Genomic DNA, 144,179 nt, shown 5'->3' on the forward strand with positions numbered 1-144,179 from the left:
CTCGAACCAAGTGTCATATACCCAGCGCCATAGGGAATGGAAGAGATTCTGGCAGATCATGTTCACCATGAAACATCAAAGCCATCTACAAGCTTATCAATTCTCCCCACACAAAGATCTTCAACGCGATTACGAGGACACGATCGACATTAAGAAAGAAAGAATGTTAACCCATTCCTACGGTTAACAAGAGCTACCGCCATTATATTACATCAAAGAGTCAAGGTAGATACACCAAAAGGTCATATATTTTAGATATGAAGCAATGTTGTTCAAAGCTACAACGTGGATGGACGCCCTTAATGGTTTGACAGAATACTTAAGACGATTCTCACTTCAAGAGAGTGTGATAGCATGTTAGGATGAAGTTCCAAGTGATGTACTTCATGGATATATTATGAGAGTAGTCATTGCAATAGCATTAGGCCTCTTATGAGCCTAAAGTGTCCAGTCGACCACAATTTAAGTGAGTGTGAATACTTATGGCCATATTTATAAGTGAATATATCTCATAATACAAGGATACTCTCCCATTGTGCAATAGAGTCTTGATCTTGCTAATCCTCTTGCTAATCTCTCTAATATATACTAGTGAGTGTGTGAGTGATGTGAGGTGAGAGTAAGGACGAGTACACGTGCAACACGACGATGTGACAACGCTCGCCAAAAGATGCGATAGAATAGCTTCTCCAAAAGTTGTACAGCTTGGAGATCTTAAGGATTATGAGCTCAGCCATTGAAAAGATTCTCACGATAATTGCGGGTTGTCAAAAGTAATCTCTTATTGGATGTGTTTCAAGAAAGATTAGGGTGATCCATAACAATCTCTCTATCCCACACACTCATCTATAACCCACTCACATTTTCTCCTCATGCACATTCACCTATCCCACACAACCCACTATCTTTAATAACTATATAATGTACTATCTTTAACACTACATACTATAACTTATAACTACAAACCATAATACTTATATCATATTATATTAGTAATACTATACATACTAATACTAATACATATTAATATTATACTAACTAATACTAATACTATACTAACTAATACTAATACTATACTAACTAATACTAATAACTATAACAATATACTAACAATATAATACTAATACCAATAACTAATACTAATAACTATAGCAATATACTAATAATATAATATAATATTGTATACTATAACTATACTACATACTATAACTTAACTGCAAACTATAATACTTATATCATATTATATCAATAATTCTATACATACTAATAATGTACTAAGTAATATTAGTACTAATAACTAAAATAATATACTAACAATATATTAAGTATAATTAACTATACTACATACAAACTATACTAACAATATAATACTATCTATATAAACTATATATAATACTACATACTACATACTAACTTATATCATATTATATTAATAATACTATATATACTAATACTAATACTATTTAATACTATCTATATTAACTATATACTAGCTATTACTAACAATATAATACTAACTATATACAAACAATAACTAACTAGATATTAACAATACTCTATACAATAACTAAATATACTAACAATAACTAACTATATTAACAAGTCTACATACAATACTACACAGTACATTAACACACTATATCAACACTATATCCAAAACAAGAAAAAAAGGAGGAGGGGAGGGAGGGGGGTTCCTTAGCCCCCCGTGGTGGATTGTGTTAATGCAGACCACAGGGGGCTTGGAACCCCCCCTTTTTTTGTTCACTAGAGGGCTTGCAATTTCAGAGCTTCTTGCTCTTCAATACTCCAACATTAGCGTCTTTTCTTCGGTGATAGCCTCAACAGCTCCGCATACTTTCATAAATACACTATTGCATATGCACACGTTGATTGCATTCTAGAAATGATTTTTGATACACTATATTAACATTATATCCAAAACAAGAAAAAAAGGGGGGACTCCCCCCTTTTTATCTTGTTTTGGAGGGCTCGCAATTTCAAAGGGCAATTCAGCACTCACCAGCTCCGAATAAGTGCATACACACACTCAGCAATTGCAGTTTTCTGCTTCCCACCAAACTGTTTACTACCCACTCTGCTCCCCCCTCCCCACGAACTTAGTGCTTACCCCCAAGCATGGGGTCAGGTAGTAAACCCTAACGCACTAGATGAGGGCCATAACAACAACCCCTAGCCATCGCCACAAGGTGTGCGCACTGCAGCAGGGCTCATCCCAGCCTACAAGGTCGCCTCCTCGTTTTCTTTCAATCTTCTGCAACAGCCGGCATAGCAGGAGGAGAATACAACCATCCCTTGCACTCGCCGGAAACACCTACTTCATGAGGGTAATGCTAGAACTTACCCATCACAGGTTAGCCCCGTTGATCTCGTGAGGGAAAAAAAGGGGGGGTTCCCCAGCCCCCCGTGGTCTGCGTTAATTGAAACCATGGGGGGATGGGGAGCCCCCCCTTTTTTTTCCCTCACGAGGCCAACGGTGTTCAGAGAAGAGGACGGGCTTTTCATGCGCAAAAAAGAATACGAGACTACCAGTATTCAGTATACCTAATCTGCGTTAACGAATCGAGCCCTTGCTTTTCACGATGGAGATGCGAGTATACCTGGTTCGTCGATGAGTGTGATTTGAGAAAAGCCACTGATTCAAGGAAGCGATGGAGAAGCGTCCTGATTTGAGGATGAGAGAAAGTAGATGATAATATTATGGTATATATTAATATAGTACCATTAGTAATATTAATATTAATATAGTACTATATTAGTAATATTAATATTAATGTAGTACTATAGTACTATTAGTAATATTAATATATTAGTAATGTTACTAATATATTAATATAATGGTAATATTAGTAATATATATTAGTTTTAAAATCTTTATTAGGAATTATCAATAATAATGATATCAAATATTAAGGGCGGCTTGCATTTAATAGGAGCTATCACCTTTAGCAGACAAATTGGCCACATGACCTCATATAATGATTATGTGAATATGTCCACGACCTCATGGGATGATTATGCGAATATGGCCACGATCTCTCTTTCACAACCACCTTGCAGAATTTTTACATTGTAATAATTGGGTATGGTAAATATGGCCATGACCTCGTGGGATGATTATGTGAATATGGCCATGACCTCTTTTTCACAATCACCTCCAGAACTTTTTCTGGCTCAATAACCTCAATAACCTCATGGGATGATTATGTGAATATGGCCATGACCTCTTTTTCACAATCACCTCCAGAACTTTTTCTGGCTCAATAACCTCCAGAACTTGTTCACCTACCAGGTCCATCAACAACTGTTGTGAGGGAAAAGACAGTGCATATAACCATTGGAGACAATGGAGATGATGATTTAGAACCCTCAAATGAGGATTGTCAGTTAGGCCAAAGTATTTTGCCATGGCTCATGGAGAGCAAGAAAAATAATATCTTGAAAACCAAGATTATGAACATAAAAAAGAGGATCCATGTGAAGGAGATACCAAGGGAGCACAACGGAAATCTTATTTTGGAATTTTCTCCTACCTTTGAAAAACTAATGGAATGGAGCAGAAATATGATGGGCATGTATGGACGAGGCCTTCAACTAATATGTCTATCTAGAGCGCTACCAGACTTTGCTATTGTGTAGGAGCATTGGAGTGTCACAAGGTGAATTGTCCTTATTATATTAATAATAAGAAATACAACACATCCTTATTTAGAGGAAGTTTGCAGAAGAAAATTGCACTTAGCTGAAGAAGGAAACAACAAAATAATATGCCACTATTGTTGTAGGGTTGCCTATTGTGTGGACACTTGTCCTTGTATAGTTTATTATGTCATGCCACACGATGTAACCATGACAAGGATAATGGTTCACGTTGGTGATCATCTTCATTCGGTACAACCTGGAACATCTAAGGTTATGATAGAAAAAACAAAACAACTTGTAGGGTGGATAAAAATGCCGGTCCTTGCAAAGTGCAAATGACTGTGGCCAAGGAAATGTTCATGTCTTCCTTGTACAGCTCCACTGATGATAACACTATTGGAGATGCATAATTAAATCACTTCTTGGAGGAGCTTGTGCCACTAGTCGAGAAACAAAGCTATGCACATTTGTGATAAATAGACTCTTTCTAAAGCAATGGTTTTCATGAATTCTACTTGAGTGATACTTTACTTACGTAGGTTTTGACGAATTATCGCACAAGAAAAAAAAGCAAGGATGCCTGTTGGGGAGGGCTATGATAGCCTCCTAATGCTTAAAAGGAGATCAACGTACTCTTTCTTTCATAGTAGTAGATTTCACGGGCAGGGCCTACTTGATAAGAAGTGCTTCGTATGCAAAATGTCGACAAAGGGTCCCGCATCAAGAGTGGATCTTGTGAATCGCATGAGGCGAGAAGACACTGGAGATTTGTGTCAGTCATCATGGGTGCAATTTGATCATACACATCGAGTCATTGGTTGGAATACAATGGCATGTCATGTATATGATCCAAGGTATGACAATGACCTCTAGGTTATGACCATTTGCATCAATTAAAATCATTATCTGAAATCATTATCCTTCTCTTTAGTGTATAGGAACTCATGACGATCACTATGTGCAAAATGAAGGAGGAAGACACTCAAAGCTAGGTTCTAATCTGGGAGATGTTGAACGCAACAATGAAGCAATGCGAGTACCCACCGGTAGATTTCCATGTTTTCATGGCAGATGAGGCAGGAGAAAATTGGCTTGCAGTCCGGATTGTGTTCGGTGGAGGTCATGATAAGATAATGGTATATCGTGAACATACTTGCCTATTTCACTAGAAGCAAAGCTTGCATAGGCACACAAGAAAGTTTGAGCTAGAGGGTTCATGAAAAGAACATCTTGACATGTGTGAAAAATGGAGATTGTGCAGCACAAAGCAAGAAGCTACAACCCAAAGCAAGGCCATACAAAAATGGTGGCGTAATGGCCATGTCCATAAGGGAGGAATTCCTTTGATGGACATTTGGTTAAGTTGGTAGGAAGTACGCATAGCACATTGGGGTAATCTAATGGTAGCGGTAATCTACTTTTTCCAATATAAAAATGTATTGACTTAATATTCACTTCACACGTTTGGGAAATTTTTCGTTGTGTTGTTTTTGACCCAGGTAATGAAGAGTCCTATGGAAGAGGCACATACACCAAGAACAAACCTTGTGGAATGCCTACATGGTAGCTAGTTGTTTGGAGAGGGGTACAAGACAAAGATTACATTCTATGATTCTTGTGTCTCTGACATGGCAAATGCATTACTACTGAGTGCGAAGCACCATGCATACATGGTAGGTAGGCATGTTGGAGATGGACCTAGCCTAGAAGATTTGTTAGAGATGGCTCAATGTAGACACACACCACACCACCATAAGTAGCATGTGTGGTTCATGAAGCTGTGGCAGGAACACCAATGTTTGAAGAGCCTGGGACTTTACATGGTGATAAGGAGATAGTGCAAAGGAAAAGAAGACAAGCACCAGACACTTATGTCGAGAATAACTCTCACATGCAAGGATGTGATGGAAATGAGGGAATGTAAGTAGCATGGGAGACCACACAAAATCAGATTTGAAGCTGGAGCTCCAAGCAATGCAAACACGACTCAAGGACAAGGGAGAACAAAATTTATACCTTCATCTAAGGATCAACAAAGGTCACACATAGAGAAATCACTGATAGTCGAGGACGGGGACCCATTTTATTCTGTTGAAGAATTTTCAATGAATCGTTCTATGTGGGCTATAAGAAGAACTCCAATAAACTCAAAGGTGAAGTGCTTAGGATGGATAGATAAAAAAATTGAGTGTAATCGTGATATTCCAAATTCTTCAAGGGGGGTGGTGGGTCCTTGGTTCTTCTCTGAGAGGCGACATACTGGGCTAGGTGGTTGAAAGACACAAATGATGTGGTTTTTCTCCGACAAAAATATACATTGTTGGCACCCAGATCCAAACATTATATACCAGCCTGATTTTCCAGAATCCATTAAGGTGGATGTGGGGACAAATATCACATTTTCTGAGATAAGAAAATTATTAAAAGGTGGTTATAAGCTACATGCACTCACAGTTCATAGGCCTTCATTAACTGAGAATATCCCAGTTGCTGCTACTCCTAGAGATGATGATCATGGTTTCAAGGAAAATACACCACAATCAACATCACCAATGTCCAGAAGATCGACCAAATGGAGGTGTGTGATATCAAAGGAGGCCAAGAAGAGAATAGAAAGTGTAGAGACTATGCATGCAGTTTTGGTTGGGGAAAGAACAATCGAGTTTGGAGATCATTGTGTGTTTCAATTGGCAAGTGAGAGTGTCCAAATCTATGATGTGCACATCAAAACGGAGCCCATGTGCACTTGTCTGATTTCCAAAAGAGGGAGCTTTGTAAAAAACCTTACCTAGCTTGCAAACACATATATTTCATCTTCCTCCGTGTTTTAGGCTTAAATAAGAATGGGGGTGTGTTTATCCACTAGCCAACTCTTTCTAGAACACAAGTAGGCCTGATACTTTGTTGTCCTAGAATGAACACATAAACATTATGGATGGAAACTTTTTGTATGGTCTTTGAAGAACTTTTTGTATGGACATGTTTGTTTGGAAACTTTTGGCAAGAATTTAGACTATGTCTCTTTTCATTTTCCGAATGTTGATAGTTTATAATTTAAGATGACTAATTGGAGGTATTTACCCACAATGAAAAAGGTATCATTCATTCAAATTTGTTTTTAGTATTATGTGTGGTTTAAGAAGGGCTCAGGAAAAGCTCGCAGTTTTATTTTGCCGAAAAAGCTTGATAAAAAGCTCACAAAGATTCCCCCCCTCACAAGCTCTTGGTCTTGTTTCATTCTCTCTTTCTTCACCAATTTTCTCTAAAAGCTTCTTTTCCTTGGGAAGAGCGGGTCTGGTGTGAGAGTTGAGGGATGTGTAGATACGACTTCGGCTTCAACAAGCCCAATAAAGAGTAAACAATTGACTATAGAAATAATAGTAAAAATTGGTAACGATGAAAATTATATAAGTTTGGTAGTTGATTGGAAATGGTTTAGGATGTTTGGATAAATCATTAGATTGATGTTTGGAAGATTTTTGGAATGGGAAAATAAATATTTTAATTAATTTAAATAAGTAATAATAATAAAGAAAAAATATGGATAATGATGGATGGTAGAGAGTAGGTATAAAGGTATGTAAAATAGGTAACATGGAATGAAATGAGGTATGCTTAGGTCTTAACTAGAATGGAATTGGAATGTATTTTTTGGGTAAGAATGTGTAAAAATAAGGGTTTACCAAGCATACAATGCATCATGAAAATGCTTGCTTCTTAAACCCTCTAAGAATAATGAAATCAGCCTGGTTTGGCTTGGTTTTTTCTCAATAGGGAATATATTGTTCAAGTTTTTAAGGTGATTGATACAATCTCTCATCGACTTGTGTTCAAGATACTTGAATTGATACAATCTCTCACCGACTCGTGTTCAAGCTACTTGAACTGATACATTGGTGTAACTGAGTTGTGCTTGGATACTAGTCTTCGAGAAGTCCATGGTAAGATAACTCGAGATCTTCCATGGTTCCTTTTTGTGAATCTTCTAGCATTTGAAACCACAACAATGCATTACCTTCTACCGAGGCATCGACCTTAGTTCTAGGATCGATGACTCTCTCAGCCATGTAAATTTATCTAAATATAGCTAGCTAGTTGTAGGGATCCCTCAACCCCGGTCAAACTTTGATACTAGATTGGATATGTCTGAGGCTCTAATCCTCAGATTACATGGCCATATTCATCTCTTATTCCTCTAGGGGGTCTTACCACCATAGGAACATCATCTACCACTTTTCTCATTTCATTAGGCACTTTTCTCATTTCATTAGGAACATGAGCTTGTACTCTAGGTTCTATAGGTGGTTTAGTAGGCTTGACTATTGGTTCTGAAACCATCCACGCTACGTATCTAGGTTCAACTTTGGAATATAGTACTAGAGCATAGGAGGATGGTCCCATGTACCCATATGATGTACCCATATGTTGGAGCTCTAATGGATGTTTTAGGTAATGGTGCTAGAAGTACATTTTCCATATGCATCATTGGGTACCCCACTACTCCCGCTGGCTGTTGGTTGGCTTGTAGCTCTCCTTTCATGACTATACAGTCTTTCAGTTTCCCATGTCCCTTTGAGTTGGTACTCTTGGCTCTAAGGGAGTGGCTTGGGGCCTTTTGGCTCCTTCTGATGACTCTCCTAATAATGACACTCCGCAATCTTGTTCAGCCATTTATAAGGGAATGTAAATTATAGTTGAGTTAAGACCTAAGGATTAGTATTAAATTAAGACCTTAAATTAAGGTTGTAGACATCTCTGGTGTCGAATTAAAATACCATAAAGTTAAAGATAGAAATAAGTTGTATTAATGAAAATGGTCTTAGACACAAGATCATAAATTAGAATCTAGGGTAATGTACTTAAGAAGTTGCACCCAAGAGACAAATTAAAAGTGTTAAAAACAACTGGAAGCTTAAGTAACGAGAGTTATAGATTGTGCCTTTGAATTTGAAAAGGATTAAGGCTCAAATGATAGGTCAATGACCCCGAGTATTCTTGTCAATTGAAAATATTGTGTCTAGTGAGTCTATTGGAAGAAGATTGGATTAGACACAAGTAAAGACTGAAGGTCTTATCTAAACTGGATTGGTTATTACTTCAGGAAACTATTAATGCATGGTTGCTTTCTGCTTGGATCATGTTTTATTTATTTTATATTGTATTATATTGTGATGTGGTGACTTGGTACACATATGTCATTTGTGATGGTATCTTAAAGGTTAAAAAGTTGTCGTATGTTCGTTAAAAAATTCACATAAAGATTCTCTGAGTTCAGACCCAACTTGGATGACTGTAGTTATTATGTTGCCAATGTAGGAGTTCATAGAACTCTTAAGAATTATTTAGCCAATGCAGGGATCCTCGAATTTTATGGCTATTGCTACCAGTGTAGAGATTTATCTTTGGGTGTTATTTGCTTGTTAGATTCCTCCTCAGCCTGAATAATGAATAGGCTATACTCCAATCCCCTGTAATCATTCCCTATTTCTGAATACAAGAAAATATTATTTTTCCTTGTTTTTGCCTAGAGAGATGAAAATTTCTAGAGAGTGGTAATTTAATATTGAGATATTTTTGGATAAACAAATTCTCCTAATATCAAAAATATGTTTCCCTGAAACAAAAAATCAAAATAAATTTTCCAAGGTGCATTAGGAATCAGTTAAAAATGATTTAAAAAACCTTAGCCTAAGGGTCAAGATTTTCTGAAAATTTTGGATTATGGTCCAATTAAGGTTCCTATGGACCAATAAGATTAATTCAAGTGTTGGGATGAGATAAATCCAATGAATAAAAGAAAATACCTAAAAATGAGTAAATGCCCACATAAGATGAAGAGTTGACTGAGTACAAGGTTTATTAGTTAAAAACTATATTACTAAAAAAAGAGATATTTTGGAGTAATCATACAATTTTGACACGTTGGTAAGGAAAGGGGGAGACTTCAAGGAGGCACCTATTTCACACATGTGAATGAGTTTTAAATTAAAAAATATTAAGATATTTTTATCTCTCCTCTCTCCTGGATCAAAGTGGATCAAAGTGGATCAAAAAGGGAGCTAAGCTGGTCCAAATCTTATCCAAATTCAGCCAAACTGAATTTTAGAACTTAGTTGGACTCAATTAATAGCCTCCCTCACCTATGAATAGAACCTCATTCTTTTGTATTCTCATCTGTGAACTAGACCATGCCAATATTACATTAGAATAAGAATATTTTCTATTATCCCCTAAAAATCCTCTACATTTTGGAGAGATTGGAGCTTCTCTCTCTCTTCAACCTTCCTTGGAGCTTTCCTCTCAACATACTAACCAATTGATTGCTTGGGGGCTTCTTCTAAGAATAGAGAAGCAAGCAAAACAAGAGGTAAGAAGTGACTTTATGGGTTTTTCTTTAATCTTCTAAATGTTTTTCACTTCTCAATCCCTCTCAAGCTTGAGAAGTATTCAAATGAATGGTTTTTCAATGCAAATGAAGCTCTCCAAAGAATTCTAATGAATTATCACAAAAAGTTTACATTTATGCTTAATTAAGATGTTTTTTAAGTATATCTCTTTCTCCCCCAAAGAATGGTCATTTCTATGACCAATTCTCTATTCAAATGATGCTTCTCATGGAGAAATTCTTAATTCCAAAATCAAACTCTATGCTAGTCAGCTAGAGGCTAAACAAATGGTTTTTAATGCTTTTATATTACATAAATTATGATAAAATTATGATTTAGATCCATAAATTGGATTTAGAGCTATTGATAGTTAATCTATCATAAGTGTATTACTAAGTCTTATGCTTTTTAAAATTATTAAAAATTATCAGTAATAGCAGTAGAGCTATGGTAAAATTTTATGAAATTAACACATGAATCATTTTTATGCATAATGTGAAAAGAGAACTTCCTACCATATTCTAGGATTAGTCATCCTATGTTAAATGAATAATTCTCATCATATCCATGTAAAATTAATTTTTAATGTTTATGCATAAATAGTTAATTAGAGAAAAAAAAGAATTTTTAGTAATTTTATTTTTATGATAAAAGGTGAATTCTCATGATTATGGAGATCTATGTATTCCAATGGAGAAAAGAAATTTTAGAGTATTAAAATAATGGATATTTTATTTAAAATTAAAGAAGAATTTTAGATAAATTATTTTATGCATGAATAAATTTAAATGATGAAAGAGTAATTTCCATCATATTTGGAATTCAATCATTTAAATGAAAAAAGTAGAATTCTTGTCATATTTGGATTAATGGATATTTTTATTTAATTTTTAAGAGAAATTTTAGTTAAAATGATTTTATGCATGAATAAATTTAAATGATGAAAGAGGAATTCCCATCATATTTGAAATTCAATTATTTAAATGAAAAAAGAGAAATTTTTGTATATTTGGAATATTGAATATTTTTATTTAATTTAAAGAGAAATTTTAGATAGATTTATTTTATGATAAAAGAGGAATTCTTATGACATTTAGATTGCACTCATTAAATGAGAAAAAGAGGAATTTTAAGCTTATTTAAAAAAATAGATAATTGTATTTAATTAAAAGAAAACCTTTTATGATATTTAAGTAGAGAAAGATTTGAATTAATTTTTAATGACAAAAGAGGAATTTTCACGATAATTCCACCTAGGGAATTAAGGTTGAGAAATTAAATGGTAGAAAGAATATCTCTAGATATTTTGTTTGGTTAAATCACTAAATTGGTATTTATCCAAAAATAGATGTTAATATGAAGAAAATCCTTGTTTTAGAACTAAACCGAATGATTTCGGTTAGACTACGAGACGGACGGACAGTAAACCTACTTGTCCATCTCTCGATCTGAATCAAGCAAAAACTTTGTGACCAATTCTAGTTTCTAAATACATTGAATAGACTACCGCCGTTGAACTAAACTAGTTTTCCTTTGACTGAAATCACCAAGAATCTAGTTGGATGATCAGTCAAATGATGGGTAGATTACCTTGATGAGAGATCAAAGATTCTCATTATGAAATTGGGAAATTAAGGAAAAAGGGGTTTTGTGGAACCAATCTCAAACTAGGAATTTTACTTGCATAGAACCTTTGTTTTTCATTTAAAGGACTGTTTTACGCCAGAATGCTGGAGGAAGCATTTGGCATGTGTTTTACTAAGAGGAGGTTCTTTGCAACAGCTGGTGGGGTATCGTTTAGGGACGTCGCTCGCGGCAAAGCTTGTCGAGGTCTTGACCAGCCTTGGTACGGTTAAAATGCTGCGCTTCCGGTACAATGGGCGAGGACCGACGAAGTTGTCCCTGAGTGAAGTGCTAGGACACCTAAGGAGGATCCTAGAGGGTTATGACCAGGTGATTGCACAGCCTCGCGATTGCTAGGATACCCATGCGTGCGTCGAGGAAGATTTGGATGGACTAAGAAGAATGACTTTTGTGGATCAAATTTTGATATTGGATCTCGTTGGTTAGCCAGCTGGTCTTCAACGGAGAGTCCAGAGGACACATTTTGTAATACAATGGACTCAAAATTTTGGAGGATCATGATCAGTAATATTATGATTTTCATTGAAGGATTGTTTTAAAGACAATTGAATCTGTTTATAAATGGCAATTTCATATCGGGTGTGTACGTGGTATGCCTACTTTAAATTTTGCTTGAAAGCCGGCTAGGGGGCTTGGGAACTCTTTTCCTTGACACCCAGGCAAAACATAACCAAATCTTTATAAAGGAATTCCACCAATACAATGGTCGGGTGGTTGGCTAACCCATGGGCCGACTGGATCAAGGGATTCCTGCGAAATAATTAAGATATGATCATTTACGTTAGTTAGATTAAGTCCTCATCAGAAGACCTTTGTTGTGTGGGAGGGAATCAGCGGGTGTGACTCGTTAAAGGAGGAAGAAAGCGGTGATTCTATGGACCAAGTGCAAGTCTCTTCTTTGATTTGACCATGTGACTTTAGGTTCGGTCGCTCGCGCAGACAAGTTTAACTAGTTAAGACTTTGACTCGTTAGATTAATTCCCTCGTTAGAAGATTTTTCCATGGCGGAATCGCCCGTGCCCTTCCGGGCGAGGGAAGTTTTTCCAGGCTCGGTTTCGGAACCGCCGGGCCTTGTCCGGACATCCGTGGTGGTAGAGGCTCCGAGTATGGATCCCCGTCCGGCGGGAGAGGCTGATGCTGCTTCCGCCCCAGCGCCCTCCGAGGGGGCACCGCGGAGGGGGCGGGGTCTCACAGCTGGTATCAGAGCTTTATTAAAAGCTAATAAGGACAAATGAATTCTTATCACAGTAAAAACTCACAAAGAGCATTTACATATTGTATTTTCATTCTATAAGCTTCATAAACAAAGAATTTTAATCAAAGAATTTGGTTTTATAGATGGAAGTTCCACACTTATCTGGTGTTCCCGACCTCACCCAGTCATGACTGCATTAGCCTTCGAGCAAGCATCTCATCTCTTCCGCTACAACTGGAACGAGCCAAGCCACACTCGCAATCCATTTCGAGGATCTATATTTTCCTGACCCAGTAGAGAGATGATAGCACAAGTGGTATGCAGGGCAGTATGTCCACGCCTCTTGTGACCAGCGTGTAATGCTGAGGCAGAATCTCTCATTGACCATGATTCTGATGAAGTTGAAAGTGATAGATGGTGTTATTTTATATCACTCAAGGCCTCGAAATTTCAGACTTTCCTGCCAAATCTACAGACTCCTTAGTCGCTTTATTCCTAAGGAGAAGATAGTAGCTCCCTTGGCAGTAAAGGGAACATTTGTATCAGGGCATGTCTATAGCCCAGTACCGTCGTCTTATGCGTCTCCCGAGGAGATTTCAACTTCTGGAGCCGAGCTACTCTATGTGCATATTGTTAAAATTATAGCAATGTGATGAGCTATGGTGGATCAAATGCTAGAATCAACATCATTAACAAAGAGATTAGATGATAATTAAGATGTGAGCAATTAAGAGATTAGATGATAATTAAGATATGATTAGTGAGCAATTAACTGATAGCTTAATGTAGACATTAAGAGATTAGATGATAATTAAGATGTGAGCAATTAAGAGATTAGATGATAATTAAGATATAATTAGTGAGCAATTAACTGGTAGCTTAATGTAGGCATGGATAATCAAAACTAGCAAATTCTCATTAGGCCAATGCCTCAATTTATAGAGTTTACATCCAAGCATCTAATCTCACTGATTTCTCCTTGATTCACTCCACCTCTTTTGCTTGATTCTCTCCACCTCTCCCAGAATATCTCCACACCTCTACCATTCATGCTACCCTTTATTCTCTCCCAGTAGATTCTTCTCACCTTTTCACAGGTTCTCTCACATTTACACATTCTCTTTTACAGCCTCTAGCCAAGGGCTTGTTCCCGCACACACCCTATTCACTTGTATATTTCAACACCTCCCCTCAAGTGAATACTCCTAGCACACCTGGACCCTATACCAAGTTTCCCTCTTACTTGATAGTCTGCCACCAGTGCCTCAAGTCCCTAAACTCATAGTCCTTGACTCTCTCTCTCTCTCTCTCTCTAGGTTACATTGGGTTGTGGGTTCTCTCTCTCTCTCTCTCTCTCTCTCTCTCTCTCTCTCTCTCTCTCTCTCTCTCTCGCTCTCAGGAAAGATGATTCGACTCCACTTCCTTAGGAGCCTCCATAAAGTTTGCCGATGTTGTTCCTTCTCCACTGGGTTTGCTGTAGTAGTCTCTTGCCATGTGTCCTGGCTTTCCACAGTTGTGGAATGCAAGTGAAGGTTCTTCCTCCTACTCTTCCTCTTACTCGTTTCTTCTCGTCCTCGAGAGAATCCTCCTCGAGTGAAGAATGCTTTTTCTTCTCCTGTTGTTGAGTCGAGCCATTTCTTCTCTTTGCCTCTGCTCTCTTGGTCTAGTAGAGCTCCTTCTATCTCGTGTAGCTTCAATTCAGGTACATTATTTAGCGTTGCTACAATGTTTTCATATTCACCTTTGTCCACACTCTTCAGAAGCACTGCTAGTGCCTCATCATCTTCGATCTTTTTGCCAATAGCTGGGTGCCAGTTGTTGCTTAATGCTTTTATATCTGTTCAAATGTGTGTTTAATGGTTCACTTTCCTTCATATCCAATTTGTAGAATTGCATTAATAGATTTATCTTTGAATTTTTAGCTTGTGTGCCAAATAATTTATTGAGTTCATCCCATGCATCTTTTGCCCATTGTACCCTTGTGATGTGATGAATGATTTCATCATTTAAACTGAGTGCGATAAGTCCCAATGCTTTTTCATTCTTACTCTTCCACTCATTTTTCCCTTACCTCTGGGCATTCATCTCTTCCCTCAACTAGCCCCCACAAATTTTTCCTTATGAGCAGATACATGGTTTTTGTCTGCCATGTGTAGAACTGCTCTCCATTAAATTTGGCTACCTCTTATGCCGTACTCATGATGATGTGAAGGGGGTCTTACCTCTTGATCCAATTTCAAGATTCAAGGACAGTGTCTACCCTTTTACAACTCAATCTGGTGTTTAGGACATGATTACAACAGATTTATCAGCATAAAATTACCAAAAATTACATTAAATCAAGGGTAACCAATTTGTACGGAATGGTTGGAGTATCAAAACATCTCCGAATTGCAATATGAAGTTATAGGGATTTGTATCAGATACCTAATGGTTAATTTGAACCCTCAATTGCACCAAAATATAATGATTAGTATTGATTAATCATCACTGATTAGCAAATTAATCCTCTATTTTGTGTGCAAAAAATAGAGTATGCGAGGAGCCCAGATCTGAGACCTTAGAGTTCAAATGAGCTCAAATCCTTTCAAGGACATCAATAGCAATTAGTCTAGTAGAGGATTAAGGTAAAAAACACAAGATTTGACCAAACATTGAATGCTTAATCTATGTTTTACCAAAGTCACCTGCAGATTTGATGAAGAGCTTGAATCTCACTGTAGGCTTGATCAAATCAAATTTTGACTTCACCAGCTTGTAGAGCACCCTTGAAAACCCCTAGGGCCAAGAGGAATTAGAGCCATTGCATTTGATGAAGCAGAAATCTCAATTTCTCCTTTGAAAAACAGCACAGATAAGCAAAAATCGACAGCTTCAATAGGCGGTTTGCGATTCTGTTTAGATGGGCTGGAGCACAAGAGTGTTAGCTATGTTTGGCTAAAGTGGCTTGAGATAATGATGCTCCTGGAGGGAGATCAAGCCCCTCCACTGGCTAGGGTTATAGTGGGCTAGTTGAAAATAGCTAAAAAGGTTATTATTTCTTAATTATCTATTAATCCTAATTAGTTAGATAATGGGCTCATAAACTTGGTGGATTCTAGGCTAGGCTCTCATACTATGTTAAAATTACAGCAATGTGATGAGCTATGGTGGATCAAATGCTAGAATCAACATCATTAACAAAGAGATTAGATGATAATTAAGATATGATTAGTGAGCAATTAACTGATAGCTTAATGTAGGCATGGATAATAAAAAACCAGCAAATTCTCATTAGGCCAATGCCTCAATTTATAGAGTTTACATCCAAGCATCTAATCCCACTGATTTCTCCTTGATTCACTCCCCCTCTGTTGCTTGATTCTCTCCACCTCTCCCAGAATATCTCCACACCTCCTAAATCTCCTCATGCTACCCTTTATTCACTCCACCTCTTTTGCTTGATTCTCTCCACCTCTCCCAAAATATCTCCACACCTCCTAAATCTCCTCATGCTACCCTTTATTCTGTCCCAGTAGATTCTTCTCACCTTTTCACAGGTTCTCTTATATTTACAGATTCTCTTTTACAGCCTTTAGCCAAGGGCTTGTTCTCGCACACACCCTATTCACTTGTATATTTCAACACATATTGTAACTTTTATATAAATAAAGAAATGTTTTGTGGAAAAAAATTCCCTGTTGTATAAGTGATTGTTTATGGTTGAACTGATAAAGAAAAATCTGTTACCGGACATATGTCATAGATCTCCAATAAGATCATTTATCTTGTTTAAGAAATTATTTTCAAACCTCTTAAGTCTTAGGATCTCGTGGTGGACGATATCAAAATAAAAATTTAATAATATATCATTTTTGGCAGAATCATGAGGCGAGGAAACCATGGCCATCAGCCAGACCCTCTCTCTGATGAAGAAGAGATTGACCCCAACGTTCGCAAGGCTCTTCACAGAACTCAGCCAGGACCCTTCAAAGGAGAAGGGGAGAACCTGCGAGGCTATGGAGAAATGGGTGGAAGCTATGGAAGAGTATTTTGATGTCACAGGCTACAATGAGCAAAGCAAAATGGCTTTTGCTAGGCTGAAAATTATGGAAACAGCCAGGGTGACATGGAGGAACCATTGTGATGCCAACCATCTGGACAGGAATACCCAGTCCTGAAATGATCTTAAAGCCTATTTAAGGAAGAGGTTTTGTCCCCCCGGGTTTTTAGAAACCAAAACGAATGAATTCTTAGAGCTAAATCAGGGGAGCAAAACCATCGAAGAATATCACCAGGCATTTGCTCTTCTACTCAAGTATTCACCACCCCTAGAGGAAGAGCAACTTATGGCCAGGTTTATTCGGGGCATGAACGAACCCTTAGACGTCAAGAATGCCAAACCAATGAAGCTGTCAGAATGGTGAAGGACTTCACCAAAGCTTTTATCGTGAAAGTCCTGCCAAAGCGAGCTCCCTCATCCTTCAAAAGATTTCAAACACCGGGAAGTTCTTCCAACTTTCTGCCTCCAAAGAGACACCAAGGTCCCAACCAGAATCTAGAGACGGGAAGCTTCAGGAATGAAGAGCTTCGAAGCGAGAACAGATGCTTCAGATGTCAGGGGTTTGGGCACCAGCTCCAAGGATTGCCCATCCCCTTCTGTGGGCCAAGGAAGCCAGGGACCCAGAATTCAAAGACAGACTCCTTCATATCAGTCCAATTAGGGTCCCCTGTGCCAAAATCAGGGCAATCCCAAAAGAGTGCCAGCTTAGTCCGCAGCCTCCATGCAAAGCAGTTTCCGAACTCCCTCCTAGAATTAGAACAACCAGAGAGAGAGTTCCACCTTAGACTACAAGCTAGAGCTGTCACTATAGCTGATGAAGTGGAGGAAGAAAAAGGATAGATCTATGCAGCAGCAATAGAGAATCACGGGAATAACCATCAATTTTCAGTCCTCCTGACTCCATCAGTCTGGTTTTTGAGTATCCATGCCTACATTAATCTATTTGCTAATTACCCGCCACTAATTATGTCTTAATTATTTACTAATTATCCACCACTAATTACATCTTAATTATTTGCTAATTACTCACCACTAATTACGTCTTAATTATTTGCTAATTACGTCTTAATTATTTACTAATTACCCACTAATTATGTTTTAATTATTTGCTAATTACCCACTAATTACATCTTAATTATTTGCTAATCACTTTATTAATGATGTTGATTCTAGTGTTTGATCCACCATAGCTCATCGGGCCCCAAGGGCATGGTATCACAGGATAGACCAAATTTTCAAAAATATTGGGTTTATGAGAAGTGCTTCTGATGCTAACTTGTATGTTCTAACAAGGCATGACAAGATTGTTTTGGTTCTCTTGTATGTAGATGACTTAAACATTTCAGGTGACAATGGAGAGATGATCCAACACAGACAATGGATATGCTGAGCCATGGTTTGAGATGATAGACTTGGGTCTTATGCATTTCTGTTTGGGGATTGAGGTTTGGCAAGAGTCAAGCAAAATCTTCATTTCGCAGGCAAAAGTATGCTTGGGAGATTCTCAAAGCATTCGAGATGACAAACTGCAAGCCTATGTCTATGCTAATGGAAGTGAACGTGACGCTTTCTGTAGAGGATTCTTCATCACTTGTTGACATCAAGAAGTACAGAAAGTTGGTGAGGAGTTTGATTTTTCTCACTAACACTAGACTTGATATCAGCTTCACAGTTAGTTTGTTGAGCAGGTTTTCCAACAAGCCACGAGAGTCATTGGAAGGAAGGGATGAGGGTACTTAGGTACATCATAGGTACTCTTGAGTATGGCATCACCTACAACATGGGTGACACTCTGACAGGTTATTGTGACCCAGATTGGACAGGAGATTGTGATTCTAGGAAATCAGTTTTTGGATATTGTTTTTTGCTTGGTTTTGGTGCTTTCTCTTGGACCAGTAAAAGCAACCTACAGTGGCACTTTCTTCCACAGAGGTTGAGTATAAGGCATCTTACTTTGCTACATGTGAGGTAGTATCGCCGAGGAGAATCTTGGTTGACATGGGAGTTCAGATCAGGGAGTCTACAGTCTTGCAGTGCGACAATCAGAGTTGCATGGCTATCTCCAAGAACCCTGTGTTTCGAATCACATTGAGATTTAGTATCATTATGTGCAGGAGATGATAGAGGATGGGATAGTGGAACTGGAGTATTGCTCTACAGAGCAAAATTGCACGACATCTTCACCAAGGCTCTTGGGAAGGACTCGGTCACTTGGCATCTTCATCAACTTGGCATTGGGCCAAAAACCTAGTTCAGGACATTGAGGGAGGTGTTAGTATACTCTCAATGCCTGCCTCTCAACATGTATCTCACTTTGATGTATAATGCACATTTGTTAGGCCCCCATTATGAGGAGTAGCCATGGTGCACATGTCTTTAGTCGAAACCCTGGCTTAGACACCGATGGGGTCACTATTGTGACCATTGATGATTGTTATAAAATGGTTAGGGGTACGAGTGTTAGCAGGGGCTCGTGGATACCAGGTCCATCATTAGTGGGAGGTGGTTGGTGGGCCACGTTCTTGGATATGTGGGTGATGATCGTGCCTATGCAGTGTAACCGCCCTTGTTGTATACGCATCTACCACACTGCCTAAAATTCTATATATGGACATGGTTGCCATGAGCTAAGGCATCCAATGCTTGTGAGAGTATCCACCCCCTTCTACACTTCATACATCCTCCATCCAGAGTCTATCCATCTAAGCTCTACTTGAGAGCTAAGGCATTCAATGCTTGTGAGTATCCACCCCCTTCTACACTTCGTACATCCTCCATCCAGAGTCTGTCCATGTAAGCTCTACTTGAGAGCGCACGAGTGGACATCACCATCACTTGTACCTCTTTGGTATAATCAGAATTTTTTAAATTCTCTCCATTGTGTATTGTTTATTGTGCTTTGTCTTTCTATCCCTCTTTTCACTGTGCCATATTCTTATAATAAGACTTTGGGCATTACGAGTGCAGAGATTTATCTTTGGCTGTTGTTATTTGTGCTAGTGTAGAGGTGATGTGACTATGGGCATATGGAGCATGATTGTGAGATATGCTGTCTTAGTGATTTGGAACGAAAATCCCATGAGTTGTAGCATCCAGGTTTCCAAGACAACTTAGACGAGTTATCTAAAGATTGGATAGGGTGAATGCTCAGTGCATCTAATTGACTGAGGATCAGACGTAACCCAATGGATCTTATGGAGTCTTTCTTTGATTATATTTTCTAGATATAGAAAATTGGATGATGAATTTAAGAATTTTATAAAGTATAATATTCTCAAAATTTTAATAGTTTCATAAAGTTTGGAGTGCTTGTTTTCCTTGTATGATTATCTCGAGGGGGCTTGGGCAGTATGATTCCCTTATATCCTAGCATAATCCAAACCCAAAATTGAATAATTAGATTCATTGACTAAGTGGTGTGGTGGTTGGCGTTGGCTAACCCATGTTCGGATGGGGTTAAACTTGGTCACTAGATCTAAGCATTGAGTGATTATGGAATGTGGGTGAAAGTTGAGATTTTCTAGTTAGGAACTAGGATCCATAAGGATTTACAATAGTTATCTTCATCATTACCTCAAGTTGATCTCTAGGAGCAACATAAAATCTTTCGCTTTCCTCATCTTGCAACACTTGACCATACTATAGGTGTCTCATTAGATCATGGTCCTTTTAGATAGTAGTATCACACTCATGGTATCGGCGTTCTAGTTTGGGTTGCATGTGTACTTTTCCATCCAATTGGGACTCAAGATTATTTCCTCAAACATTTCACCTACATTCATGACATAGAATCTACACAGATTATTTCACTTGTATTGACATGACATAGAAGCTACCTTCCAAAAGATCATTTGCAACATGGTAGGGAGTAGTTAATACACTAAGGCATTTAGAATCATAGCCATTGAATGAACTCAGAACAAGATTTGTTTCTTTAAGATTTGGTTTTTCCATTCTTTCCCACATTTCATAGGATAAAAGATTTTTATCACGTCTCAAATCAAGAAGACCAAGAGCAAGAGAAAACTTTGTTTGATTTTGGAAAACCTAACCATACGCTACCTTGAGCTACATATTTCTTGTCCTCATTTGGATTATGGATCAATCTACCAACCTTATTTATATAAGCATGACTTTGTTTCTGTTTTGCTTTTTTAAAAACATGCACACCACTTTAACAATTTTATACACATACACTCATTTTTTTTTGAAATTAGACCTTTAATAATTCTTTACCATAAAGTGCATTTATGATTATCACATCCAAAGAACTTAATCTAGGTTTAATCATACCTTGGGAAATTCCTATAGTCTAAACCAATATATCTTGGGCACTTCATCCAGGCTCAAACCAATATATCTTAGTAGTTCATCTAGGTTCAAACCAATATATTCTAGGAACTTCATCCATGTCCAAACCAATATATCCTAGGAACTTCATCCATCTCCGATCCATTATAGCCTAGGCACTTCATCCAACCAAGATAACTCCATTTTGGTGAATACCAAGGGGGTTATGACATCAACAGATAGTTGCATGAGCCCCCCCACAAGGGGTGCCTCACAAGATAGAACCTAGTGCTACTACCCAAGGGGTTTCAATCTAGGTGGAGGGTCAAATCATGGGCCCAACCATAGGTATGCATGTCAACATAATCCTAATCCTTACAACATACCAAGGAGGGGCATGGTTGTGGTAGACAGTCCTCATGAGGATGCACTCATGGGTGATAATATCCATGAGGATGCACTCATGAGGATGCACTCATGGGTGATAATATCCAATTTCATGATGAGAAGCAACCTCAAACATTAGTTATGCTACCATCTAAAGTTTTATGTGAGACTTACTTTTACTTAACATAATGGAACCATTAGATAAGATTTTATTTTATTTCAACACTTTGTAAATAAGCACTAGCGAGCCGCCATATCATTATACTAGTGACTCATAACACTATACATCCAATTCATGAATCATATTACCACACTAGTAACACTCAACACTTTCATCCAATGGCTAGGTAAACCATGTGGGCACAACATGTGAGTTATGTTACCACATCAACATATTCTATCCAATCAGTAAAGTAGGTTACTATACTGGTCTTTCTCCACATCTAGTATCTAATGAGTAAGCCACCTTATCACACACATTCACAAAAGTTAGCCTTCCTTAGTCATTTAGAATTAATCATTATCCCTAATTTTTAAGCATTAGTTCTCCCTACACCTAAAACCTTAAGTATCACTCTATCTTAAGCTATGAGTCTTAATTATTAACTCTATTCATATCAATCATTAATCTTGTAGTGTTAGAGCAATAAACCTAATTTAGAATTAATCATTATCCCCAGTTTTTAAGAATTAATTATCCTTAAAAATAAAGTCTTAAGTATCACTCTATCTTAAGTTATGAGTCTTAATTATCCTTAAAAATAAAGTCTTAAGTATCACTCTATCTTAAGTTATGAGTCTTAATCTTTAACTCTATTCACTAATCATTAATCTTGTAATATTAGAGCAATAAGCCTAATCATGAGGAGGTTGATCCATTTTCCTAATAATCTGATTAGCCAAGCTTTGCTAACCATGAGGTTAACCATTCTTTCCTAAATCAAGAGAACAAACATTCCTTCTTAAAACATGATTACTTAAATGTTTTAAGAATCATGAGAATCATAAGCATTAGTGCTAGCATAGAAGCTTAATCACTAATCTAGGTATTAAAATAAGATAATAAGTGTTATCCTTAACTCAATCTTTTATTCAGCATTAGTAATCATTAAATCAAAGTTATTGGTACTTCCCTAATTCTATAGGAGATGAGATTATCATTCATTCTAAATCCTAATCATACTATCAAGTCAAAGTTATTGGTACTTCTCTAATTCTACATGAGATGAGATTCTCATTCATTTGAAATCCTGATCATACTAATCAAGTCAATATTATTGGTCTTCCCTAATTCCACATGAGATGAGATTCTCATTCATTCTAAATAAGATAATCCTAATAAGATAACAAGTGTTATCCTTAACCCTAATCTTTTACTAAGCATTAGTAATCAATAAATCAAAGTTATTGGTACTTCAACATTCAAATTCGTGCATAAGGCCAAGGTGATATTAGCAATTATGTGGGCATGAGGCTAGAGAATACCTAGAGTGAGAAAGGAAGAGATGACTTGATTGGGGTAGAGGAGAAAGAAACCTAAGCATGTAGCAAAATTGTGAGATCCCTGTTCACATATAAAAAATCAAGATGGAATCCTCGTTGAAGATCAGCAAGATCAATCAACAGATCCATATAAGAGAGCCATGGACTCATCCGTTGAGGACCAGCAAGGTCAGTCAACCAGATCCATGCCCGGTTTCAGAAAACAACTCTTACTCCTTGTTCCAATATCTTCCACGATGCACGTGTGGGTATCTTCGACGACCCAGAGCCCGAGCACCGTATGGTCAGCACCCTCTAGGATACTTCGCAGAGGTGACCTAGCGCTTCACTCATAGGCTGCTTCCTTGGTCCCTCATCCACCGTACCGAAAGCTCACCATTTAAATCGAACCAAGGTTGGTCAAGACCTCGGTCGACCTTGCTACGCGAGACGTCCTCCATTGACTCTCCGTCAGCCGTTGCAACTTTATCAGTTAGGTCTCCATGACCTTAATCCATAAGACGGTCAAAATGCTTCCCCAGCATTCTTGACATAAAACAATCATTTACAAACAGTTCACAAAATACAGTTTCTATATCGAACTCTCGTCTTTCCACATTATCCCTCCTCAGTCCACATTACTTATTCCACATTCCATTCATATGTGTACTCATTCTCATCCATTCACTCATGTCGATGACACATTATTTCACATACACATTCACATTCATTATTCTACATACACATCCATGTTCGTACATCCACATCATACATCCAATCCATATCCGCATTCATACATCCACATCCACATCCACATCCATACATCCACATCCACACCCACATTCACATCCATACATCCATATCTACATGCATACATCATTTTTCACATCCTCATTCATACGTCCACATCCACATACATACATCCATATCCGTATCTACACCCATACATCCACATCCACTTCCACTTTCACATGCATGCATCCACATCTACATGCATACATCCATTTTCACATCCTCATTCATACATACATCCACATCCGTATCTACACCCATACATCCACATCCACATCCACATTCACATTCATACATACACATCTACATGCATACATCCATTTTCACATCCTCATTCATACATCCACATCCACATACATACATCCACATCTACATGCATACATCCATTTTCACATCCTCATTCATACATACATCCACATCCGTATCTACACCCATACATCCACATCCACATCCACATTCACATTCATACATACACATCTACATGCATACATCCATTTTCACATCCTCATTCATACATCCACATCCACATACATACATCCACATCTGTATCTACATCCATTCTTGCCCTATCACAACCCATATACATCTTATCCCATCACATACACTTCTTACCTCATCCCATACACATCTTATCACATCTTGACTCATCTTATCACATCCTAACTCATCTCATATGCATCTTATCACATCTTATCACATTTCATATACCTCTTATCATATCCTATCATATCTCATACACATCCTATCACATCTTGACTCATCTTATCACATCTCATACACCTCTTATCACATCCTATCACGTCTCATACACATCTTATCACATCTTGACTCATCTTATCACATCCTAACTCATCTCATATGCATCTTATCACATCTCATACACCTCTTATCACATCCTATCACATCTCATACACATCTTATCACATCCTATCACATCTCATACACCTCTTATCACATCCTATCACTTCCCATATCTATTTATAGAATACAAGAGAATATTTGATATAAGATTTCTCTACACATTTATTTATGCATAAATTCCATTTAAGGAGACTAACACTTTCGAAATTAAAATCAATCTTTTATGCATCTTCCTATGCATAAATTCATTTTAAATGAAAATGACACTTTTGAATTAAAATTCAATCTTTTATGCATCTTCCTATGCATAAACTCAATTTAGATGAGAATTGACACTTTTGAATTAAAAATCCATCTTTTATGCATCTCCTATGCATAAATTCAATTTAGATGAGAATGACACTTTGAATTAAAAATCAATCTTTTATGCATCTTCTTATGCATAAATTTAATTCGGTAGGAATTACACTTTTAGAATAAAAGAATTTCTCTTATGCATCTAAGTTATGCATAAAATCCATTTATACACACGTTTAGTATAAAAAGAATATCTTTTATGCATACCTATATGCATGAAATCCAATATGATAAAAGTAACACTTTTACAATAAAATAATCAACTTTTATGCATACCTCTTCATGAAATTCAAATATGATAAAAGTAACACTTTTATAATAAAATAATAAACTTTTATGCATACCTCTATGCATGAAATCCAAATATGATAAAAGCAACACTTTTATATTAAAATGATAATCTTTTATGCATACCTCTATGCATAAAATGATAATCTTTTATGCATACCTCTATGCATACCTCTATGCATGAAATCCAAATATGATAAAAGAAACACTTTTATATTAAAATAATAATCTTTTATGCATACCTCTATGCATGAAGTCTAATATGATAAAAGTAACACTTTTATATTAAAATAATAATCTTTTATGCATACCTCTATGCATGAAATCCAAATATGATAAAAGAAACACTTTTATATTAAAATAATAATCTTTTATGCATACCTCTATGCATGAAATACAATTATGATAAAAGTAACACTTTTACATTAATATAATAATCTTTTATGCATACCTCTATGCATGAAATCCAAATATGATAAACAAACACTTTTACATTAAAATAATAATCTTTTATGCATACCTCTATGCATGAAATCCAAATATGATAAAAATAAGACTTTTACATTAAAATAATAATCTTTTATGCATACCTCTATGCATGAAATCCAAATATGATAAAAGTAACACTTTTACAATAAAATAATCATCAATTATGCATAACATAAAAATTAATTTTTCCATGATTATAATAAAATTCTTTCAATTAATCTAGGATGATAATTCCTAGAATATGATAGGAAGTTCTCTTTTCATGCTTTGAATGAAATTATTTTATGTGTAATTTTTATAAAAATCCAATTTCTTCAATTTGGAGAGAATTTTAGAGAATAGTAGAAATTTGCATTATTTCAGCATAACTTTAGTATAGTAAAATTCTCCTCCTTTTTTTCAAAGGACTCATGTTCTATTTATAGGAGAGGGAAGCTCTAACCAAAGCTAACTGAATTCTAGAATTTTTCAGATTCAGTTTGGTTGAATTTGGACTAGATTTGGACCAAGTTTGGTTCCTTTTTGATTCGATTTGGTTCCATTTTGATTTGGTTTGGTTCAAGAGAGAGGAGAGATAAAAATATCACAATATTTTTGAGTTTAAAACTCATTCAAGCATGTGAAGTATGCACCTCCTTTAAGGGACTCCCCTTCCTTACATATGTGTCAAAATGGAATGATTATACCCAAAATATCTCATATTTTTGATATTACTCATAGTTTCTTACTAATAAACCTTGTACATAGTCAACTCTTCATCTTATGTGAGCATTTACTCATTTTTGGGTATCTTCTTTTACAAAAATTGGATTTATCTCCTCCCTACACATGGATTGATGCTATTGGCCCATAGGAACCTTAATTGGACCATAATCCAAAAATTTCTGAAAATCTAGACCCTTAGACTAAGGTCCTTTATATCCATTTCCAATTAATTCCAATTACACATTGGAAAGTTCTTTTTGAATTTCTGTTTTAGGGAAATTCATTTTAATAATATGAGAAATTTTTCTATCTAAAAATATTCAAAATCTGAATATTCTCTCTCTAGAATATTTTCTCTCTCTATGTTAAAACAGTTAGAAACAAGATCTTTTATATTTCCGAAGAGGAATTTAATTACACGGGAAGATGCTGGTCATCGTGAGAGGCTGGGGAGGAATCTTACAAAAATGATACAGAGGTTTCCTTAACAAAGGAGAAGTGGACTCCATTTATAAATGAAGGGAGATTGTTATTTTTGAGAAAATTCTTTTTTTGTTGACACATAAGATTAATGCTCATTGGGCCCCTTTTGTATATCACATGGGTATCACCTTTAGAAATTATTTTTATTGACACATAAGTTTTTGTTGACACATAAGATGTATGCTCATTGGGCCCCTTATGCATATTACATGGGTATCACTTTAGAATTTATTTTATTGATACATAAGGTCCTCGAGGTCTCAAGCTCATGCCAACCTCTTTTTGTATATGATGGAGAAGGACAACGTAAGATTTAAAAATCCTTGAATTGGAATATAATGTCCTTTAAGTCTTTAAGCTCATTGGGCCTCTTTTATGCATCACATGGAGAAGTAAAATATAAACTTTAAAAATTCCTTAACTTTACACATAATGTCCTTTGAAGTTCAAGCTCATTGGGTCTCTTTTATGTATCACATGGAAAAGGACAATATAAGCTTTAGAAAAAAAACAATAGTCGACACATAGGGTCCTTTGTTGAGGCTTCCATCTCATTAGGCCTCTTTCATGCATCACTTAAAAAATTCTCATATTTATGTATATAACAAAATGTCTTAAGGTTATTTGAACCTTACAAAATCCTTTTCTTAAGGTCTAGCATTGGAGTTTACGTTTACACCTTATAGCTTACATTTTTTAATTTCATTTTCCTAACATTTAGACCTTTGGATATGTAAATAACTAAGGTCTCATCCTTTTAATTTTTATCATCATTTTTGAGCAAGGGCTTGCCCAATGCATTCTAATCTTATTATCTATGAAACTCTATCTTGGTTCTAGACATAACCTTGCTATTCCGAGGGTTTCTTACACACACCGCCATTGCTTCATATGAAACCTTGGGGTACATATGAATAGAGTGCATTAATGACACATGATTGTCTATTTTGTATATGTGTGTAGTTTCACTATGGAAATTTTCCCAAAATAATTATGTGATCAATAACAAGAGGTTACATGACCAATTTTTAGATCTAGATGACATCTTTGAGGATTTTTATCCTTCGATTGACTTTACATCTCCCATCAAGGGCAATATCTTTAAAAGTCTCACTCATGTGACATTCGATATGAGTTCTGTTTGTTTACACAAATCTTAGTCAAAAGAGAATTTCCCATTCAAATAATTCTTTAAAAAAATGCAACTTTCTCTTCTCTAGACTAATTTTCTTTCTAACTTAGTAAACAAAATGGATTTTCACATACTAATGAATGTGAATGTGGATGTGGATGTGCGAATGAGGATGTGGATGTGGATGTGTGAATGAGGATGTGGATGTGGATGTGTGAATGTGAATGTGGAATTGGATGTGCGAATGAGGATGTGGATATGGACGTATGAATGTGAATGTGGATGTGGATGTACGAATGAGGATGTGGATGTGGATGTGTGGATGTGAATGTGGAATTGGATGTGCGAATGAGGATGTGGATGTGGACATATGAAAGTTCAGTTAGTTAAGGTTCTTGACTACATTAGAGTAAAATTATCTTGGAGGAATTGCCTGTGCTTTTCGGGCGAGAGAAGTTTTTCCGGGTTCGGTTTTGGAAGAACCGAGAGATTAGTCTCTTGTCCGGATATACGTGGGTGAGGCCCCGAGTGAAGGACCCTACCTCGCGCAAGAAGTGCTACTTCCACTGCTAGCACCCTTGGATTCGTAGCGCGGAGGAGACAGGGATCTTTCAGAATGATTGGAAATTAGAATTCAACTTGGATATTTTGGAGGATTATGATCAATGATACTTTGGTTTCATTAAAAGATTGTTTTAAAGACAGTTGAATCTGTGAAACAGGCAATTTCATATTGGGTGTGTAAGTGGTGTGACTATCTTGAAGTTTGCTTGAAGCACCAGCTAGGGGGCCTGGGAACTCTTTTCCTTGGTACCTGGGACAAAACATTACCAAATTCCTAAATGGATCCTATCACTACAGGGGTTGGGCGGTTGGCTAACCCATGGGATGGGGTTAGGCTGGACTGATGGATCCCTAAAATGAGACTCAATTCTGTTATGTTACGATAGATGAAGTAAATCCTGGATAGTCCTTGTTCTAAGGAAAAGAATCAACGGCTGTGCCTCTTGACGAGGAAAAAAGCATTGGTCTCTATGATCCAAGTGCAAGTCTCTTCCTTGATCTGACCATGTGACTTACGGGTTCGGTCGGATCAATTTGGTTAGTTAAGGCTCTTGACTACGTTAGAATAAAAATATCCTGGAGGAATCGCCCGTGCTTTCTGGGTGAGGGAAGTTTTTCCAGGTTCGATTTTGGAATAAACCAAGGGATTAGTCTCTTGTCCGGATATCCGTGGGCGAAGCCCCGAGTGAGAGGCTCTGCCCTGCACAAGAAGTGCTACTTCCGTTGAGCACCCTCGAATTTGTTACGCGAAGGGGGAAGGGATCTTTCACTCCTTAGAGCAGACACTCTGGGGCCTTGCCCAAAGATTTGCACCATTAAAACTGCTTTTCTAGAAGCATGATTTTATCTGCATTCCACCTGATGGGGTATCCCTCAAGATATATAGATAATTTCTTGATTTTGCAAACAATGGGAATTCGTCTTTATCCTTCAAAAATGTTTTGTGGAATATAATGAACTGTGGAAATTTTAGCCGATTAATGTACTCTCCTAGTGTTGAGTCCTCTTTGAGTCCTCCCACTCATGATCCTCATGTGCGCACGAGAAAATTATCTTCATACACCACCAGCTACAAAACAACATTTTCCATAAGCCAACAAAACAAATGCAATATGGAGCTTCACGATATTCAAAATTATTGTGATCAAACCTTCTGATTTTGTCATTAACAAGTAAATCATTTTTCCATATGTTAATTGATGAGTTGGCATCCTGGATGGATGAAGACTCCTCTTCCCTTCCCATTTGCAAAATATTGAGTCTTTTATGAATATCTTGAAATTCCTCTTCAGTGGGGGGGAAGGTTGGCTTCATAGTGAATAGCATCCTTGTACATCATTGCTAATGTCTTAGCAGGAGTATGGAACTCACTGTCCTTGACATTTGAATTTGGTAGAAGATACTTATCCACACCTGGATTGACAGAATCTTTTTCTTCAAGATTCTATGCGATGATGGTGAGACAATACTCCTCCCTGATGTCAACAAACAAAACTTGAATATTTATTAATAGGACATATCGGTTGTCACCTATTGGATATGAGGAGAGGACTAAGGTTGGAGTGTGCTTTGTTCACATAGCGGGGTCCTTATCAGTGGCTATAACAACTTGGATGTCTTCTCTACTGAGGGCATCAATATTCACTTAGGTCCCTCTCAGCCAATTTTATCTCCTCCACAACCTCGTGAACCACATCATATTCTACTCTTAAAGATTCCTATGACCTCTCCTCAAGAAGGAGATGCAAATAGCAAATAAAATCGTGGTGGTAGTCAACAAGGCGACATTTAAGCTTGTGTATTGGGCACTTACTGTGTGTCTTCTTCTTATCCTCTAGAACCTTTGAAATATCCATGTTTACTTTATCTCTTGAGGATATATAAGAAACAAGATCGTCCACATGCACATATTGAACATTGTCTAGGATGACTCCATCATTCGAAGTTGTCTCCTAGTATTGCTACTCTTTCTCTTAAAGATACGAGCATCCAAACAAGGTCATATACTTGATGGAGACATTGCAAGAAAACATACGTGCTATCAGAGGTTGGCAATAGTGCTAGCCGACTTTGTGAAGGAAGTCAAACAATTTCTCCATAGGAGTTTCTTCAAACCCAATATCGAGTTTGACCTTGATCTCAAAAGGATGCATCTACAACAAGCAAAAAAAAGATGTCAAATGATTGCTAGCTACACACAATGAATGAATAATGTAGATTTGTAGTTACAATAATGAAAAAGTCAGTACAACATGATTTATGGTGGATGTTGGCAAGTGAAGCTTGATATTGCATTGTACTAAATCAAAATATACATGGTCTATGTCACATAAATATGCATCAGAAGCTAGCGATACTACAACTTTTTATTACAATGCAACTATGGGCCAGCCACAACGATTCATCATCGTAAGGTTTCATATTCAAGATATACTAATTTGTATTGTTAAAATTTAAGGAAACATGACTATGAGCCGGCTTAGGAGTAGGGTTCCATATTCAAGCTAAAAAGACCTTATATATTGCAAGTAAGTACAATACAATTTAGATGTTGGCGAGGGAAGCCTTATATCACGTTGTACTAACTTGCAATATTCAAGGTCTATAATGCAATAATATGCAACTAACCGGCCTCAAAAACTCACAATACTATAGTTTTTCATTACAACATAGGGTTAAGCCGCATGGTTCCACATTGCACAAATATGCAACAACCACTACTAGTTAGCCTGGTGATTGGGATTAGGGCCCCATATTCATGTTACACTACACTTTCTCATTAGAATGTGTTTATGGGTTGGCGATCGGATATAGGGTTTCATATTCACGCTATACGATCCTTCTATATTGCAGGTTAGTAGTACAACATGATTTAGGGTGGATGTTGGCAAGTGAAGCCTTATATCGCATTGTACTGAATTACAATATACAAGGTCCATGTTGTACAAATATGTAAAAAACACTAAATTGTAGCTTTTAAAGCTTGCAAATCTAGCTTATTTTCATTAAAATGCAGTATGGGTTGACGATGCCCGTAGGGTTCCAAATTTGCGCTTTATAGACCTTGTATATTGCAAGCTATTACAACACAATTTAGGGTGGATGTTCTCGAGTGAAGCCTTAGATCATGCTATACTGAACTACAATATACAGGATCTATACTGCACAAATATGCAACAATCACTAACAATCGGCTATAGAAATTCACGGTACTAGAGTTTTTAATTAGAACGCGATCGTCCATAGGGTTCTTTATTCATGATTGCAAGTTGCTACATTCGATATTATAGCTCAAATGAGCTCCAAGATGACAAGTGAACGTGAAACACCTGTGATAATTTGCTATTTTTCTACGCCGTCTAGTCCTAGGGATTTTTGGAAGCTTACTAATCACCAATGATTGCATATATAGCTTAGCTTTGTTCCTAGCTATGCTCCAAACACTTCAATGGTTCAAATCTTGCAAGAGTCACCCCCAATGGTTTCAATTTGTGGCATATGTTCTCTGTTTTTGTGAGGCTTCCAAAACAGTGATTTTCCCACTTATACAATGCAAAGATTTTCTCCAAAATCAATTTAGGGTTTGCATATGAGTTGCTATTGCATTCACCATGCCACATACATGTGTCCTTAACCTATTACATGCATTTTCCTCTTTGTATTCAAGCTCTTAAGCTTTCCATTAAAGCTTGCATAAAACATAATTTCCACTTGCTTTGGGTAACTCAAATCTTGCTTTGCTTGTGTCGAATCACATGCAATCCACTTAAGGGTGTTTAGCATTGCTTACCCGTGGTACCCGTGGTCCTTAGCTTTCAGATCTGTTGAGTAGGTGTGTGCTCCAAGCTACAAGCTCCAAGCTCCAATGGATAGCTCCAAAAATAGAATTTTCTTCTTCTTCACTCACTCACAAAACTCTAATAGAGAGCACCAAGCTTTGATACCATGAAAAGAGAGATGAAATAGACACAAGTATAGAGAGCCAACTCTAATTAGCTCTCATTATCTTAAACCATCAACATCTACATGATAGAGAATCTCCATAGCTTTCCTTCACTGCACACCACAAGACACAACACACTACACTAGTAATAAGTTCACACTAAGATAACCTAAGTCTAATTTCCACATACTTGGCCAGTTGGATGTGGCTATCATTGTCCACACACACACACTACTAGACTGGTGTCCACATGCCACTGCTATCCACTAGATCCTGATGAGCTTGCATTCTCAACAACATCTACAGAGGGTTGGCAAGATTTGTTATGTTCCCATGGTAAGCTTCACTATACGAGGCTTGAGTGGCAGGAAACCCCAAGCCTTGTAGCAATCCTTGAAAATTATGCTAACAATAACACCACCATCCAAGATTGTGGAGACTGTACACGACAAGTAACACTATGATATGTCCCAACTTGTTCATGGCCACTTTTCGCTATCCTTTAATTTTGGCTATGGAGGGAGGGTGCTCAGCGAGACATGGTTGTTTATCCTCCTCCTCCTCAAATTCAAGTTATTAGCTATGTGGGCTCTTAAATTACCATTTATACAGTCAGATAAGTCTCTCAAAAGTTGAGAATTTCCTTGTAAAAGAGAACTCGAAGGCAATGGGGATTGCTATACTCCTTGGGTGATATTCACACTCACTGGGCTCATACTCACTCTAAGATGGGCTACGACCTACTACTGTGTAAGGTATATGTGATTTTGAAGGGGATGAGATAAATTCATCATTGATCACCTTAAAAAAGATGTTGCATTGGCTATGGTGACAGATGGAAGGCCATCCCACTAAGTCCTCCCTCACTATATCTAGCAATGTGGGGCTTGGTTGGATTGGTTTCAGAGATAAAGGCTCCGGAGAAATGGTTATGTTTGTGGCCTCTTAAGAATGGATATGAGTTTGTTTAACTCCTTGGAAAACTTTGAGATTCCTTTACATTGGTTCTATGATTGGCTTTGGATAGGGTTTGGGATATGCTCAAGCAGGGTTAGTGGTCCATACTCAACCACTAGCTCGCCACTAGCTCTAGTTCATCCTTATACCTTCCTCACAAGATCTTGGGCTTGACTTATTCTCTCTTTCTTCAACACATGGTTGGGGTACTCCTTGAGTTTCTTTGGAAGCTTTTGATAGTATATGGGTTTCTTTCCTTTGGGAAGGGCGGGTTTGAGTAGGAGATTATTAGCCTATCTCCATTAGGGAGGCATCTTTGGAGCTCTCATCCCTAGACCACTTTCAATGGTCATGACATCTCACCCTTGACAATTGATTATGCATTGCATTTATGCATAATCTTTGAGGTCTTCTTCTTATGAACCTCTCATTCTAGTTCATTGGCATTTTTAAGGACTATTGTAACTTTTGGGGCTTGCACCTCCTCTTTGGATCTTTAGCTTCTTTCTTTGAAGTTGAAGCCTAGGCTTTCTGCTTATTGGTAGAAATCCTAGCCTTAGATATTCCTTTGGCTGCCACCCTCATCTTAGCTTGAAGCCTTGTGAAGGCATTAAGGAGGACTATGTGAATGAGTCCTCCTTGTATGCTTAATAGGATAAGGCTTATCGAAGTGGAAAGCAAATGATTTTGCCATGGGGGAAATTTTCACTCTGTTTGGGACAATCCTTGTAAGCATGGTCAAATCCTCATAGCATGTGCCTCTATAAGAAATTGCATTAAGGTTAGGCATGGGATTCGGAGTGCTTGAAGCACTTGGGGGGATTTGGTGTAGGGTCTTTGTAAGGGCACTCTACAATATGGTCTGGGCCTTTGCATGAAAAGCTTTACATTGGTGGCATCCCTACCATGATGTTGAGGTCTTTAGCTCTTTTGCTACACCATGAATTCAAATAACAAGGTGTATTCTATGGGTGAACCCTGGTCATGATACCTAGAGGAATCATACTACTGCTTCTCGTATGGGTCTTGTTTGTCATAAGACTCATAACTCTCTTATTCCTAGTTTTCTATCTCTGTGTGGGCAGGATCACCGTGTACTATTGTACTAGTGGAGTCTTTAGAGGAACTGACTGGGGCGGTAATATTAAGGTGGATATGGCAATCATGGTGGTAGTGTCGGAGGTAGATATGGAAATTAGGGTGGTCTATATATTCTCATGGTGGTAAAGGGTTTTGACATGTAGGCACTCGAGCTTGTGCTGCCTGAGGACTCACTGGTGGGGCTAGCAAGACCAATGGTTAGCATGAGAAGCATCTGTCATGGTGTCAAAGTCCACCTTGAACTCTACTAGTTTTCCTTGGTACTAACAATGAGGTGTTTCTTGTGGTGCTAGCAAGGCCTTAGCAATTGACACTCTGTACACGTATGATTCTTGTGGCATGTTTCTTGTGGTGCTAGCAAGGCCTTAGCAATTGACACTCTGTACACGTATGATTCTTGTGTTAAATATCCACCAAACCATATCTCTTTGTGGGAATAGATGTGGGTGTCCTAGTTGAGGTGTTGGCTTGGGGGCTGGCCTTGAGGTTACCCTTTTGGGGCTCTTTTGCCAACCACTATTGGCCTAGATGGTTTGGTATATTCTCTACAGCTTGTTTGTACTCATGCCTTTAACTAGGACTCTAGCTGGTGTATTGTTGGGGCACCCTTGGCTGGTGGCGATGAGGCTTTGGATGATGTGTCCTCCCTTATCTCTTGGTTTGGGTGGAAGACTTCTATATACTTATCTTGCAAATTATCTTCTATCAAGGCTATTACATCAATAGCAATAGAACTAGTGCTGGTGGGGAACCCTTGGTCAACAATGAGGCTTTGAATGATGCATCCCCCATCTCTTGGTTTGGGTATGACTTTTACATCCTTATCTTTTTCAAGTTATCCTACTAGGTTTATTGCGTCATGAAGAGTAACACTCTAGCTAGTCCTAGTGGGGAACCCTTGGCTGACAATGAGGCTTTAAATGATGCATCCCCTATCTCTTAGTTCAAATGGATGTCTTCTACATCCTTATCTTGCAAGTTACCTACTAGGTTTATTACATCGCAAAGCAACAACACTCATCCAAATATGTAGTGCTTAGACTTGTAAAGATGTTTGTGAAGTCTCTTGGTCCTAAGCTCAATCATAAATCATCTTAAAAGTGACAGCACTCATCCAAAGATGTAGTGCCTAGACTTTTAGAGACGTTCATGTGAAGTCTCTTGCTTTTAAGATCGATCATAAATCAATCTAAAGAGCGACAACACTCATCCAAAGATGTAGTGCCTAGACCTGTAGAGGTGGTTGTGAAGTCTCTTGCTCCTAAGATCAATCATAAATTAATCTTAAGAGTGACAACACTCATCCAAGTTACCTACTAGGTCTATTACATCGCAAAGCAAATGAATGTAAGTGTTTTCTTTTGTTAGTGTGGGTTTCCCAAGAGTTTTCCACGTCTTCAAAGATTATGAAATTGGTGTGGACCATGGGATATATGTGGGCTTGCCACTGTTGTAGAACATTCTTGGTTAAGAGTACAATCCATATTCTTGGTGGGTTGAGTGCTGGTGGTAGTTCAAGGGCAGCGGAAGACTCACTAGTTATTATGGGGGTGTGAGAATAGCTTTTGTGGAAGCAGTTGGTGGGGGTAGAGGATCAGATTCAAGGCACTCCCTGTCCCAGAGGATCATTGTTACCTTGCCCTAAGGAAGCTTGAGGGTAGATATGTTGTCAGTTGGGTTGATTGTACGTATTACATTCTAGACCCAACTTCCTCCAAGTATGACTACCTCCTTTATCTCACTTGTGGGAACCACATAGAACTTACAAGCCAATGGGTTAGATACATTATGTATAATTTGTGTAAAGGACCCAAGGTGTTGTATGCGTTGTCCACCTGAAATTGAATTTTGACATGAGAAGTTTTAAGAGATTGTTTGCCCAAAGAGACCCATGTTTCCCATGGTAAAAGATTAAGGCTAGCTATGGGAGACAGTAAGGCACGTTTTCATTGCATATTTCTGCCAAAGGGGAAACCTATCGAGACCGTAAGAGTGGTTGTTTCAAGTTGGGGAGATACATTGAGGGTGTTAAGCTAGGCAGTGGCTTTGTAGGGTTCATGGAGGGTTTGGCCATTTGGGAGTAAGAATTGTGTGTCGAGTTTGCCATCTGGGAGGGTGTTAAGTGTAGCAAGGATTTTAAGCCAATCGTGGTTAACTTTGTCACTATTGACAGAAGTGACCGTGCATGGCACCCACGCATTGTCAAGGGTTTGATGAGACAAGCATCGCAAACCAAGAGATCATTTCTCCTGGTGGTGGTTACAAAGTCCTCGACAAGGGAGATTTGGCCATTGGGTGCGAGTGCTAAGTATATAAATTGACACTCACAAGATGATCTCTTGGCAATCACATCCAATGGGCCAAATTTCCCTTGTCAGAGGACTCAAGATAATCTCTTGGCATTCTACCCAAGATGCTATCATAGGCAACATTACGAAAGTCCATGACCATAAATGTGAGGTGGAATGTCATGTCACAGACTTTTACCTTGAGGTCATGCACTATGCCCAGGGGTTTTGCAGATATCCTATCTGCAAGCTTGATCACCAATGTTGTGGGATCAAGGTGTGGTTGGCCCTAGGTTTCCTAGCATGTTTGTGTGAGGACGCTTACGCTAGCACCTCCATCCAAGATGCCTTTGACCACATGTTCGTTATAGGAAATGGGCAAAGCTACGTTGGTGTCATCACGCTCAAAGTAGTGGCCCATCACATTTACATGAATTGTGGGTACGCCTTTGGGTTTTGGGTTGTGTGATGGAGTAAGTCTGGATGATGGGACTCAGATTCATCCGAGGAATTTGAGGTAGCATCCTCCTCCATAGAAGCCTATAGTTTGCGTTCCATCCAATCCTAAAGATCATTCCATAAATTTGGATTGCCTTTTAACAAGGTTCCAATAGGCATTTGGATTTGGGAGGAAAGGAAGGTACAGAGGCCAGCCAGATCGCGTTGATGAGTAGGAGCTTCTTAAGGGGCAGGGCCTTGATCATTGGATGGACCAACACAATAGTATATGGAAGTGCAGTTCGGTCATTATTTGACAGCAGTGGAGGTCGAGATTTGGTGGCCGTAGGAGGATAAAAAACCTCAGCAAATTTGGTGTGTGGACCTCGTGAGTTACTGTCAAACTTTGTGTCACTGTTCTCATCGAGTTGTTTGATGTGAATGTGGGATTTGGGCTTGGCCGTTGGTGGAATAGGCCTTGGGTAGGATGAGGAGGTGCATGAGGGGAAAAATCATTGTTGGCCAACATCATGTTGGTGAACGGATCTTCCTCAGCTTGGAGCGGTTTGCGGGGGCTTCTCCCTTACCTGCTGTAGAAGTGTAGGATCAATGGGGGACAGTGCGTACTCAAGCACTGGGTCAAAGGTTACAAAAATAGTTGGCAATTCAAGTTGAGCCTGGTATTGCTCTACCAGTTCTTGGGCCTCTTGAAGATGTCATTTCTCAAGGATGGAATTAGGATATGTGGCCAACCATTTTTCCCGTTTGGTGAGTTTTTTGTTGGGATACATGGGGGAGTGGCAGTTCGACATGATCATTGCTCCCAGAGGAGGAGGATGTGGTCTTTGTTGAGCTAGCGTGGATGCTAGCCCGATCTTCACCGTTGGCCAACATGCTTAGAGCATTGTTTCTTTTGGGATGTGGCCTTCTTTAGCTTGGCCTGCAACCGTGTGACGACATTCAATAGGACAATTGAAATCTTCCCATGTGTTGAACGCTCAACACATTGAGGGATGGCATGCCTTCAACTGTGGAGTGAGAAACTGATTGTGCAAAGGGAAATCTTTGAAGTAATGGTCTATTCCATAGCCATGACATTGGGGTGTCACTAGTAAACGTTTCTTTTGAGGGCATTCAACCACTCTACAGGGTCCTTGGTAGAGGAAACACAGAAGAGGTGGTTTCTCGACGACGGGTGCACCTATAGTGTGCACAAGTGGTTTAGGGTCCATATGAGGCACTAGCAAAGGGAGATGATGTGGTAGGGGAGCCTCAGGGTGAAAAGATGCAGGGGGGAAGAGAGCTTGAGCTCTTGCAAGCACACACACACACTCACAAAACCCTAATAGAGAACACACAAGGTGAGAGGCTGAAAATCTTCTTCTTCTCTTACTTAACACTCAACACACCATATACAAGAATAAGAGTACTCATAATATGAAAGGTACTCAACCAATACATACACGGGTTCTCTATAATGTGAACCCGACTAAATGAGCTGGCACTATAACTATGCCAGTCTCTAGAATGGCTGTCACACAGCCTGTCATCCCACTGGCCGCATATCACCCAAGATCTCACCAACCATGCCAGTGGTGTAAGTGTGGGGCCTATCCCCCAGGCGGGTCATCAGTGTCCACCGCCTCACTAGATGAGCTCGATATCTCAACACTCCCCCTCGAGCTCAAAACCCTAATAGAGAACACACAAGGTGAGAGGCTGAAAATCTTCTTCTTCTCTTACTCAACACTCAACACACCATATACAAGAATAAGAGTACTCATAATATGAAAGGTACTCAACCAATACATACACGGGTTCTCTATAATGTGAACCCGACTAAATGAGCTGGCGCTATAACTATGCCAGTCTCTAGAATGGCTGTCACACAGCCTGTCATCCCACTGGCCACATATCACCCAAGATCTCACCAACCATGCCAGTGGTGTAAGTGTGGGGCCTATCCCCCAGGCGGGTCATCAGTGTCCAGCGCCTCACTAGATGAGCTCGATATCTCAACACTCCCCCTCGAGCTCAACTCCATCTCATGTACACCAAGCGAAGCCCTGAAATTGCGGAGCTTCTCTGTACCCAATGCTTTGGTGAAGATGTCAGCTACCTAATCCTCTGTGCTGACATAAACAAGGTCAAGATCTCCTGCCAAGACCTTCTCTCTGACGAAATGGTAGTGGACCTCTATGTGCTTCGTACGAGCATGAAAGACTGGGTTCCTGGCCAACTGTATACTGCTAATGTTGTCACAAAAAAAGACAACTTGTCTATCCACTGATAGACCCAAATCTGCAAGTAGCTTTCTCAACCAAGTAGCTTTCTCAACCAAGCTACCTCACATGCTGCCATAGCAGCTCCTCTTCTGTACTCGGCCTCTGTACTGGATAGAGCAACCGTAGGCTGCTTCTTGCTGCTCCAAGTCACAGTAGCACTCCCCAAAGAAAACATGAATCCACTGGTAGATCTTCTATCTGAGATACTACCAGCCCAATCAGCATCTATGTACCCATGTACACATATCTCTATCCCAGTCTCATAGAATAGTCCACAATGCAAAGTAGACTTCACATACCTCAGTATGCGTCTCACTGCATCCAAATGCGGTTTCCGTGGAACCTGCATAAACTAACTCACCAACCCAACAGCATAGCTCAAATCTGGTCTGGTGATCGTCATGTAGATCAAACTTCCTACTATGCGCCTGTACATAATAGGATCCTCCAAGATCTCTCCTGAATCTGCACTCAACTTGCCATTCTGATCCAATGGCATAGAAATAGGTTTATAGCCTGTCATACCATACTTGGACAACATGTCCAAGCCATACTGTCTCTGCAGTAATCCAATACCATGTGGTGACCTAATCACCTCAATGCCCAAGAAATATCTGAGCTCCCCCAGATCCTTCATCTCGAACTTCTGTCTAAGCAAGATCTTTACATCAAAGATCTCTGCATCATGGTCCCCCGTAATGATCAAGTCATCTACATAGATGACAACAAGCACAACCCCTCTATCACCATGTCTCACATACAATGAGAAATCTGCACTGGCTACATGAAAGCCAATAGTGACAAGATATTCAGAAATCTTGTCAGACCATGCTCTTGGTGCTTGCTTTAAGCCATACAAGGCTTTCTTCAACCTGCAAACATGCTCGGGGTGACCCACATCCTCATAACCAGGTGGCTGCAACATATACACCTCTTCTTGCAAATCCCCATGCAAGAATGCATTCTTTACATCCATCTGATGTAAAGACCATTGCTTTGACGCAGCCACTGCTATCACAACTCTCACCGTTGCCATCTTGGCAACTGGGCTGAAGGTTTCCTCATAATCAATCCCATATGTCTGCGCATATCCTTTGGCTACCAATCTAGCCTTGTACCTGTTAATGCTTCCATCACTGTTATGTTTAACTTTGTACACCCACTTGCATCCAATGGCTTTCTTGCCTTCAGGCAATTGCACTAAATCCCAAGTTTCATTGCCATATAGTGCATCCATCTCCTCATCCATAGCTTTCTCCCAACACACATTTCCAATAGCCTCATCAATGCATGTGGGCTCTACAACCTGCACAACCTTTGCCATATATGCATAGTGATGTGCCACATAACCATCATATGTAAATCTTTGCACAGGTTCTTTACTCTCCCTGATCTTCGCAGCTTTTCATTCATGGCTTCCATAGCCTTCTTTACACCAGGTGTTCTCATAGCTGGGATCCCAAGCTTCTTTACACCAGGTGTTCTCATAGCTGGGATCCCAAGCTCCTCATCAAGGCTCATATCTGAACCACTAGACTCTCCATCAACATGAGAATGCCCTGCAGAAATGTCAGGCATACCAAGGGGCTTAACCACTTTCTCTTTTCCTTTACGTGATGTACTAATCACATTTGCAGGACTGGTATTATGACGCAGCCTACCACTCCATGGTCTATCAACAGACCCACTAGATGAGGACTCTCCTGGTCCACTCAAAGACTGTGATTGCTGACCTGCATTCTGTGCAACCACACTTCCACTCACATCAGCCCCAACAGCTTCTTTTTCAGCAACATACCAACTGCTCATCTCATCAAACACAACATCCCTGCTTACCCTCAGCTCACGTGTAGCAGGGTTATAACACCTATATCCCTTTTGCTCAAGGGAATATCCAATAAACACACATTTTTCAGCTTTTGGATCCAGCTTAGTTCTCAGCTCATCTGGCACATGCACATATGCAATGCATCCAAAGACTTTCAGATGAGACAAATCTGGTTTTCTGCCAGTAAACCTCTCCTCTGGAGTTACATCATGTATGGCTGCAGTTGGAGTCCTGTTCATGATATATACTGCTATAGAAACAGCCTCAGCCCAATAGCAATGCGGCATATTCTTCTCTTCCATCAATGCTCGCGCAATCTCAGCAATGTGCCTGTTTTTCCGCTCAGCAACACCATTTTGCTGCGGAGTATATCTACATGTAAACTGTCTCCGAATACCATTCTTCTTCAAAAATTCAGAGAACTCATTGGAGAAGTATTCTCCCCCTCCATCTGCTGACCTTAGGCACTTTACATATTTCCCTGTTTGCTTTTCAACCAAGACTCTGAAATTCTGAAAGTGAGTGAACACCTCACTCTTCTCTTTCATGAAATATACCCACACTTTCCTTGTATGGTCATCAATGAAAGTCACATAATACCTGTAGCCTCCCATAGATATGGTCTTCGTAGGACCCCATACATCTGAATGCACAACATCTAGTGCATTTCTGCTCACATATCTGTTACGTAGAAACACATGCTTTGTTTGCTTCCCAAATTGGCATGCTTCACATATTTTCTGCATACCTTCCACTTTAAATTTTGGCAGCCCTGTCACAATTCCTTTTGTTTGCATAGACTTCAATCTCTGCACATTTACATGTCCAATTCTTTTATGCCATATGTCTATGTGTGCAACAACTCCTGAACCATTTGCAAACATCGCAGCACTCATTTCAGGCATGTCTACATTCAATGTAAACATTCTGCCCACTCTGTTGCCTTTTGCAACCAACCTGCACTTGTCTTTAAAATCTTCAACATAACACCCATCAGGGTTAAACCGAGAACCTGCAAACCCTGATCAATCATCTGGCCAACTGAAACCAGATTCTAAGTTATGTTCGGTACATGAAGTACATCTGCAAGGTACTTCACTTTGCCATCCTGCATAGACAATGGCACATCTCCAACATGGGCAATTAGATGAGCAGTGTCATCCCTTGTTTCCACAAAACCTGGTCTTTCTGGGTTTTTCATCTCCTTGAACCACTCCCCATGACTTGTCATGTGGTTCGAAGCGCCTGAATCCACATACCATACATTATCTTTTTGTGCTGCATCAACATTTTCAGACATGGCATTCACGACATGCTGCATAACAAACAACCTTTCATTATCCTCATTATTTCTGCTTGAGGATGCATAGTTGTTTTGCTGCACTTTCCCATTTTGCATGTCAGCCTGCTTCTTATAACATTCTGCCAGCACATGTCCAGGCTTACCACAATAATAGCATTCACGTGCATCATTATATTGCCTTTGCCAATTTCCACGGCCTCTTTGACTCCCCCTGCCTCTGAATTTGCCTCTTCCACCTGCATGTTGTTGTTGTTGTTGATTCTGGGACTGTTGTTGTTGCTGCTGTTGGCCATAATTCTGATTACCTGTTCAGCCACCTCCTTGACCGCGTCCACGGCCTCCTCTACCTCGTCCTCTTCCTGAACTCGTGTAGAAGGCCTGTTGCTCTGAACTGTTTTTGCTTTGTGAAGACTGTTGGTCTTCACCCAAGCTCTTCTCTTCGTCGTCGATAATCAGCATAGACACCAAATCTGTAAAGTTGGGAATGTTTTCCCGAGTCTGTACGGACGTCTTGAACGCCTTGTATTGTGGCCCGAGACCACGTAGACAAACTTCCACCTTGTCATCATCATCTACTGACACACCAATAGATGCAAGGGATTCCACAATACCCTTTATCTTCAGCGCATAGTCATTCACAGACATGCTCTTTTTCTCCACAGTATGAAGTTCATTCTTCAACTGTATCTTACGTGCCTTGGTATTTGTTTCATAGAGCTTTACCAAGGTGTCCCACGCCTCCTTGGGGGACTTGGCATCCTGAATGTGCCCAATCATGGTGTCCTGTATACTAATGGATAGCCAATACATAACCTTCCTGGCTCCTTGGTTCCAGTCTTTAAACTCTTTCACATCTGCAGCAGTCGGATTTATATCCGCCGGTATCTCTGGTGCCTCTTCATGCTCACCTTCTATGTAGTCCCAATAGCCTTTTCCCATCAAGAAATTCGTCAACCTAAACCTCCAAGCATGGAAGTTATTCTTATCCAGCTTCTCAGCCACAATCTGTGTTATGCCATCATTAGACATCTTGCCAAACACACAATTTTACCAAAAACTGCACTCTGGTTTTTCTGCACAAACTGCTGTATTTTCTGCACAGCGATACTGTAGTACTCTCAAATGTCACAACTAGTGACTTCAATGTGCATACATACACCCAATGGCAACTGTAGACCTCTTTGCAGTACCCACAGTGTCTGCACAGTCAATCTGTCTTCCTACAGTTCTTAAAACAGAGTTCTGCAGAGAATCGATGACTTACCCGCAGTGCTCGAAATCGCCTACTTTCTGAAAAACGGAGGTCCAGACGCGCCCGAAACGCGTTTTCGGCCCGAAAATTTAGTCCAAAGGACTGTATAGTTGCCCTATAGCTTTACTCCCGCGAAGAAAGCTCCTCAATCAGAGACCATTTGTCGGTGCCTCCCGTAGAGCTCCCGACAAGGGTGTAGTCACCAACACAATAGGGAAGAGTAGTTGAAGCTCTTACCCTCGTACCGCTTCCTGTGGTTCTCTTGCTTGCAGCTCAGCCCTTAGCATGAACCAGGCTCTGATACCATGAAAAGATGCAGGGGGGAAGAGAGCTTGAGCTCTTGCAAGCACACACACACACTCACAAAACCCTAATAGAGAACACACAAGGTGAGAGGCTGAAAATCTTCTTCTTCTCTTACTCAACACTCAACACACCATATACAAGAATAAGAGTACTCATAATATGAAAGGTACTCAACCAATACATACACGGGTTCTCTCTAATGTGAACCCGACTAAATGAGCTGGCGCTATAACTATGCCAGTCTCTAGAATGGCTGTCACACAGCCTGTCATCCCACTGGCCGCATATCACCCAAGATCTCACCAACCATGCCAGTGGTGTAAGTGTGGGGCCTATCCCCTAGGCGGGTCATCAGTGTCCACCGCCTCACTAGATGAGCTCGATATCTCAACACAGGGATGGCGCAGCACGTGGGCTCCGAAGGTTTTGTAATAGACTTGGTTGGAATCTTTCCATGAGCAATAGGGTTTTCCTGGAGAGACAATGGTTGGAATGGAAAGATTGGTACCGGAGAAGGTCATGGTGGCACATTATGTGTGAGTGGTTAGTTTGGGGGTGGTGCCACTTGTAAGGCTTGGGGCTCGAGAGGAGAGGAAGGTAATGTTACAAATGAGCTTTAGGTTGTCATTGCTGCGGTGGCCAATTGTGTGGCATAGATTTCTCGCATATTGTCATTGAGAAAGATCATCCATTGCAGGCCTGATCAAAGGTGGAGGGGTCCTTGATCAACATGTGGTCGTGTAACCTTGGATTGTGCAACCCTAAGAGGAAACAATCCATTAAGTGCTTGTCACTTAATTTTTTCCTCTTTGCAATGCAAATCAAGGTACTTAATGTGTGTGATATAGTCGCGTTTTTTTCAATTGGAACAATTGGATGATGGGGCTCCATTTGGGTCTTTAGGGTGCAAAGCCAAGTATGAAGGCCTCTCGCATTGCTTTGAAAGTGCCTTTATGCCGAGGGTCCAAGGATTGGAATCATTGCACGACCTTGTCTTCAAGGCTGAGTCCAAGGAGATGGACTTTAGTTGCATCGTCAAAATTTCAAATGCCTGATAGATTTGGTTAAAGACCTGGATGTGGTATACGGGGTCTCCAACTCCATGGAATTTCAATAGAAGTTTGAAAATTTTTTCCCACATAGGTTTTGTATGTGATGTTTGTGGGTGCAAGTGTTGTGACACTCTCCTTCCTAGAGCGTGTGCTAGAGCTTGGAATGTCATGTTGTGGTGCAAGGGGAGGTTGTGCAAGGGTGGGGGTGGGAATAGATCCATGGTGGATAGAGAAGAAGGTACATGAGTATGCGGGAGGCATCTATCCACGTCGAGCTACATGTATAGAAGGACCCCACTAGATGAGGGCTCTTTAAAAATCATTTCGCCCTCACGGCCAAACATGTGTGGCATGGCGACCACATGTGAATGTGAAATTGAGTCTGAGGTGCCGCCGAAGGGAATGGAGGCATTGGGGACATGCAACCATGACCGAAAGGTGTCCATGGTGTGTGGGGAAGTTAAAAAAGGCTTCAAGCGCGGGCCTGAAATAGGAGTTTTAGCTCACTTTTGCCTTGTGCGTGAACGCACCCTTAAGGTTAAAAGTGGTATTTTGAGGCGTTTTACGCGTGTAAAAACGACCCTAATGAGTCAGGGAGGTAGACCAAAAGCACCTCTAAAGATTTTGGAGATTTTGAAGATTTTGAATTTTTTAAAGATTTGTTTATTTTTTTTGACAATGGTACGTCCGTACGCTTAGGTTGGTATGACCGTACACTTAGGATGGTACGCTCGTGTGGCTAAGATTGGTACGGGCGTGCACTTGGGATGGTACGCCTGTGTGGCTAAGATTGGTACGGGCGTGCACTTAGGATGGTATGCCTGTGGTAATTTTTTTAATTTTTAACTTTTTTTTCGATAATGGTACGGTCGTACACTTAGGTTGGTACGTTCGTTGGTGGCTAAGGTTGGTACGGGCACGTACACTTAGGATGGTACGCCCATGGTATTTTTTTTGGTTTCATATGGCTGTACCTTACAAGCATACACTCGTGGCCTTAGGTGTGAACGGTTGTAGGTTAAAATTTGAATTTGAATTTCAAATTTGGAGGGAAGTGACCCCATCATTAATGCTAGGTAGGTGGAAAAAGGCTAAAGTTAGAGGTTACGTCTAAATTAGTGGATTTCAACTAATTTAAAGACACTCTAACTTAACTAACAATTAATCTTCTTAATCCCACTGTAATCCACTCCTTAACCATCTTCTTTGTCCTCTAATTTCTCCTAATTGGTGAGGAGTTTAAGCATGAGGATTTGATAGGTGAATTAGCAATGTTTAGGCTAATCCAAATATGTGATTACTCCTAAATAATCTCACTAATTAGGTCTCTAATTAACCCACTCAAAAGAGAAAAAATTAGACAAAAGAGACCAAATTAGTGCTAATTCTTGCTAATTAAGCCCTAATGGGAGTGAAATAAACATAGATTTGGGTCAAAGCAAGTGTTTAGAGCATTAAGGCTACTCCAATTAGTCTAATTATAAGAAATTAGGATCAATTTTTTGGTTTTTTGCTCTCTTTAAGTCTAATAATCACACTAATCAATAGATTAGTGATAATCAATAAAAATTAAGAGAGTTTATGGTGTTTTTAGGATTTTTGATGGATTAGTATTCTATTTAACAATGCTAACTTACCTATGCAAAGGGATTAAGTAAAAGAAACAAGATTAAGCTAAAAATTAAGAAAAATGGTCTAAGTTTAAGCAAAAAACCTTTTGATTAGGCCCTCTAATCACCCAAACCTCAAGTTTTTTCACAAGTAGTAATTCTACTCTAAACACAAAGCTATACATGAATCACAACAAAAACATCAACAAAAACCATGCAAAACATCAAAATATCAAAAAACTGGACGTAAAAGACCTTATTTAGCACCGGGCTGTGGAGGCTTCTTCGGATTCCAATCACAGATGGCGTAGACAAGTAGCAGATTGATGCTCCCCAGCAGTGGTGCCAAAGATGTTAAGGAAACCCTACCCTAACATGTTAAGGAAACCCTACCCTAACATGTTGTGGGAAGTTGCTTATCCTGCCTAGGCTCAAGAGCTCCACCGTAGCCGCTCGTTTCACCACCACCATCCTCCCGCATTCTTTATCACATCAAGGCGGTTGCTCTAATTCAATGGGTGATGCAAGCTCTCTCACAAAGATTATGTGGGATCTCCACGGAAGAGGATCGCATTGGTAGCCTAATCACTAAGAGAGAGAGAGAGAGAGAGAGAGAGAGAGAGAGAGAGAGAGAGAGGGAAGCATAAAAGAACAAGTGATTAGCACTAATCACTCCCAAAACCAAAGCCTAAGCACACCACACATACTAGATTAGAGTTGCAAAGAGAGAGAGAGAGAGGACACTCCACTTCTATTGCAGAAATGGGAGAATGAGTTACAAACAAGAGAAATTGGCTTTTATAGTTCCAAGCCTTTTCCCACTAGGCCACATGGGAGGAGTAAGTGACCTGGGGCGCCCAAAACATAGTTACAAGGCTTTTCTCTATGGTTTGGCCAACTAACCAAGATCCTCTTATCTCTCCATCAAAGCTCAATACTTGGGAGCGTCTTTAGGGCATTTCCCTCATCAAATGACATGATTTACAATATATAGTGCCAAGGCCCATTACATAAGTGTGCGAACATAGTTGTTGTAGGAATGTGTTAACTAATATGTGGTTAACATAGTTGGTCCATACCTACCTCTAGACTTATGTCTTCAGGCTCACGTCGATAGGTTTACATACCTAAGCTCATTGTTCATGTGTCCCAACTCATGTGTTCAGATTCATGGCTCATGTCTACAGGTTCACGTGTCTAGACTCGGGTCTTTTTATGTGGGCTGTGGGCTCACGTCCCCTACCTGAGAGCCACTTTGGCCTGGTTTTTAGTGACTTATGTGATTTTTTGGACTTGATAGGTGTTCTTAATGTTTCTAATCTTAATTAATGGTTGTGATGTAGCTAATTAAGTGTTTTAAAATTATTTTTAGATGGTTCTACATGCTTCTACTCTACCAATTCAACAATGTATGAATAAATTATGAAAAAATATAAAATACATGAATAAATATTAAAAATCTCACTCTAATTCAACCTAATGGAGCTCAATGCTCATGTGATGCAGCTAATTAAGTGTTTTAAATTATTTTTAGATGGTTTTAGATGCTTCTACTCTACCAATTTAACAATGTATGAATAAATTATGAAAAAATATGAAATACATGAATAAAGATTGATAATCTCACTCTAATTCGACCTAATGGAGCTCAATGCTCATGTTTTTGGAGTGGATTATTCCACTCCTAATAATAATAATTATGTTAATTCTTGGATCAAAGCAATGAAATTTGTAATGAAACCTAAGCCTCTTAGGCTCTGATTTCATGCAAATCACCAAAAACTTAGGTTTTTCCTTACTAGTAAGTTGAACAAAAAATGTCCTAATGAAAAGTAAACTCCAAATCAAAATCAAGCACAACAAAAAAACACATCCAAGGATCCAAAACTATATGTTTTTTAGAGTGTGACCTCCTAATCAACACTAGGTAATATTAGTTGATTCTAATATGTTAAACTTATCCTCCCACTCACCAAGGAAATGCTCACAGAAGTGCTATGCCCACTAATGAGAGATTAATCTTAGAATTAAAGGAGAAATACTTACTTGTCATGGGGATGCTTGTGCTAACCCGTTTAGAGCTCTCCAAGGAGGCTATCCAGCCATTTGTAGTAGCTAGTTGTGGATGAACTCTCTATCGCTTGTCACTCACCACAACGATGTTTGATGTTGACTCCTTGGACATACCCGCTCATAGCTCCATATCCATGGTGGTGCAATCAAATAACTTGCAAGACACACACACACACACACACACACACACACACACACACACACACACACACACACTTAGCAAGAGGATAAGAGAACAAGAGGCGCACAAGATCTCTAAGATTGCAAAAGGGAAGTATCTGTTCTCATTCCTTACATTGTTATTTATACAAAACTTATAAGTGTCCGAGCACCCAAACTTGGGCAGCCATTGTGTAAAAATAAGAACCATGTGTCTCTACACCTATTAGTGTACATGTGTATGTGATGCTGACATTACACTTAGCTTAGACATCCCTTGTTTACATCATGATGCGCTCATTTGAGCGGGAAAAATCCATAAAATGTTACACGAAGTGCTTAAAAACCCGCTCGGGCGGTTCAAAAATTACAAGTGACCATTTTGAAATAACTTGATGAATGATAACCACTTGCTTAGCTTAGACGGCCTTTTGAAATAACTTGATGAATGATAACCACTTGCTTAGCTTAGACGGCCTTTGAAAAATATGTTGGTGGTCCTGCCTAAGATAATTGCCCAGCTAACCGCCATTGGAAATGCAGTTAACATCTCCTCGTGCTTGAAGCAGGTCGGTTCTCGGACCTATGCATGGAAAATCAAAGTTGGGGGAAATTTGAAGATCAGATATATTAAAGAGATCATTGGGTTGTCGTTGTAGAGGCCTCGGTGTTGCTGAATTGATGATTAAGCTTTCTTAAGTGTGGCAATTAATAGGGCTTGTGATGTATAAGAGCCTTGGAAGGTTTTTGAGATAACTATATGATGTAGCAGTATAGATTGGTTGTCGATGTTGAAATTGGTGAAGCCAAGAGTAAGTGCACATGCATGTGCATAGGTATAAACAAATAAGAGTGCCTAATGCATGCACTTTAAAAATGCAAGTGTTTATATGCTCCATAGGAAAATCAACAACATGATGTGCAAGAAGAGTAATTGAGGGGTAATCTAGGCAATGGGTCGTCGTATCTTGGCCTAGGAATATCCCACCAAGATCCTCGCATCCAAAATGTACTTGGATGGCTTCTGATGTCGAGGCTTCTAGTCTTAAGATAAAAGTGCATAGTATGTGAGTGTAGTGAGTTTAAAGATTTTGAGTTTTAAATTTTTTATATTATTTTATTATATTTGGGTATGCAATATGCATATATGTAAAAGGAAATGCTATGCATGACGCCGTGTCACAAGACTATGCCCTTGACTAGAAAATCTTAGGCGACATTAGACTTTTATGCCAATGCCTAGATTGGTGACACCTCTAGCATGCGAGAGGATTTTGGAAGCAAATGCAGATGTGACATATGGAAGGACTATCCTAGTGATTAGAAAACCAACTAGCGACTTGATGCACGAGCTCTTATGCCTACCACTTTTAGGTAGGCAACTACATATCACAAAACTTTTTGGTGGTAGCATGTTGCCAATGCAAATGCCTTAATTCCACGGAGTATTTGGTTCTTTTAGGTAGGCAACTGCATATCACAAAACTTTTTGGTGGTAGCATGCTGCCAATGCAAATGCCTTAATTCCACGGAGTATTTGGTTGTTTTAAAAGCTTTGTAGGGAGGACGTAATTTTGTATCCACCATTTTCTCAAAATTAGAAAGCATGTACCCGAGTAGAAACTTGAGACAATGGAAGTAGAAAGCCACCACATCCTCATTAGGTCCTTCATTGAGATCATACAGTAACTGCTCTTTGCCCCATCTTGTGCTTGCTTGTGGAACATCTAAAAGTGTTATAATAAGTTGTATAAATCTAACAGTTTCCACAAAAGCAGGATCAGGTATCTGCCTCCATCATGCATAGTACACTTTCTTAAGGTGGCTCCTCATTACGTGTATATCTGTGAAGGTTGACGGGTGGAACTTAGGATAGTTAAAGATACAGTTGGGATTTCTGCCTTGTTTGGCTTTGAAGACTTCCCTAGTCCACTTTCTATGGTATGGCATGAAGCATGTATTGACACCAAGGTTCTTTGGTGAATAATAATAGGCATAGGCATAGTGATCCACCTGTTGGTAGCTCCACCTCCATTCCAATTGTGTGCTCGCCCATCCTGTTGGCCTTTCAATGTACCTTGGAGGTAGTGTATAACCACCTTTTTCCTCCACTAGATGTTCCTATTTCCATCTTTCAAAAGAATATTCTATTAAGAAAGCAACCACCTATACATCAAGAAGATCCGCTAGGTAAGGGTTCTTGAAGTGTGTGTTTTTTCCTATGATGGGCTCTCATAGGTCTCTGGCTTTCCATCTATGCTTTTGTACATGCTCTACCATATCACCCCTAGGAGGATAGGCCAAATAAGGCCTCTTGTCCATCATTTCTACTATGGATGTTTTGACTCCTAAAGTATGGTCATATGGGTATTGAGGATCAAATGTGCTTACTTGCATAAGTGCCTCAAAGAAAAGCTACAGCCGCAACCAAGAGTTTCCTTCTTTAATTAATTCCAAGTAAGTGTCCTCTGGCATTTGAGTGAACATATCTTATTTTGCAAAAAGTTCCATGATAGTATAGGAACTAATTGCTTAGAGTGAAAGATATTATACCTAGGCTATTCCTCTGTCTATTGTTGTGTCATCTACAGAAATGGGAAAATCCATCTCTGGATCATGTCCTTTAATAGGAATTTGAGATGCTTCCCTCCACCAAGCTTTGTTTTCTTGCTGCCCAACATTATCTGTTGCTGCATGTAGTGGACCCTCATAAGGTACTATCTGTAGTCCTTCTTTTAGTGTAGGCATAAACTCCATGCTATTTCTTTCCTCAATGCAAGGCTAAGTAAGATCCATGAGTCTTTGGTTATCTGCCTGAGATTCCTACCTTAGCTCTCCCAATATATTATACAAGGAATGCAGATGAGGAGCCACAGCTTCTACCTTGGGGTAGTTAATGAAGTCCACTTTCCAATCTAACCCTTGGGCTTCTCCTGTTAGCATTCCTTTTAGGAATCGATAAATTTCATAAAATAACTTCACTATTCCCAAAGGGTAATAGAGAACACTATCTGCATCCTTTAAGTGTTCATAGACTTGCCTGACTTCTTGCATGCCATAAGCTTCTAGCCACCAGACACTGTCCTTTAGCCACTGTGAGGAACTTCTAAAACTGTACAACACCATAGGGGCTTGTAGCTCTATCGGCCCTTCCTCATCATACCATATTTGTGTGAGAGTAATGAATCTCACCCATGCTCAAAAATTAAGAACAAATGGGTGCATTGGCCATAATAAAAGATCCCTTGGATTCCTTATCCCATATTCTTGGTTGAAAATTCCAAAGGTGAGGAGGGGAATTGCATAATGGGGTAGAAAAGATAATATGAAATTTATATCAAACCTCTTTAGCTTCTTGAAGTCATATTGCAAAGTTACCATTGATAAATTTAGGCAACATATCACCATTTTGATTGGAGTAAACAGATTTCATGGTGCCACAGGTGCTTTGGCTAAAAAATAATGATATGAAAGGCCAATGTCCCAAACCAAACATGGTCTTTCACTCCTCATGGTTTCCAAAGTATGCTTTAAGCTTACTATCTAGCAGCAATTTCCTTTTGTGTATCACATTTCATTATCACTATCCACAGAGTCTTGAATTAATCGTAGATACTAGAAGTACCTAGAGGAAGAGAGCTGATTAACTTCCCCTACAACCTTGGTCAATTGAGTTAGAGATCTAGCAAAAATATCCTTGACACTGCTAAATCACTTGTTTTAGAGCTTCATGTGAGTGCCCTTCCACCATTTGCATAAGCCTTCTTAAAATGTGTGTGAGCCCCATTATTTCCCATTGGATTGCATAGTCTTGTTATGAAAATCTTGTAAAGGTAGGTCAAGTTCTTTTGCATGACTGAGCATTAGTGTAGCTTCAGCTTCTTTACTGTTACCTTCACTATTGCCTTTAGAACCTCCCTCTGTTTTGATAGTTGTGTGGCTGAGCATTCACAAGGAACGGAGTGACATGTATGTTAATGCCTCTAAAGCTTTGACCATCACTTCATCTTCTTTTGGGTTAGGTGGCTTGCCATTGAAGTGTTGTTTAAAATCATTTTCCCATTGAATGACTTTAGTTTCATCAATGGAGGGGTAATTGATGTGAGGAAAATCAAATTTTAAAGAAATTTCCCCTTGTTTTAGGCTTTCCATATGCAATGTAATGAATCAGAATAATTTCCATATGCCCAAGGGGTGATAAAGATTGCTCTGCCTAACACTTAAATACAAGGAGAAGTCCCTAGCCTCATAAGGTGCATAAAGTTGCATCCAAGTTAGGATTTTCTCTAAGTAGTCTCCAGATGTTTGGGCTTCAAAGGTTAAATCTTCAAGCAACCCTGAACTGATGAGTTCACCCTCTTCAAAGAAATCTTGAGAATTTAGAAGCACCCTAACCAAGGCTCTGTAATTGATAACTATAGGATGCAATGGGGCATAGAAGAGATCACTAGGGCTTTCTAGACTAATATTCCCATGAAGAATGGCCATTACAAATGTTGGGAAATTTTGTCTGGACATCTTTTTAAAAACCCACTGCACTACCTTGCTGCTTAAAGGAGTCTCAAAGTATATGTCTTTCAAAGTCATATACAGTAAAAGGGTAGAGGTGTAAAAATTTTGGGTTTTTGCAAGAGTTCTCGGGGATGCAACTAAGGTAGCTAGATTAGAGGCATGGTTAGAGATGGTATCAAGTAATGTACCTTCCCCTTGCGCCACTAGAGAAGACTCCTCCTCTTCATATGCTGATTCGTCTTCTCGAGAGTAGAATCCAATTCTCTTGCTTTGTCCATAGCTTCATCATGATACTTTGTGCAGTCTTCTTGTGCCTTTTTTAGCTCCTGGAATACTATCCCTTTCTGCCTTATGCTTGAGCTTTAGCTTGAGCTTTAGCTTGAGTTCCTCAATCATTCTACTTTTGAAGCTACTATACCAAACTTTCCTTGGCTTCCTGTAGTCTACACTTCAAGTCACTACATTGTGTTGTTAAGTCTTTTATCTTAGCTGTTTCCTCAGCAACCTTGATGTGAACCCGATTCCTATATGCTGTTACCAAGGCAAGTTCTTTTCTTGAAGTTTCTATCTCTCTTATCAGATCCTGGTTTTTTTAAAAACCTTTGCATAACGACCTTGAAGCATGTTAGCATCTGTAGCCCACTTTAAAGATAACATTTTTTCCTCTTCAAGATTGGCCATCAATTCTCACTGATTTGCTCTGCTTGGTTGGCCGATTCCTAGAGTTGGGTTTTGAGCTGTGTTATTTGAGTATACTATTGGTCAATGACTTATTTCTTGTCTAGTGTCTTTTGTTTGTAAAATGTTGCAACCATTTGGTTTATTACCCTTGTTAACTCTAAAAGCTGCAACCCTAATTCCTCCTCTGCTTGTTTTGTGTCCAATCCAAACAGAATGACTACCTGCTCCTCCTGTACTTGTTGCACTTTAGAGTTTAGGAATTCCTTTTCAACCCTTTGGTTCTTTGTCAAAGGTTCAAAGGGTTTTGACACTTCTTCAAGCATTTGAGTGGTATCCCCGAATCAAAATTTCCCTTGCCTTTAGGGTCAGCTGCTGCTGTTGGCTGCTCTTGTTCATTGATGCGGACTGTGCTTGTGGAGCGATTACAATATAGGTTTCTCTACACATGGATGAATATTCACCTTGCACATGTTGGCTGCTTTTCTGCCCTGAGAGCCTTGATCTCCCTGGTCTTGCCTCTCTAAGCTTCTTGTCGAAGGATAGTAGGAATGTTTACACCCTCTTCTTTAAGGATCTTTTTTTGAAAGTGGTGGTCAAAATCCTGGAGGCTGAAGACCCACAAGATGTCCCTCCCCCTACCTAGACCTAGTACACTCTTCCATGAGTGTGTATGCCGAAGTGAATGCAATCATTACAACCAAAGAGGGTGGGTACTGGTAGTAATTACCAGACTAAATTAGACATGGTTTCCATGGACAAGAATAGTCAGGTTTTTGAAGGCATCAGACTCGAGGGGGCTGAATAAAGCATAGGAAGTGTCCAATCTCATTAAAAATAGGGAAGTTTAAAAAAATAGGCAATAGCAATGCAGATTCTGAGGTGAATATAGGACAAAAAATTTATCAACTATAGTGAGAGGAATAATTGTGAAATTAGGAGTGCAAGTAGTCCATTTAGGACAAAATCAGTCTTTAAGAATCAAAGAAGGCCAAAAATGACTGTGTGGCCTAGCTACCTAGTGTAGCTCGTAGAAGGGCTTGTCAGAGAGTGGCTCAAGGACCCAACCCCCTATCTAGGACATGGAAGGGAGCTATTAGCAATAATTCGCACAAGATTTGGGTAAATACAACTTAAACTAGGTCATAATGTAAGTCGCTCATTCACATGCGCATGAACCTGCTTTTTGTCAAAAGCAGGTACTTACCTATGTTAGATTCAAAGAAGAAGGTGCAACCCTTTAGAGCATTACATGAGGCACAATTGTACCAAATTTCATGCCAAGGTGGTCCTTAAGTCAGGAGATTTTAACAAAATATAGGTTTTTGTTTAATGTGGGAAATTTTTGAAAATTTCTGCAGAGTCTACCTTGTATTTTGGACAAAATTTAAATTTTTACTTGTCCAAAGAAGCATGATTTTATAATTGATGACAAAAAGGGAAGGAATAACTTACCCAATTGGAATCAGACTGATCAATTGATTCTAAAATAAACTCAATTAATGCCCGAAAAGCATGCGTATTACACAAAAAAGCATAAATTCAATAAAAAGCATTATAAATGCAACATGCAAGCCTTTTTTCCAATAAAAAGAGATTAATTATGACTCAATTCCATCTTAGATTCATTTGAGCACGATATCTATGCATCTCTGGGCAAAGAAATCAAATAAATTGACAAAAAAGCACATAAAGGCATAGTTTTCAGGGTTTCGAGAGAGATTGTGAGAGTGCTAGGTGAATCAACTTGGTGAAAATGGTGAGAGAATCCCCAAGAAGCAAATCGTGTTTCCCCTCAGCCCCCTCTGCTACAATTTGTAACAAAAACCTCTTTCTTCCAGGCTATGTAGGCAAGGTGTGTATGATGAGCTCCCGGGCTTGTTGTTGACTAGTATGGGTATGGCCTCGTATGTGGTGGAAAACCTATAGCAACGAGGGAGATGAAGGGGCTCAAGAAAAAGGTTTTGTTTTGTCTCTCTGTAAGCGAGTTTTAGCAAATAAAAGCTCACTTACATGCATAAATAGCTTTTTATGTTTAAAAATAAGTAAAAATCTCAAAAAAGCATGAAAAATTACCAAAAATAGTTGGAAAATCATCAAAAGTAATTCAAAAGCTAGAAATCATATTTGGACACTAATTAAGCTCAATAAATAATTAATTATCCTAATTATTTTTAAAAATTATGCTAAATTTAGTGGACCACTAAATTTAGCTGACTGTCGAGTTGTTGGATACTAATGAGATTTCAGGTGTGCATAGCCTTTGATGAGTAGACTCTGGATATGAACTCTTGCAACCATTGGAGATATGTAACTAGCCCAAAATAGCAGTTTCCTCATCCAGTAAAAAACGACTATGGGGACCAATTGAAAGATGAGTCTGATGGGTTGTTGGCACCGTTTGAAACTGTGGTTAATTATTCCATATGGGTCTAAGATTTGGTGTATCAATGAAGTTTACATCAAATATGTATTGGACAAGATCATGTTCACTTTTAAGAACATATGAGCCTTTTTCAGGTATGCTGAATTTGGGGTCTGGCTCATATTTACATCACGGCACCCGAGTTGCCTAACAGGCACTATAATACTATTTTAAGTATGTAAATAGAGTAAAAAAAGTTGGGGGTTTGACAAAGGGCAAGTTCATAATACCATTCTTGCATGTGCAAGACCATGTTGGACTCTGATTGCATCCGCCTGCTAAAAATAGCAAACGTGGACCCCTGCCTAGTATGTAGCATGCAAATTGAAAAATTTGTTCAAGGCACATTTTGATTGCTTCAGAAACATGGGTGCATGTGTTGGATGGGAACAAGATTTGATATTCCTATAGGCCGGTGTACTAACTAGGCATATACCACGCCTTATCTTCATCCGAGGTCAATAGACTCCTTTTTTTTCCAAACGTGGATCCCTCTAGGCCAGTAGTGCAACAGTTGCTATAGATCACCTGTTTGAAATAGGTTTGATGTCTGTTGGATACACAAACAATGTCCGATGAGATCAAAGTTTGATATGCCAGTGCTTTCGTATGTGATGAAGCTTTGTGCATGAGCCCTTGGCATTTCGTCATCTCTAAGGTGATGCTTTTCCAAAACGTGGACCCCTTATGTCTATGTTTGGCATCACATAATATCTTTGCGCAGGAGCACTATAGACAAGCTACTTTTGGTGCCAAACTTCCCCGGAATAGTATGGAGTTTGACATGCTTGTAGTCAAGGCAATTGACTACCTATGTATGAGAGTCTGTAGCAAACAGAGATCAATAAGGGCCCTGTAGAAGCAAATGTGAACCCCCTCTAGGGGGGGCAACAAATGGTGAAACAATGCCCCGTTGTATATGTGAAACCTATCGGAGGTGGTTTGACTTGGGTAGAATACTCAGAATGGGTCAAAATTTGGAATGTCGGGCCCTAACACCGTGTTGTCTGATTTTTATTGGTATGGACTCAATTGAGTGAGGTTACAGTGTGTTTTTAGCTAAAAATAGCAATTTGGCTTCCAAAAATAGAAGAATTTGACTTTTTCTATTTTGAGCATGTTCCCATGGGCCAAATGTCATAGGATGGAAATCAAGGATGGCTCTTGCCACCCTAAACAAGTGTACAAGATTTGGTTCAAATTGGGTGTTAGATCTAAGGTCATCTTATGCATTGATGTGAACAGGATCTGTGCAAGTCAATTACTAAAAATAGACCTTACATTATCCCAATCCTTACCAAAATTGGTATAGAGCATTAGGACACATTCCATAATCCTGGTGTGAGATCTCACTGAAAACGAACAAGCATAAGGTTAGTATCTAGAGTACTGTCCTCAATTAGAGCCTATAACCAAATATTTGCTAGTGTGAATAGGAACTTAAGAGAGCAGCTCCAATTTGCACTTGGCATAATTGGGTCAAACTTTATATATGGTTGAGTAGGGATGTTGTAAAGTCATATTCAAGAGCTTGAATAATTCGGGCACTATACATCCTACATTTCAGTCAGACAAGATGTGCGCCAAGGTACAAAAACATGTCGGAAAACATAGCAAACATGATCAGATAGACTCAAGACCTGGCATGTAGCAAGGCCAGTGAACAATGTAGCAAGACCTAATTTATGTCTAGAAGTCCCTGTTTTGAGCAAACGTGGACCCTTGACTAGACCATCTTCAAATTGCCTAGAAATCAATGTTTTTTACCTATTTACTGCCCTATTTTAGTAGCTAGGTAGGAAATTGGAGTAGAATACGGTCAAATTTTTACCAAACTTGGGCTTCTACTAAGATGGGTCTGAAAATGATGTCCGGGGCCCTGTTCAGCAGCTTAAAAAGGTCCTTTAGTTGACTAGAACAATTCAAGATTTGGTATGCTTGTAAAATAATAAAAAGATTACACACGTACCAGAGGGTGAACATATTTGATGAGTGGAAGCCTAGTATTTTACCAAACATGTACCCCTGATTGGGATTAGTATTACTTGGTCTAAACCGATGATTTTTACCAATTTGAAGCCCTGTGGAAGCAGGTAGACTTTCCGGAATTGAACCAAAGTTGATGAGCCTATAGTCGTAGTTTCTTTTCTTTGCCACATATGTGCATGGGGAAATCTGAGTACACCATGGTCAAATATTCACCAAACGTGGGATTTTACTGAGCTGGGGCTGAAAATGATGTCCAGGGCCCTGTTCAGTTGTAGAAAAAGTGACCTTCCTTTGCCATTTACAAGAGTTAGGTTGGACAGAATGCAATCCAATCTTATAGGCATCAAGTACTAAGTGTTTTGCATTGGCCTATATGAGCATATGTCAAATAGATGATTTGAAGGGGTCCTAACTTCCAAACGTGGAGGCCTATACAGAAGTGGCTTTTTTTGGTGTGCGGTGCTCAGTTCAACTGCTTAGAATATGCCTTTCAACCTGTCAGAAAACTCTTTGACCTAGTAATCATCTAGTACATACATAAGACTACTCATATGTAAGAGGACTCTGCAAACCAGTGAAGATAAGGTCATGGTTCTACCAAACATGGACCCCCTATAGGATAGGGTCACACCAGAGGCCTGACAAGAGACTAGAAGCAGTTGTTGATGCTATTGAACCCCCATATGTTGTCTGTTGGTCACATTAAGCTTCATAGGCTTGTGAAACTGGATGTAGTTGAGAGTCTTGCAAAGGCATACTGAAAACCGATAGGTGGAAGATCCCTAAACTCCCAAACATGGAGATTTACTTCCTGTGTTTGACCAAACAGGAAGACAAACTCCCAAACGTGGAGCTTTACTTCCTATGTTTGACCAAACAATCAAATCTTTGCATTGGAGTAATAAAAAAAATATAGAATTTGTACCCAGAACAACTTGACCTTTGATATGCATGTAGTCCATAGGACTTTATACCTCTGTGCAAAACCTTGTTCCCATATGATAGGCAGAAGAACCCTATTTACCAAACGGGGCCCCCTATGTGGGCATTTGTGCCACTTCATCCTGGAGACACCCTTGTCTTGTTCAAGCCGTAACTTTTGACTTACAGCTTCAATTATAGTAATCAAATAGTCAAAAGTTATCTACTAAAAACAAGGATTCCAAATGTGAAAGAACTTTGTAGAACTGGGTACTCCATCAAAAGTTATAGCTGTTCAGGTAAAAGTGAATGATAAATAATGATCCCTGAGCAGTTTTGACTAGTTAACCACATCCTGCATGTTTTGACCAGTTAACCACATCCTGCATGTTTTGACTAGTTAACCACATCCTGCATATGGAATAGCGTGAAAACATGGCAAATTTTACTGAAATGGGTCAAGATTTGATATGTGGCTAGTTCAATATGTGGAATAAGCACATGAGTTACCACATAGGCATCTTGTATCAGTAAACAAACCTAACGTGGAGCCCTAACTTGACATGAGTGCCTACTGTCTCTAGAAACAGCCTTGACTTCCGGAAGACGTAACTTTTGACCTATAGTGCTGATTGAGTTAACCAAATAGTCAAAAGTTATCTCCCAAAATAAGGAATTCATATTTTAAAGTATCATATCCATTAGAGTTTCGTATCAAGAATAATATCCACTCAAAAGAAATTTTAGTGCAGCTCGCAAAGCCTTGCCCCATTTTCAGCTTCTAGCATCAATTTATGATTTTATGAGTCGGGACAGGGCAAAACTTGCTGGAATGAGTCAAGATTTTATACCAAGAAAATCAAATAGGTAAAATTCATGCATGTAAGACTCCATAGAAAAATGACATTAGGAAGTACTGCTAAATTCCAAATGTGGAGCCTTTTACCCTTTATCTCTACAACTGTTTGTTGTGTAGAAAACACCCTTACTTGTTTGGGCCATAGCTTTTGATCCACAGCTCCGATTGGGGTGATCAAATAGTCAAGAGTTATCTAATGAAAACAAGGATTCCAAATGGGAAAGAACTTTGCAAAACTGGGCACTCCATCAAAAGTTATAGCTGTTCAGGTAAAATGTAGTGGAGTATTTGGGCATATAGTTACATGTTGAGCTTTTAACTTGAACTAACTGATCGAGAACCTTTGGACAAGCATTAGTTTGACACCAAAATTTGAAAATAAGCCAATAGGAGGTCAAGTACTATTGTCGATACCCAAAAGAGGCATCAAACTGGAGGGTAGGTTGTGGAAAATCTCATCAATTAGCTTCATGTCATCTAACGATAACCCTTGATCCACTACTGTTTTTCCCTTGTCATTTTGATTCCTAGGCATAGTTGTTCCTTGTTATTCCATGTATTTGCTCTGAGCTTGCCTGTTGGCTTCCAATGTTGAAGTTGTTTTACTATTTGTCTCTGGAATTGGCTTTTATAGACTTAGCTCTGACTTTGTGTACCCCCATTACCTGCAAATCAATAGCTGATGCTTTCCAAGTAATAGGGCATAGGTTCTCTATTTTGATCCACTTTGTAGATGTAGTGATCGGAGATCGGCCGCCGATACAGTCACTTTTCTTGACGGGGGCGGATTTTATTCCGTTCCTAGGAGGAATTGATTTGATAGCATGTTGAATCCACTCATCATTTGTAGAGAGCTTATGGATTTTATACTTGGGTACCCAAAATGATTGCTTGGTTTGTGCCAAAGCTGGATATTTTAGGTCAGTGTTGGTAACTGATTTGTATTTCTGAACAGCTTGTGAGGTCACCAAGTCCAGAACTTTGGAATATTTGGAATATTTGCTATGAGTGGGCCATTCATTGTTGCTTAGAATTTGCTTTTCTTTGGGCAATAAGACTTCCTAGTCTGATTCAAGTGTTTCCTCCTCATATGAAGAGGCATTGTCTGAAAACCTTACCCACTCAATGGGTACATGCATATGGTACATTTTGGCATATGGCACCTCATTCGACAAATAGATAGTTTTCTTACCCGAAGGTAAATGAGCCACGAATGTATGAGCTCTCCATTGAATGTCCAAGACATATCTGGCCATCCAATTCGTGCATAGTATGACCTCTCCTTTCACTTCTTCTGCATTCATGACATGACAAATACCTTCCACAAGATCATTGTTCATATAATGAGACACATTGAACAAGCCGCGGCACTTGGGCACATGACCATTGAATGAACTCAAGGCTAGACCCGAATCTTGAAGTGTCAGTTTGCCCATTCTAGCCCAAGATTTGAATATAAGATATAAGGCTTAAATCAGCTCCTATGTCAAGTAAACATAATGGAGGAAACAGTTTATTCATGGCAAGGTATATAAGGTACACTTGTCATGGTGGTATATAGTCATTAGTTCCTCAATTGTTACTAGCCATGTGGCTGGTTTGAATTGATAGCTTGTTAGATTATTGTTTAGTCTTCTCGGCATGAGCTCTAGCTTCTAGGTCGAGCTAGCTTTTATTTTTCTATCTCCTCTTATTTCCTTGTTTAGATTCATGGATTGCTATGAGCATGGTTTCCGTAAGTGGTCCATAAAACCTATGCAATTTTCTCCCATTTACATATACGTCAAAAGGTATTCCATATAAGGTTTCTAATTTGTCCATGAGCTGGAATTAGTGAGCTCACAAATTCTAAATGGACCCATGCCCAACATCTTGAGTTTCCATTTGTTTCTTTTGACAGCGTACACCAGCACTAAGTCACCTTCCTTGAATTATTTTTTGCTTAGGTGGTTGTCAAACTATTTCTTTCTTCGAAGCTTTTCAACATACAACCCATAGGCTGCACGAAGTCTAGTCTCATCAAGGTGTTCTAGTTGGAACAACCTTTCGGATATCTCATTGCGCTCAAGTTTTTCTGATATTTCCACTCTTAAAGAAGGCTCAATATATTCCATAGGCATGACAACTTCCAACCCATATACCAAATGGAAGGGATTCATTCCAGCAGAAGCAGCAGTCTTATAGGCTGTTCTATAGGCCCAAATAGCAATTGGAAGCTTTTGTTCCCAATCATTTCTACATTCATTTACTATTTTGGTCAATATGGTGCATAGAGTTTTGTATGTAGTTTTCGCTTTCTCATTGTCTTGAAGATAGTATGGTGAAGATTTCCTATGAACAACCATAAATTCAGCTAGGAGAAATGTGTTCACCTCATTGATGAAATGGCTTCCTCTATCACTTACAAGTTCCAGTGAAAAACCATATCTTGTTATGATATTATTGTACAAGAACTTGTTGAAATTTGAGCATAATGATGAGCTATGATGGATCAAACACTAGAATCAACATCATTAACAAAGTGATTAGTAAATGATTAAGATGTAATTAGTGAATGATTAGCAAATAATTAAGACGTAATTAGTGAATAATTAGCAAATAGATTAATGTAGGCATGGATACTCAAAAACCAGCAAATTCTCATTAGGGCTATGCCTCAATTTATAGAGTTTACATCAAGCATCAAATCCCATTGATTTCTCCATTATTCACTCCCAGAATATCTCCACCTTTTGCCTGATTCTCTCCACCTCTTCTCTTTTCCCTGAATATCTCCCAGAATATCTCCACACTCCTAAATTCTCTCATGCTACCCTTTATTCTCTCCCAGTAGATTCTTCTCACCTTTTCACAGGTTCTTTCACAATTACATCTCCTCTTTTACAGCCTCTATCCAAAAGCTTGTTCCCACACACACCCTATTCACTTGTATATTTCAACACCTCCCCTCAAGTGAATAATCCTAGAACACCTAGACCCTATACCAAGTTTGCCTCCCCTTACTTGATAGTCCGCGACCAGTGTCTACTCCTCCCCTCAAGTTATCTCAGCACACCTGGACCCTGTATCAAGTTTCTTTCTTACTTGACAGTCCGCGACCAGTGCCTCAAGTCCCTAAACTCCATAGTCCTTGACACTCTCTCTCTCTATGTGTCCAAGGCTACTATAAGTGCCTGCAACCTTGACTAAAGTGCTCACACATACATCTACCACGTGGCCTACATCATCGGTGGCTCAGAGGTGGTTTTACTTTATTGGGGCATGTTACATTGGGTTGTGGGGTCTCTCTCTCTCTCTCTCTCTCTCTCTCTCTCTCTCTCTCTCTCAGAGATTTTCACATGGCTCCTCACTCTTTGGAGCCTCACATCTTCTCTTTTCTTCAGTCTTCTTCTCGTGGCAGCTTCTCTCCACGTGTCCGTCTCTTCTTCCAGTCTTCTCGGGGCAGCTTCTCTTCTTGTGGCAGCTTCTCTTCTCGTGTCCATGTCTTCCTTCAGCTTTTCTTCTTGGTGTCGATCCTCTTCTTGGGAAGAGATATTCTTCTTCTTTCATGGCTGGGGCCATGAGCTCGTCCGTCAGGTCATTTTGCTCCATGTGAGCAACATGTTTCAATGTTTTGCTGACAGTTCCTTTGGGCTTTTTATGTTTATCTTGTATCATTATGCAATGCAAACCCAAATCTATGCGGGAGGTCTTACCTCTTGCCTTATTCTGGACAAGGGCAGTGTCTGTTCCCATTTTTACACTGATGTAATGTGCCAAATACATAATGCGTATAGCATTCATTCTCATGCACATTCCAAATGCAACTCTGGTTGTGAATAATCTTGATTTTGAGTGAGATTTACAGGCATTAACCAAGGGTTAAATGCAAAATGATGATTTTCCCAGAAATTACATTAAATCAAGGGTAACCAATTTGTACGGGATGGTCGGAGTATCAAACCAACTCCGATTTACAATCTGAAGTTATAGGGATCTGTATCAGATACCTAATGGTTAATTTGAATCCTCAATTGCACCAAAGTACAATGATTAGCAGTGATTAATCACTGATTAGCAAATTAATGCTCTGTTTTATGTGCAGAAAACAGAGTATGCGGGGAGTCCAGATCTGGTGCCTTCCACTTCAAATGAGCTCAAATGCTTTCAAAGGCATCAATAGCAATGAGTCTAGTAGAGGATTAAGCCAAGAAACACAAGATTTGACCAAATAATGAAAGCTTAATCTCTATTTTACCAAAGTCACTTGCAGATTTGATGAAGAGCTTGGATCTCACTGTAGACTTGATGAAATTGAACTTTGTCTTCACCAGCTTGTAGAGCATGCTTGATTACCCCTTGGGCTAGGAGGAATTGAAGCAATTTGACTTGATGAAGTAGCAATGGCAAAATCTGCAGAGAAAAAAGGCACCGACAGAAAACGCGAAATGCACGGTTTGCTGCGCCGTCTTGCTGAGCATGAAGCTAAAGGTGTTAGCTAGCTTGTGTTAAAAGCTCAAGACCTAATGTTGACTGTGCAAGAAGAATGGAGTCCTCCACTGGCTAGGGGTGAAGGGGAGAAGTGAAAACTCACTAAAAATTTGATTTTTTTGCTAATTACCTACTAATCCTAATTAATTAACTAATGGGCTCATAAACCTAATTGATTCTAGGCATGGCTCTGATACCATGTTGAAATTTGAGCATAATGATGAGCTATGGTGGATCAAACACTAGAATCAACATCATTAACAAAGTGATTAGCAAATGATTAAGACGTAATTAGTGAATAATTAGCAAATAGATTAATGTAGGCATGGATACTCAAAAACCAGCAAATTCTCATTAGGGCTATGCCTCAATTTATAGAGTTTACATCAAGCATCAAATCCCATTGATTTCTCCATGATTCACTCCCAGAATATCTCCACCTTTTGCCTGATTCTCTCCACCTCTTCTCTTTTCCCTGAATATCTCCCAGAATATCTCCACACTCCTAAATTCTCTCATGCTACCCTTTATTCTCTCCTAGTAGATTCTTCTCACCTTTTCACAGGTTCTTTCACAATTACATCTCCTCTTTTACAACCTCTATCCAAGAGCTTGTTCCCACACACACCCTATTCACTTGTATATTTCAACAGAACTTGGCAGTACTTCAAGCATCAGCTTTTATAGTGACTCGGGTCTCTGCCCATTTTGAACAATAGCAAGTAGCTACTATAGTGTACCTTGCTCGAGTGGACTTAGCTGCAGGACTAATAGGTCCAGCAAAATCCACGAAAATAATAAAGATATCAATCCTTTGTAAAAACATAATCTTTAACCAAAATAAAGATGATACATTTTTTTAAAACACTCAAAAGTGTTGTCGGATTTGTTTCACAAATACTGGGGCCAAACTATGTGGAATGTCCAAATGGTATGAACACGGACTTTGTTCTTCTTGTGATGATCTAACTTTATTTAATACTTCTCTCTCACAAATAAAGTTCTCCTCCCCCTCACATGAAACCATTATTGAGAATTAAGGGTTAATTTGGTGTCTGGGTCCTATTTCGGGCACCCGTTTTGTAGCTATATTTACCTTTGTAACACCCCAACCATGTGGAGGCAATGTCTTTAGGTGAAGAGTCCCAAGTGAATAGGTATATATATATCGATTCTCTCAACTAAACCATTTTTGAAGAGTAAAAAAGAAATAAAAAGACTAGGACCCTATGGCATCTAGCATTGGCTATCTTTAGGAGCCACATCAACCTAGATATGGTGCGGCCATCTAAGACAAGATTTGCCTATATGTATTTGGTGCTACACAGGCTTTTCAAATTGAGAGATCCACTATTACAAAAAGTTGTGGATCCAAAGTGGAGAGATATGTATCATTCACAGACAGAGCCCACCAAATACATACAGAGACGGATACTGGATGAGACCCTCTGGAGGGATGTGCAAACTCTCTTAGTGGCTTTGCAGCCAGTATTTGTACTTCTGCGAGTCACAGACATGGAGGGCTCCACTTTGGGCTTAGTGTACCACCTCTTCATGCAGATGAAGAGTCATATTGCAGCCAATAAACACAAGATTTGACCAAATATTGAATGCTTAATCTCTATTTTACCAAAGTCACCTGCAGATTTGATGAAGAGCTTGGATCTCACTGTAGACTTGAATGCTTAATCTCTATTTTACCAAAGTCACCTGCAGATTTGATGAAGAGCTTGGATCTCACTGTAGACTTGATCAAATTCAATTATGACTTCACCAGCTTGTAGATCATGCTTGAAAACCATTGGAGCTATGAGGAATTAGACCAATTTGATTGGATGAAGACAAGATCTGTAGATTTCTTTAAAAAAATTACGCTGGCTAAAAACATGATTTCTCCTCCTTCCGCTGCGGTTTGCGCTTCTGATTGGCTTGGCTAGAGCACCATTGGGTTAGCTAGTCTTGGTACGTATTTCTTACGCGATGTGGATGCTGGGAAGGCAGGCAAACGCATCACTGTGCTGAGAGTATCTATGAGCATATTCGCAAGGCAATTGTTGAGGCTGGTCCAGAGAATGTGGTGCAGGTTGTAATAGACAATGCTACTAATTGCAAGGCAATGGGAGACATGGTGGAGGCAAAGTTTCCTCGCATTGTGTGGACTCTGTGTGTAGCCCATTGCCTTGATTTGCTTATGGAGGACATAGGCAAGCTGAGTTGGGTGCAACCCACAGTTTCTGATGCCACGAAGATCACTACATTCTTCAGAAAGAGAGAGTAGACTACAGTCAAGGGCATATGATTCTTGCCATGAGTAATGACAAATCTTTGGCATTCTTCACATCTCTTGACAAACTCTGAGGCATCACCAAATAGGGTTGGCCACCATGGGCCGGATTGAAGCACTTTTGATGTAGTAGTTTCTATGGCAAAATGTCCACCGCGCCTAGTCCATTATGAGCTTCCTCAATGATAGCTACATAGTCCGACTCCAGCACATATTTTGTGGAATCCCTCCTCCTCTGTGCATCGAACTCTAGAGTGCTGGCAGCAGCGGAAGTAGCAACCTTGCGCATAGGGCAAAGCTCCCCGCTCGGGGCCTCGCCCATGAATGTCCGGATAAGAGACTAATCTAGTGGTTCTTCCAAAACCGAACCTGGAAAAAAACTTCCCTCGCCCAGAAAGCATAGGCGATTCCCCCAGGAAAATCTTCTAACGTAGTCAAGAGCCTTAACTATCCTTTGTATTTTGACCGAACGCTTGGGTCATATGGCCGAATCGAAGGAGGAACTTGCACTTGGTTCATAGAGACCAACGCTTTTTTCCCATCAAAAGAGGCACAACCGTTGATTCTTTTCCATAGAACAAGAATTATCTCGTGATTTACTTCAACTATCGTAACTTGAATATAATTGAATTTTATTATAGAAATCCATCGATCCACCTAATCCCATGGGTTAGCCAACCACCCAACCACTGTATTGATAGGGTCCATTATAAAAATTTGGTTATGTTTTGTCCCGTGTACCAGGGAAAAGAGCTCCCAAGCCCCCTAGCCGGCTCTCATGTAAAAATTTAATAGACACCACTTACGCACCCAATATGAAATTGCCTTTTCTCTGATTCAACTATTTCCAAAATAGCATTGCAATAAAACCGTAGTGTTCCATCATAATCCTCAGTATTCCATTTCCAGGTCCAATTTCCAACTTTTCCACTTTTCAACCATAAAATCCAAAATTTCAGTCATTCCTTCCTCGGCCTACCTATGGCATCATTGGCAACCAGAACGCTCACCACCTGGTAAGTCCCTCTAGGCTCACCTAGTACTTAACTCAGGGGCCTTTTCAATAGTTCCTAGCCCATAGTATCTAGGAATATAATCTCATAAAAATCCATATGGACTCTCCATTGAAGATCAGCTAGATCAACCAACAAGATCCATGTAAAAGAGCCATGAACTCATCTGTGTTGAAGACCAGCAAGGCCAATCAACCAAATCCATGCCCGTGTTCCGAAAACAACTCCAACACATTTTTCTTCCTCGTTGCATGCGTGGGTATCCTGGGCAACCCAGAGCCCGAGCACCGTATGGTCAGCACCCTCTAGACTCCTTCGCAGGTCACCTAGTGCTTCACTCATAGGAGGCCGCTTCCTTGGTCCCGAATCCACCGTATCGAAAGCTCACCATTTTAATCGAACCGAGACTGGTCAAGACCTCGGCCGACCTTGCCATGCGAGACGTCCTTCTTTGACTCTCCAGCTATCGTAACATTTTCACTGAGGTCCCCACAACCTCATTCCACAAGATAGTCAAAATGCTTCCCCTAGCATTCTTGACATAAAACGATCCCCTTTAAAAAAGAAGTTTCATATGCAAATACAGTTTCCAACAAAATTCCCATCTTTCCACATCATTCCATGTCATTTCTCATCATTCCACATTCTTCTACATCAATTCACATCACATCATTCCACATCCATTCACATCACCCCACATCCATTCACATCCTCCCACACCAATTCACATCCATTAACATCATTCCCACATTCATTCACATCATCCCACATCATTTTCACATTTATTCACATCATCCACACATCATTTTCACATCGCTCCACATCAACCCACATCATTTTCCATCAATCCACATCACTTCACATCAATCCACATCAACCCACATCATTTCCCATCAATCCGCATCACTTCACATCATTCCTTACATCAATCCACATAAATATACATCAATCCACACATTCCACATCCTTCCACACATCACTCCACATCATTTCTCACATCACTACACAGCACCCCACATCAATCCAATTTCCACAAACAAGATGGTCTCTTTTTGCTTTGAGCAAATCAGGTTCGATTATCAACTTTCTTTGATCTAGTTATTATCAGAATCCTTGTTCCTCAATTAACCAGGTAAAAAGTACAGTTACTCTACTTTTCATACCGACAGAACTTTCTAAGTCTCTGCCAATTACTTGGCTTAGTTAAAGGCAACTTTTTCTCGTCAAAAGTACAGTTACTCTACTTTTCATACTGACAGAACTTTCTAAGTCTCTGCCAATTACTTGGCTTAGTTAAAGGTAACTTTTTCTCGTCTCACTTTTAGATCCTGGATCCTTTCAAGGATTCCAGGTTCCTTTCTCAGGGAATCTAGGAATAATTCACTGACAAGTAATTACATTCATTCACTAAGCGTGTTTTTTATCTTTTTCTGGGAAATCCTTTTCCCGTGCAGAATGTACCCCAAGATTCTATTTTTTTAGAATCTAGACGTATACTTCAAAATTTCAAAAGTTAAATGTGTTCATAATTCCTTTTTTCTGATTAAAAATTATCCATGTTTTTTCGATGCATTCCTATGAATATTTTCACATTCTTTTCTCAAGTTTCTCAAAAAAATATGCTCAATATTCTTCTTTTTGAATAAAAGAGTTATGCATCTGATCTCATGGGATTTACAAAATCAATTATACCCATAATTCCTCTTTTCGATTAAAAATTTGTCTATGTTTTCTCGATGCACCCCTATGAATATTTCCACATTCTTTTCTCTATTTTTTCAAAATAAAATTTCATGGGAAACTCCACTTTTAGCATAAAATTAATTATGCATGAATTCATTCTCTAATGATATAAAATTTTCCATAGCTTCCCCACATTTTCTATGAAATGAGAATGCTCAAAATTTCACTTTTAATATAAAAATTATTTATACATAAATTTTATTTTTTAATGGTAAAGATTTTACCATAACTCCCTCATATTTTCTATGAAATGAGAATGCTTAAAATTACACTTTTAGAATAAAATTTATTCTATGCATAAACTCATTCTCTAATGATGAAATTTTTGCCATAGTTTCCCCACATTTTCTATGAATTGAAAATGCTCAAAATTACACTTTAAATATAAAAATTAGTTTATGTATAACCTTCATTTTCTAATGATAAAATTTTGCCATAACTTCCCCACATTTTCTATGAAATGAAAATGCCTAAAATTATACTTTTAGCATAAAGATTAGTTTATGCATAAACCACCTAAGCTTGAACATAAACATGAATTAATCATAAATCAAGAAAAACATGGTTTTAAGAGAAAAACCATAAAATAAAATGCTTCCCAAGCATGAGGGAGGTTAGGAAGAAGATTAACATTAAAAAGAGAGCATAAACTTCATTGTTTAGGCTTACCCTTGGTTTGCTTTTCTTTACCTTACAAAAGTTGTGTAGTCCTCAAAGAAAAGGCTTGGCCACCAAGAAAGAGGGTAATCTCCAAGAGAAGAAGAGGTTTAGTGAAGCACCAAAGCTTCACAGTGGAGGGCCAATGAAGAGGGAAGAGGAAATTACACTAAATTAAAAATTACACTAGCATGTAAATACACTAAGATGAAAATAAAAAAGCTATAGTGGTCTATTTATAGGTGAGAGAGGCCAACAACCAAGTCCAACTAGAATCTAGAGGTTTCCAGCTTCAGTTTGATCCAATTTGGACAAGTTTTGGACTAGTTAAACCCACTTTTTGATCCACTTTGATGAGAGATGAGATATCTAGCTACTTTATGATTTTTTTGAATAAAAAATGACCTCCTTGATGTTATTTCTAGGAGCCTCCTTCATGAGCTCCACTCACCCTCCTGAGGAGGTGTCAAAATTCCCATTTTTATACTAATAAATCCCAGTACTAGTCAACTCTTCATCTTATGTGAGAATTTACTCCTTTTTGGGAGAATTTCTTTTATTCTTACATTTTTCTTATTCAAACACTTGGATTAACCCCATTGGCCCTTTAGAACACTCTTTGGACCTTAATCCATAATTTTCTGAAAATGGATACCCTTAGGCTAAGGTGTCTAATGCACATATTCAATTAATTTCTAATGCATAAACTCTTTTTATACTTCTGTTTCAGGGGAATTCATCTTAAATTTAAATGATAACTTTATATCCAAAATATCTCAAAACTGTATTATCTCTCTCTAGAATGTTTTCTCTCTCTAGGCCATCAATGGTGACATAAATGTATCCGTCGTCTTTCTTCCTCCACTACATCAGCTATTGTGGCGGCTCTTGTTGTGCGGCTATCTGGGGTGGGACTCTTTCTCTTCTTTGTCAAGTCCGTTTTTTCAACTTAACAAGACGCTAAAAGAATCTCAGGTGAAAAGACCACTTTATTTAGAATTCGAATCAAAAGGAGTTAAACTTTATATCCCAGGATTCTGAGAGGGTCACATGGCCTTAACTATCCTTTGTATTCCGACCGAACCCTCAGGTCACATGGCCGAATCAAAAGGAGGAACTTGCACTTGGTTCATAGTAGAGACCAACACTTTTTTTCTAATGATGTGCATTTTCATGGATGATTTAGCTACTATAGATGCCACCTTGGATAGTGATATAATACACATTCATGGGGATGGCAAGTTATAGCTATGTTTGATGTGCTAGTAGTTGTGCAAATTTCTAACCATTAATTTCTTTATGGCATAGACTTTCTCTTTTTGTTTTATTTTGCACCACCTAGCAAATACAACTTTGTTTTACTATGTTGATTATGCCACGATTTCATAAAATCTAGAGAGGCAAAATGATTTATTTTATTATAAGAGGTGCTTGCTTAGAAATAGGTATAAACAGATATGATATATCCAAAAAACTTTCGTTATACATAGATCAAAAGCATGCAATTTATGTATGATTGTGTGTAAAAAAGTATTGAACTACACTATTTTCTATTGTTTAAGGATGATTGTGTACATGGATAAAAAGGAATATGCTTTGCTCATGATTTGTATAAAGGAGGAGTAACCTATAAAGAAAATGATTATTATTGTGTGTAAAAACATTAACATATGATGTATATATAGAAAATGGTGTGATTATGTATAGTAAATGATGTGATTATGTATAGAAAATGATGCTCCTTGTGGTTCAACTATATGTATGGTTTTAGGGTGATCAAGCTTCTATAATAGGAGGTGTCATTGCGTTTATGAGGGAGTTAGAGCAGCTACTTCAATGTCGAGTCACAAAAATGGAGGAGCTTGATGGTAAATCTAGTTGTAATAATGCAAGCAATGCCACCATTGGTGGCACCATCACTACCACAACAACAACAAAGCACGATGAGCTATGCTAATCCTCCACCTAAGAATGGTGTGGCATACATGTTGGTGGATAGCATGATGATGGAGAGCACGGAGAAGGTTGCATATACAAAGTCTACCACATTGGACATTGAGGTTAAGCTAGTGGATGAATGTAATGCCCTCATCAAGAACCTCTCAAAATGATGGCCCTCTCATCTCCTCAACACCATCTCTACCCTTGAAGACCTCCACTTAATCATCCTCCACACCAACATCACCACCATGGATAACATCGTCCTCTATTCCTTCACCATTAAGGTATACAAACATGCTTCATATCGGTTGATTTGTTGGCATCACATTTTATAACCCATAATTGGTTGAATATTATGTAATCTTGCTACCTTTTATATCATGCAGGTATATAATGAATGTGATTCCAATGAAGAGAGAAAATTGCAACATCCATGCACGAGATTTTATCCGGCTCATTTGAAGTCCTTCCAAATATTAATAGGCTCACATTAGTGGACTTGATTGATAGTATTGAACTGGCATTCCAAGCTACATGTGTAAACCTTAGCATTCCAAGATATATGTATGTGTAACGCTTGGCATTCCAAGCTACATGGATGTGTAAACCTTGGCATTCCAAGATATATGGATGTGTAACCCTTGGCATTCCAAGCTGTGTGGATATGTACTAGATGTGTAATCCTTGTAAATAAAAAGAACATAGTATTTTCCTAGTGCTTTATTATGTGGGAAAATACTTGAAAGCCTAAGTTATCATAGCTTGAAACCTTAACTATTAGTTATTGATGTTTAAAAAACTAATGACACTAGTAGTTCAAAGCTTGACAAAGAATCTTTTGAAAAATTGCTTGCACAAGAAATCATTTTGAATAAGTGAGACTTTTAAAAATAGCATGAGCTCCATAGTGTATCTTAAGAAGAGATTTCAAGTCAACATGAATAAAGTTCATAATAAACTTAGATGAAAATGAAGGGTATGTAAGTGAGACCTTAATATGTACATTTTTTGCAATTTATTATTTGAAAATGAAGGGTATGTAAGTGAGACCTTAATATGTACATTTTTTGCAATTTATTATTTGAAGTCTAAAGGTATTTTTTTAAAAAAGTGCCTTGTATTTGAGTGCTAAAAGTATGTTTTTTCAAAAGTGCGTTGAATGCAATCAATTTTTGTGGGGTGACATCATTAATGATGGGTTTAATTCTGAGGAGGTTTATTTACAATGAATATATATACCAGCAACGCATAGATCACAAGGTATGTATAAACTAGAGAAAAACAATACCACCACATAAAGATCCTAGGCATAGTATACTTAGCATATCAAGAACACATGTAGCGACTTGGATAATGCACATAGTGTATGCACCTTAAAGACCACATGGGGACAATACTAACCATATAAAAGGTTGCATATAACCAGTTCTCCCCATCTTCTATGGACCATATAGACCACACAAAGACTATAGTAGGAAAATAAAGATCACATGGAGCCCATTCCGATAATGCACATATCATATGGACTGCACATAATAGACAAGAACGATACAACCACATAAATATCACATGCAACCCTGGGGAATTCACTTTCCATAGAAAGGGGACATTACCTGCGTGCATGAAACTCATTAAAACCCCTGTTTAAGTTTCTCTATAAAAAAAAAGCTATACCCCTCTCTAAGCATATGAGTCCTAATTATGAAATTCAAGTACCCCCTATTTAAGGTTTAAAAATCAAAGAGTAGATATTGTTGTTATACATGTGACAAGTTGCAGCCCATGTAAGTAGCATGGATGTACGTGCTGGAAGCACAAAGACCTACATGTACTCTCCAAAAATTGTTCCATGTGTGTATAGTAAACTAATCAAGATTTCAAACTACACCACTGGATCACATATTATAAAATACAAGAAGAAACGAAACCCCAACTTTCATTCTCCCCCCCTGCTCCCTTGTCCCCCCTCCCCCCCGCTACAATAAATCCCCCTCACCCCCTAACTTATAAGCTTAAGACCCCCCTTCCAAAAACCCTCCTCCCTTACACTCACGTGATACCATAGGATATGGCTTGTGAATCCCCTGGTCATGTAACCCATTATGATAATGTACACACCCTATGGACCATATAGACAATGCGTAAATCCCATTTATAGCATGTACATGACCAATTATAAAGCAAATTTATGACAACACATATATGGACCATCTCGGCCATAAAGACCACAGAGAATATACATACCATTTATGCCATATAGACCACAAGGAAGAAATGATCACCACACGCACATGATCTCCACATAGGCCATACAGACCACACATGGAATATACTAAGATCACATGCATCATCCCATTCCAATCGTACAAGCTAGACCAAGATGATACTGAGTATGTAAAGATTGTGAGGAGCCCATCCTAATGTACATCCCACATGGACCATATTGATTGTATAGGCCACATGGACCATATCAACCTTACACGTTACACCACGATAACACTGAGCATATAAACATCTCAAAGCTTGTTTTGACTATGTGAGTACCATATCAACCGAACAAAGCATGTATAACCATGTAAAGATCTTAAACAACCCATCTTAACCATGTATAGCCCACATGGACCATGATGAGCACAACATGAGAGATCAAGCACATAGAGATCACATAGAGCCCATTTTGCCTAATATAGATCACATGAACTTCACATGGGCTATATAGAGCATACCTGGGGGTCCAAGCATATCAAGTTCAGATACACAACTGGACTATATGCTTGGTGTATTGACAATACAGACCACATGGGGACAATGTTTACCACATAAAGATCACATGCATCCTCAAGGGGGTCCAAGCATATCAAGTTCAGATACACAACTGGACTATATAGAGCATACCTCAAGGGGGTCCAAGCATATCAAGTTCAAATACACAACTGGACTATATAGAGCATACCTCAAGGGGGTCCAAGCATATCAAGTTCAGATACACAACTGGACTATATGCTTGGTGTATTGACAATATAGACTATATGCTTGGTGTATTGGCAATATAGACCACAAGGGGACAATGCTTACCACATAAAGATCACATGCATCCCATTTCTACCCTATATAAACCATAAAGACCATATGCACCCAACCATGGGCTACACATACATTTCATTTGGAGGTCATCCCAACCATACAGGTGCTATATGGACCATATAGGTCATGCAAACAACCCAACGCCACCTTACACGGATCATATAGACCATATGGACCATATAACGGCTATAATGAGCAACATTAATGGCTACAATAAGCACATGAAGATCGCTTGTAGGAATCGTACATGTGCCATATACACTATACAAACCATATTGGGACAATAACAACTACAGAAAAATGATATCTAGTCTATTTTCACCTTGTATGGACCATGTAGACCAAATGGACAGACCATACAAACCACATAGGGGGAGCTATATTGTAAGCAGATACGTACCACATGGACCATGCAGTTGGACCAAAGATCTCAGGCAATCTATTTTGACCATGTAGAGCATACTGTGAGAAGAGAGAGCATACAAAGATCATATAGAGCCCACTCCAGCCATGTATACGGGACACATGGATCATACAGACTACACCGAGATGACATGAGCGTGTAAAGATGTCTGACAATCCATTCTGACCATGTCTATAGACCACATGGACAAAGCACATTGTGAAAAGACGAAGCTAGTGGAGATCATGTAGAGCCCATTTCAACCATATGCATATCACATGGACCATATAGAGCACACATTGGGGGTACGTGAACCACCACATAAAGATCACACACAACCCATTCCCACCTTATATAGATCATACAAACTATAGGGACAACACATGGGCTATATATTGAGCATGTACAAATCACTTGCACAAGCCTCCAATCATAAACATTCTATATGGACCACTTTGAACACATACAAGCTATATCAAGCACATAAGGGTCACATGTTGCACATTGCCACCTTATGTGGACAATAAACACCATTCATCTTGTCCACGCGCCTGACCACATTAAAATCACTTATGGTCCACCATAATCATGCACATGCTATGGATTATCTAGGCCATATACACAACATATTGTTACTTTCTAGGTACCATATAGACCATACAAAGGCTATCTAATGGCTATACCGAGCACATTTAGATTAGTGAAAGACCATTATAATCATATGTGCGGTATGACTGGGATGGCCTTGAACTAATCTTAATGTGCTCGATATAGCCGTTAGGGATAACACATGGCCTATATAATGAGCATGTACATATCACTTGCAGAGGCCTCCTAATTGTAAACATTCTATATGGACCACTTTGAACACATATAAGCTATATCAAGCATATGAGGATCACATGTAGCCCATTGCCACCCTATTCATCTTGCCCACACGCTCTACTAACCATATTAAAATGACTTATGGGCCACCATAACATGCACATGCTATATGGATTATCTAGGTCTCATATGCAATGTATTGTCACTTTCTAGGTACCACATGTTATCATATTATAGTAGTGATGTGTGTGAACACACTTAGGACCGCCGGGGCACTTTTTCCCTCACTAGGAGGTTTTTTCCCCCGTGCATTGTATATACGCCCATTATCTTCTAGGGCTTGTTATCTTTCATTTTTGGCACTCATAATACACTACTGTGTTGTGCTCAAGCTTCCTCATCTTCTTGAAGTTGTGTGTGCATTCCTGCAACCCTAATTCCAACAATTGGTATCAGAGCAGGCTTCCTCCTCCCGGGCAGCATCACCGGCACCTGCCGCTTCATCTCCTCCGATTGCGACAAGGTTTCACGAGCGTCTGCAGGTTAGTATATGCCGTGGGGGAGCCCGTAGGGCTTGGTCATTTCAGAATTTTGATCTGAAGTCATTTCGCCCTCCGTTTTTGCATTCCAAGTACTGCGCAGGCAAAATCGTCCTACTGTGCAGATTTTCTGTCAACATTAAAATCTGCAGGACAGGTGCCCATTCGTCTGTTTTGGGCTGTGCTACATAGCACAGGTCGATTTTATACAGGTTTACCTCTTACAGACAGCATTTACATCTAGTAGTACAGTCATTGGCCATGGCTGACAACAATGATGTATTCCGCATGTTGGCTGCTGAGGATAAGTTGGATGGCACCAACTATCCATTGTGGGCATATATGATGCGACATGTATTGGTAGCAAAGGGGTTATGGAACATTGTGCAGGGTATTGATGCACGTCCTATTGTGGCTGGGAATGCTGCAAACACATCAGAAACAGGTACTGTTGATGATGGTGCAGGCACAAGTGCTGTAGCAGCTGTTCGAGAACCACCACTTTCAGCAGAGCAGATTCGTTGGGATGGTAGAGATGCGCAGGCTCATGCCTTGATTGCGCTGTCTGTCAAACGTACCATTATCCCACATATTCGCTCCTGCAGGACTTCTAAGGATGCTTGGGATGTACTTGCCACATTGTATCAGGCAAGAAATGAGGCTCGTGTTGCTTATCTCCGAAAACAGTTGGAGAGTGAGCATATGAACGAAGGTGATTCTATGGATAGCTTTTTGACAAAGATCAAGGATTTCAAAGAGCAGCTCATTTCTGCAGATGAAATCCTGTCAGACAGTTCACTTGTGCAGACTGTTTTGAATGGTCTACCAGATTCTTATCAGGGTTTTGCTTCCACTCTTCGCTTGATGATGAAAGGCAATCCCAATGCCTTATCATTTGAGGAGTTAGTTTCTGTTTTGCTGCAAGAAGACCAGTCAAGGCAAAACAGGAATATTATGCGTGTCGCAGATCAAGCTTTCGTTGCTAGTCAGAGAAGCGGGAAAGGTAAAGCTGGCTTTTCTTCTAGTAAGCAGAAATCTGCAAATGCTGCGCAACCAAAGAAGGAAGACAAAGATGAGAAGAAGGGTGACAAACAGAAGACATTTTGCAAGTACTGTAAGGGAAATGATCATGTCATCAAAGCGTGTCCTAAGCTGGCTGCGAAAGAGGCTAAGAAGAAAGAGGCTGGTATGGCTGTTGCAGATGCCTCTCCTTCTAACAATGAATCTGCTAATGTTGTGCTAGATACAGAATGGGCATTCAATGCGCAGTGCAGTTATGACCCATCTTTGCATGACACATGTATGTCTGCAGTAGATTCAGATGTATGGTACTTTGACAGTGGTGCCACTAAGCATATCACCTCGCAGCGCAGTTTATTCACTTTCCTTGAGTCTGCTCCCACAGGGAATACTGTCACTTGTGCCAATAACTCCTCTTATCCCGTTAAAGGAGTTGGACAGATTGTGCTGAATGTTGCAAATGGCAACACCTTTACACTTTTTGATGCATTGTATGTGCCAGGGATCAAAAAGAATCTGCTGTCAGTCTCCGCATTTGCCAAAACAGGTTTGGTTGTAAAATTTGTGGATGACAGATGTACTGTTCATGATCTCTCTTGTGGTGACATCATTGTAGCATCTGGTTCACTATGTCGAGGGCTGTATAAGCTCAATATGGATGGCAAATGTGTAGAGGATTCAGCATGTGCTATTATGGATACGCAGGCTATTTCAAATGCAAAACTGTGGCATGCACGTTTTGGTCATCTGAATTTTGCAAGTTTGCTGCGCCTGCAGAAATCTGAAATGGTGTCTTCTTTGCCTAAGCTTGAGGCACCTGTCAAGCATGTTTGTGAGGGCTGCATATTGGGTAAAATGCAGCGTGCTTCCTTTCCCAAAGATGGATCAGTGAGAGCTGAACGCAGATTGCAGCTTGTTCACAGTGATGTTTGTGGTCCCATGCAAACTCCATCATTTGGAAACTACCTTTACTTCGTGACTTTCATTGATGATTTTACTAGGCATGCATGGGTATATCCTTTGAAGGCAAAGTCCGAAGTGTTTTTGTGCTTCAAACAGTTTTTGGTTATGGCTGAAAATGTGTCAGAAAGTAAGATGGGCACCCTCCGTTCAGATCGAGGGGGGGAGTATATGTCTTCAGAATTTAATGCATTTCTGGCTGAGCGTGGGATAAAACACCAATGTACAGTGCCGTATACACCACAGCAAAATGGTGTGGCTGAGAGAAAAAACAGGTCTCTCATGGAAATGGCAAGATGTATGGTTAAGAGTCAAAGTCTACCACATGGTTTTTGGCTTGAGGCTGTCATGTGTGCCACTTATGTACTAAACAGGTGTCCCACCAAAGCATTACAGGTTGTCACTCCATATGAGGCTTGGCATGGCCGCAAGCCATCTGTTGGCCATTTACGTGTTTTTGGTTGCCTGGCATATGCATTAGTGCCTGTGCAACATCGCAGAAAATTGGATGACAAAGCTGTCAAATGTATTTTTGTTGGATATAGTGCTGAGAGCAAAGGCTATCGTTTGTATCATCCACAGACAAAGCGCATTTTGGTTAGCCGTGATGTTGTATTTGTGGAAGATGCAGTTCAGCCCTTGGTTTCATGTACTAAGGAGACAGATATCAGCTCACGTGATGTCTATGATACATTGTTGCCTCTTTTCAGTGGTGCACAGTCAAGTGCAATACCTCATGAGGCAGTTTTTCAGCCTATGCAGGTTTTAAATGATGGCACAGATCAGCCCATATCTGATGCAGATGTGCATGATGCACTTGAGGATGAGAGACAAGAGATTGAGGGCTCTAGGAACATGCCTAGATGGCTGGTGCAGACTTTGCGTGACAGCAAGTTGGATGCCCCTTTGTCTAGTCGCACTCGCTCTGGCTCTCATGGTGCCTCTTATGCGTCAGATTGTTATGCATTGGCTGTTTCTAGTATGTGCGATGAAAGTGAGCCTGTTTCATTTGATGAGGCACAAAGTTCAGAAAATTGGATGGCTGCTATGCAAGCAGAATACGATGCTATTATGAAGAATAGTACATGGTCTTTATGTGACTTGCCCCCTGGCAAGAAGGCCATTGGCACTAAGTGGGTATACAAATTGAAGCGTAAGCCTGATGGCACAGTGGATCGCCATAAGGCTAGGCTTGTTGCAAAAGGTTATGCTCAAGAGAAGGGCATTGATTTTGATGAGACTTTTGCTCCCACATGTCGTGTGACCACTGTTCGTAGCATCTGTGCATTAGCAGCTCATAATGGTTGGAATGTACATCAGCTGGACATAAAGACTGCGTTCTTAAATGGAGATTTGCATGAGGAGGTGTATGTATCGCAGCCTCGTGGTTTTGTTCAAAGAGGGCAGGAAAACAAAGTGTGCAGGTTAAAAAAGGCTTTATATGGTTTAAAGCAAGCTCCACGAGCTTGGTATGAAAAAATACATGCATATTTGACTGCACATGGGTTTCAGAATAGTCCAACAGAAAGCACTTTGTATGTTAAACGTGTGGATGGTGTACATCTAATCATTGCTCTCTATGTCGATGACATGCTGCTCACAGGACCAAATGAGAGTCATATTGCTGATTTTAAGGCTGTTTTGAATGCCTCTTTTGAGATGTCAGATTTGGGGCATTTGCATCATTATTTGGGGATACAATTTAAGCAGTGTGATGGAGGTATTGCTTTGTGTCAGACAAAGTATATTGAAACATTGTTGCGGAGATTTGGCCTTGAAGACTGCAAGCCTATTGCTACTCCAATGGAGACAGGTTTGAAGTTGAGTCTTCATGATGCTGGAGATCACTTTGATGTCACACTCTATCAGACAGCTGTTGGTTGCCTCATTTATGTATGCATTACGAGGCCAGACATTCAGTTTGCAGTCTCACAGGTGAGCAGATTTATGCATAGCCCAGGCATTAAGCATTGGCAGGCAGTGAAGCGTATCTTTCGCTATTTGAGTGGTACTCGGCATCTTGGGTTGTTTTATCCCAAGGGGGGATCATTGCCGCCAGATTTACATGCTTTTTCAGATTCTGACTGGGCTGGTTGTTATGACACACGCGTGTCCACGAGTGGTTTTTGCTTCATGCTTGGAAGCTCATGCATATCATGGTTGAGCAAGAAGCAGCCTACTGTGGCCACTTCTAGTTGTGAAGCTGAGTACAGGGCAGCTTTCACAGCTACGGTTGAGTGTGTGTGGCTCAGACGCCTTATGGCTGATTTGGGTGTTGGGCAGCCATCTGCCACCACCATCTTCACTGACAGTCAGAGCGCATTGGCAGTTGCGCGGAACCCAGTGTTCCATGCTCGTACGAAGCACATTGAGGTGCACTACCATTATGTCAGGGAGAGACTCTCTGCAGGAGAGATCAGTTTGGCTTATGTGCCAACACAGGATAACCTTGCAGACCTTTTCACAAAGGCTCTGCCTCGTGAGAAGTTCGAAGCTTTTCGCAAAGCTTTGGGCTTACTCCCTTTTGTGGATTCGTCCACATAGCTAGACACTTCCCTATACATGAGTGCTAGCTCTTGTTCACCGCATCACTCCAGGGGGGATTGGTTATCATATTATAGTAGTGATGTGTGTGAACACACTTAGGACCGCCGGGGCACTTTTTCCCTCACTAGGAGGTTTTTTCCCCCGTGCATTGTATATACGCCCATTATCTTCTAGGGCTTGTTATCTTTCATTTTTGGCACTCATAATACACTACTGTGTTGTGCTCAAGCTTCCTCATCTTCTTGAAGTTGTGTGTGCATTCCTGCAACCCTAATTCCAACACCACATAGACCATACAAAGCTATATTGAGCACCATAATGATGCACATGCTATATGGATTATCTAGGCCACATGCGCAATGTAATGTCACTTTCTAGGTACCATATAGACTACCTAATTGCTATATCGAGCACATTAAGATTAGTTGAAGGCCATCCTAATCATATGTCCCGTATGCACCATGTAAACTATTAAAGAACAATACCAACTATATAAAGATCATATGAAAACCCAATCCCACTTTAAATAGACCATATAAATTATACATGCCACACAAAAACCATAATAAGCACATAAGGATCACATGCAACCGATTTTAACAATACACGTACCATATGGACCTCAAGGACCAAATGGGTGGAATAGGCACCATTTAAAGATCACATGTATAGCATACAAACCATTGGAAACCCACACTCGCAACATGCACTGTGACCAGATACAAAGCACATAGGGCCACACAAGCGGACCATTTCGAGCATTCAAATATAAACCACATAAGGGATATTCCAACCAAGTAAATTGTCACATGCATCCTATCCTAATCATATATTCCCTAGTGCAACAATACTAAGCATGTGAAGATCTCGAACAACCTGCCATGACCATGTATAACACATAGCACCACATATAACACCAAGATGATAGCATTCAAACGATATAAACCACACAAGGAATACACTGACCATGTAAATTATCACATGCATCCTATCCTAATCATATATGCCCCACCGCAACAATATTGAGTATGTGAAGATCTCAAACAACCTGTCTCATGACCATGTATAACACATATAGAGATCACATAGAGCCCATTCCAACCATGTCCGGGACATATACCACACCTAGGTAACATCAAGCATATAGAGATCACATAGAGCCCATTTCAACTTTATGGGCGCCATCCAAGGCTAGGATTTATGACATCATGCGGATGATGCATGTGTGTCCATGGTGCACATGGTCCATGCCATGTCACATGCTAACATGGACTCATCACATGTTGACATGGACATGTAAAGTGCCACATCATCATAGTAGTCCACATAAGCAAAACCCATGGAACCAAGCTCGCCACCAAAAAACAAAACTCGTTGCCAAATGCTCTGGTCGCCAAATAAATTAACCCCTCTACTTTTTGCTACTTTTTGTTTATGTTTTTTTTTTGTGCACAAGTATACTTGCATTCGTACTTGTATTTTCATTATGCGCATTTTTGGAGTGCAAGTTATAGCTTTGAGAATAGTTTTAGTAGTTTGCATTGTTTACTTGCTATTAGAGGAAACCTGCTGATCCAAGCCCAATACCATATCCTCAAACTTCAAGTTGAGGAGGTAGATGCAAACTTTGAGACTAGATGCTCGTTTGGGCCTCATATCCCCAGGACCAGGTGCCCCTGAAAGATCTCCTTCAACATTTAGAGCGACCGAATATGGAAAGATTAGTTTGCACTTGCATGTAGCCTATTTGGCACTGTGCCAAACCTATCTAAATCGTCTCCAAACATCCTTCCCCAATGGCTACCATCCGGTATTTAATTGTGTCTTGTGAAGTATTCACAATGACAACTCCTTATAAAAAGGGGCTTTCAAAAGCTACTTGTGTAGTTACAAATAGAGATGGAGCCTTTATTTCCAAATAAGCTACTAAATGTTTTTTATATTAAGTGTCTCTTCCTACACCTAGAGCTCTTTTCCTAAATGTTTCACATTTAATGTATCTATGGTTCTGTAGGACTAATATTTAAAAAAAAAGCCGATTCAAGACCACTGAGATGCTTTAAGGGGGTTGTACAAAGGGAACCACTTTTTCTTGCAATTTGTATGCATATAGCTTCCTATCTATTACATATCAACCAAGGCACAAGGGAAGGGGGGGAAAAAATCCTCATTTCTAAAAAAAGAGAAAAAAAACCCTCAGATTAACCCTTTGTATTTCGATTGACCCTTTATATCCAGGCTTCCATTCATCATTCTTAATGTCTTTAACAGCTTCTTATGTCTTTAGCAAGGCGCGGATTGAGCACTGACGTGGACGGGTGTGTACGAATTGGAAGGATGAGGAGTCGTGAAGCATTTAATCATACAATTTCACTCAGTCGCATGTTTATGATCTCTCTTGAATCCGTGGTGTAATATGCCTGCCTTGGCTTGCTTTGAACTAACTTCGTGCTCGAGCGTGAACTGCCAATCCTCCATCGTTCCTCTTCCCAGCAAGAGCTTAGACCCCACAAGCGATCATGAAGAGAGACCCATCTCCAATTTTACAGACAACAGGCTGGTGTACAACAGAGGCTCCAGAGATTACAAGCGTACGGTTATGGCCAGTGTAGATTCTCAGAAACGTGGGGGCCTTGATACTCCCTGGCAAACCAATCAATTGCACATCACCAATACCATGGTTGCATCATTGGATACATCAGGCCGTGAGATCCAATGGCTTTGCCAATATGGGGAGCTGGACATGGCTCTGGCTGCCCTTCTCCACATGGACCATCATGGCATTGCTCCTTCCCACCGTGTCTATTGGTGTCTCTTGAAGGCTTGCAACATCAAGCAATCACTATATCATTCCAGGCAAGTGTCTGTGCATATGACACATGAGCCTCAATACAATTGCCATGACATAAAATTCGAATTGATGCCGCCTCTCAGCGACTACTTGATTGCCACATTGGTCAAATGTGGTGGCCTTGATGAGGCCCTCCAAGTTTTCCACAAATTGCCACTCCGCACAGTTTTTTCGTGGACAGCAGTGATTTCTGGGTACGTCGATCGAGGAAAAGGTCACGAAGCGTTACAAATGTATCAAAGCATGCTGGAGGAAGGTGTGGAGCCAAATGAACACACGTTTGTCAGTTTGTTCAAAGCTTGTGGCAGCATACCTGACCTGGAAAAGGGCAAGGAATTACATGTGGAGGTATGGAGGAAGGGCTTTGATTCGGATGTCTTTGTGATTAGCACCCTTGTCAGCATGTATGGCAAATGTGGCAGCGTATGGGAAGCAGAGGATGTGTTTTGTACATCACCTCAACGCAACTTAGTGTCATGGAATGCAATGCTCTCAGCCTATGGTGAGCAAGGCAATGGAGAGAAGGCTTTACAGCTGTATAGGCAAATGATGGAGCAAGGTATAAGTCCAAACGATCGGACTATTGTGATTGCTCTTCAAGCATGTTGTGTGCTTGCAGACACAGATGAAGGTGTCATTGAGGGAGGGCAACTTTACAAAGCGATGCCTTTCATTCTTGGCCAAGCATTACATGCTGATGCCCGGAGATACGGCTTAGAGAATTCTGATGTCTATGTCAATAACACACTTATTAGTTTGTATGGCAAGTGTGGTAAGATCCTGGAAGCAGAGAATGTGTTTGCTAGGTCCATGGAACACAATGTTGTATCATGGACTCTGCTTCTCTCAGCACATGTTGAGCAGGGCAATGGAGAGAAGGCTTTGCAGCTGTACATGCATATGCAAGATCAAGGCATGAATCCAAATGTGCGTACGTTCGTAACTGCCCTTCAAGCATGTTGCACCATTGCGGAGAAGGAAGAAGCTGTTCTTGTGGAAGGGCGACTCACAAAAATGATGTCTCTGGAACTCACCCAGGCATTACATGCTGATGCTGAGAAGGAGGGCTTTACCTCAGATGTCTTTGTTGGGAACACACTTGTTAGTTTGTATGCCAAGTGTGGAGACGTAGTTGAAACAGAGAATGTGTTTCATGAGCTGCGTGAGCTTAGTGTTGTGTCATGGAATGTGATGCTCTCAGCATATGATGCGCAGGAAGAAGGAGAAAAGGCTATCTTATTATACAGGCAAATGCAAGAGGAAAGAGTGACTCCAAACGATCGGACACTTGTGAATGTCATTCAAGCATGTTGCACACTTGCAGAGAAGGAAGAAGCTGTTGATGTGGAAGGACGATTGACCAAACCTATGTCTTTGGAAATTGGCCAGTCATTACATGCACATGCTTGGAAGAAGGGGTTCAATTCAAATGCCTTTCTTGGTAACACACTCATTTGTATGTATGTCAAATGTGGTAGCATTTTGGAAGCAGTAAATGTGTTTGATGGGCTACCCCAGCGGGAGGTTGTTTCATGGACTGCTTTGCTGTCAGCATATGTTGAGTTAGGTGAAGTTGAGATGGCTTTACAACTGTACGGGAAAATGCAAGAGGAAGGTATAAGCCCAAACGAGAGGACCTTTGTGACTGTGTTGCAAGCATGTTGCATGCTTGCAGAGAAGGAAGATGCTGTCTTAGTAGAAGGGAAATTGTTGAGATTGAAGTCTCTGGAAATCGGCCAGGCATTGCATATTGATGCTCAGAGGAAGGGTTTTGACTCATTCATCTTTGTCGGGAGCACCTTAGTAAGTATGTTTGGCAAATGTGGAAGCATCTTAGAAGCAGAGAATGTGTTCCATGTGTTGTCTCAACGTGATGTCGTGTCATGGACTGCGATGATGCTTGCATATGTTGACCAAGGTGAGGGAGAGAAGGCCTTACAGGTGTATAGGCAAATGCATGAGGAAGGCGTGAGGCCGAATGAGCGTACTTTTGTGCTTGCCCTTCAAGCATGTTGCACGTTTGCAGAGAAGGAAGATGTGGTGATGTCTTTAGAAATTGGCCAGGCGTTACATGCCAGTGCCAGGAGAAAGGGCTTTGATCTGGTTGCCTTTGTTGGCAATACACTTATCAGTGTGTATGGCAAGTGTGGGAACCTTGCAGAAGCACAGAGTGTATTTTTCGGGTTGTTGCAACGCAATGTCGTATCATGGACTGTAATGCTGTCTGCTTTTATTGAGCAAGGTGAAGCAGAGAGAGCTTTACAGGGGTACAAACAAATGCAAAAAGAGGGTGTGAGTCCAGATGAGCGGGTCATTGTGATGGCCCTTCAAGCATGTTGCATGATTGCAGAGAAGGAGGAAGCTTTTATAAAAGGGAGACCAGCTAAAATGGTGTCTCTGGAAATAGGCAAGGCATTACATGCTGATGCTCAGAGGAAGGGATTTGACATGGATGTCTTTGTAGGTACCACCCTTGTGACTATGTACTTGAAATGTGGGAGCGTTGCCCTTGCAGAGGATGTGTTTAAGGGGTTGTCCCATCGTAATTCTGTGACATGGACTGCAATGCTTTCAGCATACGTTGAGCAGGGTAAAGGAGAAAAGTCTTTACAGCTCTATAGGCAGATGCAAGAAGAGTATGTGACTCCCGATGATTTCACACTGGTCAGCATCTTGCAAGCCTGCAGTGACACAGGAAACATGGAAGTATGTAGGCAAATTCACTTTACTTTTGTCTCGGTTGGATACGAATCGACTCCTCTACTAGCAAACACTCTCATACATACATATGGTCGATGTGCGACTATGGTGGATGCTCAGGCTGTCTTTGATGTACTGGCCCAGCCTGATGTGGTGTCATGGACTGCATTAATTGCTGGATATGCCCGAGAAGGGAACTATGCAGTAAGCCAGCAGACATTTGAGCAAATGCAGTTGTCAGGTATCAAACCAAACAGCTTCACATTTCTTTCGATTCTCTCTGCTTGCAGCCATGCTGGTCTTGTAGGCTCAGGTTTGGCCTACTATGAATCCATGAGCAAAGATTATAGCCTGGTTCCAGAGATGGAGCATCATGTCAGTATGATAGACCTTGTGGGGCGTGCAGGAGACTTGGCACAGGCAGAAGACCTTGTATTGAGAATGCCAACGCAGCCAGATCTGGCTGTATGGTTATGCTTGCTAGGTGCCTGTCAAAAGCATGGCAATGTGGTGCTTGGAAAACAGGTGCTCGATTGGACTATGCATCTACAACCTGACCGTGCTGCTTCTTATGTTCTGATGTCAAATATATTTGCTGATACCAGTCTTTGGGAATGTGCGAATGATTGTAGATTGCTAGAACCAGCATGGAAGAAGTCAATTGATTATGAGAAGCAATTGCTCTCTTCTAAGATAAGAGGCCATAGGCATGCACAGCATGATTTTTGTGACTTGCTGCAAAATCTGAGTGTAAAGCCCAAAGAGAAAGGGGATATCCCACAGATGGAGCAAAAATCTAGTGGTTTGGTGAGAATGGTCCTTGTGTGAACATGCACATATACAAAGACTGCGGATGGTGCTCCACCATTTGAACCAGGCAGTAGGTGCTCAGGGGGGGTTTCCTTCAATAATGAAGACTCTGATGATGAGCTGGCCCAACGTGAGAGAGCATAACATGCCATAATTGTATATACAATGGGCAAACGATATCATCTACAAAGGTTCTGTCCACTCCTCACACAACCCTGGAGGAAGAGGTAAGTAAATAACAAAAACCCCCAAAGGGAAAAGGGGTTTGTGGCTTTCTTTCTTTCTGGAAGCTTTCACAGAGCAAGATCAAGAGAATGACCTCTTATGGCTACTGAATGATCATGGATGCACTTCTGATGGCCCAGCATATATGAAAAAGATTCAACCATGTGGTTGTCTGGCCAATGAGGTGATAGCTCAGTGGTGAAGGTGTTTGTCAAGGACCAAGAGGTGCTGGGTTCAAAACCTCACTAGGTGCTGCCTTGGTGGCATCGCCTATACGGGTGGATAAAAAGGCATCTACGGGCGGTGAAAAAACGGTAACTACTTGGGCCTAGGGCCAGTCGGAAAAAAGAAGCTCTGGTTGTCTGGGTGGCAACGCCCTCAATGGCTATCTCGCAATGCATGGTTGAATCTATTGTGAGCTCAAAATGTGACAGGCCTCCATAATAGAGACATCCCTAAACTTTTCCAGGTGCGAAGTCAGATCCAGCAGCCCATCTGGCTCTCCTTTACTGGCACATTTCCAGGAAACCAACACTAAGGGATGGCTTTTTGATAACTTGATGACTCCTACAGTGAGTTACGGGGCTCCTCCCTTTTGAGGGCTGGATCTTGGAGAGGAGGATTGAGAAGCTACAGGTGATGATGTTCCCCTGCATGATGTGGAGTACAACCCTCCCTATCACACTCCATCGTGTTGGTAGAGTTTGGTGCAGCACCCTGGAAGTAGACGCACTCTTCCAAACAATGACATTTCTATACTGTTCCTATACCCTAGGCCATTCACTTTAGTCTGGATCCACCCCTTCTACCCCTCATCATCTGCCAGAATATTAACAGGCTCGTCTGTTCCGACCTACTTCACCTGCACACTCATACTACATGGCTTGCACTGCCACAGTTATTCCCAAGTTGCAGTTCTATGGAGTTCACTTTCTGTGGTCTACAGAGGATGGCTTCATTCAGAAGGGTGGCTATCACGATAGACAAATGCCGCATGCTGTGTGGATCGCAATAAGGCATATCTAAGTTTCATCACACCCTCAAGGGAGAGCAAAGGGTTTTGTATGGGAGGACAGGATATGTGGTTTTTCTCCCTACAGAGGAGCATTATATCTACAAGTGCCCTGTGTATTATGAGATACGTGAGAGATTCCATTCTCTTTCCAGGGAGGGGTTTGCGTATCCGAGTTTCACAGGAGATTCCATCAGAGGCATAGAGTTGTTCCTCCAACAATCTGGCCGTGCGAAGCTCCTTAAACAAAATTAGCTTCTTCTCATAAAGAGGGCCTTACAACATAGAGCTAGCTAGTAATCGTGCGGTTACAATGACGAGCGTGGAGCATTTCTTTCCAACTCCAAATGTGGTCTATCCCTTGAAAAATTTAAGCTTGAAATTTCATTTGAAGGGTTTTACAACTAGTTTTCTTCTTCTGTAGTGATGACAACATCACAAACACTACCACTCTATGGCCATACAAGGTATAATCCAAGAGTGGCCTATTAGAATATGACATCGCAATCACTACCACGCTATGGCCATACACGATATAATATAAGAGTGGCCTATTAGAATTCGAAAATATGTCCAGAAACCATTCTCTCTCTTCTAACATTGAACACCACTTTGTGTTTGTTGCATCTTTTGTGTTCGTTACTTGATCGTGTTTCCAGCTAACGTTCCTTGTCATTGCGAACGACACCCTATTCGATCAGGGTATGAATAAATCCTCGTGGTCGCTCGGTAGAACCTTTCTAATCTCGCTGATTGAAAGAGCATGATTGGTAATCGTATGCGATATGTATTGTAGGCTCGAATCTCACCTCTTTCTTCGTTAGGCCTATATGGTAGCACGTCCCCTACAAGTCTGGCGGTTTGCTTTAAAACTCGTTAGAGTTTGATTTGCTCTTATCAGTCGAAGGGGGCAAGGGACTCGTGGGAGGAAAGCCCATCTATTTACTTCATAAATTTCCATGCTAGAAATTTCGATTCGGAAATTAGTCGAGAGAGATCAATCACGGCTCCGTCCTTTTTCCATGGGAGACGTCTTTCTCTGCGCCAAGGCGGCCGTGCGCCCGTAGGCCGAGGCCGGCCGACTGCTGCTGAGCTTACTTCAGCAAGGTTTCTTTTTTCCGCATGAAAAGCTAAGTACACATTTCCACACTTTTAAGATGGGCGTTTGGTTGCAAAATCAACCCTCCCCAAAGGCACAAGTGAGTTCACAACCACAAGATGTATCTTTTTTGCTTGGCTATAGTTATAAAAGTCAATTGGAAGCTTTACAATGTGTGGAAATTGGCCCTAAGCCACTGGGTTGGAAGTTGCTTTAGCAAAGATCAATTATTACCTTGAGGTCATCGGTCCCTAGCTTGGTGTGAGATCCCACTGCCCCCCTTTGTGCACCGGATTCCCGGTTGGTAGCAGCGGAAGTAGCTTCCTGTTGCGCGGGGCAGGGTTTCCCACTCGGGGCCTCGCCCTCGAATGTCCAGGCACGAGACTAAACTGGTGGTCATTTCGAAACCAAAACCGGGAAAGTTTTCCTTGCTCAGAAAACGGGGATAATTCCACCTTTTTGAATTTCTTAACAAATTTTCTAACGGGGTCAAGAGACTAAACTAACCTTCATCTGATTAAACCAGATAGAAGGAAAACTATTACAAACTTAACTTGAAGAAATCAACACTTTTTTCCTACTTGAATCAGGCACAGCCGTTGATCTATTCATTTGAGAAGTCTTCAGGCTTTTATTTACCTACTCGAGTTCTAAGTGTATTTCTATTAATCAATTTTATTATTAAAACTCTATTGATTCTAGCCTAACCCCATCCGGCCCATGGGTTAGCCACCATCCAACCACTGGAATTGGTAGAACCAGACAAGTACTCATCCACCCATAATTGAATGCCTTTCTTAACTTTTGCTTTAGAATACAGATACGCACACACTCCTCTTTAAACTTTAACTTATAAAACAATCCATTGACAAACAATTATTGGTTACAGATGTCATAACTCAAAATTTCCATCCAATCCTTGTTTCTCAACAAAAATAGTATTACTCTGGACTCTTCGTTGAGACCAGCTGGTCAGCAACGAGATCCAGTAACAGATTACAATAAACATTGGTCCATCATACAATATCTTCCTCGACATACACATGGGTGTCGGCACCATGAGCCCGTGCATCGCCTGGTCAGAACCCTCCAGGATCCTCCTTAGGTATCCTGGCACTTCACTCAGGGACCGCTTCGTTGGCCCTCGTCCATCGTACCGGAAGCGTACCATTTTAACCATACCGAGGCTGGTCAAAACCTGGGCAGGCTTTGCCGCGTGAGCTGTCCTTTGAACACTCCGCCAGCTGTTGCATAGAAAGAACACATATACCAAATGCTCCCTCTAGCATTCTGGCGTAAGACAGTCCTTTAAGAAAACAGGGTTTCTATGCAAGTTTTTAGTTTTGATTTTCTTTTGAATACAATGAGTATATCTTAAATTCGTATCCCCAAAACTTCTTAATCGTAGGTTTGAATTTCAAAATAGAATTCCTCGAATTCTATAACCTTGATCCTCAGATCAATTCAAAGGGTCTCAACTTAGTTTCAGATTTGGTGGGAGATTTGAGTGAATTTTCTTGAACTGGTCACATCGTCTTTCCTTGAACTTGACGAAAGAGTTTGGTCTTGGTCATAGTCTGATTCAGGTTTCGAATCTGATAAGGTTCTTTCTGAACTATCTTTCTAAAAAAGAGGGTGATATTTCAATTACTATTTTATTGAATTTCATTCATTGAATATTCACTTAACTGATTTCTAAACTAATCACGAATTCTGATGAGAAATAAATTAATCATTTATCTGAAATTTTGACTTCGATAGATTTTTTGAATTTTCTCATTACAATCCGAGTGAATATGAAACGATAGAAATTTCTCTCTTAGAGTATTTACTTATTCATTTATCAAATACTCGTAGAATTTAAACATAGAATTAAAGAGAAATCTAATTTTGATATAAAAATTCTCTATGCATCTATTTATGCATAAAATCCAACTTCAATAGAAATAACACCTTTATATAAAAGAAAATCCTTTTATGTATCTATTTATGCATAAAATTAATTTAATAGGAATAACACTTTTAAAATATTTTTTTTTTGTTATGCATCCTTTCATGCATAGAAATTGAATTCAATGAAAATAACACTTTCAATAATACTTGTGAAATAAAAATAAATCCTTTATGCATCTTTCTATACATAAAAATTAATTTTAATGAGAATAACACTTTCGAAATAAAAATAAATTCTTTATGCATCTTTCTATGCATAAAAATCAATTTTCATGAGAATAACACTTTCGAAATAAAAATAAATCCTTTATGCATCTTTCTATGCATAAAAAATAATTTTAATGAGAATAACACTTTCGAAATAAAAATAAATCCTTTATGCATGTTTTTATGCATAAAAATCAGTTTTAATGAGAATAACACTTTTGAAATAAAAATAAATCCTTAGTGATATCCATGCATATTCATAAGTGAATATGTACATGGAGTAATTAGAATATTTCTTTTAGATGCAAAAATGGTGGGAATTACTCTTTTGGAATAACATAAAAACAAACTTTCTTTTTCACAAAATTTTGAAAAATTTTGCCATAACCTCCTTTGTATGACTAACCATTTCTCATTTTTATCATTCTATTTTAACTTAATTTAACCCAAATTAGATTCATAGAACTCTAATCTTCATAATTTTCTAAAATTCAAGAGAGTAAACAATAAGAAGAGTTTAATTAATCCCTTAGTTAATCTTTCTAGGATTAAGAAAGGCTGGAATGTAAAGAAGAGAAGGGGGTGGTCTTTTCATCAAGGCATATCATTTGAATTTAATTCAATTTACTTATATCCAAAAATATCTTAATTTTGAATTACCTCCCTCTAGATATTTTCTCTCTCTAGGCCAAACAGGGTAAAACAGGATCTTTCTTTTATTTCAGAAAGGGGAATAATTATAAGATCAGAAGGGGAGGTTCTTATATCTGCACACCTCAAAAGCCGGAGGGAGGAATCTTACATCTTACCCCACTTAAAAAACGCGAGGTGTCCTCATCTCTCGCAAATTAGAGGACAACTCTTTCCCTTAAGATCCAACTGATTCTGGGGTTCCTTAAAGTCTGGTGAACCCAACAGAATCCTGGAAAAAAGATTCCTTATATAGAACTCATCAGATAACAATTCTTTCAGATCATATCACACACACCCCTTCTGTTTTTGCCTCTCCAAAGCACTCTCGTCGCCCTCCAGCAGCACCCGACCTGGAGCGGAGATAGCCGGCAAGCTCCGTTCGCCGCTTGATTCATCGATTCTCGGAGCCAGTAGAGATGACCATCGCCGCTTCCCCGGTGAGGGCTCTCCGGCTAGAGTCCCTAGGTTACTTCCCCAAGATCTTGGGGCTTCATGTGGATTACAATTTCTTCTTATGTCTTCCGACGGAAGGGACATATTTTTTTGAGGAGACAGTAGCTTCCATTCGGATTTGTGTGGTGTTTCATCATTCCAGACCTTGTACGCTAGAGAGTGGCGCGATGATCTTCTCCTTCCCCTTGAGTGCAGCCCCGGGGACAGAGGGGGATTCGGAGTCGGTGGCTGCCGCCATCCAGGGGCAGGTAGTAGAGCTCTCACACCATCTTCACGATCTTTGCATCACCGACGTGCTCACCCACCTTTGGCCCTTGGCTAGGATGGAGCTTGGAGGCTTAGGCCATAGAGACGAGGACGGGGAGGTGGTGGCCTCCAGGGATCTAGTCTCCCATTCGACCAGGTAAATTCAGGCTTTGAGGCTACATCTAGAAGGTCAAGAAAAATACTTGCACTCTAGCCCTTCGTGGCTGTTTTTTATTAACTAATAGAAGAATTTTTTTCCCGGGAAAAAAAATACTTTAGCTCCTCCTTAGCATGGAGTTGCCTTTTTACATTTTCCATCTCGGGCTTCAGCCCTCAATGCATCGGGCCTTTCATCAAGCCGGGAACTTGGAAGGCTGTCCCAATTCACAATCCCCACGGTGTGCATCATGAGCATAGCCTTCACGAGATGAAACATGACACATCACAAGACAAGACACAAAGCTGAAAATGATGACACTTGCATTGGGGCAAAATGGGCCAACTCCCCCCTCAATAATAATATATTATTGAGGAGTGTTTTAGATTCCCAACAACAAGAGAAATAAATGTAAGTACCAAACAAGGTGTTTTTGTTGTAGTAGAAATCGAACTCCACCTCTAGGTAGCAGCCCCACGTTTTTTAATCTCCAGCATCACACCAAACGCATGCTCCACTAACCTCGTTGCAAAGCAAGTGAGCGCTAGGACCGAGAGTTGTAAGCATAGTTACGGGAAACAGTCGAAATGACATCCCAATATGGTGCAAACAATGTTTTCTCTTTGCTTTGTTACGAATATATGTTCCTGTTGGGTACTACGTTTCATAGGTGAGAAATGACGAGGAACAGTAGGACCCCCCATTAACGAATGCTATTTCCCCTACAAAACCCTCAATTTCAGGGTAGTATTTTCTCCTCGTGTTCCTTCTCCTCACCAAACGCCTTTCCCCCAATCTTTAATCATATACTCTCCTAATTTATTACATTTCCATGTGTTACTTATCACCTCCTTTTTCTCCCTTCTCTCCCCTGTTTTTGCATCTCCCTTACTCACATGGTGTTTCCCTGTTTCTTGCTCCTTGAAATTCTTGGTTCTCGTTCCCAATCTATTGGGTACTAAGAGTTAAACACAAGGCTAAACAAGAGTGATAAAGAGAGGGCATGCGATAAACTGAAAGATTAGGCTCACTCATAACATTATGATAATGGTCCTTTTATAGGAGAGACCCCCATTTACGAGGTGTATACATATGCTGCCACCACATATGCCACATGTCAAGCCTATGATGCCAAGTGCCCCTAAGAGGTGTCACCTACATACATCATTGCTTACATAAGATCTTCTTAAGAGGTTGTTCCCATACACAAAAGAACCCACACACTAGCGGCTGTTCACACACACTAGAACCACTTTATTTAAGGCTAGAATACTAAGTTATTAGGTGCCATCTACACAAGCACCTAGCCCGTGTTTATCCCCACATTCATCACTTTAATATTTAACATGTTCTCAATCCCTTGTTTCTCGTAACTGTATTGGAATAGCACAATTCACGCATGCAACAAACAGTTCATGTGAAAACAGGTTTAAAATCTTGCACGCATAGATGCAATGCAAGAGTGCACCATGAAACAGTTTCCCATTTCATTTAGCTAGTAATCCATGGTACCATATTTTGGATATGGACACGGATCAATATCCCCAGCCTACATAACCACCCTACTGGCTCTTGGTGTTAATAACAAGTCCTCGACCATGCCAGTCCATCTTATGGAACTTGTCCGTGAGTTTGAAGTGCAGAGAATGCCCAAATAGTGACACGAGATGTCTTCACATACATATGTATGGCATTGTTTGATTTGTCAAAAGGTGAAGGTAGCAGGTACACAGACCAGTACAGCCCTGCGTTTGTAGATATCCAGCCTTGTGAACTTGCGTTTCAATCATACAACAGGTGTAGATCTGCGTTACAGCCCTACAACAGTCCTATAGACCTGCGTTTGCAGATTCCCAGCAGTTTCAGCCTTGATTCATCAGTCTACATCAGTATCCAGCATTCAGTGCATCATCCAGGCATACACCAGTCATCTGGTAAAGGTATTCTATCATTCATAAGCATTTACAGCATTCTAACATAGCTTAGAACAGTCCACCGCCTTCTTTTATCAGCCTCCGGTGTGCAGCCCTTCCTCATGTTCTTGGGAAGAGTGCATAGGCTCGAGATCAGTTCATTGAGATGTTTCTACAGCCGTGTACAGTTCAGCCAAGCTTCCGATCCTCCGAGATCTTGCGTTTGGCTTATCTACAGTCCATGGTCATTCTCTCTAAAGTAATAAAGCAAATACTATCTCGCTATCGGGATAGGGGGCCCTTCAGTGGGTAATTTGGGACCCAATCTGGTGTATAGTTCTCATATATCTCTCTCATATCTCTTTAAAATTTGAAGTATTAAGGTGGATTGCTAAACTCACGAAACTCAGGATACAGAAGACGGTGTGAGCATTTGTGTGACAGGATCCTTCCAATACAAAGACTTCCGCTGCATATCACACACAAGCATCCCAATTCATTAATCCATATGGCCAAGTATCAAACTTGCTCATAGAGGAGGAAAGAACTCCATTTTCTTCCAAACACGAGTTGTAAATTTTTAGCTTGCATAATAAGCATGCAGTCAGCCATATCCATCCACATAACATCACAAAAGGGTGTTTCCATGATGCATGGAACTTCTCTTGGTACATGGAAACTATCCAACCATGATATCATATCAAAATTGCCAAGATAATTAGTGATGAAACCACATGTACTGCACGCTCTTTTTTGACTTGGGACTTAATAGCAACCTTCAAAAGATCTTCAATGTCCATCTCCATGCAAAGCCCAAATGCGGGAGTGAATGGAAACTCTCTCTTTTCCATTTTGCAATTCAATTCATGTACAAGAGTGTACACCAAGGAAGGTATTCCATCCCCTTCTTCTCCCAAGTTAAGCTGCACTTTCATACATGGAAGTTCTATCATTTCCATTTGGCATTGCAAACAAGAAGATTTTCCATCCTTCCCAAATGAAGAAGAACTATCAAAAGAAGCAACATCCCTTAATGGTAATCTTCTTATATCCTCAAATGTTCCTTGGAACTCTTGACGAAGCCCTTGCATATCTTCATGCATCTTTTGCCACTCCTTGAGCATGCTTGCCCTTGCATTACAATTGCCTTGTGTCCAAACAAGATTGGTTGTAGAAGCATGAGGGAATGAAAAAGTTGATGAAGTTGAAGAGTGTGAGGTTGAGGGTAAAGGGTATGAAGGAATTGAAGAAGTAGATGGAGAGGATGAAGGGTTGGCCTCTTGTAGGTCCAAACGATAAAGAGAAGGCTCTTCTTCAAGAGCATATTCTTTCTCTTCTTGGCCATTGGTCTCCTCTTCAAAAGCATCCTCTTCTTCTTCATCTTCTTGGCCATTGGTTTCCTCTTCAAAAGCATAACCACTTTGTGAAGACTCCTCATAGACATCATAATGTGCATACTCATAAGCATAAGGATGTACATGTTGCCCATAATACATGCCTTCACCTTGACAAGCATTCCTCTTCCTATATTGCTCATGAGTAACAACATTTCCATATTTGTCTTCATACCATACACAGCCAAATGCATCTTGAAAAGCATGCTCTTCACCCATAAAAGAATCATCATAAGCATCACCAATACAATTGCTTGCATATTGTTGAACATACTCTTCTTCACATGTCTCTTGTTGAACATACTCTTCATAAAAAAAATCACCATAGGCGTCACTTTACCTATCATTGCATGTATCTTGAGTATCATTGGATGAAGCATATCCCTCATTTGGTAAAGGATAACCGCCATTGGATAAGACATAGCCATCATAATATCAATCATTAGGTGAAACATAACCATATCCACCATTGGATGAAACATAACCATCAAAGCTACAACCATAGTTGTCCACATCATCATAGTAATCCCTTGGAAAAGCCGCTTCATCCGGATCCAATTCCAATAATACATGACCTTCTTCATGTAATGGATCTTGATCACTTATGTAGTCTTCAACACTACATGAAGCATCGCTATCATGTGATGGATCTTGATCACTTATGTAGCCTTCAACACTACACGAAGCATTGCTATCATATTCCCCATCATCACATGAATAGGCGTCTTCAATGCTGCAATCCGAATCCATGGTTTCAAGCTGCAATTTTCCCTTGACACTTTGGAGAAGCAAACGGTATCCGATTTTGATGATTTTTGGCTCTATGGAACCAAGCTAAAGGGTACTGGATGGCTATGCACTTGGTATGGATAAATGAGATGGGCTATATCTCTTTGTTTTAGGGTTCTCAGGGTTATAGATTGAAATCGTATTTTGGCTATACCTTGAGCTAGAGAAATCGGAATTCAAAACTTTCTTACTCAAATCGAAGCCCTTGATGAGTTCTACGAGCCTATGTGATTAGATCTATGAGACCATAAACTCCTTGTGATTGAATTAGGGTTTATCAGTCCTGGTAAAACCCTAATTTCCACCCTAAAGAAATATTGGATTTCGAAGGTTAAGGGCTTGTTGGGTAGGTCCAAGGAAGTACTAAGAGCTTGTGTAATCACCTTTGATTCAGTCCTAAAGGATTTTGACAATTCTGCAGAATCTTACCCAAGTGTCCTTCCTAGTGAGACCAATGGCTTCCCGCTTGCCCTAGTTCACTTGTTCAAGCATCCAATACTCCATTGGCATCCAAAAGCTCATAGGATGTGCTCACCAATGTCCATAACTCCAACCATGCATAGGATTTTGAAAAAATTTCGGCATGATCTCCTTTGTATTAGGAGCCAAATCTCAATATCCTAAGCATGAAATTTCCAGCATCAATACTCATTGGCATCTTGCATAAAGTGCATAACACCTTGCCCCAATGTTTGCCGCATCCAATAGGCAGCAAATCCATGCATAACCCAAGTGGATCACTGCAATACATGTACCAATGTCTTCGATGAAGCGCGTCGAAGCTTGCTAATCTCCTAGCCAAGTTCTTCCCACCCTCGTACCTAGTCTGATTCTAGGCACAAGTTGGGGCCATGTCTTTACCTCCAAGTATCTAATCCTCCATCATACCGCTTTCCCAAGGCACTCACGGCATGATGGATTCAAGCCATGCTTCCCTTGGGCCTCTTCTCCAATGCCCAAGGTACCTCACAACATACTAGATGCTAGGAATGGAAAGTTGTGAAAACAATTGTGATGTGGTAGTGTGCTTTGCTTGAATGTAAAAGCAAGGAAGATTACTTACAACCACATGGCATGACTCATGCCCTTTTACAACTCATTCATTACAACCAAAGAGCATGGACTCATGCTTTTCAATCAAATCCCAAGAATCTTCCCTCCATCCAACAAAACCACTCAATTCCAATCACCATAACAATAGCATGTGAGGGTAAGCAAGATAAATAGCTCAATCCACAATCTCATATGCATGCCCACACTCCATGTGACTCCTTGTAGCATTAAGATGGCTATAAGTGGCTCAATGGCATCCAATACCCTTAGCAATGCTCAAAGATATGAGAATATGTGTCATATCAATGCAAAATTGGTGCCAATAGCTCATTCATGGGTTCCATAACTCTTCCAATGCATAGAATCACATCCATTGCATTCATGTGTATGCATAATACCATTCATTTGATGAAGATTCCCTTCTCTAATGATCAATGGCATCCCAATGGAGTATGGTAAGCCAAAAATTCATCATAAGGGCATGAATGCTTGCCTTGATTATCAAAGTCTTCAAAAAGGCATCCCACATGTGGCTCAATGGCAAATGAGAGCAATAAGTTTGCTACGTACTTCCATTTTTGGCATGTAGACAATACCAATGAGCTAATTAAGCATGTAGGAAACCCTAATTTCTGTAATTTAGGGCTTTCCACACATGGAATTCCCAAACTTGCCCTTGATTACAATGGAAGCTTTGATTCATGGAAAATGTTGAATAGCCACTTACCAAAGAGTGTTTAGAACCACCATTGATTGATCTTGATGAAGGAAATTGCTTGAATGCGTCTATTTTTGAAGACTTTATCCTCTGGTTTTTGGAAGTTCACCATAGCCACAAAAATTACCAAGAACTCTTGCAAATGGTCTCCACTTCTTCTCCACCCTTTGTGCCAAACTTAGAAGGACTCTAGCCATGCTTCTTTGACTTGGTAGCTATCAACATTGAGCCGTGAGGCCCTTCACGTAGCTGGTGCTGCCGCGAGCAGCCTAACGGGCAAAAGAGATGAAAATACCCACAAATTGCTCAAGGATGGCTCAAATACATGGCATTGAAGCTTCTAATGTTGAGCAAATGATGTTATGGAGGGTAATAACCACGAAATTCTCTGGTTCTAGGGTTTGAGTGAGGGAAAGAAGAGGGACCAGAAAATTTTAGAAAATCCTCTCAAAATTGATACTCTACCTCTTCCTCATGAGTTGCACAACAAAAACCCTAAGGATTTGAGCTCAAACGGGGCATATATGGAGATTAATGGTCATGGAAGCTCCAAGAAATAGAAAAACGTGAGGATTAAGGAAAAGTTAATCAAGATTAGTTAATTTTCTCCCAATTTTGGTCTTGCAGTACACATTTTGGTACGGGCGTTTCAAAATTTGATCCCAGAGTTCATTTTTTGACCAAAATTGATCAAAATGGGGCTTCTAGTACCCAAATCTCTCCTAATCTCTCATGGTAAACAGATTTAGAGCATGATTAGGGAGCATTAACCAAGGAAGGACCAAGAAATTCAAGAAAATTTCCAAGAAAATCAAGAAATACCAATCTCATGCACCAAGAACCTTGAAATTGGATCAAAATCAAGGCTTTGATACCAAAGAAGAGTCCAAGATCCTTCGTACCTTGCAGATACCGCAGGATTCACAATCCTGTGTCCCAATGAGTCTTCAAAGGCGTTCGCATGAATGAGCTCAACAACCCCACGGGAAAGCTCAAGTCCAATCTGGTGTTCAGCAATCAAATCAATGAACCAACAAGCTTCGGATACAGAGAGGCATCAACCGGCTCACAAGGATCATTCACTGTAAGCTTGGTGTTTGGGTCCATTGTTGAAGTCATAGGCTTGCAGTTCTCCATCCCAAAGGCCTCAAGCAACTCATGAACATACCGCTACTGAGAAACAAGGAACCCCCTCTGGGTCTGCCAAATCTCCAATCCCAAGAAGAAATGGAGTAAGCCTAAGTCGGTCATCTCAAACTCCTTTGACAAGGCAGCCTTCGTCATTGCTATGTGCTCTAGCTCCACATACCGCCAGTGAGAATGAGATCATCCACATAAAGGATAATCAATGTGACCAAACCGCGTTTCCGAAAGCAATATAAGTTAGGATTTGCAACTGATCTCTAAAATCCTGTTCATAGAAAGAAGGAATCAATCTTCTGATTCCAAACCCTTGGAGCTTGCTTAAGACTATACAAGGCCTTCTGCAACTTGTCACCCATACCCTTTGATCCCGGAACCTCAAAGCTTGGAGGCTGCTCAACATACACCTCCTCGTGCAAGTCACCATTAAGAAACACAGATTTTACATCCATATGATATACGGGCCATCGCTGATGAGAAGAGGCAAGGGCAAGAACGGTCCGAATCGTGGTCATTATCGTTGTCAGTGCAAAGGTATCCTCATAGTCGATGCCAGGCCGCTGAGCATAACCCTTAGTGGCTTTGTGCTTGTCCACCAACCCATCAGATGTATACTTGGTCTTAAAGACCCACTTGACACCAATGACTGATCGTTTTGATGGCCTTGGAACCAACTCCCAAGTTTTATTCTTCTCTATGGCATCTAGTTCCACTTGCATGGCTTTCCTCCAAGTTCCTGAGAAAGAGCTTCCTTCACGGAAGTGGACTCTTTGTCCCGAATGATACGAGACATCAAAGCATAGTTTACATGTAAGAGCTCCGCTGAATGACTTTTGTCACGAACTCTGTGCGATCTTCGAGGTTTGTCCTTCGTGGTCCACTCGGAGGGAAGCTGTGTAACACCTGACTCCCGAAGGGTGTCTAACAATCACTTTGGTACACGAATAGAACGCATAGCCTCCAGCTGCTGCTGGGGCTCATCTCCAGTCTCGGGTTCAACCTCTACAACTGACTGAGGTTGTCTAGCTGGAACTATTAATAGATTGGGAATCATCCTCAGACTCATCTGGTTCTCCAAGAAGTGGCGGCTCATCAATAGTGGAAGCTGGAACATGCTCCACCACAGTCCGGTTCTTTTGCTCAACCACTCCATTCTTTGAAGGCGAACCTGTATTGGCCAGCTCGCGCTTGATGCCATGTTCAGCACAAAACCGCACAAACGCATTAGAAGAGAACTCTCCTCTTTTGTCAGCCCGAAGAGTCTTTATCTGCAATCCAGTCTCCTTCTCCACCATAACATGCCACTCCCTGAACTGAGCAAAAGCTTGGTCCTTATGGAAAAGAAAATAAACCTATATAAATCTGCTACAATCATCAACAAGCAACATAAAGTACAAAGAACCTCCCAAGGATGGGGTCTGCATAGGTCCACACAAGTCAGTGTGTATCAACTCCAAAGGTTTTGACGCCCACCTAGTAGCTCGCCTCAGAAAAGATTCCCTGTGATGCTTACCACGAATGCAAGAACTACAACATCCCTGCTGCCAACATCTAGCAAGCCATCCACTAGCTGGTCGCGGAAAGCCCGCCGCAACGCATCTACATTCAAGTGGACAAAATGGAAGTGCCACAAATCACCGATTTGAGTGCCTGTCAGAGAAGAGAGTGCTGAGAGTTTGTAGATACCATTCTCCACTCCGCCTTCCCATATAACCCGGCCTGTTTCTTTGTCCCGTAGAGCAACATAATACTCCTCAAACTCCACCCGGAAGCTAGTCTTGCAAACCTCATGCACTAACAATAGATGAAAACTAAGTGCTGGGACGTAAAGAACACGAGAGTAATGCTCCCCCCCCCCCCTTGCCGTAGGGAATAATCTCCCTCAATGCGACCTGGCTGCCATTTAAGATCCTGAAAAAACTCTCGGGAACGAGTCATGTGCCTGGAAGCACCACTATCGAGAATCCACTCACGAGTATCCTTGGCGGTGAAACCAACTGCCTTCTTGCTCGAAGAAGAAGAAGCATCTGTGTCCATAATCTCCAAGTGCACAAAAGCTGGAGTCTTGGAAGCTGAAGCTGAAGAATCATTACTCCTCGGTACTCCGCTTAGGACATTTCCTCCAATAGTGGCCTTTCTCGCCACAATGGTTATAGGTCTGCTCGGCCTTCAAATTATCATGTTTTAAATTGGGCTGTCTCATAAGACTCCGATGAAGACTTCTCTTTGTCCTTATTGTTATTGTTGGCCAGTCAAGGCCTAGAACCTCCGCTCTGTGGAGGGTTTGTAAAACGCTCTTCTTGGTCCAAGACCATAGGCACAGGCTCCTCCCATGTGATGGTGCTGAGCCTGCCACTGGTGATCAAAGAAGAGTAGAAAGCTGAGTACTGAGAGGTCAGATGAGACAGCAAAGTGATGGCCATGTCCTTTGAATATATCTCCTTCCCAGCCAAAGGAACCTCTTGTTGAAGAGCCTGCAACTTGTTGATGTGCTCCTGCATCGTTGAAGACTTTGCAAGATTCATCACCCGCATCTGCACTTCCAAGGAGATCAGCTTCATGGGTGATACCCTGTTATACAGAGAAGCCAAATGCTGCCAAATCCCTCTGGTCAGCGTCATATGTTTGATATGATTAATCACTTGTGGTGTGCAATTAAGGAAGATGAAAGAATGCACACGGGCATTGACACGATCTCATAATTGTGCCTGAGTCTCCCGTTCTTTCCGAGTAGAGGGTAAAAGCTCCCCGTCCTCCAACTCGGACCGTGGAACACCAACCACAATGAAATCAGCCAAGTCATAAGACTCCAAGACAGACTCCATTACCTTCCATATGCTGTAGTTGGTCCTGTCCAATTGTCGATCCACTGGGAATCTGGGGAGAGTAGGGATCTTCACGTGCTTCTCAGCCATCTCAAGCAAGTTTGCCATCTCAAGGGTTCATGAGGTCTTGTGAAGGGAGCGTGGGTGGGAAAAAAATGAAGAAGAGGCTGCAAATAATATGCAAGGTGGCTGTCCAACGGTGATGGCCGCCTTCTACCCGATCTCCAAGTCCCGAACAGCCCAAGCAATCTCCAATCAGCACCACAAATCAGCAAACCCTCAAGCTCCCACCGTCTCCAAGCTTCAAGCCACCTGGGGCTCTGATACCATGTCGGAATGCACAACGGAAATATGAGACAACTGCTGAAGAGAACAAAACGCAGAAGAGAGAGAGAGAGAAGCTGTATAAACTCTGTTCTATACACAAGATCCGGTACAATGTAGGATTGGGGACCAAGGGTGGTATTTCTACCACCCCCCTATGCTGGTCGGCCAGGCATTACCCCATGCTTCATACTTGTCAAGACTCTCATAGTAAAGACATGTGAGCAGAGACTTTATGGTGTTTTATATGTGATTGTTCTAACCCTCTTTCCATGTTATCATCACTGTCAGTCCTACATACCTAGGCATGTGTACTGTTGTGTTTAGTTCTCCTTTTTTTTTCTCTTTTTTTTCAAGCCAATATGCATGGTAGCTGTGCTTTTGATGTATTACCATGGCCTTGTAGACAAGAACTGAGTCTCTTTACGTCCTTTATCTTGCCTTCAAATAATGTCTTGGTTAATTTAGTAGCATCTTAAACCAGAAACTGACTATTATCTTCTAACTTTTGTACTTCTACAGCAAACAACCTTGCAGTTGATGCCATATTTGTGTACACAAGGCAGGGTGATATGGCCTCTCTTCTGTCACGTTGTCGTCCAGATTGCCCGATCTTTGCCTTCACTCCTTCAACACATGTAAGGAGGTGTTTGAATTTGCAATGGGGTCTTATTCCTTTTTGACTCGACTTCACTGATGATATGGAGAGTAACCTGAATCGCACCTTCGCACTCTTAAAGGCAAGGGGTATGGTTAATCCAGGTGATTTGATTATTGCAGTATCAGACATGCTACAATCAATACAAGTCATGAGAATCCCGTAAGGCAACATTTGCATTGGAGGATTTTGTTTCTCAAAAGAAGGCCATCTGGAATATGTTGCCCTTGATGACTTTGAAGGCCCCAAGGGAGATGAGGTTGGGCACTTGAAAGTCAATGTGAGCTGCACCCTTCTATAGCTCCGTAGCATAAGTGGAGGGTAGCATGTGGCCTTCCTGATCTGGATATCCTTTCTGAATATGGTGAGTATTTGAGAGACTCCTTTGTCTCTTGATAGGGTTGCAGTTTAAGCAGAGGGATGTCATGTGCCTTATATTTAATCAATGTGGATTACTTGCTAAATTATACATGTAATTCAAACTCTTTGGGTTGCAGTTGTATTCACTTAGACCATTTTCTTAGATTTAGACTGAGCTAGAATAAGCTCATTATCACCTTCCACATGTATTCGTTCTTCATTTGATGTGTAGAAGTGGAGGGTAGCATGTGGCCTTCCTGATCTGGATATCCTTTCTGAATATGGTTAGTATTTGGGAGACTCCTTTCTCTCTTGATAGGGTTGCAGTTTAAGCAGAGGGATGCCATGTGGCTTTCTATTTAATCAATGTGGATCACTTGCTAAATTATACATGTAATTCAAAATCTTTGGATTGCAGTTGTATCCACTTAAGACAGTTTCTTAGATTTAGACTGAGCTAGAATTAGATCATTATCACCTTCCACATGTATTCATTCTCCATTTGATGTGTAGCTTCATACCAGAAGTCGAGGGTAGCATGTGGCCTTCCTGATCTGGATATCCTCTAGGAATATGGTTAGTATTTGTGAGAATCCTTTTTCTCTTGATAGGGTTGCAGTTTAAGCAGAGGGATGCTATATGGCCTTATATTTAATCAATGTAGATTACTTGCTTGGGTTGTGGTTGTATCTACTTAGACTATTTCTTAGATTTAGACTGAGCTAGAATAAGATCTTATCACCTTCCACAATCGTACTTCCCCCACCAAAACAAAGCAATTTGTAATGTCTTGATCTGTCAAGAAATTTACCACATGCTAGTTAAACGACTAATTACAAAACAAGAAACTCAACAAGAAATGTTCATGTTCATGTACCTGATCTCCAGTATCATACATATATCCATAGCCAACATGAAGGGTAAGCACAGGTTACAATCGAAATCCCAGTTTGTTTACCTTCATTTGGATGCTTGCAAGCTGCTCAGCTACCTCACATGTCACATACCAGCCCTCATCGGCCACATAAAGGTTGTCAAGTTGGGCTGCTTCCCAAGCCAAATCCTTTGAGTACTGATCTCAGTCCAGGCAGCCATCACCTGGCACCATCTCCACTCCCAAACATGTAAGAAAGTCGGCCCATACCAAGTGAGCTATTGTGGCACATGGAGTTCCGTCATATGAAAGTAGGTTGGCATCCACTTTTTCCAAGAACGCATCCACCCTTCACGTAAACAGACACAAGGCATGTCACAATGCCAAAGAAGAGACTCCACTCACTATGAATTTGATGCAAAAGAATTAGTACAAAAAATACTCACAATCTTTGGTTATATAGTATTGTCCCAATACAAGTAGATATGATGGTTCTTTGAACAAAGTAATCTACATTCAGCAATGCACAATACCATTAGCCACCATTTACATATGCTCCATATATACACTTCATACATATGCAGAATACCATTGGCCACTATTTACATATATTCCATATGTACACTCCATGCATATGCAATGACTAGTCATGCATATGCATTGAGTAATGCACAATACCATTAGCTACCATTTACATATGCTCCACATATACACTTCATACATATGCAGAATACCATTGGCCACTATTTACATATAATCCATATAGCCACAATTTGCATATACTTCATATATAAACTTCATACACATGCATATACCATTATATATGTTTGATTTACACTCCTTACATATGCAATGAGTAGTCATATCATTTTTATTTATTTCTCTCAAAGAAGTATCATGGTGTCGGAAGTCTAGGTCCCTATTGCTTCTTATCTCTCGAGATGTCCCTGCCATTTCCGTTTGCCTTCTTTGCTTTGATGCTGAGGCTTGTTCAGGAGGAGATGCCATTTTCTCTGTTACGCCAGTAGGATTCTGTGGTGGCACATTATCTCCTTGTGCTTCATCCTGCTCTTCTTGATACGTCTCAAAATCTTCACTTGAACATAATGATGCCAAAATGAGTACTATGAAAATTTGAGTTACCAATGAAACCTATTCCATAAACAAATTATATGGGCTAGAAATTGGACTTGTCCATAGGCTATGCTCACTTTCATGCACTTGACCGATCGGGTAGTCAAGCCACCATGGGCGATTAGTCAATTCCCATTGACTGATTTCTTTATCCGTCTTCCATTCCTTGGGGTAAATGGAATCTTCACTTTCCAAGTCTGGCCATGATCGCACAGGGAAGGGTATCTTCTCCATCCATCTACAAATACACCATTTAGATTACATATGTTAATGCAAGGGATTAGTACATAATAAGATGCTTTTAGCTACTAGATACTGAAGGGATTATCAAATAATAAGAAGCTTTGAAATACACCTATACACCATGCACTTTGAAGACTCCTCAATTTGAGGTTGTTTCTCCATCTCCTTTGTGCCACTCATATCTTTCCTTTTCCAGAGCACTGGAAAAGCTTGAAGAATAAGTAATGCTCATTGTTGTTTCCAAAAAGCCTCAAATCTATTAGGTAACTCCTCGCCCATAATAATCAAATCATTAATGATGCCTTCACCTCGATGTAGCATGTACTTTCAATACACTTCTTTCTTCACATAGTTGAGGAGTTTCTTGCTATCACCAAACTTACTTGATGCATGAGAAGTTATTCTTGAGGTAGCCTTCTCACTTGTGGTTCCAATAGTAGCTCGAGAGTGTAGTTGGTAGGTTCATGACCCTAGAATAGGGAAACAAATTTTAAGAGGAAATTTGTGAATGCAAGATGTGAGTGACAAGTATTTGTCAATTTTTAGTTACATGGGAGCTCATACCCTCAAGCTATTAGCTTTGTTGGTCGGCGCGTCATTTTAAAATCGCCTATATATAGTAAAGAAAATTTACAATTTAAATCACTAAAACAACTCAAACACATCCATCCTGGTTAACCCATTCTTAGGGGGTTAACAAGAGCTAAAACCATTATCTTACAACAAAGAGTCAAGGTAGATACACCAAAAGGTTATACATTCAAGATATGAAGCAATGGTTTCCAAAGCTGCAATTTGGATGAGCGCCCGTAATGGTCCGATGGAATACTTAAGGCAATTCCCGCTTCAAGAGCGTGTGGTAGTAAGTTCCAAGTGATGTACTTCATAGATATATTATGAGAGGAGTCATTGTAATAGCATTAGGTCTCTTATGAGCCTAAAGTGCCCAGCCGACCACAATTTAAGTGAGTGTGAACACTTGTATATAAGTGAGTGTGAACACTTGTATATAAGTGAATCTCTCATAATACAAGGATACTCTCCCATTGTGCAATAGAGTCTTGCTCTTGCTAATCCTCTTGCTAATCTCTCTCTAATGCATGCTAGTGAGTGTGTGTGAGTGATGTGAGGTAGAAGGAGAGACGAGTACACGTAGTGCAACGCGACGCTGTGACAACGCTTACAGGAGATGCGGTGGAATAGCTTCTCAAGGAGTTGTAGAGCTCAGAGACCTCAAGGGTTATGAGCTCGGCCATTGGAAAGATCCTCATGATAGTTGCGGTTTGCTAGGTAATCTCTTATTGGATGTGTTTCAAGGAGGGTTAGGATGAGCCATAACATTTTTGGCGCCGCTGTCGCTGCGGAATCATCCCTTGGCTTTTTCCATCATTTTTCTCTAATCTAGGCATTACACATTGTCTTGATTTAATGGTTTCCCATGAAAAATATGTGAATTTGATGGAGATTTGTGTGTGATTTTTTGAGAGAGAGCTCTCTTTTTTGGTTTATAAAGAATGCTTTTTGCTTAATTTTTAGCTTAATTTATTGTTTTTGTTATTGATAATGTGGTTTTTAATGTTCCTAGGGCTTATACATAGAGTGTATTAGGTTTAGTTTACATCCATTGCATCAAACAATCCAATAGAATGCAATTTCTAGTGATTTTTAGCTCTCTTTAGAGTTAAACATAGAACTAGAATCATTAATTTTTGGTTGATTTATGTGTTTTTGTTTGAATTATATGCATTAGAGTGTTAGCAAGCATTAGGAGTAGCTTAATTCTTTAAAAAAATTCTCAAAATCATCAACAAACCCTTGAAATTGACTAATCTTCCTTAATTGACTGTGGTTTGTATCATTAAAGGTGATTAATCCAATTCAAGAGGTAAAAAAATAAAAAAATATGTTGTTTGGGATCAAAATTGATCATGTAAGAGATCGAAATTAGTATTTTTGGGTGTTTTGGGAGCATCTAGATGCAGCAAAACATCTAATTGCATCAATTTCTTCATCAATTGGAGGAATTTGGTTCTCTTTTGCTTAATTTTGCATAAAGAGAAGATACATTAATTAAGATTTTAATTAATCTATAATTATACATTAATTTACACATTGGTTGATGCACATAGCTTAGCAATTTTATGCTCTATCTAATGATGTGCTCAATGGTGTGAAGTAATTAGTGGTTAGTGGTTAATTAGAGCTCTTGATTAGTCTAAAAAAGATTAGTAAAAAGATTAATTTTTAAACACTTTTTTACATCACTCATTAAGGCTATTTAGCATTAAATGAGAAGATGCCAATGAGTTATTAAATCGTCCATTTTGGGAGTCATTTATGAAGGGTGTAAGGGGGTGCCATAAAAGGGTTCACTTTTTTCATTCCCACTTGCCTTTTTGGGAAAATGCTAATATCTCCCTAATTTAAAATTAGAAAGAAACCCCCCTAAACAAGAAAATTTGAATTTCCCTCTAGACACAAAAAAATCGATGTTTTACGCCTTGCCTTAAGGCCTCGTGGAAATTTTTTTTCTGGCATTTTCACGCCTTCAACCGTTTACGCCTTAAGGCCTCGCGAAAAAAATAAAAAAATAAAAATTGATAAAATCCGTGAAGTCCGTTTTACGCCTTAAGGGTTCACGGTGTGAAACTCTTAAGCATCTCACGGAGTGAAAGTCCCCACACGTAATTTTTTTTTTGGGATAAAATCCGTGAAGTCCGTTTCACGACGTGAATTGCGCCCTTGCTATTTTACGACGTGAAAGGGGGGTCCGTCGACTATGGAAAACAGCCCTGTTTGAAGGCTCGTATCTCTTAAACCGTGAATCCGTTGAAGGTGCTCGAGTGCTCATTGAAAAGTGGACGTCGAGGTCTTTGAAATTGGTCTTAAGCGTCCAAGAGCAAAATCCATTATTTTGGCTCCGACCAACAGCCTCAAAATTTGACCCAAAAATCGAGGCAAAAAATGGTCCTTGAAGTAATAAATCACCCAAAACAACGCAAAAACGATTGCAGACCATATTTGGGCTACTTTTTGAGGGTCATCACGAAAAACTTAGAGAGACAAAGTTGTAGTACTCCAAAAATACTACAACTCTCTCATACAAAGTTTTTCCAAATTCCTTTTGGAACACTTTCAAAAACGGGTTGCAAAACAGGGAAAAGCTTCTCGGGAAAAAATTTCACCTTCGAACAGTGATGGAAAATAGGTTTTGAGACCTCCTCTTCCATCTAGGATGCTATCATCATGCACTTTTTTAGGAAAAATAGGTTCACATGTGTAGCATCTACGAATTTGGATAAACAGACACTCATTTGACCCAACGAAGGGTACGCCAAGCCTCTTGAGGTTGTAACAGGCTATCATAAATATGCTATCATCATGCACTTTTTTAGGAAAAATATCTCTAAGAGGTTCACTTGTGTAGCATCTACGAATTTGGATAAACAGACACTCATTTGATCCAACGAAGGGTACGCCAAGCCTCTTGAGGTTGTAACAGGCTGTCATAAATCCTAAAAAGTAAAAAAAAAGAAAAAGAAATTGTGCTTGCTAATTAAGGAGCAAGTGGCAGCGTCAAACATGGCAATGATAGAGGTACTACGTGGGCCAACACTCACTGAACCCAATGGCTGACATCTTCAAGTCATTGAGATCAATGCTCCAAATGCACCTCCCAATACCATTGGCGATGTCGACAACAAGCGTGTCATCAGGTTTTACACCCCTTGTCACTTTAATTCCACTGGGCTTTGGTCCTTTACTTAACATTCCCATAAATCCTATAGGTACCAAGTCTTTGCAACCCCTGGATGCCCACACCTTGGATATATTGACTAATCTAGGAAGGGGGGGTTGCCCAAGGATGAAGTGAGTCTCTACCCCCACAAGAGCACTCACACATGGTCTCAGTGACTCATACAAAAATATGGTCGTATAGATTTCAAAAATCATGGGCAAATATGATGGAACATTCAAATGTTTGAATAGAGATATGAAGTCTTATGAAATCCAAACTGCCCCACCAAGGTAAATGCGTTGAACCTATGCTTAGTGGGAAAGGCTAGTTGATGGTTTATCACATTGATGCCGACGATCAGGACAAACTTCAAGACCTTGAAAAAAGCCTTTATCCACGACTTTTCAAGACAAGGTGATTGGTGGAGTGCAGCAACAGAATTCTATTCAATTGAGCGGAAAAAAACGAAACCATTCGGGATTTTATCCTTTGTATAAAACTCTTGGACTCACGATGTGAGCCATGGGGGAAACTAAATGATGCTCAACTAAAGAGACGTTTCATGATGGGCTTAAAGAATAACAACTTACACAACTTGATCATTGTATTCAACCCAGAAACATTTGATCAATGTTGTAAAGAAGCAATACGGTTAGATGATAAAATGATGAAAGATAATCATGATACGAGATGTTCCTCATCTAAACCAAGTAAAGCAATGGCTAACAAAAAATTGATCTCGGAGTTATCATTCCTTGAATTCTATGCAGCCTTGCTTAAAACCTTACAACCGACGTCTCTAAGAGGATGAGATTCTTCAAAACTAGACATCCTTAATGCCTCTTCAAGTGATGAGCGAAATGCCTTGTGTTCAGTGTAATCACTACGACCATCCCAATCTTCATTGTGTATACAAGGCACCTGTTTTTCTGTACTGAATATATTACAAAACCTTTAGTCATGACACAACCCTATGTCCCAATTTATTAATAATTAACTCAAAACCTCCATCTCTTGTGCACCAAACAAAAACAGTCCAAAGGGTAGAAACCGCTCAAGAAGCAGTGAAGCAAACACTTCAATGTTTCTATTGTCGTGGACCTCCACAAAGTGGCAGACTGCACACTTTGGAATACTTCCATGCCCATAGCCATTGACACTTTGCAACCCATGTGTGAACGATGTGGCATTGATCACATGTTCTAAGATTTCCCAAGAGCAAGTTGCTTCAATGCAACTTGTCTCACAAAATACAACTCTTAATATCTTAAGTGTACAAAACGGGCAATTGTCCAGGATACCCTTGAATGTGCTTACATGTTTACAAGCCAAGGCATGAGAGACAGTAAAAAAGAATGCAAAAGCAAACACTTCGAAATGGGTAGAAGAACATGCCTTAAAACAGGAACCAAAGAAAAAGCAAAACCTTCTAAACAACCCAAGAAGGACAAGGGGCAACAAACTATCAAAACCAAAGCTGAAATAAAGAACAGGAATAAAGAGCCTATGGAGGACATAACCCCAAAAAAACCAAAAGCTACACATAATGCAGAAGCATCCACCTTAAAGGCTACCACACAAACCACAACACTGATATGTGTGACACAGGATACAAAAGCCCGAATGAAAATTTGTTCTCATCGCACGGGTAAACATAATGAAAACCTGACAATCCAAAGAAAGTCAGAAGATGAAACACGTTCTAGTACGTCACTAAGCGAGGATGAAACAAGTTCTGATTCATCACTCAGTACGCCAAATAGACCAATCAAGAAACTAGAATCCACCTAGCCACCCCAAATTGAAAATCATGATCACATGACATATGCAGAACGTAAAAAGTAAGCTCAGGAGAGCATGCTTAGCATTGTTGAGTGTCATACAGGATCACCGGTTGTGATTGAACCTCATAATGTCAATCCTAAAGAAGCAACCAAAATACAAGAACTGGAGGAGTATCGCTTCTCCTTTCAAGAGAAAGACGCAATCTCTAAAGAAGAGTCAATAGAGGCAGATTGTACGAATTATGCGGTTGAAAAAGCACGTGAGGAATTCAATGAATCCCTTATGAAATTAAAGCAGTCTCTCAAATCCTCGTTTGCCAGGAGTGCTCTTCTCTCATGATGAAGACAACATAGCGTTAGCACTTGCACCTTTAATGGCTAAACATGGGTTATACAAAGACATCAAGAGCTACATATAGCGAGACTGTATGGATTTGCAAGTTTCCAAACAGATCTGAGTTACAATCGTCAGAGGACCGAGTGTACCATTGTACACATTGGGTACTATTGAAAAAACTGAGAGCCAAAAAGAGGATGAGAGTGAATGGGAATATAAAACCGAAACGAGATTTGAAGCTAAAACAAAAACTAAAACATCCATGGTTCCTCTTGAAGATTCTATCATGGTACGGTTAGATTTCCTTGCGGGCAATGATGTTAAGTGCAAATGCGTGTTGATTAGCCCTTGAGCTAGTCATAACATCATGACAATAGACACTTGGGTGTCATTGGGGTAACCTAAACTCCTCCCTAAAGACAATGGTTTTGCAAGAGGAGCCAATGGATAAAACATTGAAGTTCTGGGTTACTTTAGCTATGCTACTCAAACAATCGCTCGTGATGTGGAATTTAGATTCCATGTTACCCCAGATCACCTTGAGAATGATGTTGGTGGAACTTGGATAGATGACTTGTTGTATTCACTTGATGAATCCATGCAAACATGCATCTTGAACACTCCTGCAAGCATTATTTGATTGCTCTTACGGGAGAAAGAGACCTTTGAGGAGTTGGAACTTTCAACATATCTTATTGAGAATATCCCAAGAATTATGGTTGGATTGGAACTTTCTAATAAAATCACCACAATTTAAGCACATCTTTGTTTAACACGAGAGTAGAATCTCATGACCCTTGAGTTATGGGATTTGTTAGGTCAACCAACACTCACGGCTCATTCCCTGAAAGAATTTCATTTCCACAAGAATTGAACATGCCATGTCTGGCGTACTTTGAACATACAATGTATATTGAAACTAACCCCTTTACTTGCAAGTTTTTTGTAGTTGAGTATGTGTTGGAAGTAGATTTGATCTTGGGGCATAAATGGACTATTGCTGCCCAAGCACCACTGTACTTTGCTAGTGATAGGATCATTATGACGGTCAACGATACAGAGTTGACAATACCATACTGCACGAAAGAGGATCCAACCTTAATGGATTTCTATGATGCTGAACGCAAAAAGTTACAAGTCTCTTCCACAGAAGCCCCTCTACACAATGACCTACCAGCTGCATTAATGACAAACTTGGACAAAGCATCTACCTCTTCCACCACCAACAAAGTCTAATGCCAAAATCACGCAATCAACCACTATTCCTAAAGAAGATCCCCAACCGAAACCATCTATCTCAAAGAAGGAACTGAAGGAAAAAGCCCCGAAGCAAACGCCTCTTTATCAACCAACCTTGCTAAAAGAGGGGGTTGCATGCTCAAAAGCCTCCACATCAGCAACCACCACTCTACAAGAGACTCGAACCTCATCTTGTCAACAACGCCCATGAGTCTCAAACCTGCAACCTCAATGCTAACCAATGTGAACGAGGACCCAAAACCTTTCACTTTCATTAAAAAGCAAAATCCACCAAGACAACACAAATCAAGGTATCTTAATGGTATCAAAATATGGGTAGAGAAACAGCTACTTGTAGCTCAAGGCTTTTACGAAGGTGCCAATCAAATTTGGGTGCCTTGACAGTCAAAGCCTCTTCCTCAATGCAGCACTCAGAGGCCAAAGAAAAATAAAAGTACTCCACAATACTGTAAATAAAAGCCTATGCGAGTTCCTCAATGAACTCCAACAACTCAACAAGTGTGGGTACCAAAACAATTACTGCAAGCATAAGGATACTACCAAGGAAATACTAAAGCTTGGATCCAAGCACATCAAAAAGTCCCCTAAGCCTATACAATGAAAGAAATCTCATCACCAAAAGCATCAACCACCAATTTATGATGTTCATTCACAGATGGATGCTTGTGCACATGCTTTAGGAACAAGGACATTATGATGGTAATACCTTCCTATGGTTGCCAAAATTGAACAAAGTGAAGAAAGCCTCACCACCGACTTCAACCCCAATAGCTTCACCTAAAGTTTGGCAAGAATGGAAACCCAAGCAACACACTCAATAAATACACAAAAGCTTGTGTTTAATTAACCCCAATGGTAACTAACCAAAAGCTGTACCTACCGTCTCAACAATACTTGAATCACAAATTCAAGAATCGATTCCCACGTCTACAATGGAGACTTATGAGTACATTAAAGATAAACTTACAATGCTCTTTTCACCCCTCTAGATGTGAAGCATAAGTGTAAAAGCTACGCGGAAGACTTAAGAACCTATTCTCTCATAAAGGAGAGTAGCCAAAAAGAACTTGTTGATCGCAAGGCGACAACAAAAAGAAAAAAGAAAAAAGAAAAAAAAGAAAAAGAGAGAGAGAGATAGAGAGGAAAGACAAACACTAGGGAGTCACACATATGGTCTACCTGAAAAAGGCAGAATATCAGAAGCAACTCCCAACGATCTTCAAGAGTCCATACAATTTTGTTAAGCTTATAGCTTACTATTCTTTTGGCTAAGTTAATGTAGTAGCTGCTCCATGAGTACATATCTATACTCATGCATTGGAGGACATTTGCACTAAAGCCTCACCATTGACAACTTCCAAGTACATCTTTGGATGGGGAGTCCATGGTGGGCGAAAGCCTGGTCAATGGTACAACCCATCGCCTGAAACTTTCCTTCAAATTGTAAACCTCTTCAAACACAAGTCTTCACAACGCATGGGTCTCAAATCCTCAGTGAAAAAATCTTAACCTCGTAAGTTGACCTAATTCTTTCATGCCTCACTAACAAGTGACCACATCAACAAGCAGTAGCAGCTTCATACGAGTCTATGCAACTCAATTCTTGTACTTCATGTATATCTACTTTATTAGAGCATTTACATATACATAAATACAAAAATAACACATGGAAAGAAGCTTACACGAACAGGTCCTACTCAACAACATTTGACAAGAATCATGCCTCAAAAAGGGACTTTATTGAAGGTATATTCAAATGATGAATGTCACTTTAATCAATTAAATGAAAAACTGAGAAACACAATCTCGTTCTAACGATTATGTCTACGGTCCTTCGGATCCTTCCTTCTCTTCTCTCCCATTATTAACATATCTTAGCTTCTCCACTAACATAAATCACATGTAACCTTGCTTATGATTGCCAAAAACAAAGTGAGTAAAAAAAGAAAAAACATGCTCACTAAAATATAATGTAATAATTCGCAAAAAATCCCACCCCGTTAAGAATTCCCAATAAACTACTAACCTTTTTATTTATTAACTTGTCTTTCTTATTCTTTTTGGAGAAACAACAACCATTAAACATCACTCGAACCAAGTGTCATATACCCAGCGCCATAGGGAATGGAAGAGATTCTGGCAGATCATGTTCACCATGAAACATCAAAGCCATCTACAAGCTTATCAATTCTCCCCACACAAAGATCTTCAACGCGATTACGAGGACACGATCGACATTAAGAAAGAAAGAATGTTAACCCATTCCTACGGTTAACAAGAGCTACCGCCATTATATTACATCAAAGAGTCAAGGTAGATACACCAAAAGGTCATATATTTTAGATATGAAGCAATGTTGTTCAAAGCTACAACGTGGATGGACGCCCTTAATGGTTTGACAGAATACTTAAGACGATTCCCACTTCAAGAGAGTGTGATAGCATGTTAGGATGAAGTTCCAAGTGATGTACTTCATGGATATATTATGAGAGTAGTCATTGCAATAGCATTAGGCCTCTTATGAGCCTAAAGTGTCCAGTCGACCACAATTTAAGTGAGTGTGAATACTTATGGCCATATTTATAAGTGAATATATCTCATAATACAAGGATACTCTCCCATTGTGCAATAGAGTCTTGATCTTGCTAATCCTCTTGCTAATCTCTCTAATATATACTAGTGAGTGTGTGAGTGATGTGAGGTGAGAGTAAGGACGAGTACACGTGCAACACGACGATGTGACAACGCTCGCCAAAAGATGCGATAGAATAGCTTCTCCAAAAGTTGTACAGCTTGGAGATCTTAAGGATTATGAGCTCAGCCATTGAAAAGATTCTCACGATAATTGCGGGTTGTCAAAAGTAATCTCTTATTGGATGTGTTTCAAGAAAGATTAGGGTGATCCATAACAATCTCTCTATCCCACACACTCATCTATAACCCACTCACATTTTCTCCTCATGCACATTCACCTATCCCACACAACCCACTATCTTTAATAACTATATAATGTACTATCTTTAACACTACATACTATAACTTATAACTACAAACCATAATACTTATATCATATTATATTAGTAATACTATACATACTAATACTAATACATATTAATATTATACTAACTAATACTAATACTATACTAACTAATACTAATACTATACTAACTAATACTAATAACTATAACAATATACTAACAATATAATACTAATACCAATAACTAATACTAATAACTATAGCAATATACTAATAATATAATATAATATTGTATACTATAACTATACTACATACTATAACTTAACTGCAAACTATAATACTTATATCATATTATATCAATAATTCTATACATACTAATAATGTACTAAGTAATATTAGTACTAATAACTAAAATAATATACTAACAATATATTAAGTATAATTAACTATACTACATACAAACTATACTAACAATATAATACTATCTATATAAACTATATATAATACTACATACTACATACTAACTTATATCATATTATATTAATAATACTATATATACTAATACTAATACTATTTAATACTATCTATATTAACTATATACTAGCTATTACTAACAATATAATACTAACTATATACAAACAATAACTAACTAGATATTAACAATACTCTATACAATAACTAAATATACTAACAATAACTAACTATATTAACAAGTCTACATACAATACTACACAGTACATTAACACACTATATCAACACTATATCCAAAACAAGAAAAAAAGGAGGAGGGGAGGGAGGGGGGTTCCTTAGCCCCCCGTGGTGGATTGTGTTAATGCAGACCACAGGGGGCTTGGAACCCCCCCTTTTTTTGTTCACTAGAGGGCTTGCAATTTCAGAGCTTCTTGCTCTTCAATACTCCAACATTAGCGTCTTTTCTTCGGTGATAGCCTCAACAGCTCCGCATACTTTCATAAATACACTATTGCATATGCACACGTTGATTGCATTCTAGAAATGATTTTTGATACACTATATTAACATTATATCCAAAACAAGAAAAAAAGGGGGGACTCCCCCCTTTTTATCTTGTTTTGGAGGGCTCGCAATTTCAAAGGGCAATTCAGCACTCACCAGCTCCGAATAAGTGCATACACACACTCAGCAATTGCAGTTTTCTGCTTCCCACCAAACTGTTTACTACCCACTCTGCTCCCCCCTCCCCACGAACTTAGTGCTTACCCCCAAGCATGGGGTCAGGTAGTAAACCCTAACGCACTAGATGAGGGCCATAACAACAACCCCTAGCCATCGCCACAAGGTGTGCGCACTGCAGCAGGGCTCATCCCAGCCTACAAGGTCGCCTCCTCGTTTTCTTTCAATCTTCTGCAACAGCCGGCATAGCAGGAGGAGAATACAACCATCCCTTGCACTCGCCGGAAACACCTACTTCATGAGGGTAATGCTAGAACTTACCCATCACAGGTTAGCCCCGTTGATCTCGTGAGGGAAAAAAAGGGGGGGTTCCCCAGCCCCCCGTGGTCTGCGTTAATTGAAACCATGGGGGGATGGGGAGCCCCCCCTTTTTTTTCCCTCACGAGGCCAACGGTGTTCAGAGAAGAGGACGGGCTTTTCATGCGCAAAAAAGAATACGAGACTACCAGTATTCAGTATACCTAATCTGCGTTAACGAATCGAGCCCTTGCTTTTCACGATGGAGATGCGAGTATACCTGGTTCGTCGATGAGTGTGATTTGAGAAAAGCCACTGATTCAAGGAAGCGATGGAGAAGCGTCCTGATTTGAGGATGAGAGAAAGTAGATGATAATATTATGGTATATATTAATATAGTACCATTAGTAATATTAATATTAATATAGTACTATATTAGTAATATTAATATTAATGTAGTACTATAGTACTATTAGTAATATTAATATATTAGTAATGTTACTAATATATTAATATAATGGTAATATTAGTAATATATATTAGTTTTAAAATCTTTATTAGGAATTATCAATAATAATGATATCAAATATTAAGGGCGGCTTGCATTTAATAGGAGCTATCACCTTTAGCAGACAAATTGGCCACATGACCTCATATAATGATTATGTGAATATGTCCACGACCTCATGGGATGATTATGCGAATATGGCCACGATCTCTCTTTCACAACCACCTTGCAGAATTTTTACATTGTAATAATTGGGTATGGTAAATATGGCCATGACCTCGTGGGATGATTATGTGAATATGGCCATGACCTCTTTTTCACAATCACCTCCAGAACTTTTTCTGGCTCAATAACCTCAATAACCTCATGGGATGATTATGTGAATATGGCCATGACCTCTTTTTCACAATCACCTCCAGAACTTTTTCTGGCTCAATAACCTCCAGAACTTGTTCACCTACCAGGTCCATCAACAACTGTTGTGAGGGAAAAGACAGTGCATATAACCATTGGAGACAATGGAGATGATGATTTAGAACCCTCAAATGAGGATTGTCAGTTAGGCCAAAGTATTTTGCCATGGCTCATGGAGAGCAAGAAAAATAATATCTTGAAAACCAAGATTATGAACATAAAAAAGAGGATCCATGTGAAGGAGATACCAAGGGAGCACAACGGAAATCTTATTTTGGAATTTTCTCCTACCTTTGAAAAACTAATGGAATGGAGCAGAAATATGATGGGCATGTATGGACGAGGCCTTCAACTAATATGTCTATCTAGAGCGCTACCAGACTTTGCTATTGTGTAGGAGCATTGGAGTGTCACAAGGTGAATTGTCCTTATTATATTAATAATAAGAAATACAACACATCCTTATTTAGAGGAAGTTTGCAGAAGAAAATTGCACTTAGCTGAAGAAGGAAACAACAAAATAATATGCCACTATTGTTGTAGGGTTGCCTATTGTGTGGACACTTGTCCTTGTATAGTTTATTATGTCATGCCACACGATGTAACCATGACAAGGATAATGGTTCACGTTGGTGATCATCTTCATTCAGTACAACCTGGAACATTTAAGGTTATGATAGAAAAAACAAAACAACTTGTAGGGTGGATAAAAATGCCGGTCCTTGCAAAGTGCAAATGACTGTGGCCAAGGAAATGTTCATGTCTTCCTTGTACAGCTCCACTGATGATAACACTATTGGAGATGCATAATTAAATCACTTCTTGGAGGAGCTTGTGCCACTAGTCGAGAAACAAAGCTATGCACATTTGTGATAAATAGACTCTTTCTAAAGCAATGGTTTTCATGAATTCTACTTGAGTGATACTTTACTTACGTAGGTTTTGACGAATTATCGCACAAGAAAAAAAAGCAAGGATGCCTGTTGGGGAGGGCTATGATAGCCTCCTAATGCTTAAAAGGAGATCAACGTACTCTTTCTTTCATAGTAGTAGATTTCACGGGCAGGGCCTACTTGATAAGAAGTGCTTCGTATGCAAAATGTCGACAAAGGGTCCCGCATCAAGAGTGGATCTTGTGAATCGCATGAGGCGAGAAGACACTGGAGATTTGTGTCAGTCATCATGGGTGCAATTTGATCATACACATCGAGTCATTGGTTGGAATACAATGGCATGTCATGTATATGATCCAAGGTATGACAATGACCTCTAGGTTATGACCATTTGCATCAATTAAAATCATTATCTGAAATCATTATCCTTCTCTTTAGTGTATAGGAACTCATGACGATCACTATGTGCAAAATGAAGGAGGAAGACACTCAAAGCTAGGTTCTAATCTGGGAGATGTTGAACGCAACAATGAAGCAATGCGAGTACCCACCGGTAGATTTCCATGTTTTCATGGCAGATGAGGCAGGAGAAAATTGGCTTGCAGTCCGGATTGTGTTCGGTGGAGGTCATGATAAGATAATGGTATATCGTGAACATACTTGCCTATTTCACTAGAAGCAAAGCTTGCATAGGCACACAAGAAAGTTTGAGCTAGAGGGTTCATGAAAAGAACATCTTGACATGTGTGAAAAATGGAGATTGTGCAGCACAAAGCAAGAAGCTACAACCCAAAGCAAGGCCATACAAAAATGGTGGCGTAATGGCCATGTCCATAAGGGAGGAATTCCTTTGATGGACATTTGGTTAAGTTGGTAGGAAGTACGCATAGCACATTGGGGTAATCTAATGGTAGCGGTAATCTACTTTTTCCAATATAAAAATGTATTGACTTAATATTCACTTCACACGTTTGGGAAATTTTTCGTTGTGTTGTTTTTGACCCAGGTAATGAAGAGTCCTATGGAAGAGGCACATACACCAAGAACAAACCTTGTGGAATGCCTACATGGTAGCTAGTTGTTTGGAGAGGGGTACAAGACAAAGATTACATTCTATGATTCTTGTGTCTCTGACATGGCAAATGCATTACTACTGAGTGCGAAGCACCATGCATACATGGTAGGTAGGCATGTTGGAGATGGACCTAGCCTAGAAGATTTGTTAGAGATGGCTCAATGTAGACACACACCACACCACCATAAGTAGCATGTGTGGTTCATGAAGCTGTGGCAGGAACACCAATGTTTGAAGAGCCTGGGACTTTACATGGTGATAAGGAGATAGTGCAAAGGAAAAGAAGACAAGCACCAGACACTTATGTCGAGAATAACTCTCACATGCAAGGATGTGATGGAAATGAGGGAATGTAAGTAGCATGGGAGACCACACAAAATCAGATTTGAAGCTGGAGCTCCAAGCAATGCAAACACGACTCAAGGACAAGGGAGAACAAAATTTATACCTTCATCTAAGGATCAACAAAGGTCACACATAGAGAAATCACTGATAGTCGAGGACGGGGACCCATTTTATTCTGTTGAAGAATTTTCAATGAATCGTTCTATGTGGGCTATAAGAAGAACTCCAATAAACTCAAAGGTGAAGTGCTTAGGATGGATAGATAAAAAAATTGAGTGTAATCGTGATATTCCAAATTCTTCAAGGGGGGTGGTGGGTCCTTGGTTCTTCTCTGAGAGGCGACATACTGGGCTAGGTGGTTGAAAGACACAAATGATGTGGTTTTTCTCCGACAAAAATATACATTGTTGGCACCCAGATCCAAACATTATATACCAGCCTGATTTTCCAGAATCCATTAAGGTGGATGTGGGGACAAATATCACATTTTCTGAGATAAGAAAATTATTAAAAGGTGGTTATAAGCTACATGCACTCACAGTTCATAGGCCTTCATTAACTGAGAATATCCCAGTTGCTGCTACTCCTAGAGATGATGATCATGGTTTCAAGGAAAATACACCACAATCAACATCACCAATGTCCAGAAGATCGACCAAATGGAGGTGTGTGATATCAAAGGAGGCCAAGAAGAGAATAGAAAGTGTAGAGACTATGCATGCAGTTTTGGTTGGGGAAAGAACAATCGAGTTTGGAGATCATTGTGTGTTTCAATTGGCAAGTGAGAGTGTCCAAATCTATGATGTGCACATCAAAACGGAGCCCATGTGCACTTGTCTGATTTCCAAAAGAGGGAGCTTTGTAAAAAACCTTACCTAGCTTGCAAACACATATATTTCATCTTCCTCCGTGTTTTAGGCTTAAATAAGAATGGGGGTGTGTTTATCCACTAGCCAACTCTTTCTAGAACACAAGTAGGCCTGATACTTTGTTGTCCTAGAATGAACACATAAACATTATGGATGGAAACTTTTTGTATGGTCTTTGAAGAACTTTTTGTATGGACATGTTTGTTTGGAAACTTTTGGCAAGAATTTAGACTATGTCTCTTTTCATTTTCCGAATGTTGATAGTTTATAATTTAAGATGACTAATTGGAGGTATTTACCCACAATGAAAAAGGTATCATTCATTCAAATTTGTTTTTAGTATTATGTGTGGTTTAAGAAGGGCTCAGGAAAAGCTCGCAGTTTTATTTTGCCGAAAAAGCTTGATAAAAAGCTCACAAAGATTCCCCCCCTCACAAGCTCTTGGTCTTGTTTCATTCTCTCTTTCTTCACCAATTTTCTCTAAAAGCTTCTTTTCCTTGGGAAGAGCGGGTCTGGTGTGAGAGTTGAGGGATGTGTAGATACGACTTCGGCTTCAACAAGCCCAATAAAGAGTAAACAATTGACTATAGAAATAATAGTAAAAATTGGTAACGATGAAAATTATATAAGTTTGGTAGTTGATTGGAAATGGTTTAGGATGTTTGGATAAATCATTAGATTGATGTTTGGAAGATTTTTGGAATGGGAAAATAAATATTTTAATTAATTTAAATAAGTAATAATAATAAAGAAAAAATATGGATAATGATGGATGGTAGAGAGTAGGTATAAAGGTATGTAAAATAGGTAACATGGAATGAAATGAGGTATGCTTAGGTCTTAACTAGAATGGAATTGGAATGTATTTTTTGGGTAAGAATGTGTAAAAATAAGGGTTTACCAAGCATACAATGCATCATGAAAATGCTTGCTTCTTAAACCCTCTAAGAATAATGAAATCAGCCTGGTTTGGCTTGGTTTTTTCTCAATAGGGAATATATTGTTCAAGTTTTTAAGGTGATTGATACAATCTCTCATCGACTTGTGTTCAAGATACTTGAATTGATACAATCTCTCACCGACTCGTGTTCAAGCTACTTGAACTGATACATTGGTGTAACTGAGTTGTGCTTGGATACTAGTCTTCGAGAAGTCCATGGTAAGATAACTCGAGATCTTCCATGGTTCCTTTTTGTGAATCTTCTAGCATTTGAAACCACAACAATGCATTACCTTCTACCGAGGCATCGACCTTAGTTCTAGGATCGATGACTCTCTCAGCCATGTAAATTTATCTAAATATAGCTAGCTAGTTGTAGGGATCCCTCAACCCCGGTCAAACTTTGATACTAGATTGGATATGTCTGAGGCTCTAATCCTCAGATTACATGGCCATATTCATCTCTTATTCCTCTAGGGGGTCTTACCACCATAGGAACATCATCTACCACTTTTCTCATTTCATTAGGCACTTTTCTCATTTCATTAGGAACATGAGCTTGTACTCTAGGTTCCATAGGTGGTTTAGTAGGCTTGACTATTGGTTCTGAAACCATCCACGCTACGTATCTAGGTTCAACTTTGGAATATAGTACTAGAGCATAGGAGGATGGTCCCATGTACCCATATGATGTACCCATATGTTGGAGCTCTAATGGATGTTTTAGGTAATGGTGCTAGAAGTACATTTTCCATATGCATCATTGGGTACCCCACTACTCCCGCTGGCTGTTGGTTGGCTTGTAGCTCTCCTTTCATGACTATACAGTCTTTCAGTTTCCCATGTCCCTTTGAGTTGGTACTCTTGGCTCTAAGGGAGTGGCTTGGGGCCTTTTGGCTCCTTCTGATGACTCTCCTAATAATGACACTCCGCAATCTTGTTCAGCCATTTATAAGGGAATGTAAATTATAGTTGAGTTAAGACCTAAGGATTAGTATTAAATTAAGACCTTAAATTAAGGTTGTAGACATCTCTGGTGTCGAATTAAAATACCATAAAGTTAAAGATAGAAATAAGTTGTATTAATGAAAATGGTCTTAGACACAAGATCATAAATTAGAATCTAGGGTAATGTACTTAAGAAGTTGCACCCAAGAGACAAATTAAAAGTGTTAAAAACAACTGGAAGCTTAAGTAACGAGAGTTATAGATTGTGCCTTTGAATTTGAAAAGGATTAAGGCTCAAATGATAGGTCAATGACCCCGAGTATTCTTGTCAATTGAAAATATTGTGTCTAGTGAGTCTATTGGAAGAAGATTGGATTAGACACAAGTAAAGACTGAAGGTCTTATCTAAACTGGATTGGTTATTACTTCAGGAAACTATTAATGCATGGTTGCTTTCTGCTTGGATCATGTTTTATTTATTTTATATTGTATTATATTGTGATGTGGTGACTTGGTACACATATGTCATTTGTGATGGTATCTTAAAGGTTAAAAAGTTGTCGTATGTTCGTTAAAAAATTCACATAAAGATTCTCTGAGTTCAGACCCAACTTGGATGACTGTAGTTATTATGTTGCCAATGTAGGAGTTCATAGAACTCTTAAGAATTATTTAGCCAATGTAGGGATCCTCGAATTTTATGGCTATTGCTACCAGTGTAGAGATTTATCTTTGGGTGTTATTTGCTTGTTAGATTCCTCCTCAGCCTGAATAATGAATAGGCTATACTCCAATCCCCTGTAATCATTCCCTATTTCTGAATACAAGAAAATATTATTTTTCCTTGTTTTTGCCTAGAGAGATGAAAATTTCTAGAGAGTGGTAATTTAATATTGAGATATTTTTGGATAAACAAATTCTCCTAATATCAAAAATATGTTTCCCTGAAACAAAAAATCAAAATAAATTTTCCAAGGTGCATTAGGAATCAGTTAAAAATGATTTTAAAAACCTTAGCCTAAGGGTCAAGATTTTCTGAAAATTTTGGATTATGGTCCAATTAAGGTTCCTATGGACCAATAAGATTAATTCAAGTGTTGGGATGAGATAAATCCAATGAATAAAAGAAAATACCTAAAAATGAGTAAATGCCCACATAAGATGAAGAGTTGACTGAGTACAAGGTTTATTAGTTAAAAACTATATTACTAAAAAAAGAGATATTTTGGAGTAATCATACAATTTTGACACGTTGGTAAGGAAAGGGGGAGACTTCAAGGAGGCACCTATTTCACACATGTGAATGAGTTTTAAATTAAAAAATATTAAGATATTTTTATCTCTCCTCTCTCCTGGATCAAAGTGGATCAAAGTGGATCAAAAAGGGAGCTAAGCTGGTCCAAATCTTATCCAAATTCAGCCAAACTGAATTTTAGAACTTAGTTGGACTCAATTAATAGCCTCCCTCACCTATGAATAGAACCTCATTCTTTTGTATTCTCATCTGTGAACTAGACCATGCCAATATTACATTAGAATAAGAATATTTTCTATTATCCCCTAAAAATCCTCTACATTTTGGAGAGATTGGAGCTTCTCTCTCTCTTCAACCTTCCTTGGAGCTTTCCTCTCAACATACTAACCAATTGATTGCTTGGGGGCTTCTTCTAAGAATAGAGAAGCAAGCAAAACAAGAGGTAAGAAGTGACTTTATGGGTTTTTCTTTAATCTTCTAAATGTTTTTCACTTCTCAATCCCTCTCAAGCTTGAGAAGTATTCAAATGAATGGTTTTTCAATGCAAATGAAGCTCTCCAAAGAATTCTAATGAATTATCACAAAAAGTTTACATTTATGCTTAATTAAGATGTTTTTTAAGTATATCTCTTTCTCCCCCAAAGAATGGTCATTTCTATGACCAATTCTCTATTCAAATGATGCTTCTCATGGAGAAATTCTTAATTCCAAAATCAAACTCTATGCTAGTCAGCTAGAGGCTAAACAAATGGTTTTTAATGCTTTTATATTACATAAATTATGATAAAATTATGATTTAGATCCATAAATTGGATTTAGAGCTATTGATAGTTAATCTATCATAAGTGTATTACTAAGTCTTATGCTTTTTAAAATTATTAAAAATTATCAGTAATAGCAGTAGAGCTATGGTAAAATTTTATGAAATTAACACATGAATCATTTTTATGCATAATGTGAAAAGAGAACTTCCTACCATATTCTAGGATTAGTCATCCTATGTTAAATGAATAATTCTCATCATATCCATGTAAAATTAATTTTTAATGTTTATGCATAAATAGTTAATTAGAGAAAAAAAAAGAATTTTTAGTAATTTTATTTTTATGATAAAAGGTGAATTCTCATGATTATGGAGATCTATGTATTCCAATGGAGAAAAGAAATTTTAGAGTATTAAAATAATGGATATTTTATTTAAAATTAAAGAAGAATTTTAGATAAATTATTTTATGCATGAATAAATTTAAATGATGAAAGAGTAATTTCCATCATATTTGGAATTCAATCATTTAAATGGAAAAAGTAGAATTCTTGTCATATTTGGATTAATGGATATTTTTATTTAATTTTTAAGAGAAATTTTAGTTAAAATGATTTTATGCATGAATAAATTTAAATGATGAAAGAGGAATTCCCATCATATTTGAAATTCAATTATTTAAATGAAAAAAGAGAAATTTTTGTATATTTGGAATATTGAATATTTTTATTTAATTTAAAGAGAAATTTTAGATAGATTTATTTTATGATAAAAGAGGAATTCTTATGACATTTAGATTGCACTCATTAAATGAGAAAAAGAGGAATTTTAAGCTTATTTAAAAAAATAGATAATTGTATTTAATTAAAAGAAAACCTTTTATGATATTTAAGTAGAGAAAGATTTGAATTAATTTTTAATGACAAAAGAGGAATTTTCACGATAATTCCACCTAGGGAATTAAGGTTGAGAAATTAAATGGTAGAAAGAATATCTCTAGATATTTTGTTTGGTTAAATCACTAAATTGGTATTTATCCAAAAATAGATGTTAATATGAAGAAAATCCTTGTTTTAGAACTAAACCGAATGATTTCGGTTAGACTACGAGACGGACGGACAGTAAACCTACTTGTCCATCTCTCGATCTGAATCAAGCAAAAACTTTGTGACCAATTCTAGTTTCTAAATACATTGAATAGACTACCGCCGTTGAACCAAACTAGTTTTCCTTTGACTGAAATCACCAAGAATCTAGTTGGATGATCAGTCAAATGATGGGTAGATTACCTTGATGAGAGATCAAAGATTCTCATTATGAAATTGGGAAATTAAGGAAAAAGGGGTTTTGTGGAACCAATCTCAAACTAGGAATTTTACTTGCATAGAACCTTTGTTTTTCATTTAAAGGACTGTTTTACGCCAGAATGCTGGAGGAAGCATTTGGCATGTGTTTTACTAAGAGGAGGTTCTTTGCAACAGCTGGTGGGGTATCGTTTAGGGACGTCGCTCGCGGCAAAGCTTGTCGAGGTCTTGACCAGCCTTGGTACGGTTAAAATGCTGCGCTTCCGGTACAATGGGCGAGGACCGACGAAGTTGTCCCTGAGTGAAGTGCTAGGACACCTAAGGAGGATCCTAGAGGGTTATGACCAGGTGATTGCACAGCCTCGCGATTGCTAGGATACCCATGCGTGCGTCGAGGAAGATTTGGATGGACTAAGAAGAATGACTTTTGTGGATCAAATTTTGATATTGGATCTCGTTGGTTAGCCAGCTGGTCTTCAACGGAGAGTCCAGAGGACACATTTTGTAATACAATGGACTCAAAATTTTGGAGGATCATGATCAGTAATATTATGATTTTCATTGAAGGATTGTTTTAAAGACAATTGAATCTGTTTATAAATGGCAATTTCATATCGGGTGTGTACGTGGTATGCCTACTTTAAATTTTGCTTGAAAGCCGGCTAGGGGGCTTGGGAACTCTTTTCCTTGATACCCAGGCAAAACATAACCAAATCTTTATAAAGGAATTCCACCAATACAATGGTCGGGTGGTTGGCTAACCCATGGGCCGGCTGGATCAAGGGATTCCTGCGAAATAATTAAGATATGATCATTTACGTTAGTTAGATTAAGTCCTCATCAGAAGACCTTTGTTGTGTGGGAGGGAATCAGCGGGTGTGACTCGTTAAAGGAGGAAGAAAGCGGTGATTCTATGGACCAAGTGCAAGTCTCTTCTTTGATTTGACCATGTGACTTTAGGTTCGGTCGCTCGCGCAGACAAGTTTAACTAGTTAAGACTTTGACTCGTTAGATTAATTCCCTCGTTAGAAGATTTTTCCATGGCGGAATCGCCCGTGCCCTTCCGGGCGAGGGAAGTTTTTCCAGGCTCGGTTTCGGAACCGCCGGGCCTTGTCCGGACATCCGTGGTGGTAGAGGCCCCGAGTATGGATCCCCGTCCGGCGGGAGAGGCTGATGCTGCTTCCGCCCCAGCGCCCTCCGAGGGGGCACCGCGGAGGGGGCGGGGTCTCACAGCTGGTATCAGAGCTTTATTAAAAGCTAATAAGGACAAATGAATTCTTATCACAGTAAAAACTCACAAAGAGCATTTACATATTGTATTTTCATTCTATAAGCTTCATAAACAAAGAATTTTAATCAAAGAATTTGGTTTTATAGATGGAAGTTCCACACTTATCTGGTGTTCCCGACCTCACCCAGTCATGACTGCATTAGCCTTCGAGCAAGCATCTCATCTCTTCCGCTACAACTGGAACGAGCCAAGCCACACTCGCAATCCATTTCGAGGATCTATATTTTCCTGACCCAGTAGAGAGATGATAGCACAAGTGGTATGCAGGGCAGTATGTCCACGCCTCTTGTGACCAGCGTGTAATGCTGAGGCAGAATCTCTCATTGACCATGATTCTGATGAAGTTGAAAGTGATAGATGGTGTTATTTTATATCACTCAAGGCCTCGAAATTTCAGACTTTCCTGCCAAATCTACAGACTCCTTAGTCGCTTTATTCCTAAGGAGAAGATAGTAGCTCCCTTGGCAGTAAAGGGAACATTTGTATCAGGGCATGTCTATAGCCCAGTACCGTCGTCTTATGCGTCTCCCGAGGAGATTTCAACTTCTGGAGCCGAGCTACTCTATGTGCATATTGTTAAAATTATAGCAATGTGATGAGCTATGGTGGATCAAATGCTAGAATCAACATCATTAACAAAGAGATTAGATGATAATTAAGATGTGAGCAATTAAGAGATTAGATGATAATTAAGATATGATTAGTGAGCAATTAACTGATAGCTTAATGTAGACATTAAGAGATTAGATGATAATTAAGATGTGAGCAATTAAGAGATTAGATGATAATTAAGATATAATTAGTGAGCAATTAACTGGTAGCTTAATGTAGGCATGGATAATCAAAACTAGCAAATTCTCATTAGGCCAATGCCTCAATTTATAGAGTTTACATCCAAGCATCTAATCTCACTGATTTCTCCTTGATTCACTCCACCTCTTTTGCTTGATTCTCTCCACCTCTCCCAGAATATCTCCACACCTCTACCATTCATGCTACCCTTTATTCTCTCCCAGTAGATTCTTCTCACCTTTTCACAGGTTCTCTCACATTTACACATTCTCTTTTACAGCCTCTAGCCAAGGGCTTGTTCCCGCACACACCCTATTCACTTGTATATTTCAACACCTCCCCTCAAGTGAATACTCCTAGCACACCTGGACCCTATACCAAGTTTCCCTCTTACTTGATAGTCTGCCACCAGTGCCTCAAGTCCCTAAACTCATAGTCCTTGACTCTCTCTCTCTCTCTCTCTCTAGGTTACATTGGGTTGTGGGTTCTCTCTCTCTCTCTCTCTCTCTCTCTCTCTCTCTCGCTCTCAGGAAAGATGATTCGACTCCACTTCCTTAGGAGCCTCCATAAAGTTTGCCGATGTTGTTCCTTCTCCACTGGGTTTGCTGTAGTAGTCTCTTGCCATGTGTCCTGGCTTTCCACAGTTGTGGAATGCAAGTGAAGGTTCTTCCTCCTACTCTTCCTCTTACTCGTTTCTTCTCGTCCTCGAGAGAATCCTCCTCGAGTGAAGAATGCTTTTTCTTCTCCTGTTGTTGAGTCGAGCCATTTCTTCTCTTTGCCTCTGCTCTCTTGGTCTAGTAGAGCTCCTTCTATCTCGTGTAGCTTCAATTCAGGTACATTATTTAGCGTTGCTACAATGTTTTCATATTCACCTTTGTCTACACTCTTCAGAAGCACTGCTAGTGCCTCATCATCTTCGATCTTTTTGCCAATAGCTGGGTGCCAGTTGTTGCTTAATGCTTTTATATCTGTTCAAATGTGTGTTTAATGGTTCACTTTCCTTCATATCCAATTTGTAGAATTGCATTAATAGATTTATCTTTGAATTTTTAGCTTGTGTGCCAAATAATTTATTGAGTTCATCCCATGCATCTTTTGCCCATTGTACCCTTGTGATGTGATGAATGATTTCATCATTTAAACTGAGTGCGATAAGTCCCAATGCTTTTTCATTCTTACTCTTCCACTCATTTTTCCCTCACCTCTGGGCATTCATCTCTTCCCTCAACTAGCCCCCACAAATTTTTCCTTATGAGCAGATACATGGTTTTTGTCTGCCATGTGTAGAACTGCTCTCCATTAAATTTGGCTACCTCTTATGCCGTACTCATGATGATGTGAAGGGGGTCTTACCTCTTGATCCAATTTCAAGATTCAAGGACAGTGTCTACCCTTTTACAACTCAATCTGGTGTTTAGGACATGATTACAACAGATTTATCAGCATAAAATTACCAAAAATTACATTAAATCAAGGGTAACCAATTTGTACGGAATGGTTGGAGTATCAAAACATCTCCGAATTGCAATATGAAGTTATAGGGATTTGTATCAGATACCTAATGGTTAATCTGAACCCTCAATTGCACCAAAATATAATGATTAGTATTGATTAATCATCACTGATTAGCAAATTAATCCTCTATTTTGTGTGCAAAAAATAGAGTATGCGAGGAGCCCAGATCTGAGACCTTAGAGTTCAAATGAGCTCAAATCCTTTCAAGGACATCAATAGCAATTAGTCTAGTAGAGGATTAAGGTAAAAAACACAAGATTTGACCAAACATTGAATGCTTAATCTATGTTTTACCAAAGTCACCTACAGATTTGATGAAGAGCTTGAATCTCACTGTAGGCTTGATCAAATCAAATTTTGACTTCACCAGCTTGTAGAGCACCCTTGAAAACCCCTAGGGCCAAGAGGAATTAGAGCCATTGCATTTGATGAAGCAGAAATCTCAATTTCTCCTTTGAAAAACAGCACAGATAAGCAAAAATCGACAGCTTCAATAGGCGGTTTGCGATTCTGTTTAGATGGGCTGGAGCACAAGAGTGTTAGCTATGTTTGGCTAAAGTGGCTTGAGATAATGATGCTCCTGGAGGGAGATCAAGCCCCTCCACTGGCTAGGGTTATAGTGGGCTAGTTGAAAATAGCTAAAAAGGTTATTATTTCTTAATTATCTATTAATCCTAATTAGTTAGATAATGGGCTCATAAACTTGGTGGATTCTAGGCTAGGCTCTCATACTATGTTAAAATTACAGCAATGTGATGAGCTATGGTGGATCAAATGCTAGAATCAACATCATTAACAAAGAGATTAGATGATAATTAAGATATGATTAGTGAGCAATTAACTGATAGCTTAATGTAGGCATGGATAATAAAAAACCAGCAAATTCTCATTAGGCCAATGCCTCAATTTATAGAGTTTACATCCAAGCATCTAATCCCACTGATTTCTCCTTGATTCACTCCCCCTCTGTTGCTTGATTCTCTCCACCTCTCCCAGAATATCTCCACACCTCCTAAATCTCCTCATGCTACCCTTTATTCACTCCACCTCTTTTGCTTGATTCTCTCCACCTCTCCCAAAATATCTCCACACCTCCTAAATCTCCTCATGCTACCCTTTATTCTCTCCCAGTAGATTCTTCTCACCTTTTCACAGGTTCTCTTATATTTACAGATTCTCTTTTACAGCCTTTAGCCAAGGGCTTGTTCTCGCACACACCCTATTCACTTGTATATTTCAACACATATTGTAACTTTTATATAAATAAAGAAATGTTTTGTGGAAAAAAATTCCCTGTTGTATAAGTGATTGTTTATGGTTGAACTGATAAAGAAAAATCTGTTACCGGACATATGTCATAGATCTCCAATAAGATCATTTATCTTGTTTAAGAAATTATTTTCAAACCTCTTAAGTCTTAGGATCTCGTGGTGGACGATATCAAAATAAAAATTTAATAATATATCATTTTTGGCAGAATCATGAGGCGAGGAAACCATGGCCATCAGCCAGACCCTCTCTCTGATGAAGAAGAGATTGACCCCAACGTTCGCAAGGCTCTTCACAGAACTCAGCCAGGACCCTTCAAAGGAGAAGGGGAGAACCTGCGAGGCTATGGAGAAATGGGTGGAAGCTATGGAAGAGTATTTTGATGTCACAGGCTACAATGAGCAAAGCAAAATGGCTTTTGCTAGGCTGAAAATTATGGAAACAGCCAGGGTGACATGGAGGAACCATTGTGATGCCAACCATCTGGACAGGAATACCCAGTCCTGAAATGATCTTAAAGCCTATTTAAGGAAGAGGTTTTGTCCCCTCGGGTTTTTAGAAACCAAAACGAATGAATTCTTAGAGCTAAATCAGGGGAGCAAAACCATCGAAGAATATCACCAGGCATTTGCTCTTCTACTCAAGTATTCACCACCCCTAGAGGAAGAGCAACTTATGGCCAGGTTTATTCGGGGCATGAACGAACCCTTAGACGTCAAGAATGCCAAACCAATGAAGCTGTCAGAATGGCGAAGGACTTCACCAAAGCTTTTATCGTGAAAGTCCTGCCAAAGCGAGCTCCCTCATCCTTCAAAAGATTTCAAACACCGGGAAGTTCTTCCAACTTTCTGCCTCCAAAGAGACACCAAGGTCCCAACCAGAATCTAGAGACGGGAAGCTTCAGGAATGAAGAGCTTCGAAGCGAGAACAGATGCTTCAGATGTCAGGGGTTTGGGCACCAGCTCCAAGGATTGCCCATCCCCTTCTGTGGGCCAAGGAAGCCAGGGACCCAGAATTCAAAGACAGACTCCTTCATATCAGTCCAATTAGGGTCCCCTGTGCCAAAATCAGGGCAATCCCAAAAGAGTGCCAGCTTAGTCCGCAGCCTCCATGCAAAGCAGTTTCCGAACTCCCTCCTAGAATTAGAACAACCAGAGAGAGAGTTCCACCTTAGACTACAAGCTAGAGCTGTCACTATAGCTGATGAAGTGGAGGAAGAAAAAGGATAGATCTATGCAGCAGCAATAGAGAATCACGGGAATAACCATCAATTTTCAGTCCTCCTGACTCCATCAGTCTGGTTTTTGAGTATCCATGCCTACATTAATCTATTTGCTAATTACCCGCCACTAATTATGTCTTAATTATTTACTAATTATCCACCACTAATTACATCTTAATTATTTGCTAATTACTCACCACTAATTACGTCTTAATTATTTGCTAATTACGTCTTAATTATTTACTAATTACCCACTAATTATGTTTTAATTATTTGCTAATTACCCACTAATTACATCTTAATTATTTGCTAATCACTTTATTAATGATGTTGATTCTAGTGTTTGATCCACCATAGCTCATCGGGCCCCAAGGGCATGGTATCACAGGATAGACCAAATTTTCAAAAATATTGGGTTTATGAGAAGTGCTTCTGATGCTAACTTGTATGTTCTAACAAGGCATGACAAGATTGTTTTGGTTCTCTTGTATGTAGATGACTTAAACATTTCAGGTGACAATGGAGAGATGATCCAACACAGACAATGGATATGCTGAGCCATGGTTTGAGATGATAGACTTGGGTCTTATGCATTTCTGTTTGGGGATTGAGGTTTGGCAAGAGTCAAGCAAAATCTTCATTTCGCAGGCAAAAGTATGCTTGGGAGATTCTCAAAGCATTCGAGATGACAAACTGCAAGCCTATGTCTATGCTAATGGAAGTGAACGTGACGCTTTCTGTAGAGGATTCTTCATCACTTGTTGACATCAAGAAGTACAGAAAGTTGGTGAGGAGTTTGATTTTTCTCACTAACACTAGACTTGATATCAGCTTCACAGTTAGTTTGTTGAGCAGGTTTTCCAACAAGCCACGAGAGTCATTGGAAGGAAGGGATGAGGGTACTTAGGTACATCATAGGTACTCTTGAGTATGGCATCACCTACAACATGGGTGACACTCTGACAGGTTATTGTGACCCAGATTGGACAGGAGATTGTGATTCTAGGAAATCAGTTTTTGGATATTGTTTTTTGCTTGGTTTTGGTGCTTTCTCTTGGACCAGTAAAAGCAACCTACAGTGGCACTTTCTTCCACAGAGGTTGAGTATAAGGCATCTTACTTTGCTACATGTGAGGTAGTATCGCCGAGGAGAATCTTGGTTGACATGGGAGTTCAGATCAGGGAGTCTACAGTCTTGCAGTGCGACAATCAGAGTTGCATGGCTATCTCCAAGAACCCTGTGTTTCGAATCACATTGAGATTTAGTATCATTATGTGCAGGAGATGATAGAGGATGGGATAGTGGAACTGGAGTATTGCTCTACAGAGCAAAATTGCACGACATCTTCACCAAGGCTCTTGGGAAGGACTCGGTCACTTGGCATCTTCATCAACTTGGCATTGGGCCAAAAACCTAGTTCAGGACATTGAGGGAGGTGTTAGTATACTCTCAATGCCTGCCTCTCAACATGTATCTCACTTTGATGTATAATGCACATTTGTTAGGCCCCCATTATGAGGAGTAGCCATGGTGCACATGTCTTTAGTCGAAACCCTGGCTTAGACACCGATGGGGTCACTATTGTGACCATTGATGATTGTTATAAAATGGTTAGGGGTACGAGTGTTAGCAGGGGCTCGTGGATACCAGGTCCATCATTAGTGGGAGGTGGTTGGTGGGCCATGTTCTTGGATATGTGGGTGATGATCGTGCCTATGCAGTGTAACCGCCCTTGTTGTATACGCATCTACCACACTGCCTAAAATTCTATATATGGACATGGTTGCCATGAGCTAAGGCATCCAATGCTTGTGAGAGTATCCACCCCCTTCTACACTTCATACATCCTCCATCCAGAGTCTATCCATCTAAGCTCTACTTGAGAGCTAAGGCATTCAATGCTTGTGAGTATCCACCCCCTTCTACACTTCGTACATCCTCCATCCAGAGTCTGTCCATGTAAGCTCTACTTGAGAGCGCACGAGTGGACATCACCATCACTTGTACCTCTTTGGTATAATCAGAATTTTTAAAATTCTCTCCATTGTGTATTGTTTATTGTGCTTTGTCTTTCTATCCCTCTTTTCACTGTGCCATATTCTTATAATAAGACTTTGGGCATTACGAGTGCAGAGATTTATCTTTGGCTGTTGTTATTTGTGCTAGTGTAGAGGTGATGTGACTATGGGCATATGGAGCATGATTGTGAGATATGCTGTCTTAGTGATTTGGAACGAAAATCCCATGAGTTGTAGCATCCAGGTTTCCAAGACAACTTAGACGAGTTATCTAAAGATTGGATAGGGTGAATGCTCAGTGCATCTAATTGACTGAGGATCAGACGTAACCCAATGGATCTTATGGAGTCTTTCTTTGATTATATTTTCTAGATATAGAAAATTGGATGATGAATTTAAGAATTTTATAAAGTATAATATTCTCAAAATTTTAATAGTTTCATAAAGTTTGGAGTGCTTGTTTTCCTTGTATGATTATCTCGAGGGGGCTTGGGCAGTATGATTCCCTTATATCCTAGCATAATCCAAACCCAAAATTGAATAATTAGATTCATTGACTAAGTGGTGTGGTGGTTGGCGTTGGCTAACCCATGTTCGGATGGGGTTAAACTTGGTCACTAGATCTAAGCATTGAGTGATTATGGAATGTGGGTGAAAGTTGAGATTTTCTAGTTAGGAACTAGGATCCATAAGGATTTACAATAGTTATCTTCATCATTACCTCAAGTTGATCTCTAGGAGCAACATAAAATCTTTCGCTTTCCTCATCTTGCAACACTTGACCATACTATAGGTGTCTCATTAGATCATGGTCCTTTTAGATAGTAGTATCACACTCATGGTATCGGCGTTCTAGTTTGGGTTGCATGTGTACTTTTCCATCCAATTGGGACTCAAGATTATTTCCTCAAACATTTCACCTACATTCATGACATAGAATCTACACAGATTATTTCACTTGTATTGACATGACATAGAAGCTACCTTCCAAAAGATCATTTGCAACATGGTAGGGAGTAGTTAATACACTAAGGCATTTAGAATCATAGCCATTGAATGAACTCAGAACAAGATTTGTTTCTTTAAGATTTGGTTTTTCCATTCTTTCCCACATTTCATAGGATAAAAGATTTTTATCACGTCTCAAATCAAGAAGACCAAGAGCAAGAGAAAACTTTGTTTGATTTTGGAAAACCTAACCATACGCTACCTTGAGCTACATATTTCTTGTCCTCATTTGGATTATGGATCAATCTACCAACCTTATTTATATAAGCATGACTTTGTTTCTGTTTTGCTTTTTTAAAAACATGCACACCACTTTAACAATTTTATACACATACACTCATTTTTTTTTGAAATTAGACCTTTAATAATTCTTTACCATAAAGTGCATTTATGATTATCACATCCAAAGAACTTAATCTAGGTTTAATCATACCTTGGGAAATTCCTATAGTCTAAACCAATATATCTTGGGCACTTCATCCAGGCTCAAACCAATATATCTTAGTAGTTCATCTAGGTTCAAACCAATATATTCTAGGAACTTCATCCATGTCCAAACCAATATATCCTAGGAACTTCATCCATCTCCGATCCATTATAGCCTAGGCACTTCATCCAACCAAGATAACTCCATTTTGGTGAATACCAAGGGGGTTATGACATCAACAGATAGTTGCATGAGCCCCCCCACAAGGGGTGCCTCACAAGATAGAACCTAGTGCTACTACCCAAGGGGTTTCAATCTAGGTGGAGGGTCAAATCATGGGCCCAACCATAGGTATGCATGTCAACATAATCCTAATCCTTACAACATACCAAGGAGGGGCATGGTTGTGGTAGACAGTCCTCATGAGGATGCACTCATGGGTGATAATATCCATGAGGATGCACTCATGAGGATGCACTCATGGGTGATAATATCCAATTTCATGATGAGAAGCAACCTCAAACATTAGTTATGCTACCATCTAAAGTTTTATGTGAGACTTACTTTTACTTAACATAATGGAACCATTAGATAAGATTTTATTTTATTTCAACACTTTGTAAATAAGCACTAGCGAGCCGCCATATCATTATACTAGTGACTCATAACACTATACATCCAATTCATGAATCATATTACCACACTAGTAACACTCAACACTTTCATCCAATGGCTAGGTAAACCATGTGGGCACAACATGTGAGTTATGTTACCACATCAACATATTCTATCCAATCAGTAAAGTAGGTTACTATACTGGTCTTTCTCCACATCTAGTATCTAATGAGTAAGCCACCTTATCACACACATTCACAAAAGTTAGCCTTCCTTAGTCATTTAGAATTAATCATTATCCCTAATTTTTAAGCATTAGTTCTCCCTACACCTAAAACCTTAAGTATCACTCTATCTTAAGCTATGAGTCTTAATTATTAACTCTATTCATATCAATCATTAATCTTGTAGTGTTAGAGCAATAAACCTAATTTAGAATTAATCATTATCCCCAGTTTTTAAGAATTAATTATCCTTAAAAATAAAGTCTTAAGTATCACTCTATCTTAAGTTATGAGTCTTAATTATCCTTAAAAATAAAGTCTTAAGTATCACTCTATCTTAAGTTATGAGTCTTAATCTTTAACTCTATTCACTAATCATTAATCTTGTAATATTAGAGCAATAAGCCTAATCATGAGGAGGTTGATCCATTTTCCTAATAATCTGATTAGCCAAGCTTTGCTAACCATGAGGTTAACCATTCTTTCCTAAATCAAGAGAACAAACATTCCTTCTTAAAACATGATTACTTAAATGTTTTAAGAATCATGAGAATCATAAGCATTAGTGCTAGCATAGAAGCTTAATCACTAATCTAGGTATTAAAATAAGATAATAAGTGTTATCCTTAACTCAATCTTTTATTCAGCATTAGTAATCATTAAATCAAAGTTATTGGTACTTCCCTAATTCTATAGGAGATGAGATTATCATTCATTCTAAATCCTAATCATACTATCAAGTCAAAGTTATTGGTACTTCTCTAATTCTACATGAGATGAGATTCTCATTCATTTGAAATCCTGATCATACTAATCAAGTCAATATTATTGGTCTTCCCTAATTCCACATGAGATGAGATTCTCATTCATTCTAAATAAGATAATCCTAATAAGATAACAAGTGTTATCCTTAACCCTAATCTTTTACTAAGCATTAGTAATCAATAAATCAAAGTTATTGGTACTTCAACATTCAAATTCGTGCATAAGGCCAAGGTGATATTAGCAATTATGTGGGCATGAGGCTAGAGAATACCTAGAGTGAGAAAGGAAGAGATGACTTGATTGGGGTAGAGGAGAAAGAAACCTAAGCATGTAGCAAAATTGTGAGATCCCTGTTCACATATAAAAAATCAAGATGGAATCCTCGTTGAAGATCAGCAAGATCAATCAACAGATCCATATAAGAGAGCCATGGACTCATCCGTTGAGGACCAGCAAGGTCAGTCAACCAGATCCATGCCCGGTTTCAGAAAACAACTCTTACTCCTTGTTCCAATATCTTCCACGATGCACGTGTGGGTATCTTCGACGACCCAGAGCCCGAGCACCGTATGGTCAGCACCCTCTAGGATACTTCGCAGAGGTGACCTAGCGCTTCACTCATAGGCTGCTTCCTTGGTCCCTCATCCACCGTACCGAAAGCTCACCATTTAAATCGAACCAAGGCTGGTCAAGACCTCGGTCGACCTTGCTACGCGAGACGTCCTCCATTGACTCTCCGTCAGCCGTTGCAACTTTATCAGTTAGGTCTCCATGACCTTAATCCATAAGACGGTCAAAATGCTTCCCCAGCATTCTTGACATAAAACAATCATTTACAAACAGTTCACAAAATACAGTTTCTATATCGAACTCTCGTCTTTCCACATTATCCCTCCTCAGTCCACATTACTTATTCCACATTCCATTCATATGTGTACTCATTCTCATCCATTCACTCATGTCGATGACACATTATTTCACATACACATTCACATTCATTATTCTACATACACATCCATGTTCGTACATCCACATCATACATCCAATCCATATCCGCATTCATACATCCACATCCACATCCACATCCATACATCCACATCCACACCCACATTCACATCCATACATCCATATCTACATGCATACATCATTTTTCACATCCTCATTCATACGTCCACATCCACATACATACATCCATATCCGTATCTACACCCATACATCCACATCCACTTCCACTTTCACATGCATGCATCCACATCTACATGCATACATCCATTTTCACATCCTCATTCATACATACATCCACATCCGTATCTACACCCATACATCCACATCCACATCCACATTCACATTCATACATACACATCTACATGCATACATCCATTTTCACATCCTCATTCATACATCCACATCCACATACATACATCCACATCTACATGCATACATCCATTTTCACATCCTCATTCATACATACATCCACATCCGTATCTACACCCATACATCCACATCCACATCCACATTCACATTCATACATACACATCTACATGCATACATCCATTTTCACATCCTCATTCATACATCCACATCCACATACATACATCCACATCTGTATCTACATCCATTCTTGCCCTATCACAACCCATATACATCTTATCCCATCACATACACTTCTTACCTCATCCCATACACATCTTATCACATCTTGACTCATCTTATCACATCCTAACTCATCTCATATGCATCTTATCACATCTTATCACATTTCATATACCTCTTATCATATCCTATCATATCTCATACACATCCTATCACATCTTGACTCATCTTATCACATCTCATACACCTCTTATCACATCCTATCACGTCTCATACACATCTTATCACATCTTGACTCATCTTATCACATCCTAACTCATCTCATATGCATCTTATCACATCTCATACACCTCTTATCACATCCTATCACATCTCATACACATCTTATCACATCCTATCACATCTCATACACCTCTTATCACATCCTATCACTTCCCATATCTATTTATAGAATACAAGAGAATATTTGATATAAGATTTCTCTACACATTTATTTATGCATAAATTCCATTTAAGGAGACTAACACTTTCGAAATTAAAATCAATCTTTTATGCATCTTCCTATGCATAAATTCATTTTAAATGAAAATGACACTTTTGAATTAAAATTCAATCTTTTATGCATCTTCCTATGCATAAACTCAATTTAGATGAGAATTGACACTTTTGAATTAAAAATCCATCTTTTATGCATCTCCTATGCATAAATTCAATTTAGATGAGAATGACACTTTGAATTAAAAATCAATCTTTTATGCATCTTCTTATGCATAAATTTAATTCGGTAGGAATTACACTTTTAGAATAAAAGAATTTCTCTTATGCATCTAAGTTATGCATAAAATCCATTTATACACACGTTTAGTATAAAAAGAATATCTTTTATGCATACCTATATGCATGAAATCCAATATGATAAAAGTAACACTTTTACAATAAAATAATCAACTTTTATGCATACCTCTTCATGAAATTCAAATATGATAAAAGTAACACTTTTATAATAAAATAATAAACTTTTATGCATACCTCTATGCATGAAATCCAAATATGATAAAAGCAACACTTTTATATTAAAATGATAATCTTTTATGCATACCTCTATGCATAAAATGATAATCTTTTATGCATACCTCTATGCATACCTCTATGCATGAAATCCAAATATGATAAAAGAAACACTTTTATATTAAAATAATAATCTTTTATGCATACCTCTATGCATGAAGTCTAATATGATAAAAGTAACACTTTTATATTAAAATAATAATCTTTTATGCATACCTCTATGCATGAAATCTAAATATGATAAAAGAAACACTTTTATATTAAAATAATAATCTTTTATGCATACCTCTATGCATGAAATACAATTATGATAAAAGTAACACTTTTACATTAATATAATAATCTTTTATGCATACCTCTATGCATGAAATCCAAATATGATAAACAAACACTTTTACATTAAAATAATAATCTTTTATGCATACCTCTATGCATGAAATCCAAATATGATAAAAATAAGACTTTTACATTAAAATAATAATCTTTTATGCATACCTCTATGCATGAAATCTAAATATGATAAAAGTAACACTTTTACAATAAAATAATCATCAATTATGCATAACATAAAAATTAATTTTTCCATGATTATAATAAAATTCTTTCAATTAATCTAGGATGATAATTCCTAGAATATGATAGGAAGTTCTCTTTTCATGCTTTGAATGAAATTATTTTATGTGTAATTTTTATAAAAATCCAATTTCTTCAATTTGGAGAGAATTTTAGAGAATAGTAGAAATTTGCATTATTTCAGCATAACTTTAGTATAGTAAAATTCTCCTCCTTTTTTTCAAAGGACTCATGTTCTATTTATAGGAGAGGGAAGCTCTAACCAAAGCTAACTGAATTCTAGAATTTTTCAGATTCAGTTTGGTTGAATTTGGACTAGATTTGGACCAAGTTTGGTTCCTTTTTGATTCGATTTGGTTCCATTTTGATTTGGTTTGGTTCAAGAGAGAGGAGAGATAAAAATATCACAATATTTTTGAGTTTAAAACTCATTCAAGCATGTGAAGTATGCACCTCCTTTAAGGGACTCCCCTTCCTTATATATGTGTCAAAATGGAATGATTATACCCAAAATATCTCATATTTTTGATATTACTCATAGTTTCTTACTAATAAACCTTGTACATAGTCAACTCTTCATCTTATGTGAGCATTTACTCATTTTTGGGTATCTTCTTTTACAAAAATTGGATTTATCTCCTCCCTACACATGGATTGATGCTATTGGCCCATAGGAACCTTAATTGGACCATAATCCAAAAATTTCTGAAAATCTAGACCCTTAGACTAAGGTCCTTTATATCCATTTCCAATTAATTCCAATTACACATTGGAAAGTTCTTTTTGAATTTCTGTTTTAGGGAAATTCATTTTAATAATATGAGAAATTTTTCTATCTAAAAATATTCAAAATCTGAATATTCTCTCTCTAGAATATTTTCT

The 144,179-nt window shown here is 39.3% G+C and overlaps 1 protein-coding gene and 1 pseudogene across 1 annotated transcript; both read left to right on the plus strand.

Moving 5' to 3' along the window:
- Nucleotides 1–4,682: 4,682 nt before the first annotated feature.
- On the plus strand, nt 4,683–84,524 carry LOC147636545 (transcription factor FAMA-like; annotated as a pseudogene).
- Nucleotides 84,525–84,638: 114 nt separating this feature from the next.
- Nucleotides 84,639–88,601, plus strand: LOC147636546 (pentatricopeptide repeat-containing protein At4g04370-like). The gene has a single exon (XM_086799938.1). The coding sequence runs from the start codon at nt 84,639–84,641 to the stop codon at nt 88,599–88,601; it is 3,963 nt and encodes a 1,320-aa protein (XP_086656064.1).
- Nucleotides 88,602–144,179: the final 55,578 nt, after the last annotated feature.

Source organism: Cibotium barometz, chromosome 7 (assembly GCF_041138505.1).
Source record: "Cibotium barometz isolate CiBa-2024 chromosome 7, ASM4113850v1, whole genome shotgun sequence".
In the NCBI taxonomy this organism is placed as follows: domain Eukaryota; kingdom Viridiplantae; phylum Streptophyta; class Polypodiopsida; order Cyatheales; family Cibotiaceae; genus Cibotium; species Cibotium barometz.

Excerpts from the sequence above, each read along its gene's own strand:
- LOC147636546 (XM_086799938.1), top strand. The coding sequence starts at position 84,639 with ATGCCTGCCTTGGCTTGCTTTGAACTAACTTCGTGCTCGAGCGTGAAC.